This window comes from Eublepharis macularius, chromosome 4 (genome assembly GCF_028583425.1).
Source record: "Eublepharis macularius isolate TG4126 chromosome 4, MPM_Emac_v1.0, whole genome shotgun sequence".
Classification (NCBI taxonomy): Eukaryota; Metazoa; Chordata; class Lepidosauria; order Squamata; family Eublepharidae; genus Eublepharis; species Eublepharis macularius.
In genome coordinates, this window is record NC_072793.1 from 166,141,450 (window position 1) to 166,256,630 (window position 115,181).

The 115,181-nt window shown below is 45.0% G+C and overlaps 5 protein-coding genes across 6 annotated transcripts; 3 read left to right on the forward strand and 2 right to left on the reverse strand.

Moving 5' to 3' along the window:
- The first annotated feature begins 5,833 nt into the window (after positions 1–5,833).
- On the forward strand, positions 5,834–6,988 carry LOC129327762 (zinc finger protein 135-like). Its single transcript, XM_054976521.1, has one exon. The coding sequence runs from the start codon at positions 5,834–5,836 to the stop codon at positions 6,986–6,988; it is 1,155 nt and encodes a 384-aa protein (XP_054832496.1).
- Positions 6,989–10,504: 3,516 nt separating this feature from the next.
- On the forward strand, positions 10,505–18,568 carry LOC129329371 (zinc finger protein 436-like). The gene is made up of 4 exons (XM_054978913.1): positions 10,505–10,572; positions 12,116–12,821; positions 13,902–14,028; positions 15,522–18,568. Exons 2-4 carry the CDS (start codon positions 12,138–12,140, stop codon positions 16,937–16,939), a joined length of 2,229 nt encoding a protein of 742 aa, XP_054834888.1. The 5' UTR covers positions 10,505–10,572; positions 12,116–12,137; the 3' UTR covers positions 16,940–18,568.
- A 4,005-nt stretch (positions 18,569–22,573) lies between these two features.
- LOC129329368 (zinc finger protein ZFP2-like) lies at positions 22,574–35,181 on the reverse strand. 2 transcript variants are annotated; one of them, XM_054978908.1, is made up of 5 exons: positions 35,113–35,181; positions 33,902–34,021; positions 31,793–32,608; positions 31,022–31,142; positions 22,574–24,648 (listed from the first exon to the last, which is right to left on the reverse strand). In XM_054978908.1, the coding sequence occupies exons 3-5, from the start codon at positions 32,576–32,578 to the stop codon at positions 23,144–23,146; spliced, it is 2,412 nt and encodes an 803-aa protein (XP_054834883.1). In that variant the 5' UTR covers positions 32,579–32,608; positions 33,902–34,021; positions 35,113–35,181; the 3' UTR covers positions 22,574–23,143. The 2 variants fall into 2 exon arrangements, with proteins under 2 accessions (XP_054834883.1, XP_054834885.1); XM_054978910.1 differs by having other exon boundaries at positions 31,793–32,558; positions 35,113–35,175.
- Positions 35,182–39,250: 4,069 nt separating this feature from the next.
- Positions 39,251–65,748, forward strand: LOC129329372 (zinc finger protein 34-like). The gene is made up of 9 exons (XM_054978914.1): positions 39,251–39,379; positions 42,031–42,114; positions 42,211–42,340; positions 49,607–49,798; positions 52,774–53,505; positions 55,261–55,896; positions 59,596–59,820; positions 61,850–62,040; positions 64,082–65,748. The coding sequence occupies exons 2-9, from the start codon at positions 42,040–42,042 to the stop codon at positions 64,088–64,090; spliced, it is 2,190 nt and encodes a 729-aa protein (XP_054834889.1). The 5' UTR covers positions 39,251–39,379; positions 42,031–42,039; the 3' UTR covers positions 64,091–65,748.
- A 16,672-nt stretch (positions 65,749–82,420) lies between these two features.
- On the reverse strand, positions 82,421–92,228 carry LOC129329393 (zinc finger protein with KRAB and SCAN domains 8-like). The gene is made up of 3 exons (XM_054978947.1): positions 91,299–92,228; positions 88,211–88,472; positions 82,421–83,105 (listed from the first exon to the last, which is right to left on the reverse strand). Exons 1-3 carry the CDS (start codon positions 92,088–92,090, stop codon positions 82,432–82,434), a joined length of 1,728 nt encoding a protein of 575 aa, XP_054834922.1. The 5' UTR covers positions 92,091–92,228; the 3' UTR covers positions 82,421–82,431.
- Between the last annotated feature and the right edge of the window lie 22,953 nt (positions 92,229–115,181).

The window sequence follows — 115,181 nt, forward strand, 5'->3', positions numbered from 1 at the left end:
TTTAATGAGGACCACTGTATCTGACTGTGGGATCAGTTGCCACCGTTGCTGTCTTGATATAAAAGACTTCCCAGCTATTCTCCCTGTTCTTTGGCAAAGCTGAAGACTCACCATGGACTAGTAACTTAGTTTGAACAGTCAACCAAATATTTAATTTTAGTGATCTCAATCATACAGGCCCATTTTTGTTCAGAATTGTAATTTTTGAAATCTTAGGTGCCTCTGTGCTGCATGTATCTCTGTCTGTATGAACAACAGATTCCTAATTTTGGTTTTCTTGTGGCAACGAGGGTTGCCAACCTCCAGGTAAGGCCTGAAAATCTGAAATTACAACTGATCTCCAGAGTCCAGACAGCAGTCCCCCTGGAGAAAATGACTGCTTCAGAGGGTGGAGTCTGTGGCATGGAAATGTACTTGATACGGATTGTACAAATCTCATACCGTGTAATCCACCTTGAGTCTCAGTGAGAAAGGCGGATTATAAATAATACATACATACCCCAATGAGGTCCCCCCTCCCCAAACCCTGCCCACCCCAGGCTCCATCCTCCAAAATTTCAAGGAATTTCCCAACTCAAGTGTTGGCAACGCTATTACTTAACACTTACATGGCTGTATGTGATATATATTCCTACGTATGTGAAAAATACAAGTATAATTCATTTTAGAAATTTGGAATAGGGAAAAGTGGAGGGGGTTTTGCTCAGTAGAGTACATCTTGCACTGACAACATTTTTTCTTTTGTATTGCTAAAGTGCAATAACTTTTGCTTTTAAAAAAAAATACAGCATATTTATTGAAGAGAACAATATTTGAGGTAAGAAAAAGGGGGGGGGGACTTTCCAATACGTTAGATAGAAAAACCCTACCCAGCTCTTCAAACAGCTCTATTTAAACAGATGAAAACTTGATTATGAAACTTTAATAAAAATAAAAGAAGGCTGAACATGACATTTTCATTTTTACATTTTACAAGGCCTCTAACAATGTATAAAGACCAGGGTCTTGCGAGTGGGGTGTGGCGGGGATAGCTGGAACGGGCACCTCTTTTATGATGGCAGACCCCCCCCCCCCACCACCACCACCTGATTGGTGAGACTGCTGCTGATGCCACTGGACCTCCCCCCTCCATGTGTCACAAATCCTTTGTTTATAAATCCGGAGCACGTCCCACCTGCCAGTCAAAGCCAGCCTGTTAGGATGCATGTAGTGAGAATGCGCACGAGCCAAAACATGACAAGCAGTCCGGAACTCTTGAGGGGAAAAAACATTTTTCCCTGATAGTTTCAGGAGGAAGCCTGTAATTAGCAGCTCAAGTGTGATCTGAGCAGAGCGGTCAGGATTCTCCTGTCAGTAGTTCTGACTGCTGTACAACTTACCAATAACTGACTCGCTCTCTTTTCACCTTTTTGTGAGCTCTTTTGAGGCCTTCTCTCGTGATGCCTGAACCTCTAGGGCCTGGGTAGCTTCCTTCTGGAACCTTCTTCCTCAAGGACTGAAGCTGATCATTCTTGCAGCAAAGCCTCCTTTTTCTTCTAACATGCCCCACGCTGTGTCATTCCCATAATGCAGCGACATCAGGATTGCTGTCCTCCAGGTACGGCTGGGAGCGCTCCCAGAATTACAACTGATCTCCAGGCCACAGAGATTAGTTCCACTGAAGAAAATGGCTGCTTCAGAGGCCACACACTATGGCATCACAACTCCACTGAGCTCCCTCCCCTCTCCAGGCTCCAGCCCCAAATCTCCAGGAATTTCCCAAGCCCAAGTTGGCAGCCCTAAATGAGAGGAGGTTCTCTAGTGATTCAGAAGGAATACACCGATAGGGAATGAATTAAAAAAACCCCCCCACCAATACTGGCCTAGAAATCTAATTAAGTACGTCTTCCTTAGTACAACAATATAGCTCAGACTTTTTGAACTTTCCCGCAATAAACATATTTGGTCTCATGGGTCTCCCCAACCCAGCACCAAGCTGCTGCTCCAATGCCAAGATTTTTGTACCCAATTCAGGAGGCACTTTGTGTACAAAGATGGGCAGATGGCCTTATCACTGCCGGCGTTATAATAGAGGCGGGGTAGGCGATGGCCGCGAGCGCTTCTTTCCGAAGGAGGCGCCGTTGCCTGGCCCCAGCCCCGCCTCCAACAACACCTCAGCCTGACCCAGCACTAGAGCAGCAGCCAGCGACGCTTCATGCCGTTTGCTTGTGCCTCTCAGTTCTCCCCGGCTGGCAGCCAATCCCCTCCCTGGCTCTCCATGTGGTGTTTGTGTACGCACCGGAGCCCCGCTCCGCCCCGCCCCGCTCTCATTGTGAGCGTCCCGGTGCGCGCGCCGCACAGGCTGGCAGAAGCTCTGGGGCGCAGCCGCAGCAGCCCTGCCCCCCCTCCAAGCAGAAGCGCGTGCTGGCCTCTTGGGCTGATTAGCAGCACGAAGGGCAGAGGTTGGGCAGGGAAAGTCTGCAGTTTCTGCAAGAGACGGGACCTGCCTGCATTGTGGAGCCTGGCGGGGGATCAGGCACAGCACAGCGTGAGCATATTTGGAAAGTTTATTATCTGTCTGTGTTGCAGCCCAGGGTTGAACTAGCAGGATGATTCTGCTCCTGATGTAATGAACAGCTTGTAAAGCATTTCTGGACACTCCCATTCACATTCAGTGTACAGGTGGAACAATGCAAGATGTATGGGATTTCCATCCTTCATATTTTCCCTTGCATTCCTGCTGTACAAAAGGATGAATGTGCTAAAAAACAAAATTTCACCTTAGAATGACACCTTAATGTCAACCGGGATAGAAGCTCTCTTGGTGATTCACAGCAAAAGAAGAATCCAGGCAAAGTAAATTTCCAAAAATAGTTTTATGAGAACGCACACACAGGTTGCTGACCTCCTCCTCCTCCTAATCTCCTGACATCCCCATTTTCATCCTGCCAGGAAAAAAAAAGGCATGCAATTGGAAGGGGTGAGCATGTTTAATACAGGGTTTCCATGTCTGTGTTGTGTTTGGACAACCTTCTTTATTTATGGTGTTTAAGACATGGTAGGTGACAAGATGCTGCTCCCCCAGTTTGCTCAAAGGAGAGACAGGCAGACCTTTTAAAACCTGGACTTTCCTAAAGCTTTGGTTGCCAAAAGCCAGTAGGCAGTAGCAGAGTATAAATTAGTGCTGTCTCTGCCAAACCATTCTGTTCCTTGTGCCATTTATGCTTCTGCAAACTCCTGCCACTGTCCAGGAGATCAAAGTGCTTGGACAGACTACTGTCAGTTCATATTCAACCTTTCTCACTTGGCCTCACCTTCCTCACAGGGTTGTTGTTGGGAGGATAAAAATGTAAAATGAGGAAGAGAGAACCTTGCATGCCCTGTGAAAACCTTGCAAGAGAAAAGGCACGCAAAGTGAGATTTTGACGTGCCTGAAATGAAAACATGCAAGAGACATAATTTTGACATCACAGTTCACAGGTTTATTCAAAGTTATTTGTGATTTGTTATCTGTTTCCTGTTTAAGAAAGAAAAACAAAAGATTTATTGTTATTTATTCTCACACTTATTTAAAAATTTAAATTTAAATTAAGAAAAATTAAATTAAAAATGTAAAAAGTTTTAAGTTTTGCAATTTTCATTTTTCCTACATTTCTTCTGTTTTTTATAATTGGTTAGTGGGGGGGGGGGCGCTAGTAGGTATCTTGCCTCAGGCGCCAGAAACCCTGGCACCGGCCCTGGGCCTTATTTATTATGATCCATGTGTTAAAATATGTATTCCCCACCTGTCCACCCTCCAATCCCATCTTGCATACAGTAGTTGATACCAAAAGCAGCCCCTTGCTGTAGTAAGGTTGATTTTGGGGGCTTGGTCCTTTCACACAGCTTTTAAAGACTTCCTTATTCAGACGCTTTCCTAGCTAACGTATCTCTTTGATTTTATTGGGGTTTCTTGATTGATACACAGTTTTCCATTTATTGTTTTCTCTGATTATTTTTTAAAAAAATATTTCCGTTCGTTAGCTTTTTTCTATCTTGAGACACATTGTATTGAAAGGGGTGAGGGGAAATTATACATTTTCTTCATTTGGAAATGACTCCACAGGTTCCCAGTTGACTTCTGAGCCCAACCGATAGCGCTGTTTTTTGAGGGGTTAACAGAGAGCGTGCTGAGGGAATGGAAACTAACTTTCAATTTCCATCCAATTCCTATAGTCTCTTTGCACAGTTCCCTCTTGGTGAACCTGGTGTTTATGCACCCAGTATCATAGTTTTGATCTTTTAAGCCCTAAATGGTTTGGGGTACTTCAAGGAATGCCTCCCTTCATGAATATGCCACAGCAGGCAACCTGTGACATCCTGGCCCATGTGGCCACATCAACCTCAGAACTGCTGTAGGCAATTTTGGCAAGTGGCCACATCGACCTCATAATTAGCCATTCTCTTCTATAGCCATGAAAATAAGTTCTGTGGATACTATTTGGGGCAAAGGTGAAGCCTGTTTCCCCACCCTAACCTAGGGGCTCGTCGTCCTCTCTGTCAGCGATTGGTTGTACGCAACGTCCTTGCTATATACAAGGGGTGGGATCCAAAGGAATATTTCCACTGAAAGAGTGTGTGACATTTATTGAATCCTCTCTCATAAAGCAGACCTCTGACTCCCCCCTCATGCTGTTGTGGGGGTCCCTTGTTCCCCAGGAGTAACTTCAGGGGCCATTTATCACTCTAGCAGGAGGGAGAATGTGGAGAAATCCCACTCGGATGGCAGCAATTCCTTTTGTCAGCAGATATTTTGTACAGGATCTAACCCAAGAACTACGCACACACCATGATGATTGCAGATACTGTACTAGTGCTAGGGAGGGAATCACAAATCACAACACTGCAATGCATTCAAATCGCTAGAGTGCTGTAGGGCTCACTGACCTTGGGGCGGTCATTTTCTCTCAGCCCAACCTACTTCACAAGGTTGTTAGAGAGCACTTTGGAAGAAGGTTGAGATAAAAAATCTAATGAATAAGTTATTATTGACCACAGGGATAGCCATGTAAAGGAATATGTCCTCCCTGCTGAGAGGCAACAAACTGGAAAACCAGAATTTATCCACAAACGGGTTTGTTACTTCCATCTGATAAACTAACCACAGTTTTTTGCACAAAGCACAGTTTTATATGTCACCTGGATGCATCCAGCTCTTGCAGAGAGTATCAAGACAGTCAATAGTGCAGAAGGTATATGGCCACTTCAGAGACACAGTAGCTGGTTTAATTATATTTGTATTGGCCTTCCTTATTAACGGACTTCATTTTATTTGCTGTGTAAACAGTTTCTTCTCGGACTAATATAGTTCATGGGACATGTTACCCGTTCTGTGTTCCAGAAGCTGATGGGCATGTTTGGAAAAATGAGAGCGGGATCACAAGTGACGCCTGACACAGGTTGGACACTAGTCAGCTTCCCTCAAGTTTTGATGGGAAATGTAGGCATCCTAGTCTTGCAGCTTGGCTCTCTGACGGCTGTCCAATGGACTTTTCAACTGTCACTTGTCCAACATTCCGCCAAGCTGCCTACATTTCCCATCAAAACTTGAGGGAAGCTGGCAAGTGTCCAACCTGTGTCAGGCGTCACTTGTGGTCCCGCTCTGAGGAGACCTTTGATCCAGAGCCAGGGGGCATCAGTGCAGTAGCAGTGGCAGAAGCCAAAGGGAGTATTTGCAAGAGTTCTGGGTCGCAAGAGATGCCTGTGGATCAGCATGGAGTAGAACGGCAACGGAACGATCATCCAGGGAAGGTTGTAAACCCAAATTATTTTGGTACAGAACAGGACAAAGAATTAACTGGAAGTATCTTCCAAGATGGAATGCAAAAGCATAAAAAAGCAATCGGTGGAATTCAAGGCTCTGGCACACCAGAAAACAGAAGTGAAAGCGAAACCATACAAATGCATATATTGTGGGAAAATCTTCATCAACACATCTCGCCTGCTTCTTCACATTAGGACCCACACAGGAGAAAAACCATATGAGTGCTTCGAATGTGGGAAAAGCTTCAGGTACAAACACCACCTTGTTATGCACAAGAGGTCCCACACTGGGGAGAAACCGTTCAGATGTTCAGACTGTGGCCATTATTTCACCTACAGCTCGGACTTTAAAATTCACAGAAGAAAACACACAGGAGAGAGACCGTACCTACGCTCATACTGTGGAGAAAACTTCATTAAAAGGTCAGTCCTCCTTCTGCACATGAGAACGCACACAGGAGAGAAACCATATAAATGCTCAGCTTGTGACAAAAGCTTCAGTCAGAAAATTCATCTTGTTAAACACCAGAGTATCCACAAGGGGAAGAAACCTTATAAACTCTTGGACTGTAATAAAAGCTTTAGCCGCAAAGAATCCCATGATGACTACCAGAACACCCATACACGACAGAAACCAAATGAAAGCCCTGAATGTGAGGAAATCTTCCATAATTTAGGAACTTCTTTAATGCACGAGGGAACTCATGTTGGCGAGGACATATATGGCTCTTTGACCTGTGGCAAAGGTTTCTGTGAAAAGGAAACACATACAGAAGACAGGCTGGACAAACATCTGCACTGTGAGAAAAGTTTCTGTGGTAACAATGCCCTAACTGAACATGAGGAGACTCGTACAGAGGAGACGGTGAGCAGGTGCACCCAGTGTGGGAAAACATTCAGCAGTGGCCCAAACCTTATAAGACATCAAAGTCTGCACACTGGAGAAAAGCCTTACGATTGCTCACAGTGCGGGAAGAGATTCTCTCAGACTTCTTCCCTTCTGAGGCATGAGATCATCCACACAGGAGAAAAACCACATAAGTGTTTCACCTGTACCAAGAGCTTCAATCGGAAGGAATCACTTACAGAACACAAGCGGATTCATTCGGGAGAGAAGCCCTATGAATGTTCTGAGTGTGACAAAAGATTCTCTCGTTCCTACAGGCTTCGTAAACATCTGGGCCTCCACTCAGGAATGAAGCCGTAAGATGTTTGGATTATACCACTGACTGTGGTAGGAAAGCCCTGAGAGAGTGAAGACACCCTGCTGGAGGCCAAATCCTGACTGTCAAAAGCTTCTTCTCCCAGCATAACTCTGATCTCAAGGGCGCTTTCTAATATACAATTAAGAATCTTCACCATTTTTGCTGAAAAGCGAAACAAGATAACAGAGGGGGGCTATGTGTATTTATTCAAAATTCCTCCCATTCATGCGTAAAGCTGGGCAGGGGGACCTCTATTTTATATTCAAAAATGAAATGTGTAGACGAGAGAAACCCTGCCTGTTCCCTGTTCTTACCAATCTGTTGTTAGAAGTATTTTTCTTCCAGCCCATCTCACTTTAGGTATTGGTGCAGCAGGACGGAGAGAAATGGGGTTCAACCACTTTTTGTAGTGAGATAAAACAAAGGCAGGGACAAGATTTAAGCACTCTATTTTTGGTAAAAACTGACCCCCCCACCCCCCATACACACATATACACACTTCCACTTTAGATCTAAACTGGAGGAAGTGAATAGATGTAGATGGATTTTACGGTCATGTTGTGTGTCACATTTGAGAGCTTTACCAAACAATTTTAGGCTATGCCTATCGAGGTCAATAGGGTTAAGAAAGGTGTTGTTTAGGACTGCAGTGCTTGAGTGGTTATTAAGACTTGTCTCTTTCTTTTAAAGCTGGCTTCTAACTCCCAAAGAATAATAGAATTTTAGTTCCATCTCTATTATTGTCCCTGTTGACCAGATACCGCTACTAATTTATTTCTAAATTTTTCTTGGATGTCTTCATCTTTCAGTTTTTTATTGGAGATGAAAAGACAATTATAAATGATCAAATACATTAAATATATATTTGCTGATACATCATACATTTCTTATGAGCCCAGTTGATGAATCTGACGAAGAGAACTGTGATTCTCGAAAGCTTATGCTACAGTAAAGTTGGTTAGTCTTAAAGGTGCTACTGGACTCTTCTATTTTGCTACTACAGACTAACACGGCTAACTCCTCTGGATCCAGTTGATGAATATATGTGAATAAAAATTATATATGATCAGATTGGAGCACTGTAATGTTTATAATTTTTTAAACATAGCTCATTGATAGAATTAACTGCTTTACATGCGAAGTTCCCTGGTTTGATCCTTGACTTGTCTAGTTAAAGGATTTCAGGTAGAAGTTGGGAAAGACTTTCCTGAGACTTCGGAGAACCACCACTTGTTGTGGACTAATGGTCCAACTCAGTAGAAATCAGGTTCATATGGTCTCTCCCTCTGCTTTTTAACCTCCTCTCATGGGCCATAATTCTCTAAGAGTGGCATAGCAGAAGGCTTGTAGATCAGTGGTAAAACATCTGTTTTGTGTGCAGAAGGTCACAGGTTCAGTCCCCGGCATCTCCAGTTAAAAGGATCAGGTAGGAGGTGATATGAAAGTAGCAGGTGCTGAGAAAGGTCCAAAGAGCCACGGCCAGTCGGAGTGAACAATGTCTGGTTTAGATAATCAAACCCAGCTTAAAGTCAGCCTCACATATTATTCCTGGAAATAAGCTTTCTGACATTTTTGTTGTTGTTATTCCTTTCCACATTAACCACATTAATATGCATTCTTTAAATATAGAATGGGTTATTAAGCTGCTGGAAAAGAAAAGCAGAACTGAACCATGCCTGTCCTTATATCAAGACAAAATGGGACATTCATGAATGCTGTAGTGTTTTCTCAGCTATGGTTGCCAACAAAGTGGGGAGGGGAGATGTCCTGTCCCTTGAACAGAGGCTTAATGTGTGGAAATGGGCAAGTGAAGCTTTTTGCGGCATGGAAGAAAATTACCTCACCTGGTCAATAACATCCCATGAAGCTTCTATAAAGGGAAAGGACTTTTTTCTCAATGCTGTTGGAAACTATATTGTCAACTTAGCCTACCTCATAAGGTTGTTGTGAAGATAGTTGCATTGGAGGAAGGGCTGAATATGATAAATTCAGAAAGCTTTTCATTTATTTTGTTTTAAGTAAATTTTAAGTAAATTTCAAATATCTGTAAATATGGGTGCCAACTATGATGCTAGGGTGCCAACCATGAGTTGGGAAGTTCCTGGATATTAGAGGATAGAGAGCAGGGACTGGAAGGATAGGACTTTAGTGGGATATAATGCCATAGAGTCCATCCTCCAAATAAGCTATTTTCTCCCTGATGAAACGGATCTCTTTGTTTTGAAATTCAACAGAGATAAAGATAAAGTTCAGTATTTAGATAGCAAAAATCAAAGGCATAATTGTAGGATGGGACAGACTTGTCTTTGAAGGAGTACATGTGAAAAGGATCTGGGGGTCTTAGTAGAGCATGCACTGAACATGAGTCGTCAGTGTGATGCAGTAGCTAAAAAGGCAAATGTGATTTTAGGCTGCATAGTGACGAGATCACATAAAGTGCTGGTATCACTTTATTCCCATCTGGTTAGACTTCACTTGGAGTGCTGTGTTCAGTTTTGGGCACCACAGTTTAAGAAGGATGTTGCCGAGCAGGAACGTGTCCAAAGAAGGGCAACAAAAATAGTAGGGTATCAGGAGACCAAGTCTTGTGACGAAGGGTTGAAGGAGCTGGGTGTGGAGAGGAGCATGGAGAGGAGATGACTGAGAGGTGATATGATAGCCCCCTTCACGTAATTGAAGGGCTGTCACATAGAGGATAGAGTAGAGTTGTCTGTTGCCCCAGAGGGCTGGACCAGAAACAACAGGTTTGGGGCTAAACATTAGGAAAAACTTCCTGATAGTTAGAGCGGTTCCTCAGCGGAACAGGTTTCCTCAGAAGATGATGGGCTGTCCTTCCTTGGAGGTATTTAAGAAGAGGTTAGCAGGGCACCTAACAGCAATGATTATTCTATGACTTAATACAAATGTACACAAATTGAGAGAGGGAGGGCATGTTGCTAGGCTCTCATGGCCCTTATATGCCCAAGGTAATGCCAATTGCCACTTTGGGGTCAGGAAGGAATTTTCCTCAAGGCCAAATTGGCCAGGTATCCTAGAGGATTCTTGCCTTCTTGTGGGCACAGAGCAAGGGTTACTCGGGGAGGTGAGGGGAGGAGAAAGCTGTGAATATCCTGTCTTGTATACAGGGTTGGACTAGATGACCCTCAGGATACCTTCCAGTTCTATGTTTCTATGTCTGGAGATCAGTTGTAAATAATTCCTGGAGATCTCCAGGTCTGCCATGGAGATTGGCAAGCCTAAGTACCTCCAGGAAAAAAGGGATGTAATGACAACCGATCCCTTCCTCCAAACCCACCTTTTCCACACAGCCTTTATGCAACCCCTAAGCCCCTGCCCCCATTCTAGAAATATTGGCACGAAAAATACATTCTCCTCCTCCCTGTGTGCAGCAAGGTAAAAATCCACCTTGTCAGTTTTCTGTGTTAAACCAACAGAGATCTGATTCCTAGACAGACTGGGAAATGTGCATTGCTCTTTCCTGTTCCTCCCTGTGGTGGGGGCAGGTGGGGTGAGGGGGACGGCTTGTCATTAAGATTGCAGATTGCAAAGGAGATGCAACCTTGGGCAGGCAGACAATAAGGAGAAGGTGAGCAAAAGAGGGAATAACGGGGTGCGGTAAAGCAAAAGTGAAGAACGGAGCAGCAGGGAATTGGTGGCTGGCTAGGAGAACAGGATTGCAGATAGACACTGCCGGGTGAGTAGCCAGTGTAGTACTGACCCTGATAAACCACTGGTCTGATTCTGTATAAAGCAGCATCATGGCTGTGTGCATGGCTGTGTGTAAAAGGAAGAGTGGTGGGAAAGGAGTATTCCGTGCTTGGAATGCAGCAATGCTCAGAACAAAGAGCGCAGCAAGGGAGGAGGGAAGAGCCTCTGACAGCTGTTTGTGCTGCTTCAGATGCCAATTCCAGATGCGTATGCACAGGGTTCCATGGGAATATAAGCTAAAATGTCGCCTGCGCTTGACAGGTTTGCCTGTTTTCCCCGAGGTTCTGTGGCCATGTGTAACTTGTCCCTCCTTTCTGTCACTTCCAAGCGCTCCCTCACAACTGTCTTGCAATTCAATTCAATCTTCCCCCCTTCCATGTTAATAGGATTTCCTCTCCCTCTGCTATCTCCACAATGTCTTTCCCCTTCAGCCCTGTTTCATGATGCTAGCTTCTCAGGCTGTACAGAAGATTATTATTTTTCCAAGTTCATGTTTGTAAAGTAGTGATAGGCAACTGTCTCCCTGAGGAGGGCCCAATCCAGTCCACAAGAGATTCTTGTCTCTTTCCCTCTCCCCATCCCTTTCTCTAATGGACTCTCTCCCACTCTGTAGTAAGGCACATGCTTTTGGTGGGAGGGCTCTTGTTTTGCAAGCTCCCTAAAGTGTTCACTGTGTTTCTATGCGCCACATGCACAGAGACACCATTGCTCCCCCTCTGTGGCATGCCTATCAGTGACAGCCAAGTTACCCAGAGTGAGGTTGAAGAACAGGTTTTCACCTTGCCAGAACGGCTGCCCTCCAGTAAGACTCTTTGTGTGAGGAAGCATTTCAGTGGGCTTCTCCCACATGATCTGAGGCTGCAGGTGATTCTTTAGCAGCATGAGAAGGTGTGGCACGGATGTAGATCCCAAGCCATGTAGGTAGAAGAATACTAGAAGAACCTAGTATTGATCACACCAGAATGTGGCATCATGTAGGAACCTGGCACCCTTTGGCCACTGCAGCCAAATAGCCCATGAAGCTACAATTGCCCTTGTGTTAAATATTGTTATACCTTTTAAATTGCACTTTGGGGTTATCTGATAGGGAGAGATCTTTGTTCCCTGGCCCACCAACAGCATCCAGGCATATCCCCATAACCATTTTTAAAGGGTTGTTGTTGTCCCTCAGAGCTGCTATGATTTAATTTTAAACTGGTTGTTTTTTTCCTGTAGAACTAAAACAATTCTGTGCCAGATAGGAAGGGTAACAGGGAGGGTGGTTTGTAATCAAAGGCCCCCTGATTTTGCTGGCTGCAGCCACCTCACCTCTGAATATGCCACAGTAGGGCAACAAAATATACTGACGTCTTTAAAAAGCTGTTTAAAGACTTCATAATAGCGTTGTTTCTCTTTTAATTAGCATTTCTTGTCTCATCTAGGAGTTGCTGCTAGGAATGAAAAATGGAGGGGTGGAACTCACCAGGACCCAAATTAGAGGAGGTAGAAGGAAGAGAGCCTCATGTTGTCCAGGTGGGAACCATCCGAGATTTTCTGCCCGGGACTATCCCACAGCCCATCAAGCAAGACCCAGACGAGGGGCTACAACGATGGGAAGCCCAGTGGCAAGAGTTCCTGAAGGCTATGGAGCCTCCAAACTCAGGGCAAGAAAAGTGCCAACCTTTTCAGGCTTTGTTGGAGGCGGACAACCAGGAGCTCAAGGGAACAACTCGTGCCAGCCTGCGGCCTAGAGGAGTGTCTGAAGCCCAAATCTCACCAGGTGTCCTTGGTGAAGGTCAAGAAAGCTTCCTTTCTCCTGTGAAGGTGAAGAGAGAGATTCTGTGTGGTGACGAGGGCAGCTTGGAGATGCAACGCCAGCGATTCAGGCAGTTCCGCTACCAGGAGGGTGAGAGACCCCGAGAAGTCTGCGGGCAGCTCTGGGAGCTTTGCCATCAGTGGCTGAAACCTGAGCGACACACCAAAGAGTGGATTCTGGAGCTGCTGGTCCTGGAGCAGTTCCTGGTGATCCTGCCCAAGGAAACACAGAGTTGGGTCAGGGAACGCAATCCAGAGACCTGCACCCAGGCGGTGGCCCTGGCTGAGTGTTTCTTGATAAGGTGGGAAGAGGATGAAAAGCAGGAGGAAAAGGTGAGAACGTTTGGTCCTGGACATCCTGAGGGGAAAGGATGGCCACCGTGTTGCAAATATAGGAATGCGGGCATTGCTTCGGGCCTCCTCAGAAAGGAATTGAATAATAGCATTTGCCCCGGCACTTAGAAGAAGAGGCCTGCAGGACTAATATAAAGCCCTTCTACCTAACATCCTGTTTCCAGTAGTGGCCTGCCAAAAGCCTACAGGCAACGCATGAAGACAACTCCTCTTTCCCTATTCTTTGTCCCCAGTTTCTGGTAGGCAAAGGTATATTGCTGCTGAACATGGAGGTTCAACTATTGGTTCACATATGGGCTGATATATGGTTGTGCATATGTGATTTGACAAACTATGTCTGCAAAGCCCCTTTAATAGCCTTTAGGAGGCCATGTAAAATAACAATTTTATTTCCAAAGGCTAACAGGCCCAAAACAACTAAAAAGTTGAGTGCTGGGCCCCCCCCACACACACACACACACTCTTGCCAGTAGGGTAAGGGGAATTGGCAACCCTATATGGACTTTCCTTTCCACATAGGTACCACTAGAGTTGCCCTCTATCCTTCTATCCTCCCACTGGGAGGATCCTCTATCTGACCAGCAATCGGCAGACGAGGGGGCAAATCCCCGGGAGTTTGCCCGCCACTGGCAGGCACCTACAAACCTTAGGTGCCACCCAGCTTTGCTGTGATGTTTCCCAAAACGCCACAGCAAATCAGGTCTGGGAAAGATAGCAGGAAATATGGGGGAAATAATGGGAGAAGATGAGAGGTACCTAGAAGCACTACAATATTGTGGGGAAAACAGGAAAGAAAACCACTTCACAATAGCATCCGAGCTGGGCCAAACAACCTGTGTATCATCATAGTTAAATATTAGCCTCTGATCTGTTTAATAACGGCCCATCTTGCTGGCTTGTTCTGAGGTTTCCTAATATATAATATCTGTGACATGTTTTGAACATTCAAAAGTGCTCTATAAATGTTATCGTTATAGGCCTTGCCTTTGGGGAGTAGAGCAGACTGCGCCTAAAGAGAAAAAACTCCCCAGTAAAGACTAATTTTCCTTCGTGTTTCAGATACTGGGGCCTGTGGAAGAAGTAACCGTTAATTCCCCCAAATCTGAGCAGGGTCTATCAGATATTGTGAAGCCAAAGTTCTCCATGGAAACCAAGCTAGAGGGTGATGTGAAGGAGAGCATTCTGGGTAAGAGCTAATGCCTGAATTCTAAACCACCTGGGGCCAGTGTATCTGAACGGATCGCCTACTTTTATTCCAACCTGCACGAGGATCCCATGGTGTTCCTGGGCACTCCATCTGAGGAATTTTTCTTTTTCTGTTCACACCTAGTGCCTTCTGTAATCGCTTTTAGCTATCAAGTAAAAATAGTCTTTATTTGTCTGGTCTTTTAACAAGGTTTAGTAGGGGTAAATTGATTAGCTACCATTGTTATGAATTTTATTGATGCATTGTTATGATTGCTATGCTATCTCATGAATGTTTTTAATACTGTTGTAAGCAGCTGTGAGGACTCATCTCTAAAAGGTGGTATATAATTTTTGTCATTAAATTATAAAGCTTTTAAAGATCTCAGTATGGAAATAGCCTTAGCTCAGTAGGTAATAATAACATTCGATTTATATACTGCCCTTCAGGACAACTTAATGCCCACTCAGAGCAGTTTACAAAGTATGCTGTTATTATCCCCACAACAAAACACCCTGTGAGGTGGGTAGTGCTGAGAGAGCTCCAGAGAGCCGTGACTAGCCCAGGGTCACCCAGCTGGCTTCAAGTGGAGGAGTGGGAAATCAAACCCGGCTCTCCAGATTAGAGTCCTGTGCTCTTAACCACTACACCAAACTGGCTCTTGTGCGTGCATGCTTTGCATGTAGAAATTCCAAGTTCAGTCCTTGACTTCTCGAGTTAAATTATCACTGACAACAGGTAAACCTCATACATGCTTGACTTGATATAAGACAGATGCATATGTTGATAGATTTTGAAATAAGCATTACTTTATTGATCCAGTTCACTTCTTTGGCTACACATGAAGCTGCCTCATATTGAATCAGACTCTTGGTCCATCAAGGCCAGTTTACTTAGATTGGCAATGGCACTCCAGGATCTCAGGTAGAGGTCTACCAGGGCTTTTTTTCAGCAGGAACGTGGTGGAACGGAGTTCCTGCACCTCTTGAAAATGGTCACATAGCTGGTGGCCTCGCCCCCTGCTCTCCAGACAGAGGGGAGTTTAGATTGTCCTCTGCACCACCGGAGCGGTGTGGAGGGCAATCTAAACTCCCCTCTGTCTGGAGAGCAGGGGGCGGGGCCACCAGCTATGTGACCATTTTTGCCAAGGGCGTTTTAAACTTTAAAAAACTTCCCCCTTGTTCCAGCTGACCCAAAGTGATGTCATTGTGCAGTCCTGGGAGCATGTGTGCACTTTGCACACATGCATGTGGTACCAGGGGTACTACCTCCCACCAAGAGTTGCCCCCTGTGCTGGCAACCCACTAAGTTCCACCACCTCTTTTCCCAGAAAAAAAGCCCTGTCACCTACTGTCTGATCTTGGAGATGCCAAGGACTGAACCTTGGACTTTCTGTGTGCCAAGCAGATGCTCTACCACTGAGCCACAGTTTCTCCCCAAGCTACTTAAAGGTTCCATCTAGTATGATTTGTGTCATGTTTTTTCTGGGCCAGATGCTGATGAACACATGTGGAAGGGGACCTTTCAACTGGAGCAAGCTGAGCAAGTGGAGGTTGGTAGAATGTTACCGAGAAGACCCAAAGGGACTTTTTTCCAAGTGGCTGAAAAGTCTGGAATTCAACAGGGCTCAGAAAGTCACAAGGACAGTGATCTGAAGACGATGACAAAACAAACCGTTCTTTTTGAGGATGGTGAGAGAGCCTTCCAAGAGGATGTCCACACGAGTCAGCCAAAACTGGTAGCAGCCAACCTTTGTCTGGATTCTTTTTTTCTCAAGACTCAGGAGACAGAGAGGAAAGAAAGGCTGTACAAGTGCACGCATTGTGGGGAAGAATTCAATAGCACATCTCACCTTATTGTGCACCTGACAAGCCACACAGGAGAGAAACTATATGAATACTCAGATTGTGAGCAGAGTCAGAGAATTCATCTTGTCAGTCATGAGAAGGCTCACACGGGAAAGACACTATATGATTGTTCTGAGTGTGGGAAAAGCTTCAGTGACCTCTCATGCCTCAGAAAGCATCAAATGATACACACGGGCGAGAAACCGTTCAGTTGCTCACAATGTGGGAAAAGTTTCACGCAGCGCTCTGTTCTTTGCAGACATAAGCGATCCCACACAGGAGAGAAGTCACACATATGCATGGACTGTGGTAAAGGTTTCTGTGACAGAAATTCCCTCAGCACACACCAGAGAGCCCACACAGGAGAGAAACCATTTGAATGTTCCGAGTGTGGGAAGCGGTACGGCTATGCCCCGAACCTGGCGAGACACAAAAAACTGCACAAAGGGGAGAAGCCATATCAGTGCTTGGAGTGCGGCAAACACCTGTGTGATAAGAAATCCCTCATTATGCACGAGAGAACCCACACAGGGGAGAAACCGTACACATGCTCAGAATGTGGCAAAAACTTCAGCTGGAAAGGATCCCTTCTCATTCACAAAAGAACCCATACAGGAGAGAGACCACACAAGTGCTCAGATTGTGGCAAAAGTTTCTGTGATAAACAGTCACTTATTACACACAGGAGAGCTCATACAGGAGAGAAACCGTACGAGTGCTCAAAATGTGGGAAGCGATTCGGTTACGCTCCTAACCTTGTCAGACATAAGAAACTACACACAGGAGAGAAGTCGTATCAATGCTCGCAGTGTGGGAAATGGTTCTCTCAGCCCTCGGACCTTCTAAGACATGAGACGATCCACACGAGAGAGAAGCCACATAAATGCACAGACTGTGACAAAAGCTTCAGCCAGAAGGCATCCCTTATTGGGCACCAGAGAACCCATACGGGAGAGAAACCATATGAATGCTCTGGGTGTGAGAAAAGCTTTTGCAGTTTTTCTGGTTTCCGTAAACATCAGAGCATACACACAGGAATAAAACTGACGGGGCTTGGTGAATAGGAATGGCTGTGGCATTATACTCTGCTGAAATCTTAGATGTGGGGAATGTATAGAAGGGAATCCTAAATTTACTGATCTGTAGTTACAATTCACAGATCTTCCCCACCCATGCCCCTCCTTGAATTATCTCTGCGGATGCCCTTGATTCAGAAGTATCTCAGATAGAAGTAACTGGTGAAAATCATCTCGATTAAAAGCTGCCAGGGCTCAAATGAGCTCTTTGTAGGCCAGATTTGGTCCACAGGTCTCTAATTGGTTACCCCCAGAGCTAGAGAAATTGAATGAAATCTGGAACAAGGTAACCATCAACGCAATGTTTGTACCTAAGTACTGAATAAACATTTGTGCACGCAGGGCTAGATCCTAAACATTTGTTACTTTTTATAAAGGGAAAGGGTATTGATGCACAAGCAGTGGGTAAATTCTGCTTCACTGCAGACAGGTTGGGTGTGTTGCCGCGCAATCCTTTGCATGCTTGTTCAGAATTAAATCTTGCTGTGTTCAATGGGGCTTACCCACCTGATAAGAGTGCATAGGATTATAGCCTTAGAGGTTTTAGCAGTTCTCAATATTTCTGCTTCATATATGTTAACCGACGTTACTTCTACGAAGCAGCTTGGGACGGGATAATTGACAAATGCATACATCTTCCTGTTCCTTCCATCAAATTTTCTTCCTCCGACTTGAATCCTTTCGCTCATCTGATCTGCATATCGATAACCACCCTGTTGTTCTTCAGCTGCTGTGGCATAGTGGCTAAGTGATTGGACTGAAAATCAGCACTCTGCTGGTTTGAATCCCGCTACTACCATGAGCTTGGTAGATGGCCTTGAGTAAGCCATTCCTCTCAGCCCCAGTTCCCCAGTTGTATTGTGGGGATAATCAACACTAACTGCTCACCACTCTGAGTAGGGCGCCGATCTGTCTAGATCTGTCTATATAAGCACAGTTATTATTATTATTTTTATTTTCATCGGCGTTCTCACCTTGTATTCTGCTTAAATGTCTTCTGTTGGCTTTCCCATCTCTTCATTCTTTTGCTTTGGATTACGTATCTGATCTTCTTTCTTTACCCCATGCCCCCTTTTCACTCCCATTGCTCTTCCAACACCCTTGAGACTTGAGATTGTATCCTCTATACTCTGGCAGTGCTTAAAATCCCATGCTATTCCTTACCTGTGGAATGTTTCATTCCTGGCTCTTTCTACCGGTGTACTGAACACCAGCGTTTCCTTCTGTCTTTCTCTAACAGACCCCCATCCTTTTGCTTATTCACCCATTCTCCTATCCTTCCCTGGAGAGTCTTATCTAACTAATCTGTGAATTTGCTGTTTTTGACGTGTTCATGCCGTTTGTGCAAATGCTTTTCCAAATGTGATTTTTTATTTTTTTTTAAAAAACGTGTGGTGGAAAATGCCACAGATCTTTACTTCTCTCTCTCAAGGAACCCTCTCTGAGACAGAGGTGCATGGAAGGGAATGGATCCACACAGGTTTAATAATACTATTTTGATCTATTGATGTTTTTGTTGAAGTGTGGGGAGCAAAAAAAACAAACCCTACAGATTGACAAAGTGTGTTCCTTTTGTTCTCTACCTTTATTTATTTAGAACATTTATATACCACCTTTCTACCCAAAATATTAAAATAACATTTAAACATTTATTAATAAACATTAAAATAACATTTAAAGTGTGTGTGTGTGTGTTTTCTCTCACTGGAGGTACGCCACACACAAAAAAGGATTCACCCACTGCTGGAGGGCAGTAACGGAGGGAGATGGGCAAATCTTCCTTGGGAGCGAGTTCCAAAGTTTCAGTACCACAACCAAGAAGGCCCTTCCTTCTAGATTCAGGTGAGGCACCTGAAGCAAAGCCTCCAAAGATGGTGGGTAGATTTATATGGTATGCTGGCCCTAAACCATATAAGGCTTTAAAGGTTAATATCAACACTTTGAATTGGCCCCAGAAGAAAATTGAGGTCTAGTAGATGGGACCCCCTTGGGCCTCTATGACCTACACCAGTTAACCCTCTGGCTGCAGCATTTTCTACCAATTGCAGCTTTCAGACAGTCTTCAAGAGCAGCCCCACATACAGTGCATTGCAGTAATCAAATCTAGATGTATCAAGGCATGCACCATACTGGTAAAATCTTTTCTGCCCCGGAAGGGCTGCAACTGGCTCACCAGCTGGAGCTAATGAAAGGCGCCCTTGGCCAACGCTGTCACCTGTTTATCCAACTGGAGGCCCAGGTCCAGCAGCACCCCCAAGCTGCAAACCCACTCCTTTTGGAGGAGTGCAATCCTATCCAAAACAGAAGAAATCCCTATTCCTAGATCAAACCTTTTCCCCACCTGTATTACCTCCATTTTGTTGGAATTAAGTTTCAGCTTGTTATCCCTCATCCGCCCCCAAACTGCCTCCAGGCACCTGTTCACAGTTTCCACAGCCTTTCACTTCATACAAACCTCCTTAAATCAGAGAATGGAAAGAGAACCTTTGCATTGAGAAGAGAAGAGAAGAGAAGAGAAGAGAAGAGAAGAGAAGAGAAGAGAAGAGAAGAGAAGAGAAGAGAAGAGAAGAGAAGAGAAGAGAAGAGAAGAGAAGAGAAGAGAAGAGAAGAGAAGAGAAGAGAAGAGAAGAGAAGAGAAGAGAAGTCTCCAGTGCAGTCCAGGAGGAAAGAAGATTTAGAGCAACACAAGCAGCCATTAACCATACTGTAAAGTGAATCTTAAATAGCAAGCCTAGCAGGGCCTTTTATGTACAGCATCTAGTGTCCATGCATTGTAGAAATAATAATTAATAAATTCAAATGTAAAGCTCTCACTTTCCTGATCAGGTTCTATACTTCATAACGCCAAGTTCTACATACAGTTTATTTTGACGGGTTCCTTGACCAGAAGATCAGTAGTGGTGGGTGAACTTTCCTGAAAGACAACAGGATTGTCTGTCACTGTCTCATTTTCCCTGGAGACTGCAGTTGCAGATTATTGGGTGTGTTCTCAGTAACACAACTGGGTGTTAATCCTTTTGTAACACAACTGGCACAGCCTCTAGAATCCCCAGGTGAAGGGTTTGTATGCAGTAGGACATGCAGCAGAAACCTCTGCCACGTACAGGGCTTCCATGGTGTATATGTAGGGTTCTTCGGCAAGATAAGATGATGTGGAAGTGTTATTCCGAAGCTATAAAGTCTGATGACAACTTTTGAACACACTTATACAAAGTCAGCCCATTGGGTCTACCAAGGTCTGTGATGTCTACTTTAACCAGTAGTGGATCTCCAGGATTGTAGGTGGGAGGCTTTTCAAAACACCTACCACCTGACCCTTTTACCTGGATATTCCCAGAGTGGAACCTTGGGAGTATTTCTCCCAACAGCCCTTGACTGTGATATAAGAAACGGTTGCCTTCCCCTTGAACCTGTTAGCATTTTCCTCTCCTTCTTACTGAAGCATCCCTGTTTTCAGTCACTTCATGAAAGTGCTTGTTGTTCTTAACTACCTGTCTGGGTGGTTGCTTGAACTCACCAGAGTTGCTACCAAAGTTGATAGCCCTGAAACGCCTTCAGCACTGGCCTCAGATATCATTTGTAGGGGCAGGCTATTAATTTGTATTGACGCTAGACAGGAAAATTCCAGGGGTTCCTCCACAACGTACAACTTACCACTGAGGAGTAATGACAGGATTTCTCTGTTTGCTCAAAATTACCCATCTTCCCCTGTAATCTGCATCAAAGGGAATGTTGAGTATGTTTTGAGGGATTCCTTTTATTTCAGATGTGGTAATGTGGTACTGCTCTCTCACTTCACCTTCTCTGCATTCTTCATTTGGCCTTGCACGAACACTTACTGCTAATACACACGTGTCCAGTTGCTGGCAGTTTAGATCCCACAGCTACGGTTGCCGACTGACCAGTTTTCCACTGGCCTGATTGGTCCTCCCCCCTTTCTGCCTGAATGCCAAATGAGACTTTTTCATATGATAGGAGAGAGGCTGGCTTTGAATTGTTTAATGTCTTTTTAGGAGGATTGCAGCCAATTTTGACTTTCATTTTCAGGTCCAGGCTTTTCTGTGCGTCAAAAGCAGCTTCTTTAAACACTGCAGTTGGCTGAGGCGGGTGTTTTCCCTTTTCCCTTCCTTCCTGATACCTTGCCAGGGAGACAGAGAGCTGTGCACCTTAGACTAATTTCTACCGTCTCTGTCCTTTGGCCCCACAGCTCTGTCCCTGGGCATAGGAGATTCACCCTTTGACCCCATGAAGCCATCCTTAAATGAGTGGACCCTGGGTTGACCAACCATAGTGATCTTACTGCAACCCATTTTGGGCTCACAGTCCACCAGTTGAAGATCAAAACCCTACACCAAGCTTCCACAAAAGTACTCTGTGTCATACCCTCCTTTTAAGGGAATAGTCCAATGCAAGACTATATAATTCGCAAATGCTTATTCCTGTGAAGAATTCCCCATTGTCCTGTGGAGGCTCAGTGGGTTCACTTGGGCCAGTCTTTCTCTGTCTCAGCCTAAACTATCTCACAACGTATTTGTTGTGAAGATAAAATGGAAGAGGAGAGAAACAGAAGAGCCTCTGTGAGGAGAAAAGCAGGGTATAACTATCTGAATAAATTTTTAGAACAGGGCGTGTGTGTTTTTTAAGATCAAGGAAACAGCCAAACAAAGAGTGATTCCGCACATGTTGGATAATGCTCTTCCAATCCTCTTTATAGATCATTTGGAATAGATTTTTTTGTGTGCGGAACAAAAAATCCACCTCAAACGATTGATAAAGTGCATTGAAAGTGCCTTATCCAACATGTGCAGAATCAGCCAAAGTCTCTGTGATCAGTGGCAAGAGAGAATGATGTGATCAGATGCTCCCTGCAACTGCGCCTTGGTAAATTGTATATATTGATATGAGTTGGATGGTTCTTCTAATCTACACATGGCAATACAACTTTGTAATTCTATTGTTTTATGGTCTTCTCCAAGGTTGTTCTGTTCTAGGCCTCTAAGCTGTCTTTCTGGCCTGTCTAGTTATGGGGCCGGGTTAGCCCTGTTTCTGTGTAAAGTAATCTTGAATGACTTTCTTGGTCATATCCAGCAACTGTTCTTCTAGCAATACCATGACACTAGCCCCAAGGAATTTAGGGCCTTAGAGGGAAGAACCAGCACTCTGAATTGTCCTGGAAACAGATGTGTAATGAGTACAGATGTTTCAGCACAGTGGTGATGCAATCCTTGTAACCAACCCCTGACAATAGGCCGAACTCTGCATTTTGGACTAGTTAAAGTTTCTGGACTTTTTCCAAGGCAGCTCCACATAGAATGCATTACAGTAATCCAACATGGATATGATCAAAGCATGGATCGCCATGGTCTCATCATGCTGTCTGAGGAATGGCTGTAGCTGGTGTACCACAGAGGAAATCCTGTAAACAATTAACCCACATCCTATTAAAAGGTCTGAACTACTAGATTTATGAGACATTTTCTCATTATTCCAATAATTTTAGATACTTCAAAAGAATTGGTATAGATAAGGCTTGCTAAGAGAACTTACCTTTCAAAACAATAATTGTGAGTTTTCAGCAAGCCAAACAGAGACTTCTCTGTGAGTTAAGAAATTTTACTGAAACAAGAATTAACTCTTATTAAACAAGTAATCAAAACATATATAATCATGCTTATAATCCTACTGTTACAGAAATAATCCATGCAAGAAAAATCAGATCTATTAACATTTCTTGAACATAAACGAACACATGAAGTTTAAATTAATCAGATTTTAATTGTCTCATGATGCTGTGAAAGGCTTTGAAGTCCCAAAATCTTAAAAATCCTCTGCTTAAGAGTCCCTTTCAATAGAATTCTAATCAGTTCTCTGATTGACACTTTATATCGACAGAGTGACAGTGACTGACCGAGATAAATCTTTATAACTTTATCATGTGATGATTTTATGCATAGCTTGAAGGGCTCTCAGAAAATGATCGTGACCATGCACAGCTGTGCCAAGATTCCATCTGATAATGTTTTTTAGCTGCTTGAGCTAAAAGTTATGAAAAATATGTAAGAAGTTATGAAAATACAGAAGTGATGAAAAATACGTAAGAATACACATGTTTGCATATCAAAGATACGGGACAATAGAGGAACAAACCATAGGATTCATTTAGCAGAAAATTTCTTGCAGAAAACTGAACCATTATGTGGTTTGTGGCATGTGAGTTCTTTGATGCCGTTGAAGATTTGATGGCTGACTATAACTCTTTCCACACTCTGAACATTGATACAATCTCTCCCCTGCATAGAATCCCTGATGCTTTTGAAAGGAAGATGGACAACTGGATCTCTTTCCGCACTCTGAGCATTTAAAAGGTCTCTCTCCTTTATGTGCTCTTTGATGCATAGTGAGGATTCCATCTGGACAGAAGGTCTTTCCACACTCTGAACACTGATATGGTTTTTTCCTTGTGTGGATTTTCTGATGCTGTTGAAGGTGTGCTGTCTGCCTAAAGCTCTTTCCACACTCTAAGCATTTAAAAGGTCTCTCTCCTTTGTGTGTTCTTTGATGCACAGTGAGGGTTGTGCGGTGACGGAAGGTCTTTTCACACTCTGAGCACTGATATGGTTTCTCACCCGTGTGGATTCTCTGATGCTGTTGAAGGTGTGCTGCTTGCCTAAAGCCCTTTCCACACTCTGCACATTTAAAAGGTCTCTCTCCTTTATGTGTTCTTTCGTGTACAGTGAGGGTTATGCGGTGACGGAAGGCCTTTCCACACTCTGAGCACTGATAAGGTTTCTCCCCCGTGTGGATTCTCTTATGCTGTTGAAAATGAGAAGGGCAATTGAATCTCTTTCCACACTCTGAGCACTCATAAGGTTTCTCCCCTGTGTGGGTCCTATGATGCAGCTGAAGGTGTCCTGCCTGCCTAAAGCTCTTCCCACACTCTAAGCATTTATAAGGTCTCTCTCCTTTATGTGTTCTTTGATGTACAGTGAGGGTCATGCGGTGACGGAAGGCCTTTCCACACTCTGAACACTGATATGGTTTCTCCCCCGTGTGGATTACCTGATGCTGCTGAAGGTGTGCTGCTTGCCTAAAGCTCTTTCCACACTCTGAGCATTTAAATCGTCTCTCTCCTGGGTACATTTTTTGATGCACTGCAAGGCTTAGGGGGTCCCTGAACCTCTTTCCAACCTCTGAGCACCGATTTGCTTCCCCTTCTGTGCATGAGGTAAAACTGCAGGTGTTTTCACACACTGGAAGTTTATTTGACTCTTCTCTTTCATCAGTTGTTTGACGTGAACTAAGAGCGTCTCTCTCACTGAGGTTCTCTCTGCACCCTGAGAAATTATGCAGTTTCTCTACTGAGTGTGTTTGTTGATGTGAAATCAGGTTCATGCTCTGATGGAAACTCTTTTCCAACTTCACGCTTTCATTCTGGCTTTTCCCAGTGTGGATTCTCAAGTGAGCACTGAGGTCCTTGTTTCTCCTCTTTTGGGATGGCCTTCCCTGCTGCACTGGGATTTCCTGGAAGTCCCCTCCTTGGCAAGGAATTGGTTTATCCCTTCTCTCCAGTATGTAGCTTCTGTTCCACATTATTGGTCCATCTCCATTCCTGAAGCTTCCTTTCAAGTTTTCACTCTTGCTTTGTTCTAGCATTAATGCCTGGAGTCCCCCATCCTTTTCATTCTTAGACACATCATCTGCTTGAACAAAGAGAGAGATCCAGTTAACACCCTTGCAAGAAGCCCAGTCTCAAATCAGCCACCCCTAATTGATCTAAGTCTTTTTTGTTTCCTCTCTCAGAACCAGTTTTCTGCCTTGAGCATGGGGCTGGTTGTATTTTTTGCCTGGGCAGGCTGTGCAATGGAGCAAATTCTACATATTCTCCCATTCCTTCTGTAACGAAATGGTTACCAGGGGTGAAATGAGTGCCAGTTGCTGTTGATCTGTCTTTGGAGAAAGGGGAGGAGGTGTTCCCCCTGAGGGTTGATGGCTGTGGGGCCAGGGAGAGGCCTGCGGGAGTCTTGGTGTGGGACGCCCTTCTTCCTGGACTACAATTCCCAGCTGCCCCGGGCCAAGAAAGTGCGGGAAAAATAAGGGGTGGGGCCTGAATAGAGAGACTCAGCTGATCCTGAGGGGAAAAAGTCAGTCTCCTTGGTTGAAGAAGGAGAGGCTCCTGCTGCTGGGTGAAACCCGGTTGCCTGGGCCCTAACTGTGGAGGGCCTGGGAGGCAGCAGAAAGGAAATAAAAGTAGGGAACAGTGTGGTAGGGAAAGCAGACAGCGGTTCTCTTCAGTTTGATTTTCTGCCCTATGAGTTCTGAACAGGGGGGTCTACCCCTATGTGTTGTGCCTTTACCTGCTTTGTATATAGTGCTCTGTATATAGTTAATAAATTATTCTTTTTTGGAATATAAAGGACCTTGTGATGCTCTGACTATGTAAGCTCCCCCACTTGGCACGCTACAGGAAGGGAGGGAGCCCAGGAGAAACTGATCAGGCCAGACCTTGGTGGGTTGCCAATTCTCCAGGGCCCACCCAAAGATTGGGGAAGTCACTTCCCAGTAGGGACATTCAGCCAGAGGGGTCGCACTGCTCCTCAGTCAGGCAGTGTACTAATCAGTGAGTGGTGGCAGCGACGAAGAGGGTGAGCCACGCCCACCAGGGATGGTGGGAGGCGGATAGCGAGGCTAGCAGGCCATTGACGGCTCAGTTGCCCGGACTGAGAGCCAACGCCCATTCCGCCACACGTGGTGGCAGCAGTGGGGATCAAACACCAGAGCACCAAATAGTGGGGGGTAGACCTACCCCCCCCCAGAGCACCTAGCAGACACAAACACACTGAACAGACCGCAAAGGCCTTTCTGTTTCTTTTTCGGGCTACAGCGTAGGGACAGTTTAGCTAGGCAGAATGGAAAAAGAAATCCTTGCTAGACTTTTGGCGCTGAAAAAGCATGAATTGCAGAAGGAGTGTAGACTCCAAGGCATTGATCCAGGAGACATGACGGTGGATGAACTGAAATACCATCTGACATCTCGTTATAAAGCTGCTGCCCCTGAGAAGCCCAGCTCCTCCGAAGCAGTAGAATTGGAAAGAATACGCCTGCTACAGATTGAGCGACAGGTAGAAGCTCGCAGACAGGAACAGGAACAAGAGACGAAGAAAGCCGAGGTGGAGATGGAGATGAAGAAAGCCGAGATGGAGATGGAGAGGGAGATGAAGAAAGCTGAGATGGAGATGAGGAAAGCTGAGATGGAGATGAGGAAAGCCGAGATGGAGATGGAAAAGCAGTGTTTCCTGGCACAGGAGGAGCAGCGTAGACATGAACTGGAGATGGCACGCCTTCAAGTGGGTCAGAGCAACAAGATCAGAGTCACTCCCAAGGATTTCGTTCCCTACAAAGAGGGGGAAGACCCATCAGTCTATTTGTCCAACTTTGAAAAGGCGGCAACTCAGTGGGGTCTGGCAGAAACAGACTTCATGGCCTACCTCTGCAGCATCTTGACAGGAGAGTTGGCTGCAGTGTACCATAGCATGCCTAGCCAGGATGGAGGAATCGCCTTCAAAGATTTCAAGTCGGCTGTGTTTAAACGGTTCCAGTTAGGACCCAACCATTTTCGCAAACAGTTTAGGGCCTTAAGCCCACTGCAGTGTAAATCCTATATGGAGTATGGTACTAAACTGAGGGAAAGGTGGCTAACTGAAGCCAAGGTAAATGATATGAAGTGGGTGTCCCAACTGATGCTCCTTGATCAGTTGTACTCCAAGATGCCTAGGGAGTTAAAATGCCTGATCAAGGACAAGGAGCCCAGAACCCTTGCTGAGGCCACTGACCTGGCAGACAAGCTGGTAGCCAACCAAGAAGGGGTGGAGTGGAAAAATGTGGCAGGAGGGCGGGGCCAGAGGGGTGGAAAACCAAGCCCTCCTCCTTGGAGAAGGGAAGTTATTACCCCAGTGGGTCCTAAGAAAACCCCAGAGATGCCCATGAGAAACAAACCCCCTAGTCGAACGTGTTATCATTATGGGGACCCAGGGCATATAAAAATTACTTGCCCTAAATTGCAAACAGCATCTCCCAATCCCACTCCTACGGTGCCAGCTGTCTCAAAGGTGAAAGAAGGGAAGGTGGCATTAGTCCAACATGAATGCCTCTTTGCCACAATGAAGGCCCTTGATGGTTGGGCTGATTTTGTAGAACCAGTGAGGGTAAGAGACCAATTGGTTCTAGGGTATGCTGATACGGGTTCATCCATCTCACTTATAAGGTCTGACCTGGTATCTGACGCGGATGTACTACCAAACAAGGTTTTTAAGATTGTGGGGGCTTGTGGAGGATCTCAGACGGTACCAGTTGTAAGGGTGCCCCTGGAATGGAGGGAAAAGGTTTACCTCATGGAGATGGGGGTGAAGACAGACCAACCTTACCCAGTACTGCTAGGCAGGGACCTTCTGGCAGGCCAATTTCCCATAAATGTAGTAACCCGCAGCCAGACCTTAAAGAGTGAAAAACAGCTGGCCCCAGTTCCAGGGAGCAAAGAGACCCATGGGGAAAGTGAGTCAGTTAACCCTGGGGGGAAGCCTGAAGGCATAGGCCAGGTAACCTTAGAAGGGAAGGACCAACCCATCCCTGATCCAGAAAAAGGGGACAGCTGTAACCAGCTCCAGGGGGAGGAAGGTGAGGCATCAGAAACAGAAGGTCTCCTATTGGATCCCCCTGAAGCCCTAGATGATGAGATAGGAGGAGGAGAAAGGCTCATACAGGAGCCACAAGAAGATGACCTAGTAGAAGGAGTCAGCAGGGAACAATTTACAGGCAGTTTAGGAGATCCAGAAGAGTTCAAGGAGAAGACTCAGAAGGATCCTAGCCTGGAATCCCTTCGACAGGCTGCTATAGAGCAGGAAAGAGAGCCTTCTGAAAATACTATAGATCAAATCATATGGGACCAAGGGAGGCTGTATAGGATGTGGTGGCCGCAAGAGAATCCAAATCCCGGGCAGGTGGTGAAACAGCTAGTAATACCAGCTAAGTACAGAAGAGACCTACTGGGACTAGCCCATGATATCCCTTGTGCCGGGCACCTAGGTGCCAACAAGACAAGGCAGAGGTTGCGATTGAATTTCTACTGGCCTAAACTGGCACAAGCTGTGAGGGAGTATTGCAGGACCTGCCTAACATGCCAGAGAGTGGGTAAGGTGGGGTGTAAGACCAAAGCCCCCTTACAGCCCCTTCCTATTATGGGAGAAGCCTTCCAGGGGGTAGGCATTGACATTGTGGGGCCGTTCCCAAAACCCACCCAGAGGGGGAAGAGATACATACTGACATTAGTAGATCATGCCACACGATATCCAGAAGCTGTGCCTTTAGCCTCCACTGAGGTACCAGTCGTAGCTGGGGCTCTAGTTAAGATTTTCTGTCAGCTGGGGTTTCCCACAGAAATTTTAACTGATCATGGCCAAAATTTCCTATCCGACCTAATGGAGAGTCTATGGAAGTGTTGTACGCCATTTAAAAATGACTGCGTACCACCCTCAGACCAATGGGTTGACTGAAAGGTTCAGTGGTACCTTAAAGGGAATGTTGAAGACATATGTGAATTTCGCATCCTCAGGATTGGGACGAGAAACTTCCCCAACTGTTGTTTGCCTATCGTGAGGTACCCCAAGACTCAACCGGCCTTTTTCCCTTTGAACTGATGTTCGGGAGGAAGGTGCGGGGGCCACTGGATCTTGTAAGAGAGAATTGGGAGGAGAAAATCTCCACGGCTAAAACCCTATGTGTTGTGCCTTTACCTGCTTTGTATATAGTGCTCTGTATATAGTTAATAAATTATTCTTTTTTGGAATATAAAGGACCTTGTGGTGCTCTGACTACGTAAGCTCCCCCACTTGGGACACTACAGGAAGGGAGGGAGCCCAGGAGAAACTGATCAGGCCAGACCTTGGTGGGTTGCCAATTCTCCAGGGCCCACCCAAAGATTGGGGAATTCACTTCCCAGTAGGGACATTCAGCCAGAGGGGTCTCACTGCCCCTCAGTCAGGCGGCGTACTAATCAGTGAGTGGTGGCAGCAACGAAGAGGGTGAGCCACGCCCACCAGGGATGGTGGGAGGCGGATAGTGGGGCTAGCAGGCCATTGACGGCTCAGTTGCACGGACTGAGAGCCAGCACCCGTTCCGCCACACCTTCCCCTCTTCAAACTGGGAAAGCATCCCTAATTACTTTAAAGAGAAATTGGTGTGTGTGTATAAAGATTCCTTCTCTCCTGACCTGCCATGTCTGTTTTTGTTCTCTGGTATTCATGGTTAACCACCAGCCATTATTGTCAATTGCAGCCCCATCAAGGCCCATGAATTTCCCTCAGATTTTGGACGCTGATCATGCGTAGCCCTGCCCCCTGTCCTTGAACAAGATCTGCAGAAATCACATTGGAGGAAAATCCTATCCCTGTCCACTGCCTCCCACCTTACCTCTCTATTCACGCTTCTTCCCCACCCCTTTTCCTCTCTACCAGTCACTGGTTTCTCCTCCCCGCCTTTTCCTTCCAAGCTGCCTCCCCTGTCTTTCCCTCCTCTTTTCCCTCAGGGTTTTCTCACCTGTCATCTATCTGGCTTTTCTCCCCTGCGTTTTAACTGCAGGAAGAGGATGCAGGACTAGATGGGCCTTTGGTCCCATCCAGCAAGGTTCTTCTGAAGTCCTTAATTTGGGAGGTTTTTTGTTCCATTTAATAGTTCCATTCCAGCTCCTTCCAGAATATGTAACAGTTTAAGATCAGGGCTTGTCCCTGAGAAGGAGTCAGGACTGAGTCAACCCCAGAAAGAACTTCTGAGCACTGCAGATCTCAGGTCTCAGAAAGCCTCTGTGGCAACATCTCCAAAATCTTACCTGAACCAATCCTTGTGATTTGGGCCTCATGCAAACCCAAGTAATTGTCAGCCATGGAACCACACAGGGGATGAGCCAGCCTCAGTTTAAGAAGGGGGAGGAGAAACTTTTCCCCGTCAGACAGTGTGCTGTGGCTCTGGATAAGAGTGTCAGCTTAGCCAGGATTTTCATTTGGCTTTTAGATAGCCTTTTGAATAGGCTTAGGGAAGAAAGCTTATTTTTAGGTGATAAATAAGCACCTGGTAAAAGACAGAAGTACCAAATCTACCGTGGCAATATCTGAAAACCAGAGACTGTGAGATAAAAAAGGTAAATTGTTATTGTAAGCGTCCTGAGCCTATCTGCAGGAAGGGCAAGATACAAACTGAATCAAACAGACAAACAAACCTACAGCTTTGAGATAACCTATCTGGGGAAAGAAGAATCAAATCTCCCCTCAGTATTTATGCATGCTGAGGCTCAGTTTCAATGTTAACTTCCATTAGGAAAACTCCTAATGTATTGTCGAAGGCTTTCACGGCCGGAGAACGATGGTTGTTGTGGGTTTTCCGGGCTGTATTGCCGTGGTCTTGGCATTGTAGTTCCTGACGTTTCGCCAGCGGCTGTGGCTGGCATCTTCAGAGGTGTAGCACCAAAAGACAGAGATCTCTGTCTTTTGGTGCTACACCTCTGAAGATGCCAGCCACAGCCGCTGGCGAAACGTCAGGAACTACAATGCCAAGACCACGGCAATACAGCCCGGAAAACCCACAACAACCAAAACTCCTAATGTCTGAGGAGTGAAGTTAAGCACCCGTTGTACATTCTTTACTGACGTATTCCAACACAACACCTTTACCTGGCTACACACCCCTAATTTTCTGTAAATAAATCTTTGTTTTTCATCACCATCTTTGTCTCGTTTGTCCAGTCAAAATAGCTGTGAAACAGGATGTATGCTTACCTCACAACTAAGTACATTATTCTAGCAGGGTAACAAATGGAACACAAAGCTTACATGCTACCAGTCAGTTAATCCAAACTTGTATCCCCGCTTTTTGTGGGCAGCAGGGGTTTAAACAAATAAAAGGAGGGACCAGAGAGTGTGGGCATGAACAGCCATCAGTCCAGAGGGCAGGTACCTCAGAAGCCTCTCTTTCTCCTCTCATTCTCCCCTCCCCATTGTTAGCTGCCACAGCCTTTCTCCCCCTTACCCAGCAGGCTGGACTCTGCCTTCTCCTCTTCCTCGATGTCCACCAAGAGCTGCCTCCGCTCACCCTCAGATGGAACATGGCCTGCCTCAGAGTCACCCCCTGCCACCACTTCCAAGGGCACCTGAAGTAGCAGAGAGGGACTTTTTCAGGGCAGAAATACACAACTAGGGTGGGGAAGATAGAGGGGAGGATTCTGTCTCTTGCCCTAAACTTACAGTGCAATCCTAAGCAGAGTATCTCCAGTCTAAGATCACGGATTTCAATGGGCTTAGATGGGAGTAACTCTGCATAAGATTGCACTGTTAGTAGATCCATTGCTACGTACGAGGGACAAACCAGGTCATAGCACCCTTAAGGAACATACAGGCTCCTGAGAAGCCACCTTTTGGGGGGCTAGAATTTTAAAACAAAGGACTCAGCCTGATCCACAAGCAGGTGAGCTGTGAGAAGCGAGGGAGGGACAGCAGGCCAGGTCACAGATGGTGAGATCGGTTTGACTGAATTCTAACTTGTAAAAATAATTGCAGCTTAAAACAACCTGAGGACCTGGTCTTTTGGGGGGAGAGCAGCCCTATCCAAAACAGTCCAACCACATCCTCCCAGATGTAAAGACAGTCCTCTTCGGGATTGAGCTTCCAGAATAACAAAGTGACAGATTACACCATCACCCCTTGGAGTACCCCTCTGCCCTCCTGAATGAACAGAGATCCCAGACCCAGCTCCACCACAGGCCCTCTGGGCCTCAGGAGCCACACAGCAGATTGGTCTCACCTGGTTCTCTTGCTTCTTGGCCTCTTGCTGCCGTAAGAGAAACTCCTCGGCCAGGGCCACTGCCTGGGAACAGCTCTCTGGGCTGCTTTCCCTCACGCGGCTCTGGATCTCCGGAGGCAGGACGGTCAGCAGCTGCTCCAGGATCAAGAGCTCCAGGATCTGCTCCTTGCTGTGATTCTCCACTCTCAGCCACCCACGGCAGGTTTCCTGGAGTCGCCTGTAAGCCCCCCTTGGCCCCTCAGCCTCCTGGTAGCAGAAATGCCAGAACTCTTCACGCTGCTTCTCCCGGCTCATGGCGTCCCCCCGCAAAATGGCTGCCTTCACCTTCCCATAATCCTCTCTGTCTTTGACATCCAGACTATTAAAGGCCTGCTCGGCTTCTCCACTGAGGGCTGGCAGGAGTCGGGTCACCCATTCTTCTTTGAGCCACTGACAGGCTTCGGCCACTTGCTCGAAGGAGGCCAGGAAGGCCTTGGCATCACGCCAGGGTGAAGGTTTCTCTGGCGAGTGTGGGATTCTCCCTTGAGAGTGAGGAGGCTCCAGTGTGCTGAGGAATTCCTGCCACTGGGCCTCCCACTGGTCAAGGGAGAGGGAACCATTCCCAGCTTGCTGGAAGAGTGGATCTCCAGCCCTTCTCTGAAGGAATTCCCCAATACTGCCAGCCTGGAGGATCTGAGGGGCTTTTGCGGTCCCCTCTGGTGCCTCCTGTCTTCCGGTGCCTTGCCCTTCCATTTTCATATCGCGTGATCGCTCAGTGATGTCGTTCCTATAAAAAATTGTGGACATGAACTACAATGTTCTAGACGGAGCTTCTCACTGCAGAAAAGAGAGAAACGGGAATGTGTATGTGTGTAAAGTGTGGATTTGTTTTAAGAACTTTCCCACCTAGCCTGTCCTGAATGAATGTATAATTATTCTGAAGGGCAGCAAAATCACAACATAATCAAGGACATTCATTCCCCATAGAGGACTCCCCTGAAGCATGTACAGTCTATTTGTAGACTCTGTACTTACACAACACACATGCCCTCTCTACCTTTATGCATGCTGATCTCATGTGCCACAGGTTCGTGTATAGAGGGCTAAGAATAGCTGGAATCAGTGAGGCTATCCTCTTTACTCAGGGAACAGTAAAAAGCTCAGCCAATTTGGCCAGACCCACAGCCCTAGTGGGGAGAGAAAGGGCTAAGAGTGTGCAGGGAAAATGGCTGCTCCCTCTAGGGCAAGAATCCCTCCAAAGTATAGATCCAGAGGAGTTAGCTATGTTAGTCTGTAGGAGCAAAATAGTAAAGAGTCCAGTAGCACTAACCGACTTTATTGTAGCATAAGCTTTTGAGAACCACAGCTCTCTTCATCAGATGCATCTGACGAAGAGAGCTGTGGTTCTCAAAAGCTTATGCTACAATAAATGGGTTACTCTTCAAGGAGCTACTGGACTCTTTACTATTTTCCAAAGTATAGAGAAGACCCATGGCAAAAAGACCATAAGGCTTGGTCTATATGATGCAGCCTGCCATGTTCCTGGCTGGTGATAAGATGTCCGTAAAAAACACCACAAGTGTCAATCATTGTAAATGTTAATCTGCATGCTGGATGTAAAGCATTTTTTAAAAGGTTCCCACAGAGGTGTGTTCCCTACTACCCAGTTCCAAGGGTTTCTTCTCTCACAAGTCATTGCTAGCTTTCTACAGGAAGTTATACATGCCAGTATTTTGCGGGAGTGCCAAGCCACAGAGATGGCTAGATGGTCAGAAAGAGTGAAGACTGTTTGGAATGAGAACTCTGTGACCAACAGATACTAAAAACCTCTTTCCTACAAGCCCAATGCAAACTTTACAAATTGTGTCAGACCAAAAACTTCAGGCATAATTATCAGAGAATTCCTGCCGTGGATTCCCAGCAGCTCAACACGCCCAATACATATATCATGTATACACACATACAGTTAAAAAGTTTATCAATTCACCAGATATCTGGGACCCAAGGCAGGTAAAAACAATAATAAAGAGCAAAAGAAAAGCATTTAACAAGTTTCAACAGAGATTACTCTCTCTCAAGGCAATTACAAGGCATAGCTCTTCTAATTTCCTCCAGAATGCTATTTCATACCATAGGAGCAGCCACAGAAAAAGCTCGTGAGCAGTCAAAACCACCCAAAGGCATTGCTGTGCTGAGTGAAGGTGCCATGTGGGATGATCCCCAGAGAGGTTGTCCTTCAGGTATGTATGTCTGAAAGGTAAACACCAGTACTGTGAATTGGACTTGGAAACCGTGAGGCAACCAATGGAAAAACTGCCAAATAAGGTGTGGTATCATCCCTTTGGACCGCTCACGTTTTAATCCCCATGTTGGTGTAGGCAAAGGGGAGAGCGTGGCTAGCAGATACCCTGGTTAGGGACCACCCACAGAACTCCTGGCTTCGGGGACACTGGAAGCCAGGGCTTCCGGCTCACATGCAGCCACTGAACTGTAACAATGCAAGATAAGCACAGCAGACACCCCCCCCCCCCCGCCAATCCCTGGAGTGTATGGAAAGTTAAGCTCCCTCCCCCTACTTTCCACCCCACGTCTAACTCGCACCAGACTTTGCCCACAGGAGTGGCTTTAGCTCTTATGAGGCACTCTTTTAATTTGGGGACTTGGCATTTTCTGCTCTCAAAATGTGGCCCATTCAAGAAAAGCAAAACCACTGCAGAAAGGAGGGATGGCAGGGATGCAGAAGAGGGACTGTGGGGCGGGGGTGGGGGGGAGAAGTCCTGAGGGCCCCACAGGAATCTTACACTAGGTAACAAGCACACACCCCGGTAGGATTGTACGATCTCCCACCTCTGGGTTGGCTTTGCACACCTCCTCCTTCTGCTCTAAAAGAATCCCATTTGCCATAATAGGGAAAAATATTCCTTTCACGAACGAATTGCGAGGAGACTCAAAGGAGACTGAAGACCTCCTCACACACACCCCGGGGGTGTCTCTCCCTGCCACCTCGACTCTGCAGTGATGCCCACACACCAGGTTGCCAAATGACTCGGAGCAAATCCACCCTCTCCTGCCCCTATGCTTTTTGACGAGGCTTTGATCTACAGCAGGGGATTCTCTCCCTGACCTGGAAGGAAAGTTGCTCCCCTTCCGTCCTGTTCCTTGCTGTGGATCCAGCCCCAGGGACCGGATCCAGAGTTGGCAACCCTCATTGGGAAGGGACAAGGGGCCTGACCTTCTCATTTCTGGTCCTGCTGCAAGTTAGACCGAGAAGGAGCCCAATGCAGGGAAGCCCATCGGGGCGGGGGTTCTCCCTCCCCGCCTTGCAGCAATTACTGCGTTACCCTTCCAGCCGGGCATCCCCCAGTCCGGCCTCTCTAGCACTGCTGCAAGCAAAGATGGATCTCAACAGGCGGGAGGATGAGGAATGGAGAAGAAGGGAGGACTTTAGTATTTCTCCCCTACCTTTCCTTCCTCTCTAGGAACAGCCGCTCTGTCACCTTCTTAACCCGTTACTAACTATTAGAGGCAAAGAGAAAAACGTTCTTATTTTAGGCAGAGGAACCCAGCGGCCCTTAGGGGCTAAGAATAAATCAAGAGCTCACTTCATCAGACGTGCCGATGCGTAAACCCAGCGGCCTTAGAAATGTACACTTCATGCATTTGATGAAGTGGCTTGTGAAAGTTCATGCTGGAATACATGTTCTTAGTCTTTAAAGTGTCCACTGCATTCTAGTCTAATTTTGCAGCAAGCAATGCAATTCTACAACCATGGGTTTAGAGAAGTCTAATTTTGTTTAGGATTGCCCTGAAAGAGGGCAGGGCAAATCTGTTTTATTAGGATCAGATCTAATTAATCCTTTTGTGGCTACGGACTGGTGAAAGTCCTGAAAAAATCGTAACATCCTGCACTGGGTGGGATGTGGGGGCTAGGGTTGGAGGAGGCACATTGTTCCATGCCCCAAGCCTCTTATCTGGAGAAACACCAAGGCATTCATTTGAGACAGTGTCTCTCGACACAAGACATCTTACAGGGAGATGCTCAAGTGACTTGCTTTCTGTGTGATCTTATATATATGTGTACTCTGTTTCCCTAGCAGGGCATGTGTATCCACAAAGGGAGAACAAGGGTAAGATCTTTCACTTGAGCAACCCTGTGTGAGATGTCTTGTGCAGAGAGAGTCTCAAGTGGTTAGCCATATTAGTCTATAGTAGTGGACAGGGCTTTTTTTCCAGGAAAAGAGGTGGTGGAACTCAAGACTGCACAATGACATCACTTTGGGTCAGCTGGAACAAGGGGGGAGTTTTTTAAAATTTAAATGGCCCTCGGTGAAAATGGTCACATGGCTGGTGGCCCCGCCCCCTGATCTCCAGACAGAGGGGAGTTTAGATTGCCCTCCGCGCCACTTGGCGCGGAGGGCAATCTCAACTCCCCTCTGTCTGGAGATCAGGGGGCGGGGCCACCGGCCATGTGACTATTTTTAAGAGGTGCCGGAACTCCGTTCCACCGCGTTCCCACTGAAAAAAGCCCTGGTAGTGGAACAATTTGAGACCAGTAGCACCTTGAAGACCAATACACTTTTCCAAGTACACTCTTTCATGAGACAAAATTCATTTTGTCAGATGCAAGTGAGAATGAAGAGTCCTCAGCTTTTAGATGCAGAGGTACAATGCATTTTTGTGCTTCCCCCCCTCTGCATGTCTCCTAGATATTTTTCATCAAGTTGGTTACATTTTGCAAAAACGAATCTTTATAAGACTCTTTTTGAAACTTTGTTCCCAGTGAAATGTTTTTTAAAAAATCAATTATACCTGACTATGGTACAATTTCAGATGTACTGAACGTGTAATTTCAAAATTAACATAGCAGCTTTTCATAACCCCTCTATGGAATAGCATCATGGTATGCACATGGGAAGTGGGGAAGGGGGAAAATTTCAGTGGGCTCCAACAACACTGAGCACATTTCTTTGTGGACAGAATGTTGGAGAGCATTCTGTGGCGACAGTACTGTTGTTTGATGGTCTAAATCTCTAACATTTGAACTGCTGGATTTTAATAAATAAAACTCCAAACCTGTGGTTATCCTTTGAATTTTGGTGTTTCTCCTAATGAGTCCCTGGTTTCCTCCCCATAACCGCCTCCTCCAAGTGGTTATGTCTTGTTCAAGGACTGGGGGCAGAGTTCCACATGATCAGGGTCCAAAATTTGAGGAAAATTCATGAGGATAGGGCTGCAATTTACAACAATAGTTGGTGGTTAAGTCTGAATACCACAGAACAAAGCAGGCATGGCAGGTCAGGAGAAAGGGTGGAAGGAGAAACCCCCATCCCTCATTTCTTTTAAATATAAATATGGATACTGTGATATTTTTGTTTAATCTACCTTGAATCTTTATTACATCTCCTCCTCCTGTTACCTTAAACTTTTACCTCAGGAAGGCCCTGGTCACAACCCACTCTCTTTTTTTCTCCACACACAGAAAGCTTCAGGTAGTTTCTACTTTACACAGGTTCTTACCTGGAGAACACCTTCCCTTGGGGGGGGGGGTTTAAATCCCACTGCTAAAGTAGCCCCCATAAGCTAGTTGGTCTAGTTGAACAGGGTGAGTAGAGTGGAGTGTCTGGAGTGAGCACCGGAGGAAGAGGCTGTTTGCTGGGGAACTTGATAAAATTGTACGGGCTCTTACCATCTTGTATAACTGGAAACACATTGTATGTGAGAATTAATTAGTAAAGGGGGAAGGCTTAAATTTAATTTGTAATTATTACTTGAATAATATTGTAATTTCTTGTTGAAGCCTGGGTTCCAGTTTGTTCTTTTAATCAAGAGGACTGTATTGAAAGACCGGGGCACCTGGTGGGCCAGAAAAGTTGGATTTTACTCACCTCAAAGTGGTACCAAGAAACAACCAGTTACTTAACTGAATCCTAAGACATTATTTGAATGTAAAAAGGGGATTCTTTGAAGTAAAAAAGGGAGTCTATATACCAGATCAAAATCAAAAAGAGTCCAGTAGCACCTTTAAGACTAACCAATTTTATTGTAGCATAAGCTTTCGAGAATCAAGTTCTCTTCATCAGATGCATGATCCGAACTGATGAAGAGAACTTGATTCTCGAAAGCTTATGCTACAATAAAATTGGTTAGTCTTAAAGGTGCTACTGGACTCTTTTTGATTTTGCTACTACAGACTAACACGGCTAACTCCTCTGGATCTATATACCAGATGAAACAGGTGTTTTGCTTAACTCAAATATATACACTAGCCAGGATGATATCCTGGTTAGAATGCAAGACTAGGATGTGGAAACCCAGGTTCCAATCCCCACTCTGCCATAGAAGCTTGCTGGGAGACCTCAGGCTAGTCACTCTCAACCTAACCTACCTCACAGGGTTGTTGTGAGGATAAAATGGAAGAGGAAGCGATGCAAGTTGCTTTGGATCTCCATTGGAGAGAAGTGAGATATACCATAACATGATAAATAGAAAGAAAGGTGTGCGGAGTGAACAGTGGGATTGAAAAGGCCAGAGGACCAGTTAGTGTCATTCATTTCTGAGCATCCCTCCTAGGGTGACTAGCTGTCCCTTTAATATTATTTGGATCTATAGGAAATATCAGCCTCCCTGACTATGAAAACCTTCACCTGCCCATTTCCACACATTAACCACATTTTCCCTCTGCCCAGCCAGCAACTCTAGACTCCTCTGTAAACAATAGCTCTGTTCACAAGTTGCAGTGAACACACATACAATCCATGTACTGTGTACACTTTTTTAAAAAATACATGCATTAAACTCAACTTGTTAAACTCAACTCATGGACAGCTGGATGTGTGACAGAAACCCAACATTTATCCAGGTACTCCCCCCTGCTTTCAATTTCAAAGTGAATGTGTATTGGCTCATTTTTTTGTTTTCTTTTCATCATTTATAGTCCGCCTTTCTCACTAGGACTCAAAGCGGATTACTCAGCGTTAAATCAAGTACAATTCAACAGGCAGGGTCATGAAATAAACAATGCAAGGGAGTTTGGATTGCAGAAATCTGACCCAAAGCACAAACATTTAAACATGACACGTAAAACGATGCAGACATCACACAGAAACAGATGCACGTGCATTCACTGTAACGTGCGAACGATGTTCAGAAATCTTCAGGGGCTAAATCGTCCGCGCTATTTAAACCGGGTTAATACATCTGCGCAGCGTGATAAGCGGCAATTCTGCAATTTTTCGCCAGATGGCCCCGGTTTGTTGCTCCGCAAAGGGCCGTCCTTCCCCCAAATTGCTGCCTTTTCTCGTCTCTGTTCTGCGACCCGGAGGGGCTGAGCTTCCTAGAGCAGATGCCGCAAGATCCGGTCAGCGGCGTCTATGGAGATGGAAAGCCTCGGCTCTCGGGTGCTCTTGTCGCCCCGGCTGTAGGGGGGGCTCTGGCTGCGGGAGGGGCGTGGAGGGTGGGCGGGATCCGCTTGCAGTCGCCCCCTCCCGCCGCACCTTGCAGTACCTCCGAAAGAGCTTTGGCGGCTCTGCCAGCAACCTTTGGGGAAGTTGCCCCCCAAGCCCCTAGTTTCATGCGCCTGCCGGGGGGGAAGAGCAGCGCTCCGAAAAGGTAACCCCGTCGTGGGATCATTGCGGGAGAAGCATTTTAGCAGTGGGGCGGGCAGGGAAAGGAGAAAAAGAAAAACCAGTTAGCAAGGAGAGCGGTTGCCTTCTTAAAGTGGAGTCCCTGGCGGGGCTGGTAGAAAGGGGACAGGATCCGGGCCAGTCGATGAGGTTGCGGGGCGGCGCTAGAGTAGACGTGGAGAAAAAGGTGCGAGAGAGATCCGGGGCGGAGAGGAAAGACATGAGAACAAAATACGATTTTTAGAACACACAGTAGAAAAGAAGGCACTTCCTTGGGGGAATGAAAGGTGCTGTTTAATTGGGAGGCTCGTTGGAAGAATTGTCCTTGTTGTACAGGATGCCTTGCGGAGATGCATGGGCAGAAATAAACAGGTCCCTGTCCACAAGGAGCCTGCAGTCTAAAATGTCTTGAATAGTTAAGCTGGTGGCTGGCAGCCTAAATTTTATGCAGTGGGTGCTCTAGCGTGGCTGGGATTTGTGGCCTGGAGATGCTTCCTTATTTACTTGCTCCATTTATACCCCACCGTTCTCCCCAATGAGCACCCAAAACAGCATTCTCCCCTCCTCTGTTTTATCCTCACAGTAACCCTGTGAGGTAGATAAGGCTGAGAGGGTCTTGACTGCCCCAGGGTCTCACAACGAGTCTCCATGGCAGATTGGGGATTTGAACCTGGGTCTCCCATATCCTAGTCCAATGCGTCAACCCCTGCAGCACACCTGGCTCCTCCGCAATCAGATGTGTGTGGAAGCTGGTTGCGTTTACTTGTTCAGGAAGGAAAGGGCAGCTGAATGATGGTGGATGGTGCAATGGTCAGGGCGTTTGAGAGACCCAGGTTTAAACCCCTGCTCTGCAATGAAGTTTGCTGTGTGCCTGTGGGCCAGTCACTCTCCGCGTAACCTACCTCACAAGACTGTGTGAGGATAAAATATGGAAAGGAGCCTAGATGTGCTCCTCCACTGATAGAAAACTGCATGTGATATGAACTTCTGGGCCTGTTGACATCTGCAGTGCTTGCTCAGTTTCCGCAAATCAATATACCCTCATATAAAAGAGCCGAAAGAGAGCTGTAATGGGGTAAAACGAAAGCGCCCCAAATCACATGTGAATTTCTATGCACAGCAGAAGGCAACGTGTAACCCCAGTTTTCATCACTTGAACTCTCAGATCCCTGCCTGGTGATTCCAGCTGCAAAGCTGTACACACACACTGCCTTCCACTGTGTATGTGTGATCTTTGGCTGAGTTCAGACATCATGATCAATCTTGCTTTGATTCAGCCCGTGTCTTGTGGCACTAAACCTGGATTTCAAAGTAGGCATTGTTGTCGTTTGTTAACCTCTGTTTGTGCTCATTGTATTTGGCTGTGATATCTGAATTGACAAATGGTTGTTTGTTGTACAACATCCCCTTGCACCGCTGTATACAGACAGCATAGGATTTCCTACCCCAAGGTAGGTCCTGGAGATCTCCCAGACTGCAGTTCTCCTGGAGAAAATGGTAGCCCTGAAGGATGGATTCTGATATTAGATCACGCCAAGGTCCCTCCTTTCCCCAAACTCTGCCCTCTCCAGGCTTCACCCCTAAGTATCCAGGAATTTCCCAACCCAGTGTTGACAACTCTAGACTTATAATATACATTACCTTGGACTGATTGTCCTGTGATTCTGTAACCCTAGTCCGATTGCACTGTTAATTGGTTGGTGAATGCTTTCTGATTGCAACTGATTGCTATTACAGATAAGCAGGGCTTTTTTTCAGGGGGAACGCGGTGGAAGGGAGTTCCGGAACTTCTTGAAAATGGTCACATGGCTGGTGGCCCCGCCCCCTGATCTCCAGACAGAGGGGAGTTGAGATTGCCCTCCGCGCCGCTCAGCGGCGTGGAGGGCAATCTAAACTCCCCTCTGTCTGGAGATCAGGGGGCGGGGCCACCAGCCATGTGACCATTTTCGCCAAGGGCAACCCACTGAGTTCCACCACCTCTTTTCCCAGAAAAAAAGCCCTGCCTAGTTGTATATTCTGTAACCCACCTCGAGTCTTGGCAAGAAAGGCAGATAATAGCTCAAATAACTAAAGAAATAGAATTTGCCCTGCTGGGAGCTGGAAAGGGAACCAGAGGCAAGGGAACCAGAGGCATTGTTTCCTAGAACTGGAAAAGTTTGTTGCCCAAACAACAGTTTACTGTGATGTTTGCACACTGCCTGTGCTGGATCATAGGCCCCTTGTGCTAGCCTGTGTTAACTGCATCCACATCCATGCTCTCAAACACTGGTTGCAACTCCCAAAGTAGGAGTTATGTTAGGAAAGTGATATGGGAGGCGGGGGGATTGTAAATAGTTACAGGCTGCACAGAACTGCTCAGTTGCCTAGAAATGTAAGAACTTGACCTGGTAGGATCAAGAGGGTTTTATGCAATTTGCATTGTGTTCTGTTACTTTTAAGAAAAGAAAATGTTGGTTTTCTTCTTGTGGGTCAGGGTGTGTGTGTGTATGTGTACTTACAAATGGGAATGAAGGAACTGTGTGTGTGGCGGGGGCGGGGGTGGAGAGAAAACTGAAGGCCAAGGAACAGTTTGTGAAAGAGATTTTTAAACACCGAATGCAAGAACCCCTTCTGATGTCCCCCTTTTCTCCCTGACAGATTGGCAAAATGATGTGTGTGTTTGTCATTGGAACATTCCCTCCCCCTGGGGGAAGAGAGATGATGGCAGCGGAGCCAACTCAGGTAGAGGACGGACTGGGGGAAACAACCACGCATGGCTTAAAAGAAAGGGGGTAGGAATAGGGATTGAACCTGCTCTTTGTTTTCTCTTTCTCCTAGGCACCGCCATTCTCCTTTGAAGAGGTGGCTGTATACTTCACGGAAGAGGAATGGGCACTTCTTGATACGGAGCAAAGAGACTTGTACTGGGATGTTATGCAGGAGAATTATGAAAACGTGGCTTCCCTGGGTAAGAAGCTTGCTTGTCTTTTGGTTAGTTTTGCCCGTGACACTTCTGAAGCCAGGTAGTATATGGTTCGCTCTGGCTGTAGTCATGGCTAGTTGGAGACATCATCTCAAGGTCCACTGTGGGAGAAAAATGGGATTTTTAATGCCAAAAATACAAAGGTATTCCCTTAAAAAATGGGAATGTAATGTTTTTAGATATGGTACGGTGTTTGATTAGAGTGCTGGACAAGGACCCGAGTTCAAATCCCTTCTTGCTAAGTAACTCCCTTGGATGTCCATGGGTAGGCACTTTCTTTCCTCCTAAACTTTAGTTCCTAATACCTCTAATTAGATACTGCTGGGAAACAGACCTTTCTCCCTGAGCTGTTGCTGGTCAGAGGAGGCCCTCTTAAATGGCCAGTGGAATTAATTGATATAAAGGCGGTTCACAGGGGGAGTATTTTTGTTTTGGAGGAGCTGTGGCTCAATGGGTAAATTTGCAGTCTAGGCCCAGTCCTTGGCATCTCCAAGTAAATAATTTTAGGGGGAAGGGATTGAGGAAGAGCTTTTCCTACCCAAAACCCCAGAGATGTACTGCTGGTCATAACTAGACAATACCAGAGTTGACAGACCAGTGGCCTGGCCCTTTCTAAAACAGGAGTGTACCGTAAGCTGCAAATTGAAAACCTCACCTGAACCCACAATATGTGACAAGCATACAATTATATTGTCTGTCGTTATTTTGCATCATGCACAGCACGGGCAAGAGACCTTTTTTGGGGGCTCCTTGTTTGGAATTAGAGGCTGTCTTTAAAATTACAAACGGTCTGAATGAAAAGGACAATGTAGGAACATTCTGAAGACGTTTTGCTTAAAATGGAGGTTGGCTGGCAGTCCGTCTCTGTGTCATGTGTTAATTCCCTTTTGATGTATTATACGTTCATTCTGTCCATTTTTCTACTTTATTCTGTTATGTTTATACATTTATTATTGGTACATCGAACATTGTTTATAACTGTATGCTTGTCACATTTTTTCCAAAATGTGAGTTCAGGCGGTGTTTTCAGTTTGTAGTTTACAATACAGTTCTATTTTTTTAAATATACAATCTTGTATTTTTGTGCCTTGTTCCTGTGTTCCTTGATGGTGTTCTGCTTAGTTTTCCTTGTCTTTTTTGAAGGCAACTTTCTGTTTGTTTATTATTTATTTCATTTTTAAAAAATTGTACTCTGCCTTTCTACTCTCATAATGGCCACAAGATAGTTAACAGATTTAAAAGCTCACAAAATAAAACCACATTTTAAAAATCAGTAAAATCAACAAAACCACATCATTAAAGCAATTAAAAACAGAGCTAAAATGCATACAAAAACCATAAAAACAACAATTAAAACATTGGACAAAAAGGAGGGCTCGCTAAGTGTCCACCAGATGAAACAAAGAAGTCTTTACCCCTTGGCAGAAGATGGCAATAGAATGCAGTAGACAAGTTTCCCTGGGGTGCTACTGCTGAGAAAGTCCTCCCCTGGGTTGCCACCTACCTATCCTCAGAAGGCAGCGGCACCTGAAGTGGGCCCCCAAAGATAACTGTAGTAGTCATGTTGGTTTATAAGGTTCATGGGTCCCAAACCATATGTATGTTGATGGCTTGTCTCTGGCTTCTCGGATTTCAGAAAGCATTGCTTAGCAACTGGTTAGGATTATACCTTTTTGGTCTCCACAAAGCAGCTTACATTGTTCTCCTCTCCTCAATTTTATCCTCACAATGGCCCTGTGAGGTAGACTAGTCTGAGAATGACTGGCTGGCCCACAGGCACCCAGCAAGCTTCCATGGCAGAATGGGGTTCATATCTGGGTCTCCCAAGTCCTACTCTAACTACTACACTGGTTTGGCTTCCCAGTGTATCACCCTGGGTTCCTTGAAGGGAAGACAAGATAAAAATTAGATAGAAACCTACCTATTTTTTTCTCCTTTACAGACAGTTGATATTCTTAGCTAGCTACATTCTAACATTGATACTACATGCCATAAGTCCAGATTTTGATACAAAGTATTTCTCAGTTCTAAGATTTTTCTCTAATCTTAAGAGAAGGGGGGGGGGAAGTTAACTATCTGTAAACTCCAAAAATGCATGCTGTCCTCCCTTCTTTTAACTGTTCTGCTACTGTGTAGATCTGTTGCTATAAGTATGCTCCTACTAAGTAGTTTCCACATTGTTTAACATGTCATGTCGAATTGCTTATGTTTCAGCATTGTATCAGCTCTGTATTGGATTTCTGCTATTGTATTTTTTATTGAACGCCCTAGCCGTTTTTCTTACTGATGTACACTGTGTAATCTGCCTTGAGTCTCAGAGAGAAAGGCAGACTATAAATAACAATAACAACAATTTAAATAATGTTGGGTTCCTGACTAGATTCTTGTATGCAAACTCATCCAAGTATAATCTTATGTGGATTTGGGTGTCTAGTCTATACTGGTAGGGCTGGGTGTGTTTTCACTGTTTGTGTGCAGAATTTAATATTATGTAAATAATATCATCCTAACGTATCATCCCCAAACCCCTTTTCCATTTTTTTTTTTGAGAGAGAGAGAGAGAGAGTTAAAAAAATTAAGTTTCTAGCCCTGAATATTGTAAAGACAAGTGATAGCTCATAAGACCTGGTAGAATTGGAACCAATAAGCAGGTATATATGCAAATTAAGTATGTTTGCCTATATACCTGCTGTTCTGATTATATTTGTATGGTTTATACAAGTTGCTGAGTTAACAGCTTGGGACTGAATCCTGGTTAATTTTTAGTGAAGACCATACTCAACCAAGCCTAGAGATGGTATTTGTACATGGCAGACCTTTAGTAAAAGCATAGTTACCCATGGAATGGAACGTGGTGTTTTTGGCAACTCTGTTCCTTTTATCCAAGGCAATGTCTTAGACGGCCTGTGTCCACTTATTATGGGCCTCAACAGGGCAAGAGCAAGTGGTTAGCACTACAGCTCTACACAGAGAATGAACCGGAAAGAAGCGATGCTCCTATCTGAAACTATGCTGCCTTCTTTTTCTCATGCCTAGCATTAAGGTCACGACCAGTAACACCGCTACCATCCCACCAATTCAAATGGATGACGCACCGGGGAGAAGGGCAAACTCAGCGTGAGATGTCACTGCAAACCTTGTGTTGTGCAAAATCCCCTTTACGCACTGCAGCTTGTTTTCTATATGCAGAGAACTGCACGTGGGGCTTTTTTAAACACAAGAGTGGTCAAAGATGTGAGCCCCTACACTGCACTGGGCAATCATTAGTCACGCAACCTAGACACAGGCTTGCTGCTTCCTCAGCGGTTTGTGAGAAGCATGTACTCCCGCCTCAAATGCTTCTGTTCACTGGAGCTCTCGGGCAAGTGTTTTCTTTCAGCCCTTGGCAATAAGCCTCACATTTGCCTCAGGGAGATGAATGGCTCTTTTTCTCAAATGCTGAGGCAGAGTTAGCTGGAGTGTGTCTGGGCAGGGAAGCTGTGCAAACAAGCCATCTCTGCAATGTCATTGTCTGTTTGCTGAATTGCAAAGCCAGGTGGAAACAGCTCCTCTTTCTAGTTTCTAGGTTGGGAGTTAAAACACACACAAACAAACCATTGAATTATAATTTAACATCTCCAAACATCCTTCACTTGTACTTTTTACATCTCTGTCCCTCCGATAAGCAGTTATAGCAGGGAACACCAATCATCAGGTTGAGGGGCAGTGTGTGAATCTTGTAAATACGTCTGCAGATAAATGGATTGCTTTTCCAAGAACACCTACAGGCATAGGTCAGATGTAGTAGCAAGCTATGAATTGGGGTAACTTGAACAAGATTTGCAGGTGCTTTGAGCTCGCTCGTATGCAGCCCTGCTTCTCTCTTCCTATCGTGTGCGGTAAGATAATTAGTTCCCTCTTTCACAACAAACCATAGTTAGCGTGCCATCTGAACTGGCAAAGAATACTTAGTGCTTTGACAGGAAACCAGGGTTCCAAACTTGAATCAAACAACTGGAACCCTCATTTGCAGGAGAAATGCCATGGTATGCAGCCATGGTTTGCTGGTTCAAATGCAGTAATGACCTCGAGTTTGTTGTGGAAGTGGAACAAATGAAGGAGGAAGGTGGGAACAGGAGTCTCATGAGCGACATCCAGGCTGCAATCAGCTCTCGGGGTAAGCTGCAGTGTGCTGCAATGAGCACCAGTGTGGCTTCTTCCTTGTGCTAATATTTTACCCTATGTGACATAGAGAGCTTTGACCTATGAAAGTGGATGCCCTGGAAATCTAGTTGGACTTTAAAGTGCTACTGGACCCAAATCTTGTTCTTCTACTACAGACCAACCTGAAACTTTCTCCTCCCTTGTTCCTCTCCTTCCTTTTTTGAGCTGAGCCTGACTAAGGATTCCTGGTCTGAGACAAGCTCTGGTTCCCTTTAGCAGGAGCTTGGATGTGTTGGAGTTAGAACCCCAGACATTACAGCAAGGAAACCCACTCTGACTCAGATGGGTGCCTATATTTGTATGTCATGGGGAACCAGGGTTAGTTTCTAACTAGGAATCTATAGTAGCGCCCTGTACAAGGAAGGAGGAGCCAGGGGAGCATGCAAACATGAGAATAAAGTTGTGCTTGTGCTTGTTGCAGCAAACTGTGGCTTAGCAGGACAACTGAATGCCACCACAACCTCATTCTCCTAGTAGCAAACAATGGTTTGGTGTTATGTCTGAACATGGATTGAAGCCTTCAGGAGGGGCATTACGCATCCTTCCACCATTTGTACCAGGCAAGTATGGAATTTAGCATGTGTTAGGGTAGGATCTTAGCTAGCTTCCTGGGACTCTCAGCTCTCATTTTCTGAAGAGAGGAGTGTGAAGCCTCCAGGGTCAGGGGCTTTTTCTCCTGGGATACTCCATCTTCTTCCAGTCTCACCAACAGTGCTCAGACATGAGGAGCAGCTGAGGTTCTCCTTTAATCGTATAAATCAGTTTTGACAGGAAAACTCAGGTCTTATCACTCACATTAAGAACAAGTGGGCCATGTGCCAGTCACTGCCTCCACTTGCCTCAGCGAAGACTCCCAGGTTTCCCTCATGCGTGGCTCCTTGAGTGTCTGCTTGCGGCTGCTCCACCCTTACTGCAAATTTAGGCCCTGAGACAGCTACGCCACAGTCTTTGGTGCCATGGCTGAGTGTTTTCAGCACCAGGAATGCCTTTTCCCCTTTGCTGTAGGGAGGGCCTGGTCACCTCAGACTGTGGAAACCCCATGCTTTCTGTCAGTGCTCACAGGCTGAAAAATTCTCCCTTGTTTGTTTGTCTTAGTAGCCAAAGTATTTTCTCTCAGGGTCGTCTGCTTATGCAACTTCCTTATGCCATCAGGCCATAGGGCTGTCGCCCAGTTGTTTAATTTTGCATGCAAAAGGCCCTAGATTCAATCCGTGGCATCTCCATTTAAAAAAGACCAAGTCGGAGGAGATGTGAAAGACCCCTCCTTGAGACCCTGGAGGGTTGGTCAGAATAGACAGTGCTGACCTTGATAGACTAACAACAACCTGACTGAGGAGAAGGCACCTTCCTATATTTAACTAGCTCAGTATTGTCTATTCTGACTGGTCATTCTCGACGGTCTAAATTAGCAGACCATGATTTGAGCTAATTAGAATCTGAACTGACAACCTAGAGTGACAGACATCACCCTGTACCCAGAGGACACTGAGCTCGTGGACAGGTGTGAGTTGTGAGCAACTCTAAATGAGGTTTTGCCTGTTGTACGTTTGGAAATCCAAGCCATGGGTTCAGTTTTAATCTTTATTTGCTTAAAAGATTTGCTTAAAAGAGAGAGATTATCAAGAATAAAGTTTTAAACACTAAGGTTAAAAAAAGTTAGTCTTTACCACAAGAATTTTATTTATATGAATGAGGTGAGTTCCTCATTTATAACCGATGGCTGTGCTGAGTGAACTTGTATCATTCTGGAGGAAAGACCACAAGAATGTCAGGTACCAGCTGGATATTAGGAAGAACTTTTTCACGGTCAGAGTAGTTCAAAAGTGGAATCAGCTGCCTAGGGAGGTGGTGAGCTCCTCTTCACGGACAGTTTTCAAGAAGAGGCTGGATTTGTCAGAGATGCTTTAGGCTGATCCTGCAGAGGGCAGGGGGTTGGACTAGAAGGTCTGTACAGTCCCTTCCAACTCTGTGATTCTATGACCTGCTGTGCCTTTGTCATGTATCAGATTGCAATGAGTAGCTTTCCTGTGTGGATCATAACATTTGCAAAAGGGAACTCACCCAGGGCTATGGTGTGTGTGCGCGCATGAGCATGCACACACATGCATGCACAAACCTGGAGTAATTCTGTTACAAGGGGGAAATAAACATTCAACAGTTTGGGTTACCTATCAGCCCATGATAACTGTGGGAAATTTATTTTTTTTAAAAAAAAGATCATCTGGAAGTGGGAAAAAGCAGTTGGGTGGGAGAGTCAGGGAGGATGGAAGAAAGGAAGCAGTGGGAAGGAGGGGACAAATGGGATCTGGGAAGTTGGGCATGAGGGAAAAACAGAAGCAGGAACTTGTATGTACCAATAATCTATACATAATTTTCTCTAATGGGGCAAATGGCTGGGACCATTTTAGGTCAAAAGTGGCATGGGGAAGACTTAAGGCCCCATGTGCCATGCCCCCAGTTTATTTATTTGGAGTTTTTTGTTTGTTCTTATATCCTGCTTTTCTTCCTGATCGTGGACACAAAGTGTCTTTTCACATCATTCTCCCTTACTCCACTTAATCCTCACAACAACCACCTCTTGAAAGCTTATACCCTGGAAATCTTGTTGGTCTTTAACATGCTAGTGCCTAGAATGTAGTTCAACAACAATCTTGTGAAGGTAGGTTAGGCTGAGAGATTGTGACATGCCCGGGGTCGCCTGTCAGACTTTCAAGGTTGAGCAGGAGATTCGAACCTGTTATCCCAGGTCTTAGTTCAACACTCTAATCACTACACCTCACCTGCCTTTGAATGGACCTTCTTACACAGCAGGGAATTAAATTCCACATGGAACTCCTAGTGTACGTCTGGTACGACAGGACATGGAGCAGACCCATAAATTTTGTAACGCATAGTTAGGCCACAAGTCATTTTACCTGTGTATTGCTAATCATATCTTTGTAGTAAAGCCTGAGGAGAACTTACAGAATATATGAAATTGGTTGCTGACCCCACTTACTGCAATCAGATCGTCTTAATAGATTTTTCTTTTTTCATTGCGTGGTGTAGCTGTTCCTATACCAAAACCTGAGTTGATCTCCCGGTTGGAGCGAGGGGAAGGGCCATGGATCCCAAATCCCCCAGCTGTGGATGAGAAGAAGCCATGGATCTCAAATCCCTATATGTCCGAGGAAAAGAAGCCATGGATCCTAAATCCCCATCCTTCAGAGGAAAAAAAGATCCCCGTAAATATATGTGAAGGTAAGAGAGGAGTTATTGTGGGTTTTTACAAACCAAATTCCTTTGGTGTTGTTTTTGGTGAAACCAATACTCTATAATAATAATAATAGCATTAGCATGTTATGCTACGATATTAATGCTCACATTTATACAACAATTACCATTTCACAAAATTTGTATCAAGAAACCAATATAATTATTGTCCCATGAAAGACTTAAGGTGGGGGGAGGTGCAGTTTTCCTAAGGTCACCACCTTTCAGTTTGTGACTGAGGTAAACTCGAAATGGGGGCCTCATGGCATTACATACAGCCACTGTTCTCTATAGTTTAATTTGTTCTGTCTCTTCGAACAGAACCGAGTGTACTAGCCTTCTAGGAATAATTGAGAGGGTGGGGTAGGGAGTTGGCAGGGGAGAATCAACAGGTGAGAGGCATTGTATCCTTTTTCTCCCCTGTTGATTTCCCCATGCAAATTCCTTTCTTAGGGTTGCTAATTCCTGGTTGGGAAATTCCTGGAGATTTGAGGGCTGGAGTGTGGGGAGGGCAGGGTTTCGGGAGGCACCTCAGCTGAGTATAATACCATAGAGTCCATCCTCCAAAGCAGCCCTTTTCTCCAGGGGAACTGATCTCTGTTGTCTAGAGATCAGCGGTAATTCAGGGACATCTCCAAGCCCCCACCTAGAGATTGGCAACCCTATTTGTCTCATAGTCCTTCTTTCTTCAGGCCTTCAATAGATTTTATCAGCTGGGGTCTTTGGATATCAGGCCTGTAGTCAAAATATTTGGGTCTGGGGAACCTGAACGTGGTCTTTGTAGTTCAATGAATAACAACAACAACAACAACATTTGATTTATATACCGCCCTTCAGGACAACTTAATTCCCACTCAGAGCAGTTTACAAAGTATGTCATTATTATCCCCACAACAAAACACCCAGTGAGGTGGGTGGGGCTGAGAGAGCTCCAGAGAACTGTGAGTAGGCCAAGGTCACCCAGCTGGCTTCAAGTGGAGGAGTGGGGAATCAAACCCAGCTCTCCAGATTAGAGTCCCGTGCTCTTAACCACTACACCAAACTGGCTCAAACAGATGAGAAGCTTGTTGAAGTGGCCAAAGGAATAATTGCAAGGCAGGACCCCCACAGGCCACCTTATAGGAATGGGTCTGCTGGAAATAGACTTTGTTGATAAAATATCTACCTGGGAAAATGGGCGCTTGTAGGGCAGAACTGTGCCCAGAGAAGTCTTAAGCACTCCTTTCTCTAGTGTGCCAATAATTCCCCCCTTTGAATGCCTGATGCAGGGAAAGGGAAGTAATGCATTTTTGAGGTAAACTTAAAGCTCTGCCCTCTCTGAGCTTCTGAAAGAAATAATTATTGTTGTCAATAATAATTACGCCACTCTGACAGCCAAACTAGACAGTGCTTGAAAAGGCATGTGGGGGGAGGGAACGAGATTGCCTGGTCCCACTGGATCCCAAATTCTTTTTTAAAATGGTGTCAGCAGCCTCAGATTGGACCATAACATCTAAGTTGGCTCTCAGTGTACTCAGAGGTTCTGACCTGAGTAAGAAATGCAGATCTCTGCTCCACAGAGCTTGCAATCTAAAGTTAGACTGGGGATGGGAAAGAAAGAGGCAAGAAACAAAGGGGGATCAGAACTTGTGTGGTGCAGAACTGGAATAGGACTGGCCAAAGCATCCCCAGCTCTGTTGTACTGTTGGTCCTTCTCTGTCTCTCAGCATAAACTACCTCACAGGGTTGTTGTGAGGATACCAATGGAGGAAGGGAAGCGCCGTAGAGGAAGGGTGGGATACAGATGTGACAAACGTTGACAGTAAGGGTGGAATGTGAGCTGAACTGATGCATATACTGAGCTTTGTTTCACGTGGAGACGAGTAGTGATGGGTTCAGTCTAAGGAGCTTGGATTGTGCAGCTTGTTAGGGGAGCATAAGAAGTTCCTATGTGCAGAAAACAAACTGCAGGCTTGGGGAGGGGAAAGGGGAAGTTGTGGAGAGGTTCATTGGCTTCCCAGCAATCCCATTTGAGCATGCAGAGAATCCTTAACTGGGGAAGGGCTCCCTGTGGGAATCTAATGGCCATGACCAGAGAAATGAAGGATGGAAATGAGGGATTCTGGGTGCCAAAGAGGCCCCTCTTGAAACGCGTGAGCTGCTTCTGTGGAATCCCCGGATGGAGAGTACGCAAATTGTATTAATTTTGAACGCATCCCACTCTTCTTTGTCCGTAAAGGGGAATGGGTTTGAAGGGGATGTGCAGAATGTAGAATTTTGCACTTAGGTGCAGGGCTGGTGTAGTGGTTGGGCGAATGAGCTGTGTTCCAGGAGGTCTTTTGTTCAAGTTGCCTGTAACAGATTTGCTAGGTGGCCTGAGACACAAGCTATCCTTTTCCAGCCTCAACCCCACACCTGCAGTATGGGGGCACAGGCTAGTATAAGAATCTGCGTTCAGTGGAGGTCACCCTTTTGTTTCTGCATGGGTCACTTTCATGACTGGGCTTGCTGACTGGGAAAAAGAACCACCAGAGTAATGAGTCATGCAGAGATGCGACAGGCCAGCCTCCTTTAAAGGGTGAGGTAATTCTGCTACATCTCAGCATTAGGTGTGGCTAGATAATTCAGTCTGATGCATCACAAAGATCTAGGTATTTAATTATGTTTTTATCCCACACTCTCTGTGTAACTCATGTCTCTCCTCCTCCAGTTTATCCTCAGAATATCACTGCAAAGTAGGTTGGGCTCAGATAAAGTGACTGTCCCAAAGTCATCCAGTGAGCTTCATGGCCAACAGGGACTTGACCTTGCTTCTCCTAGTCCTAGTCCAATGCCCTAACCAGTACACCAGGACGTTCCCTTCATATTATTTTGAATGCTTCTGTTAAATCAGAATCTTTAGGACTGGGCAGGTTAGAAATCTAAAATAAATGTGCTTGTGGAATTATTTTTTAAAAATACCCTTTCATTTTTCTCCCTTCCAGGCTCTCTCTTACCCTTTTCCCACCTCTGTTCCACAGAGATCACAGGGAATAATATTTCTCTGGATTCTTCATCTATCCCAGCAAGTGAGGTCATAGTAAGGGAGATCAAGGAGGAGACACCTGAAGAGGAAACCCCCAAACAAGCAGAGCCCCAGTGGACTTTACTGGGATCGCCCACAGGGAATGCTGGCCTGAACCCTGAGACCCGGTGTGGCTTGCAGAGGCAGTGGGAGATGCAGGCAGGGAACATGTGGCGAGAACCTTCCCGCCACCTGAGGGCTGCGAACTCCAAGAGGAGCATGTTCCATGTGGGGCGGAAGAAGCTTATGTGTCCGGAGTGTGACCGGTGGTTCCACTGCAAATCGGAGTTTTTGCTGCACTGGAGGACACACACAGGGGAAAAACCCTACGAATGCCTTGCTTGTGGGAAGAGGTTCATCCAGAGTTCCCACCTGAGTGCCCACCGACGTATTCACACAGGAGAGAAGCCGTATGAGTGCCCCAAGTGTGGGCGGAGCTTCAACCGCCGCTCCACCCTGACTGAGCACCTGAGAATCCACACAGGTGAGAAGCCGTACAAATGCCTTGAGTGTGGGGAGAGCTTCCGTTGGAGGCCATACCTTACCAAGCACCAGAGGATCCACATGGGGAATGCTGCCTATAAAGGTCTGGACAATGGAGAAGCCATGTTTGAGAACTCATCCCTGGCTGACCGTCAGGGAATCCACACAGGTGAGCAGGTTTTCGTTCTTCAGTTGTAATTCCAGTTGCAACAGACCAAAGGCCTATCTGGTCCAATATCCTATTTCCAACAGTGGATTGTCAGGAATCTCCCAAAATGGGCAAGAACAAGTTTGATTTAGTGGTTAGTCTAGGATTTGGGAAATCTGAGTTCAAATCCCCACTGACACGGAAGCTTTCTCTCTCTCCTTTATTTATTTACTTATTTAATTTATATCCCACTTTTCTCCACAATGGAGGCCTAAAGTGGCTTACAGCATTCTTCATATCTGAAGAAGTGAGCGGTGACTTACGAAAGCTCATACTTTGCCACAAATTTTGTTAGTCTTATAGGTGCTACTGGACTCTTGCTCTTTTCAACATTCTTCGTGCCTCTGTTTTATCCTCACAGCAACTCTGTGAGGTAGGATAGCCAGAGAGTGCAAGTGGCCCAAGTTCACCCAGCAAGTTTCTGTGGCAGAGCGTAAGGATGCCAGGCAACTCTCAAGAGACTTCACTTCAGGAGTAAAAGTTCTTTATTGATAAGATGTCCGTTTCATACACTTACACCATCCTTGCTAGCACTGGCGACTACAGACAAGTATCACGCAGGTTCCCCAAGGCTGCTCCTAATTCCCCCCTTGTCTCCTAACAGTCCTCTAACTCTGCATTCAGGAAAACAGGCTGTGTGATTCATGGACTGCTCAAGGTCAAGCAGGCTTCCAGGCTCGGGAGAGATTACAACAGGAACAAACACTTTCCATTCCCAGTTTCCGACCCCGGGTTCAAATATCAGAAACACCCAGATGAACACCATCAGCTTCAGCTGCAGGGGGGTATTAAATATGACAGATGATCCTGAGCACCTGACACAGAGTGGCAGTTTAAATCAGGGTCTGACCCTCTTATCCAGTTTTTCATTCAGACCATATGAAGACCTTGCAGTGTTGGCCAGACTGGGAAATTCCTGGAGATTTGGGAGTGAAGCCTGGGGGTGGTGGGGCTTAAGAAGGGGAGGGACCTCAGCAGGGGCTAATACCATAGAGAGTTCACCCTCCAAAGTAACCATTTCTTCCAGGGAAACATCTCTGTAGTCTGGAGATCCATTGTAATTATGGGAGATCTCTAGGCCCCCACTGGAGGATGGCAACCCTAGGCAGCGGTGCATATTATCATTAAATTTCGTAAGCAGAGCGAACATATACAACTCTATTATGTAATAAATCCAACTTGATTTCTCTGTTAGAATCCATAATTATATCACATTAACATAATGTTTGTTTTATGTACATTTATTTGGCTTGGAGCGATATGTAAACTGGCTTTCCAGGTTGCAATATTTTTGTTTTGTGTCCTACAGTACTGAGATGCACACAACTAGGAATGGGATGGGAATAGCAGACAAAAATAACCAGCTTTCTTCCAGTCATAGCTCTAGAATTTGGGTTAATGAGTGCAATCACCAAAAAGGTCACAAGAGACACAAGGATGTACTTCCACAACAAACAGACTCGCGGAACTCTCTGCCACAAGATCTGGCTGTGACTGTTAGTTTTATGTAGCTTTTTAAAAGGGCTGGACAAATTCATAGAATTCTTACCAATCACGTAACTGGTCAGGGGACATGATCTGGAATTAGATGGATCAGTGGTCTGACTCGGTATACAACTGCTCCATTTGTTCATTGTTTTAAGTAACAAATGGCTTGCGACTTTTCCGGACGTATTTGCCAGGCATTCGCTGTCTATTTTTCTCTCTGTCCCCCAGCAGCAGGCGTTGCCATGGGGAGGGGAAAGGCAGAGGCTAGTCTCCAGCATGCTGGGTCAGGCGATCTTCAGGGGTCTGTGAATAACCCAGAGCCTTCCGACCCCAAGCAAGTTGTGAATGGTCAGCCATTGGAGAGGCCTATCAAGACCGAGGCAGAGCTGGCCCCGGACGGAAATGATGTGACCGATGTCAGCCAGATCAAGATCATCCAGGTGGAAAAGAAGCACGTGTGCCATGAGTGTGGGAAAGCCTTCCAGTACAAGTTTGAACTGGTGAAGCATCACCGGACCCACACAGGAGAGAAGCCGTTCGAATGCCTGGCCTGCGGGAAACGTTTCTTCCAGAGCACGCACCTCAACGCACACCTGCGCATCCACACGGGGGAGAAGCCTTACGAGTGCCCCAAGTGTGGGCGGAGCTTCAACCGCCGCTCCACCCTGACCGAGCACCTGAGGATTCACACGGGGGAGAAGCCGTACAAGTGCCTCCAGTGCGGGGAGAGCTTCCGCTGGAGGCCGTACCTGACCAAGCACCAGAGGGTCCACATGGGGGACAACACCTACAAGTACTTTGAGAACGGAGAGAGTCTCTATGACAGTGCTGCTTTCCCTGAGCCTCCAGAAGGAATCCACCCAGGTGAGGGAAACAAAATCTTTAATGCATCCTGAAAAATTAGGATTGGTGCTTTGTAGTGCTTGGCGCTGAATAATAATGCTTTGCCCAGCAAGAACTTTGCATCTTCATAGAATCATAGGGTCAGAGGGACCTCTAGGGTCATCTAGTCCAACCCCCTGCAAAATGCAGGAAATTCAGTTATCTCACCCCACTCACACACCCAGTGACCCTTACTGCATGTCCAGAAGATGACAAAACACTGTCAGGATCCCTAGTTAAACTGGCCTGTGGAAATTGCTATCTGACCCCAAGGTGGCAATCAGCCTTACCCTGAACATGTAAGAAGGGTCCATGAGAACTAAGCACAGATGTAACCCATTCTGCCCTCCCCCTCATGATCTGCCCAAGTTCACAGAATCAGCGTTACTGTCAGATGGCCTTCTAGCCTCTGCTTAAAAACGTCCAAAGAAGGAGAGCCCGCAACCTCCCAAGGAAGCCTGTTCCACTGAGGGACTGCTCTGTCAGGAAGTTCTTCCTAATGTTTAGCCAAAAACACTTTTGATTTAATTTCAGCCTGTTGGTTCTGGTCCGACCTTCTGGGGCAGCAGAAAACAACTCTACCCCATCCTCTATATGACAGCCCTTCAAGTACTTGAAGATGGTTATCATATCACCTCTCAGTTGTCTTCTCTCCAAGCTAAATATACTGAGCTCCTTCAACCTTTTCTCATAGGACTTGATCTCCAGAACCCTCACCATCTTCGTTGCCCTCCTCTGGACTCATTCCAGCTTATCTATATCCTTCTTAAATTGTGATGCCCAAAACTGAACACAATACTCTCGATAAGGTCTAACCAGAGCAGAGTAGAGCAATGCCATCACTTTGGGTGATCTGGACATTATACTGTTGATACAGGCCAAAATCACATTTGCCTTTTTAGCTACCACATCACACTGCTGACTCATGTTCAGTGTATGGTCTACTAAGACCCTTAGATCTTTTTTGCACGTACTACTGTCAAGACAAGTTTCCTCCATCCCATAATTATGCATTTGATTTTTCCTACCTAAATGCAGAACTTTGCATTTATCTTTGTTGACATTCATTTTATTTGTTTTAGCCCAGTTTTCCAGCCTGTCAAGATCATCCTGTATCTTAACTCCGTCTTCTTTTTTTAAAAAAAAAAATTTATTGGATGGGTTCACAAACATACACAGAAATCATTAACATTATCTACCCCATACCAATTTCCCCATCCTTCCCCCCCCCCTTTTCTAGTGACTCCCAGCAGTTTTCCATACCCAACTTAATCTAAAAGGTATATCATATAGATTCTTAAAGTCTATACTGTATATCTATATTATGCCTACTAATCAAATCTCTTTACTCATCTTAACTATCTACACTTACTATATTGCTTATCTTAATAAAAATATAAAAATTATATAAGTATATAATAAGTACTACTAAATATACTAACTAAAAAAAGATACATATATATGTGTAACATACTATTCCTTAAATAACTATTACTATAACACTATAACTCCATACTAATCCAATAAAATACAATAAAATATACCCCTTTTTGACCTTAAGTAAGTTTCTATCTCCCCTTTAATTCTCCAAAGACCACAGTTTCTTCATGTCCCACTTTTTCTCCACATATTTCTTGAATTTTTCCCAGCTTAATGTATATTCCAGTTCTTCTTGTTCTTTCAATTTCCTTGTTAATTTGTCCATTTAACTCCGTCTTCTACCATATTTGCAACCCCTCCCAATTTAGTATCATCTGCAGATTTAATAAGCATTCTCTTTATTCCTTCATCCAAAACATTTATAAAAATGTTGAACAGAGCAGGTCTTGGGACCAATCCCTGAGGAATTCCACTTATCACTCTTCTCCAAGAGGATGAGGAACCATTAAATAGCACTCTTTGGGTGTGATCTGTCAGCCAGCTATAGATCCACCTAATAGTAAAAGGATCCAAATCACATTTTACCAACTTGTTGACAAGGATATTATGTGGAACCTTATCAAAAGCCTTACTGAAATTGAGATACACTATGTCTACAGCATTCCCCTGATCTAGCAAGGTAGTAACTTTCTCAAAAAAAGAGATAAGGTTAGTCTGACAAGACTTGTTCTTGAGAAACCCGTGCTGGCTCTTAGTAATCACATCTATCCTTTATAAATGCTCAAGGACTGACTGATGATTTGTTCTAAAACTTTTCCAGGTATAGACATCAAGCTGATGGGTCAGTAGTTACCCAGCTTGCTGCACCGAAATCTGCTCTCTGAGACTGCACGCTTTTGAGCAGATTTCATCACTTTATTCACTGATTCAAACACATGCAATTAACTAAAATGTTATCCATATTTTGATCCTAATGATCACTGTATCAAAGAGCCAACAGCAGGCCTCTGTGTGGTTAGGAAAATCTGTACAATGGGGCCAGATGCAGCTACCCTTTGGAGGTTCTATAAACCTGGGGGAATCTTAGTTTTCTTCCCTCCCCTAATTTTAGGGGGAGGGGGGTAACCAAAGAAGATGGTTTTATTCAGGACAGCGTTTGATCAGTGAGGTAGTTAGTTTTATTGCTAGCCTTAAATTGTGATTTTAAATTGGGGGTTTAAAATGTTTTTATGTATGTGTGGTTTACATTGTAATCCACCTTGAGTGCCATCAGGTAGAAAAAGGCAGCTAATCAATGTGCTTGTATAGATGTCACCACTCCCTGGACAGAATTCAAGCAGGGTTTTTGGTTGCCCTAACGGCCCAGTGGTTGGCCAGCGGATGGTGGGAAGGGCATGAGGTGAGCTGGTGAAGAAGGGAGGGATGGGGCCGGAGTCAGTGTTGTGTGAAGAAAGGATCTGGAGGCTAGAGAGAAGGGGGAGAGGGAAAATGGGATTTTAGCCCATTTAGCCCTGGCTTCAACTAGGAACACTCTCCCAACGGAGATCCAGGCCCCGTGGGACCTTTTACGGTTCCGCAGGGCCTGCAAGGCGGAGATGTTCCACCAGGCCTTTGACTAGGGGCCAGCTTTTTTTTTCGCCCTCCTGAACGCCTCACCCTCCTTTTACAGCTGCTCTTGAGTTACGTCATGGTGGTGCCAGGGCTTATGACGATTTTGCAGTTGCCGATCTGTCTGATGGTGCCTTAATTTTAATATGTTAATAAGGTTTTATTGTATTTTAACAGTGTATTTGTTGGACGCCGCCCTGAGCCCGCTTGCGAGAAGGGCAGGGTATAAGTTGAATAAAAGAAATAAAAGAAATAAATAATAGCCTCCCTCCCTTCTGAGCCCTCACCAGGTTCCCGCTGTATTTACTGCCCGTAAAACATTTGGGGAAGAGAAATGCTGCAAAATACCCAGGAAGAAAGACCACACCACTGGATCTGTAATCTGAATGATTACACCAGAGGATGGATAACCAGTATGGTATAGTGGTTAGAGTGTCAGACTAGGATCTGGGAGACCCAGATTTGAATCCCCATTGTACCGGGCGACTTTTGGCCAGTCACCTCCTCAACCGAACCTACCCCACAGGATTGTTGTGAAGATAAAACAGAGGACAGGAGAACAATATATGCTGCTTTGGGACCCCACCGGGGGGAAAAGGCAGAGCATAAATGAAACCCATAAATAAAATCCAACTACTGTCCTATTTTCATTTAATCTCTCTTTTTTCCTTTTTCCCCTTTGTACCCTGCTAGAATATCTGGTTTCTACGCCTGACATGCTCTCTCATACAGAACTGCGGGAACAGCCATGGCTGCCAGACAAACGACGATCCAAGGCAAGGCAGGGCCTCGGAAGCAGCTCTGAAGCTGAAGGACTGTTAGAGCCGTCCCAGGGTCCACCTGAGGGGGAGCCAGAGCATGCGGACTCACCTCAAGGCCTCTCCCCAGCTCATGATGGAATCGGAGCCAGTGAGTCTTGTAAGTCATCCTCTTGGAACCTCTTTGGGGTCTGTCATTCCAGACCACTGGTGGGTGCTCATGTGATTGAACGGATGCTGCTCCTTACCAAAGAAAGAAAAGAGAAATCTCCTCACAGAAAACTCGTGTGCCAGGGGAAAGGGTTCTGAAGTGTGATGGCTGCGTGTCACCACTCACACAGGGGTCTCTGGGACCTTTTACAATTTAAGCGCCAAACAGCTCTGAAAATTCAGACGAAGGGATCGAGTGCAAGAAAGCCCGTGTAAGAAAGCCCATTTGTATAACTGAAAATATACAACTTATCATTGATTATGTCCCGTTTAGTAATCATTTTTTTCCTTCTCATAGAAGTGAATGGCAATTGTTTTTTTCTGTGGGAGAAAAGGAGGAGGGAGACCCATTTGGGAAGAGGCTAGGCTTGCTCCTAGAGAGAAGCCCTTGTCTCCCAGGGTGCTTCATCTTGTGGTACAACCCCCCTCCCTCCCAGTATGCCCGAGCATGGCTTCCGCATTCTCTCATAAGAACCTGAGATGAGCCCTGCTGGCTCGGACTGGTGGTCCATCTGGTCCAGCATGCTGCCTCACACAGCGGCTGGCCAGTTGCCCTAAAGGGCCAATTAACAGGGCTTAGAGGTTGAGGCCCTGATGTCGCCCCCTAATGATCTCTCCTAGTACTGGCAACATCCAGAAACCAGTGGGAGAACACTTCAGTCTACCAGGACATTCCATCAAGGACTTAAAAGTCACCGTAGTTCAACAGAAACATTTCAAAAACAAAATCCGAGGGGAAGCTGCTGAATTGGAATTCATATGTAAATTTGACTCAGTCAGACTTGGATTGAATAGAGACTATGAATGGTTATCTCATTACTGAAAGTAAACTGCCTACAGGCGTTCTATTCAGATTCTGCCATGGAGGGTAGGGGTCACACCCAGCCTGGATTGTGCATTCCACCTCTTTCATGAACTTATTTACATGACCCTTACTCCCTGCACCCTCTTCCCCCTCCCCTCACCACCTATATATCTCTGGCCAGTTTCTTCATACCCTCCATGCATCTGACAAAGAGAGCTGTGGCTCTCGAAAGCTTATGCTACAGTAAAGTTGGTTAGTCTTAAAGGTGCTACTGGACTCTTTGCTATTTTCCTAGTGCTGGCACTCAGAGTTTTGCTGCCTCTGTATATGGAGGGTCCCTTTAGTCACCATGGCCTGTAGCCATTGATGGGCCTCTCCTCCTTGACCCCCTTGTAAATCCCCCTTGTAAATCTATCTATACCATCACTACATCTGCAGCAAATTCAACATTTTAACGTCTCATTGAGTAAAGACATACTTACTTGTGTCTGACCTGAACCTGTTACCTAACAGCTTCACTGGATGCCCCAAGTTCTAGTATTATGGAAAAGGGATACAAAGCTCTCTTTAGCCACTTTCTCTGCGGCATACTCAATACCTTCAGCTGGAGGGATGTTGCCTTCTTCCCCCTCTTTGATAGTACTCAAAAACACAGAGGGATCCCGCTCTGTCAAGGTCCGTCTCTTAAGCACGAGCAAGCATTGATTAAAAATCTACCAACAGTCTGGTGCAGGTATTTAGAGTGTGCCCTGGGGCCCTGCTCGCTCCCCTCCATTCTTCACTTCCTGCCCTCCTGTGTGCCCGTTTGCCACCACGCACCTGTCTGTCCTTCCCTTACCCACTCGCTCATGAGCTTCACCACTACCCACACTTCTGGCCACATGTACACTCTTCCTCTAGCACTAGGTAGTGCATGAAGCCAAGAGTGTAGGTAGTGGGACGGCTTGCAAGTGAGCAAGGGAGGGCAGAGGAAAAGTGCCTGGAGGCCTCTCTGGAAGGGGCAGCTGCCCCATAATGGGCGATGCTGATGCCAGCCCTGTCAGCAAAGGAATGGGTGGGCAGAAGCCATAACATGCACATATGTGTGTATGTGATTATTGTTGTTAGTCTTCACATCCTGCTTCTGAGATGATAGGTTTGGTCCCCTAGTCTGACTTCTCTCTCTTTTTACTAGGTGATAGCATGGTAACCGAACACCCGGAAGAAGATCCTCAGCCAAGAAGCCCTGAGCTAGAAGAACTCAACAATGTGTTACCAGGCAGATCACCAGGAGATCTTCCTCCAAAGCCCAGGGGCGTCCCTGAAAGTGGACTTGGATCAGTGGAAGCCCCAGCAAAGGAATTAGAGGAATTTGCTCAGTGTGGGGTAGGGCTGGTCCCGAGAATCAGCTTTCTGTTTGAAAGAAAGCACGTTCCTTGTCCTTATGGCTATAATCTAGTGTTTGGGGCCAATTTTTCCCTAATCAGTCCTGTGCATGACCTGTTGCGTCAACATTGCCCTGGGAATGATGTCATTCCTGGCATGATGGAGAAATGTACCAGAGCACGCCGGAGCAGGCTGCGGGGTTCTTAGGCCTATTCTCACGCCTTTTCCCTCAGCCGTCCAGGTGAGAGGGGGCAGAGCCTGGGAGCGGGGTACCCCCGCCTCCACTGGGAGGATGGTAACCCCATTTTTGATAAGAATACGAATTGCCTGCCCTTAACTCAACAGGATATGTAGGCCGTGAAAATGCCTTTCCAGGCATTCATCCAGAGGGCCAGGACTGCTGCCAGCCATCTTCTCTGAAGGGAGAAGTGACATTTCCAAATAGGGCCAGATCACCCCCTACCTCCAAGCCAATTCATATGCAGGGACAGGGAGCAGCAGTGTCACAGCTGGAGAAGAATGAGTCTCTCTAGTCTGGAGACATTTTCTGCTTTTGCTTTTAAGTTAAGCATTGTCTTTGGCTCAGAGTCAGGGGGGGAATTTAAAAATGCTTTTTAAAAAAGCTCATTTTACAAAAAATAGGCGATCCAAAGGAAATGATGAGGCTAGTCAGGCCATCTATGTTTATCCTCCTGTTTTTACAGGGAGCTCAGGGGGGCCTCTGTGGTTCCCATTTTGAAACATTTTATCTTCCCAACAACCTTTTGGGGTAGAGTAGGCTGAGAGAGAATGTGATGCGCCCATGGTCACTTGGTGAACTTTACAGGAAACCTCCCAGATCCTATTCTGACATTTACACCCAGTGATTCCCAGTGTAGCACCCACCGATCTAAAAGATCTGGTCCTGGCTTTCGTCTAGTTCACTGGAACAGAAAGCGCTTCAGAAGAGGCCAGGAGGCATCACCTTTCCATCTGAACTTGGAGCATCCATTTGGAGAGCTTTCAAACGAAAATGCTTGGCTTGAAACTTCTCAACATAATTGCCTCCCCCCTCATGGCAGCCATTTTGTGATTCGACCTGCCTCCTGTGGCAGCCATTTTGCAGCTCTCTTAAAATTCCAAAAACACCCGCAGGTTCATTGAGGTTGGGGTCCCCTGCTTTAACCCCTGTACTGATCTCAGTCCCAGCAGTTATGGTTTCTAATAGATACAGCATGTGAGGAAGAGCTAGGGCAGACCAAGGCTCAGCCAGAGGAAAGAATATTATTTCCACTCAGTTCCTAGTTCTCTCTCTAACCATAGAGATTCATGAAACTTCTGTCTCTTCATCATCCTCCCTTTCCTCACAGGACAGGCATGTGGGTAGCTCATTGGGCCAAATTCCACTGTATCCCATGAGATTCTGGTCCAGTTGTTAGGATTTCTGATCCTTGGCCCAGTCAAGACTTGTCAGGTGTGTGTGTGTGTTAGGGTTGCCAGCTCCAAGTTGGGAAATTCCTGGAGATCTGGGGAGTGAAACCTGGAGAAAGTGGGGTTTGAAGAGCGAAAGGACCTGGCATGGCATAATTCCATAGAATCCACCCCCCAAAATAGCCATTTTCTCCAGGTGAACTGATCTCTGTGGCCTGGAGACCAGTTGTAATTCCAGGAGATCTCCAGCCACTACCTGGAGGCTGGCAACCCTAGTGTGTGTGGGGGGGACTTGTACCTCCCTGGCACCTTTGTAGGAAAACTCCTCAGGTGTAGTCTGAAGGAACCTTTCTGAAGCTTGTGGGGATCTGGGTCTGGTCAGAGTCTAGCTGGGAAGCCTTCTTGGAAACCCCCATGTACCTCACCTTGAATTCCATAGAGGAGTGCTGTAAATAAATAGCTTCCGAGAACCCTTCCCATGAGGGCAGCTCTATCAATGTAGAATGCAGGCTTAAACGTTCCACAGGACTCCCGTTCAAAAAAGCTTCTCTTTCTGACAAGTTCAGGGCACAGTATCTATTTTTCTCGTTGACAAACGTCCACCACCTAAACTTTGCTTGTTTTCTCCTAGATGGCTTAAAAATCCCAGCTCTGCCCTTGACGCTGTTGGAGCCGCTGAAGGAGCAAGTGTTTGGAGGATGGTATGCCCCACCCGACCAATTAGTCCAGAAAGAAATAAAGGAAGCCTTCAGAGTTCACCTTGCAAGCAATCTCTTTTGAAAAAAAAACTTGGAAAAAAACCCACAAAACAATGTTCGCACTCTTTCGCCAGTATTAATGGCTGTTTGCCCATCTAACCTGTATGACACAGGGAAAAAGGGGGTTCCTTAGCTAAATATTAACACTTCAAGGGCCGCATTTATTTTTTTAAAACGATTTGTATCCATTAATGTGCATGTCACCTAGGAATATGCTAATATTATCACCAGAGGTCTGAGAAAGTTGTCATTACGGTTAAGAATTTATCCTGAGAGAGAGCAGTGGTTTAGATTTCGAGAGCGTAGATGTTTCAGGCTTTGTGTATTTTGCTGTTCTGCAGTTGGATTGCACAAGCACACAAGCTGAGAGAATTCAGCTTCCTTGAAGAACTTGGGCTTATCAAGGTTCTAGCCCTTAAAGAGATGCGTGAAATCTGAAAAGCCAGTGGGTTGGGTAGGATTACCAGTGGTCCATGCGATGGGAATCGAGGCCTGCTATCTGCCTAAACTCCTGAGTAGGAAAAGCAGAGTGAATTATGCAAATGAATGAATAGATGCAAATGTGTTAAAGTTGCATACTGTATTTAGGCTGCAGAATTCAGCTTTAGGGTGAGAGGCAGGGCTGCTGAGAAGCAGGGGACTAGGGCCACAAAATTGTGGGGAGGGCAAGGTCACCGGGGGCAAGGGCTGGGCAAAGTGCTGCTTGGAAATCACGATGGCCTATTTGGCCAAATTTTGTGTATGTGTTTCTGAATGCTAAGGAGAGCCTAGCAAGAAATTCGGGGGTGGGGGTGGGTTGTGACCACTCTCAGTAGCCCTGTGGGAAGGCAGACTTTGGCTACTTTGCTGTATTATTTTGGTATATTTAAAGAATGAGGGGGTGTCAAATAGATTTGAAAGGGGTTCATATTAACCTCTTGAAAGTCTTTTTCCCAGGTTGGGATAGATTTATCCACCAAGACCATCAACACTGCCTTGAATTGCTTGTTTCTTGAGGGCTTTTTCGTTACTTTCAGTTTTTCTGACGAAGACTTGATTCTCGTGATCATGTTTCCCATGGTAAATTTTTCTTATTATGTAGCCTTGCATTTCCATGGGATCGTTTAGTGTTTCGTACATCCCTGTATGCAGGGGGTTTTTTTCTGGGAAAAGAGGTGGCGGAACTCTCAAGAGGGAAATGGGGAAGAAACACAAGGGAGTCTTTGAAATCATATTATTTTCATGCCGAGTATTTTCAAGAGGTGCTGGAACTCTGTTTCCCCACGTTCCCCCTGAAAAAAAGCCCTGCCTGTATGGCAAGAACTGAGTCTTGCCTCATCCTGTCAACTTGAGTATTTTTTTAACAGCTGTCCAAGATTGATCTCAACCCTTGCCACTTGGGGGTGCCTTCGGAAGAAGCTCTTACCATGCAGAAATGATGGCAAACGTCACACTGTGGTGAAATTTACCATCAGAAGCAAACACGAGAATCAGGCCTAAGGTATTTTGCAATAGTCGAAGAAGTGAAATCGATTTTAAAACTAACACGACAAAATATAGCTCAGTGACCATTGTGATGAGCAGCTAATGTTGTTCTTTTTATTGATTTCTTCCTTTTGTTATACTGTGTGTATGCGTTCGCACACAGATATGCTGTTGTTAGAACTCGTTTATCCATAAGTTACGTAGCAGCCCACACTTGGTGGGAAAAAAGGTAGGTTACATGGATTGGATCCTTTGAACATATGGATTATCAGTTGTTTAACAATTTTAATCCCCCCCCTTTTTTTTGCAAGGAAGGGGGTTAAATATTCATTTTGAAATTGTTTTAACTCATTTAATATCAAGTCTGTCGGTTTGACGTTCAGAATCATGACGGGAAAGAAACCAGTGGTTTGAGAAAAGCGTGTTAGGAGACAGACGAAAGGATTCCAAACATGCGCTTTCAATTTCTGCACTGAAGTGAGTCACAGAATCTTTCGAGTGGTCAGTGGACAAAAAACAGACTCGTTTGTATGTAGTAAAGTGTTCTACCCTACACCATCCATTATGAACACAAAACCAGCAAGATCTGCTAGCCCCCACAGGCGACCTAAGTGTATCTTTGTGGTCAGGATTACCCAGGAATGCAAAAAAATAGGAACTTACTATTTAAACAAAAGACCCCCTTCCCCCCCCCCCATTGGCTTGATGAGGATTGAGCAAGCAGCACCAGGAGGCCTGAAAGGCTGAGAAGAGTGGAGGGTCACTTAAGGGGAGAGGAGCCAGATGACAGATGTGAACAGGACGGCTTCTGCAAAGTGCTGTAGATGGAAGTCTTAGAGAGCAACCCTAAGGAGCATCCAATGAAGGATTAAGTGGGGCTTGCTCTCAGAAACATGCTTTAGGGTTGTGCTTTTAAGTTCTGAACTTGCACAACTCGTGGCCCATTAAGCCATCTCTTCTGCCCCGCAGCTGCAATTAGCTGTGATGGCTAAGTGGAACCTCCACCTTCAGAGGCAATATATCTTCCGGTACCAGATGCCCGGAACCAGGGGAAAAGCTGCTTCCTTTGTGCTGTTCTGCTGATTTTCCAACAAGCTGGTCAAGATGTTGGCCTCCATGGACCTGTGATCGAATCCATTAGGGCAGTTCTTGGGATCTTTCCTACCAAGCCTAGCCTTTGTTTTGGCGGATGGCAACAGGGAATGGACCTGAAGCTTTCGGTCTTTGGAAAATGATGATAAAGGAGAGGGGAATATGATATTTACAAAATTATACATAGCAGAGAGAGCAAATACAAGAATTTTTCCTTCCTTCTCACATGATAGAGCTTGGCTGGTTATTTTTCCCATAATTGACTCATTGCCACAGAATGTAATGATAGCCGCTCACCGAGGGCCGTTCAAGTGTCATTCGTCACTTGTAGCCTGGCCCTTAGATGGCTTTAAAAAGAGAATAGAAAATGCCTGGTCCATGAGAACATAAGAAGAGCCCTGCTGATCCATCATCCTGCCTCACACAGCAGCTCACCACTTGCCGTGGAAGGCCAAGCAAACAGAGCGTAGAGGCTGAGGCCTCCCAGCACTGGTACGAAGAAGTTTACTGCTGGTGATCGTGGTCGTTCCCTTCAATCACGATGGCTAGTAGCCGTTGATAAGCACCAATGTCTATCGGTCATGATGGCTAAATGGAACTTCCATGTTTGAAGGTTTGTGCCTCTGATATTTTAGGCTGCTTATTGAGCCCCTGGTAGACTTCCATACTTAATTGATGCTCATGGTAGATCCCAGTCAAGATTAAAAACAGAAATGGCCAATTGGCTCTTAGAGGCTCCTAAAGCAATTTTAGCTGGCAGCTGGTGGTGCCTATGTCAAAGTCTGGATCAAAGATTAACTGTTTTCAGAAGCAAGAAAAAATTGTTTTCAGCATAATGCTGCATATCTTTTGGACTTCTTATGTCACGTCCAAGTTCATTTGCGGTCACACAGAAGGGCTTGCAGCTAAGTGCACCTCCTTCACTCCTTAGGCCTTTTGTGCCAATACAATTATTTTAAGACTGTGACATCAAAGCAGTTCAGCCAATGGCTGAGGAGAGCTGGCATGCTAGAAAGCATTTTGTCAAGTTTCTTAAAGTTCCTCTGGTCTGGTTGTTGTGGGTTTTCCGGGCTGTATTGCCGTGGTCTTGGCATTGTAGTTCCTGACGTTTCGCCAGCAGCTGTGGCTGACATCTTCAGAGGTGTAGCACCAAAAGACAGAGATCTCTCTCTGTCTTTTGGTGCTACACCTCTGAAGATGCCAGCCACAGCTGCTGGCGAAACGTCAGGAACTACAATGCCAAGACCACGGCAATACAGCCCAGAAAACCCACAACAACCATCGTTCTCCGGCCGTGAAAGCCTTCGACATTCCTCTGGTCTTTTTATTGTGTTCTCACCATGGGTTTGAGGGGTAATAGTTCCTAAGCAAAATATATTTCTGGTTCCAGTTTCCTCTCTGGGGAATAGGTGGCTCTTGAAAATACAGGCTGACCCCTGTCTTAAACAATTTGGTCATAGATCCAGAGGAGTTAGCCGTGTTAGTCTGTAATAGTAAAGAGTCCAGTAGCGCCTTGAAGACCAGCCAACTTTACTGTAGCATAAGCTTTCGAGAGCCACAGCCCTCATGAATCTGACAAAGAGCTGTGACTCTTGAAAGCTTATGCTACAATAAAGTTGGTTGGTCTTAAAAGGTGCTACCAGACTCTACTATTAAACAATTTGGCAATACGTTGGGTCTATCATCCCGTTAAAATCCTACATGACTTGTGCAAAGGGTACTGGCATGTTTACTTAGAACATAAGGATATGGGAATAGCCCTGCTGGATCAGACCAGTGGTCCATCTAGTCCAACATCCTGTCTCATACAGTGGCCAGCAACGGCATAGGGGAGAAGGCCTTCCCCTGTCGTTGCCTGCTGGCACTGGTATTCAGAGATTGACTGCCTCTGAAGTCCTGTTGAGTTGAATAAGGCTTACTCCCAGGAACGTATGGAAGGGATTGCAGCCATAGTCAAATAATTAATGAATCAATTAAAGGTAAAGGTAGTCCCCTGTGCAAGCACCAAGTCATTTCTGACCCATGGGGGGACATCGCATCACGACGTTTTCTTGGCAGGCTTTTTACGGGGTGGTTTGCCATTGCCTTCCCCAGTCATCTACACTTTAACCCCAGGAAACTGGGTACTCATTTTACCAACCTTGGAAGGATGGAAGGCTGAGTCAACTTTGAGCCAGTTACCTGAACCCAGCTTCTGCCAGGATCGAACTCAGGTTGTGAGCAGAGCTTGGGCTGCAGTACTGCCGCTTACCACTCTGCACCACAGGGCAGTATCAATTAAATCTGCATAAAACATATTTATTCTGTGTACATACATGATGTAGAAGACACCATCTTGCAAGACGCATTCCATCGTGATGGAGAGTGAAGGTGGAAGGCTTCTAAGGTGACATCTGTCACCTGCAAGGCTGTTTTTTTTTTTAAAGAAGTACCTGTATTAAAAATAATTCCATGTTTTTAAAAAATGTGTTGTCCAGTAAATCAGGCTCACTCTTTTAGGTGGCCAAAAGTTTTTTTAATTAATTGGGCAGAGTAGTCAACTGAATGCATGCTGTAGCCCCAAAGAGAGAGTGAGACTGAGTGTGTGCGCATGCACATGCTTGCACACACATGCTTGCACCCTGTTGGGGGCTGTAGGTTTCTGAGGCCAGGAGCCAAGGACATGTGTGTCTGCAACTGTGCTGCAAGTTCAGTTTAAGGTAGTTATATCAAATTTGCAAAAATTCACAGAATGGTTTATCTGAATCCGTTTACTCCAAACTCAGCTGCCCCCTCCCATCTAGCACATCTGCTCTTATAGATGCGCTCTGCCAAACAGAATAGTTCAGCTTGCCCCTAAGGATGCCAGCTGCAAGAGCTCACCTGCTCCTAAGGAAGATGAGATAATTCCGTCACTCTGACATTTTTTAAACCCAACTTCACACACATCCCCCTTTTCTCTGATAGGCCCTCTGTGCTGTTGTCAGGCTATGGATGACAGGCTATGGCAGATAGATCCCTGTACCATTGTGGCAAGAAACCCAGGCTCTTGGTTAAATGGCTTTATTCAGAAATCGGACCATTTCCACAGATATGTCCATAGAATTACTCAGAAGCAAGGTAAGCATCTAAGCAGTAAAACAGGAATAGTGACCTGTGGGAAAATCCTTCCCCCTCCCAACAGTAAAACAGGACTTTTGGCGCGAACTTGTCTTGAGAATGTCTCACATATTTGTACTATCAAGTCTAGACACTGAGAAAGCAAGAGATCAAAGTTGAGGCATAGCAGAGCATGGGAGTGAGCAGTGTACAAGGTCAGAAGCACTGAAAGGCACCAGGAGCTTCAATAAGCCTGTGAAATAGGCATTGGCAATATGACATCAAGTTATAGCATGAAACATTGGTTCAGAAACAATATGTCGGCATTAAGTATGGCATGGATAGGGTACAGACATGACAGCTGGTAGAATCTTTTAAGATTTATTCTATGACATCACAGCAAGTCAGCCAGTGGCTAAAGGGAGTACACAGGTTCAGAAACATTTTGTTAATTTTTTTTTAAGTTTCTGTGTCCTTGGACTTACAGCAGTAGCAAAACACTGACTTGTTTGTAATCCATGTTTTAATTTAGGATTTCATTCCCATCAGGCTCCATCAATTCCCTCAACAGCCTGTGGAGGAGGACATAGTCCACCCTTTTGCACCAGTTCCCCTCAGATGACCAATCTGCACTCCCTGAAATAATTGGGGGGTACTGTGCAAAAGGGGGCACACCATGCCCAACCCATTTCATTTTGGTAAGTGAAACACTGGAAGCATTACACTTTGGAATATTTTGTCCTGAGTTCTTGTCTGGTAACTGTGTGTGTGTACTATTATTTCCCTGACCCATCTGTCATGGAGGCTACTGGATCCTCACTTTAGAGTTTCGCTGTGAAATACCTCAGTCTTAGAAGTATATTATCTACTTTCAATGGGTACCAAATGATCAATTTGGAAAGAAAGCAGTTTCTGGGCTCAAAAACCAAGAGCGTGTTCAAGAGGAAGTCAGATTGCATACCAGAAGCAACCAAGAGGGAGTGTTGTTATTTTAGGGGGAGGAGGGGATCCACAAAACTAAATAGGAACAAAAGTAGGAAGAGGTAAGTTCCTCCATCAACCAGAAGGACTGCATGCTGAATATAGATTTGTTTCATATCATTATCGACGGACGTCAGTTCTAATGCAATACGGTTCAACAATCACTTGCTCAATCAGTCGAGTCATCACAGGATAAGGGATTGAGGGACGTACCTAAGGCCTACCCAACTTCTGATCTGCCGTGCTGTATGCTGCTAAATAGTAACGTGGTAGCTCAGCCAGAGTTGAGTTGGGGACTGAATCAGACCGTTAAGTTCATCTAAGTCATCACTATAAACTCCAATTGGTGGAAGGTCTTTGGACAGTCTTTTCCAACCCCTGGGTTTGAAGCAGCAACCTTCTGTATATAAAGCAGGCATTCTGCCACAGAGCCTTGGGCCCTCCCAAAGCAATGAGGAGTCCTCATAAGAATATATGAAGCGGCCTTATTGCCAAGTCAGATGATCTAACTCAGTCTTGTCTAGCCCAGGGGTCCCCAACCTTTTTGACACTGTGGGCACCTTTGCAGTTCTGACACAGTGATGGGTGCAGCCGCAATGAAGAGCCTTATGCTGTGATGGCAGCTGCTGCCAAAGCAACATTTTAAAAAATTGCACAGCCAAACGAATCTCCAAAGACTGATCAGAAGCAAAAGCCCTACCAGGCTCCAGGCACTTTCTAAAAATACTTGCAGGCACTGGGACGCCCATGGGTACCAGGTAGGGGACTCCTGGTCTAGACTGGTAAGCATCTTTCCAGGTAGATCTCCCCACTCTGGAGATCTTTTTAATGAGATCCTCGGGGTCAAACTCGGGACCTTCTGTCATGCAAAGCAGATGCTCGACCACTGACTTGATGGGCAGCACCCAACTTAGTGGATCATGAACTATGAAGGCTTGATGTATGTGCACGAGTGAATCAGTATGGTCTCTGATGGGATTCTAATGCACTGATCTTTCTCTGGATTGTATACAATGCTGCTTTGTTTGAGTAATGTTACGGATTTCTAGCTGCATTTAAAAGATTTTTTTAAAAATGGGTTGATATGTCCACAGGCCTAACCATTCCAAAAGAATGCATTTTTTGGGAGGAGGAATCCCCTCCAAACTTTAAAATGTAGCAATATTCCGCCTCTGGGACTAATGGCTGCCTATCATTTCATCTAGATTTAAAATCCAGCTTTCTGACATGCTCTGCCTAATGGTATATTTTCAAGAAGGAAAAAAATTAATTTGGTAGCACTTTAAGATTCTAACTATTGGCTTTGCTGATTTCTAAGTTGGCCCCCGGTCAAAGCACTAAGCTAGCAAAAGTTAGAGTTCAATATTTATCCTGAGTAGAATCACTTTTCCTGGAATGTACTACTTCAGGATGCCCGTGGAACGCCGCGTGATCAGAATCGTCCACCACCCTCCATATAAACAAATCTTTCTGTACATAGAAAACTAGCTGGAGAAGGTGTTCTATCTTAACCACTAGATTCTATTTTTCTCTATGCTGGGCATTTTGTTCCTGATAAACAGTGATTTCCCATCCCTGTCTGAAGCTGAAATAGTACATTCTAGGAAATACTGTACCACTCAATTCTGCTGCACGTCTCACGTGCCCCAATGAAAATCCGAGGGACCCATTAAACTGTGCCTAAATTGTGCCCTCGGCTCCAGTGGATCTCAGCAATTCAGGCCTGGGCCACGTTGTTCATCTCTTATTTTTTATGCTGAATCAGATGCCATTTTCATTTGGATGATGTGATACCAGCTTTCCCCTTTCCATAATTTGATTTGCTTTTCTTCTCTCTTTTTTAACACCTCCACTTCCCTTTCCCCGTTATTTACTTTAAATAAATAAAATATACAAACAGAGCAACCGTGTGGCATCTGCAGATATTTCTTCCTAGGCGCCTCGAACTCTGCAGCATTGCTAACAGGTGAGAAAGTGTGGACCTACACAAACCCTGAATTAGGAAGGTGCTCACCTGGAAGCAATTTTGTTTCACCCTAGGTGAAACATGCCGTGGTACATGGCAGGAATTTGCTCTCCCACCTCTGGTGTCTGAGGAGATCTGTCCGCTGAACAAAGCAGTTACCACAATCGGAGCATTTATATGGTTTCTCACAAGTGTGGACTCTCCGATGCCTAAGAAGTTGGAGCTCTGATAGAAACTTTTCCCACAGTACGAGCATTTATATGGTTTATCTCCGACAGGTATTTCCCGACACATTACAATGCCTGTGCTCTGATTGAAACTTTCCCCACAATTTGAACATGTAGAAGACTCCTCTGTTGTGTGGTTTTTCTGATGTTTAAGATTGTCAGAGCTTTGGCTAAATCCTTCACACTCAGTGGATGAACTTTTTCTCGTACCATCCTGGACTGTGGTGATATGGCCATCTTGGTCGCTTGCCTCACAAGTAATGGGACCCTCCGTTCTTTTCCCTTGGTGATCTTCCTCTTGCCTCTCTGGTTCTGTTTACTGTTGACTACTGGGTACCCAACTGGCTTTTCCACTGGATATTCCAGCTTGCTCAGAATTTCCCTGCTGAAGAAACTTCCTTCGCTTCCCTCTGCTGCCCATCACTTGCTGGGACAAACACAAATCAAAATTCATATTGGAAAGGACTGAGTTTGGGGGTGTAATAGTAAAGAGTCCAGTAGCACCTTTAAGAGTAACCAACTATATTATAGCATAAGCTTTTGAGAACCACAGTTCTCTTCGTCAGATGCATGGAGGGTATGAAGAAACAGGCCAGATATATAGGTGGTGAGGGGAGGGAGTAGATGTAAATCAGTTGCAAAAGTCATGAAAGAGGCGGATTGCACAATCCAGGCTGAGTGTGACCCCTCCCCTCCATAGCTGAATCTGAACAGAATGCCTGAAAGGCCGTTACTTCTGATAATGAGATAATAATTCATAGTTTCTATTCAATCCAAGTCCGACTGAGTCAAATTTACATATGAATTCCAATTCAGCAGCTTCCTGTTGGAGTTTGTTTTTTGAAATGTTTCTGTTCAGCTACAGTGACCTTTAAGTCCTTGATGGAATGTCCTGGTAGATTGAAGTGTTCTCCCACTGGTTTCTGGATGTTACCATTTTTAATGTCAGATTTGTGTCCATTTATTCTTTTGCGCAGAGGTTGGCTGGTTTGTCCAATGTACAGAGCAGATGGACAATGTTGGCACATGAGGGAATATATCATGTTGGAGGATGAGCAGCTGTAAGAGCCAGAGATAGTGTAGTTGCCATTGGATCCTATGCTCATATTCTTCGTCAGATCCATGGAGGGTATGAAGAATACCCTCCATGCATCTGAGAAAGAAAACTGTGGTTCTCAAAAGCTTATGCTACAGTAAAGTTGGTTAGTCTTAAAGGTGCTACTGGACTCTTTACTATTTTACTACTACAGACTAACACAGCTAACTCCTCTGGGGGTGTAATGTAATTAGGACTTCTGCATCTTCAAGACTCTAGGGTATACCATACAGCCTGCAATCCGAAGCAGCTATTTCCTACCAGGAAACTGATCTCTATACTGAATAGAGAGATAAGATTCTTATCTTATTAAGATGCTAATTTCTGCTCTAATCAAGCTGCATTGTAACATTGTACCTTTACATCCTGACTCCCTTATTTGCTTCACCCCTCCCACCTCCTGACTGGGATATAAAGGCTCAAGGATCTCCATTCTGCTTGTATCTGAAGAAGGTAGCGTTGACTCTTGAAACCTTATACCCTGAAAAACCTTGTCGGTTTTTAAGATGCCACTGGGCTCAGATCTTGCAAGTGATAAGTTGTAATTCTGGAGCTTAGTAAACCTAAATCCCAGGGAGCTCCCTTTAAGGACCTCCAAAAGACCTTTCTTTGCCTGAGGCTCTACAGAACCTTTGTCAGTCCAAGGATGATCCTGGCATAGGTGGACTCACAGCTAGACAGTGCCAGGAAGCCTCAGCATGAGCTGGGAAGCTGACACTACTTTTCATATGACCTATGCCACATGCTGATTAAGCGGCCTTGGGCAAGTCACTCCTTCCTCCAGTCCCCACCAGATGAGACAGAGAACAGGATAATGGCTCCAGACCTCACCCGATCAGAAGGAGCATCTGAAGACAGAGGGTTGGAAGTAGGACCCGCTGCCAATAGCAGCCAATCCACTTGAGACACCTATGGAGACACAGCATCATTGGCATCCAGTGGGAACCCTTCACTTGTCCTTTATCAGCTCTTCAGGGCCATGCAAACCTCTGGGAAGATGTTCCTTTGAGCTTTTTCATCACGGCCCTTTCCCATCAACTGTTTCCCATTTGTTATGAGACAAGAAGATACATTTTTTAAAATACTTCAAGTTGCATCTTGAAATCTTCATGGCCACCCCTGCTTCCTCTTTTTCTCTTCCTCTATTGGGAGGATACTGTTTGTTTGTTTTTTAAATAAATTAAAACTCTCTAATGTGAATAACCATAATGCCCTTCTTGAAAAGCAGGTAGTAGCAAAAAAATAATAATGCATGAAGGTAATTCATCTCCTTGTCTCTGATGGTGGCAGAAACTGGGTGATCTAATCTTCACTGGGGAGGCAAAATTCAGCTCAGTTCATTTCTGAGTGTGGCTTATTGCTTTAAAAGGCTTAAATTTACATTGGCTGCCTTACACAACTTTGGGCCCGAGTACCTGAACCTGCCCACCAGTTACCATCTTCACTGAAGGCCACGTTCTCTGCACCTCCAATATGGGATGAAGGGTGGATGAACACCAAGGCAGGTCCTTCTTGGTTTTAGTGCCAAAAATATGAAATCCTGCCCTGCCCCTTTAAGTCTAGGGTGGCCTGGTGTACTCTGCTCCAGACAGAGCTGAGACTATTGTGAGTTGTATTTTAGTGACATCTAAATTTGCATCAATGAATGTAAATTAACATGTGCAAAGTTCGTGTGAATTTTGGCTTCCTTCTTTTGTGAGTGTTTGAACTCTCTTTTTTTTGGTCAGCCATGTATGGTCACTCACTCACAGGCTCACTTGACACCAAAGTTGTACAATAGATGCCATGTAAAGATGTTTTTATCTTACCCCTGCTTTGGATAACTGCTTCTTCTTCAGCGGTGCTAACAATTTATATATTTGTCCTCTTGTGCTGATTTTTAAAGAGGATGTGATGCTGACATATTTTACTCATTCATAGCCTAATTTTTTTTTAAAAAAAATGGTTTTAACTGCTTGTTTTAATGGTTTTCTTCACCTATGTTTTACTTTGAGTAACCACAAGGGGGCTCACCAACAAATTCCAAAACCAAACACCATGTAATGAACTTCATCAGGACCCCTTTTTAAAAAAGATGCATTTTTATATAGTTTTTGGATGTTTTAGTTGTTCTCAACAGAATGTACTGTGCAAATTTTGAACTATGATTTAACTAGGTTTTTAAGTTCTCCATGAGGCATAGGGTTTTTAAAAATAATATAATAACAACATTCGATTTATATACTGCCCTTCAGGACAACTTAATGCCCACTCAGTGCGGTTTACAAAGTATGTCATTATTATCCCCACAACAATAATCACCCTGTGAGGTGGGTGGGGCTGAAAGAACTCCAGAGAGCTGTGACTAGCCCAGGGTCACCCAGCTGGCTATAAGCGGAGGAGAGGGAAATCAAACCCAGCTCTCTAGATTAGAGTCCCACGCTCTTAACCACTACACCAAACTGGCTAAAATAATTTTAGTGATATCCTTGTGAGCCACACAGATAATGAGATACGTTAAATAAAGAAATTAGGAAGCAAGCAAGAATGAAAAGGGCCAGATCAGGACCAGCATACCCGTATCTTCTCCCATATGAACCTATCTGTAAAGTACGGCCATTTTTTTGCACCCATGTCACTGCCAGGGCACCCTACTCCTGGGGAAAAGGGGCCACAGCCCAAAGGAAAGCAGCCGCTCAACTGCAGAGCAGAGCTAGTTAGGCCTGCAAAGGCAAGGGAGGAGCAGATAGGAGCTCCCTATGTACCAAAGGCCTCCTCTGGGACTGGGATCAAGGCCTCTTTGAAAGAAAGGGCCTGCTGAGAAGTAGAGAACCAGGATACAAGGCCTGAGCTGAAGGAGATACGAACGGCTGGCAGAAATCTAGAAAGGAGCAGTGGGCAATTATGGTTCGAGCCTCAGCAAGCTACAGATTACCAAGTCTTCTGGAGATTCGGAGGGCAACGTTCCTGGCCCAGAAGGAAGCCAGACATAACTTTTCCTTCCTGACTTCCTCCAGGATTAACCCTGCAGAAACTTATGAAGGAACTTATGAAGCTTGGAGAAGGATTCAAGCTGGGAAAACAGCCTCAGCATCTAGATGTGAGTAGGTGGAACTAATAACAGCGGCAGCAACAGTGCGCTTGTAAACCACCCTTCTGGACAAATAAGTGCCACATTCAGAGCGGTGAACAAAGTTAGTGTTGTTATTATCCCAATACTGCTGGGGAGCTGAGGCTGAGTGGAGTGGTTTACCCACGGCCACCTGCAGAGCTCATGGCAGAAGTGAGAATTGAACTAGCAGAGTACTGATTTATAGCCTAACCACTTAACCACTATGCTACAGCAGCTCATCAGAAGTGAGATGAAATGGCCAGGCTACAAGGGAGCAGTTAGCCCCTGGAGCTGGTGAGCTGGCACTGTAAAGGAGGCATCCTGGGAAGGTGGCACCTCCCAAAGGTCCCCGGTTGGGGTTGGGGGAGGCTTTACAGGCTATTTTCTACATACTGTTTTAAATGAGCCAGGTAAATATTGCAGAATGAACACTATTTTTAGTGCAATCCTAGTTTGTGGACGTCCTTCTAGTGCGTCTCTTATCGTTTGGGGTTTTCGTTCCCATCCCCTTTGTTGAACGGGTGATTTGCCACTCTCTGTGACTGACATTAAAGTTACTACCCCCTCTCCCAATGCTCTCCATAGCCAGGATTCAAACGAGAGTCACCTTTGTCTTTTTTTTCCTTCATGATTTCCCAGACAGACCTATTGGAAGCAACATCATTTTGAAAACAAGTTGTAGAAAAGACGGATAAACATATAGGGGGGAAAAATCAACACCCAAAAAATTACAAACTTTATTGAATATCTCCAAAACTTGAGGAGGGAAGAATTCATTGGCAATAATCCCAATTTAAAAATCCATTATTTGGGGGGAATTATCACACTGCAATAATTAATTTTCCTCAAAAAGGCAGAGGGGGACATCCCTGATTACCAGTTTGGAGGAGACTTGATACAAATACGTCACTTCAAAAACTACTTTTCCCTAAATGAATGGGCAAATATAGGGAGTTTCAAACTTCCCAACCTCACTGCTTCCATTTTGACAAGTCTGCTGGAACCCGTGTGTGTTGCAAAGGATTCTGGGGCACGCTCCAGTGTGTGCATTCAATTAATGAAGAACAAGAACTATGCTTGTTAAGTCTCACTTGTTGCTCGGTCTGTACAAAATCCCCGTTCTTGCTGAGGTGGTAAACTGCTCAGTGGACAAGAATCAATTCCGACTGCAGGCGTGGGCTCACGTGCTGGGACGTTTGCTCGTGAGGAGTGAAAACAGATTCCTGTATCCAGAAAACTACTCCGCCAGAGTGAGGCCCTTTCTCCTGCTTTCTCAATGGAGGAAATTATTTGTACAGCAAAACATTCAATCTCATGATCTCTGCAGCTGGGATCATACAACTTCCCCACAGCAGTTTACTCTCTCAGTGAGAAGAACTAGGCTTGAGGTAATGTTTACATTATTCATTAAAACAGGGCTTTTTTCTGGGAAAAGAGGTGGTGGAACTCAGTGGGTTGCCCTCCGCGGCAATCTCAACTCCCCTCTGTCTGGAGATCAGGGGGCGGGGCCACCGACCATGTGACCATTTTCAAGAGGTTCTGGAACTCCGTTCCCCCGCGTTCCTGCTGAAAAAAAGCCCTGCATTAAAATACCCAGCCTTTTGCTATGATTGAGGCAGCCGGAAAGCACACCACCTTTCCTTTGCATGTTGCATGTGGAATGGGTAGAGAACTGAGGGCGGAAGACAGACGGTCTCACCGCGAATCTCGTCCACCATGTGAAACTTCTCAGAAGATTCCGAAGAAGCACCAGGGGCCATAGTTTGAAATTACTGGCACTCGATACTAGCTTGTTTCTCTTTGGCTAAGCAAGGAAAGTTCCTCGCTTAGCAGAAGAGAGTTAATGGATCCAACACATGTATTTGTTTATGAAACTGTCATGATCCAAAGTTTAGGACCACTTGAAGGTGACCTCAGGTGGTACTGGGGGGTCACATAACAGATTCCTACCAGGACCTTCCGCCACAGTGAAGACTCACCTCTCTGGCCCATTTTTCCTCTCCTACTTCTCCATTTCACTTTTTGACTTGAAGAGGGGAAAAACGCTTGCTGCAAATGAAAAATGGGAAAGCAACTGAATTTCCTGTATCTTCAGTAAGCAGGACTCTTTCCCCCGTCTCCCCTAGGTTGTCCAAACCCCACATTAACCACTTTATTCTTTTCCTGATACTTAAAAAGCTCAAAACACATTTACAAAATAAATACATTTTGCAGGTATGTATGGAGTCCATTTAAAAATCAACACTTCTTAAAACTGCAAAATTGAACTGTGTTCCCGTAATCTTCAGGAAACCAAGTCCCAAATGCCAGCCTGAAAAGTCTTTAGAAATTGATTGTCTCAAGTTTGATGAAGGAAGGGTTGGTTTTATATCTTCAATGAGTTTCAAAGGGGCAGCCTGTGTCAGCCAGTGAATAGAGCTGCATTCGAACCCAGAGGCGCCAACTGATCAAAAAACACAGGGCTACACTGTTCCTGCACATGCACCTGTTCCTGCACCTTTAACAATAGCTTTCTCTGCAGAATTTAGCAGATTAAGTTGGGGTAAACATGACTGCCTACCAAAACCTATAGTTCAAGGTAGTGTTCAAAGCACAGAAGCAAGGGGTCATTAAAATATGTTGGCAACCCTAAGGGACTCTGGGAGGCCCAAAAGCAAATTCCACCATTACCATGGACTTATACAAGCAGGAGTTGCAGCTGGTATAGTCCTTCCTGGATCCTACCCTTTCAGACTGCAGATGGAAGAAATTGCATGTTTGAATATTTCCCTATGTAAATAAATTCTGTGTATGGAAAGACATTATGGAGAATGGCCCAGCCAAAATCCTTGAAGTGCTAGTTTTCTATGTGCAGGGAGGTTTTTAAAGGGATGAGCAAACATGCAATTCCATCACAGAGGTACAGTCCAGCTAGGCCATGCATATTCTGCATGCATGAATCAGCTGTTAACCCGATCCATGTTCCCTCTGATACATACATGGAGCTACTAGCCGCCAGTCATTCTAAGGGCAGAAACAGATCCCATGTTCCCACAGCATCAGGTCTATAGATCAGCTCTGGTCTACTGAAATGAATGAAGAAGTCAGAAATCCAAGAGCGCACAGCATCTCCTCTGCCCGCTGGGATCAGGGTGATGGCGTGGTGCGCGCACACACGCACCCCCCCCACCTTTCCCAGAAGCAATGCCTGATGGAAATGACAACGGCTTAGTTCTCACTGAGGTAAGAAAATCTATTTCTCGGCTGTACCAAAGTGCAGGTGGGGCCTCATGCGACTTTTTATTTTAAATTTTCATCGCAACAGTCGACAAAGAGAATTACATCCCTTAGTCACAATACAGGAGGTGACAGCAGAGCATGAGATTAAAGCTCTCAAATGTAGGAAGAACTGGCTCACTTAAGTGAACTCTTCTGTGTGCAAAATAAACAAGCATGAAATATCCTTGTACGCAGAAATCTACCATGTCAGGGAGAAAGGTCTCAGCCTAAACATCTTCCTTCCTGCCCCCCCCGCCCCCGCCCCTCCACATGCACCCCTTGATATGCTAGATTTCTTTCTAGAAGGATTTTCTCTTTTTACACAAAAGAATGTTCAAACATGTGTCCACCACCTGCTGACTAGAAGTGATCGAGTTCAGACACAAGATTTACCACCTCATCAAGAACTAGGCCCAAGCAAAGGGCGGGGGGGGGGGGGGAGAAAATGACTCTGTGCTGTTTGACAAAATGTCCTTCTCTTGGAGCTCATATACTATGAAATGTCTGTGATAGGCAGAGACAGGGCAGCTGCTGCGTCTCTCCCCTCCCTCCATCAGCTTCATTGTTTCGTCCTTCACCTGCAAAGCAAGATTCCAGGTTTGCCAAGGTAGCACAAGGAAGGGGGACCTCAGGATGAGCCATGGATGCGCTTTTTCCTCACATTTCAAGAGGGGATGCAAAGGGATATGTCAAATGTCTGGATTAAAAGATGGCCACCTGACATCCCACTCACAGGCCTGCGTGATGCCGGAGCTGATGGCCTAGTTCTCACATGCAGAAGGCGGAGGAAGGAAGGGAGTGGTAGAACAAAGCTGTATCACTTCTGACAGCAGGAAGTGGATTTTAGCTTTGAATGTTCTTTTGCGGTTAAAAAAATCTTCTGTGCCAATAGAAAACAAGCACAGAGGGAGAAAGACTCTAGCCCCTTGCTCTTAGTTTTCGATTTGTGTCTCAAATACTCAAATAACGTGGTTCCCCCTGCCTGCAAGTCAAGTGGTACAATATATTCTACCACTTGAGGACTTTGCCACTTCATTCTCGTACATGTGTGAACCAGGCCAGAAACTGGGCTTGGAGCTCCTCTCATTGGAAAGGAAATAGTTCCTCTACCACTGAAGGGGAATAAAGCAGTTCAGAACTGTGTGACTGCAAGACCATTATTGTAAAAACTCAGAATATAAAGAGACAGCTATCCTAGAGGGGTAGCAGCGTTAGTCAGTTGCAGCAAGAACAAACAAGATCTTACAGCACCTTAAAGACTAACAAATCTTTATTCTAGCATAAGGTTTTGCAGAGCTTATGCCAGAGTAAAACTTGTTTTTCTTATACTGTAAGATGCCTGTTGATTAAAGAAGCAGCTGAACCTCAGCCTCAGTTCCCCATGTGTGAAATAAGTGTAAGAGTGATCTTCACGCACCCCCACACAGGACATCTCCAAGAGCAAACCCTAGAGAAGACTGTACATTTTCTAAATAAAAACAAGAAGTAGCAGCATCCGTGGGGTTTTCACTGGTGTTCTGGAGCTGACACAGCTCAATTTAGGCAGTGTTCCCTTCAATTTCTTGAAAGGTGTAAGAAGTTGAACAGGCGTATGTAAAATAATTTACATTTGCAAAGTGCTATACAATCTTTGCTCTCACAACAACCCAGTGAGGTAGGCCAGGTATTCCCATTTTATAACTGGGAAGTTGGGACTTGCCCAAGGCTTACCAATGAATCCCTGAGCCAGAACCAGAACATTCCAGCTCAAAGCTCACATGTTCTCCCACTGTAAACCCAGAGACTCTAAAACCTACAGCTGACACTGGCTGTCGACAGGGAGCCTGGATTACACCTTTTTGCATAGATATTATGAATTGTCCGGTTAAAAATTGCAAGGGGAGGGGAAGATTCTGGCAACCCTGCTTGTTGAGAAATGGGTGTTAAAAATCGAGAAGAAACTATTGGGGTGGAGGGAAAGGCAACCCTCGTCATTCCCACATCTTTCTTTTTGCTCCTCTGTTTGGCCTTGTGCCAAGCGTACGGGAAGTGGTGTCAGAGGTTGAAGGCGTGGGTGAGTCTGGAGTAGAGTCCTCCCTTGGTCCATCTGTAGGAGGCGGTTCAGGGACCGGGTCACATATGCCGCCGGGGACGGTCCCTGGTGGCACGGGGCATGGAGCTACCGGGCCAGTAGCAGGTTCCGAAGACATATTAGGCACATGACCAGCTGGTAACGTGGTTCCAGACCCTGACTCCGAGGGGCCCCAAGGCGGGTAAGAACTGTAGCCAGGAAATGATCCTTGTGGTGGAGACCTCTGGCCTGTAAATACTGCTGCGATGGCTGCCATAGTGACCGTTTGCCGCCCCAAGAACTCCCCCAGGTCATTGTGGGAGCGCTCAATGGCGTTGACCATCAGCTGGGCTGTGGCCCTGTCCTGCCGCCTCTCCTGTTTCCGGTGCTGCCGTTCCTCTTGCCTGGCCCTGTCAAAGGCCTTCAGGTCCTGTCTGTGCAGCCCCCGCATGGCATCCAACAGCATTGAGGGGGCCCGTGAAGCCGATTCGACGAGTTGCATGCTGGTCTCCAGGCGCTGCTTCCTGTTTCGCATCCTCCGGTTCCGCATCCTCTCCGCGTTTGTGAGGGGTCTCCGAAACTCTTGGACAGGGCCTGCAAGGAGGAAGGAAAAAAATTATACAGATCTGATTTTCTTTTTTCTGATAACTTTTAGCATGCCGGGATGTCAGACACTGTTCCTCCACAATGCACAACAACCCAAGCTCTTCCGATTCAAAATCAGAGGCGTGACAGGCCTGAGATGTAGGCCCCAGAGATCTAGGCAGTGGTACAATCTACCTACCTTTCTTTGATCCGTCAGGAATTTTAAACGTTGGCTCTTAACCCCCCTTCCACTTGGCCAAGACTCATATATAAGCTTCCTGGGTCATGTCTAAGCCCGTTGCAGACATTTTGCCTGCTGAAATGAGAGTTTCCTCAGCCACATTGACTTTGGCCCCCATCATTCTGTGCCTCCATTTTGTCATCCAATATGGGCCACTTTCTCAGTTTACCCCCCACGTGCACACACACAAAATAATTATTCCACACACTGCAATGGACACAGAAGAAGAATCCCACCAACCTCTCCTAGCGGCTAACCTGCAAATCCTTGCTTTGAGGAATAACAGGTAAAGGTTACAAGCAACCACCACCACCTCACAGGGTTATGCATATACTAGGATTCCACAACTGTTTTATGTAAGGCATCGATACCCAGTGCAGAATTCACAAACCTGGCAATCAGAGCTGTTGTCTATTTTTAAAGCAAGCGTGTAGCCCTTACAACAGGCTTGAAAATGTTGGGGGAGGATGCAGAATAAAATCGCAGAAGGTGAGTGTTTGAGGGGATGGCTGGACAGCTGCCCAGACTGTTCCATGGCCTGGTAAAGTTCTCTGCCCTTAGGAGATTACATGATACATACCTATATACATTTGCTCAACTGGGGCAGGGGAAATAATTCAGCTTTCCTTTGCAATGCAGTTGAGCAGCCTTGAGCTAACACACAGAGTTGGCTATTTTACTATTACTATTTTATTGTGGATTGACTGAAAATATTTTTATCATACTTTTTATCCACCTCGGGTCCCAGTAAGAAATAATAGTATTAATCGTAATTAAACAGCATGCCAACACAATGACATTCTGCCGGCTCACATTACCAACAGAGAACAAAATCCCCACGCCCAAAGCTCCCCCACACCCTTTATCAACACCACAGTAAAAGATATTCCTCAGGCAGTAGATCAGGAAAATAAATGACCGCACTCCCCTCTTCCCTCTATAACAATAATAATTACTTAGCATTTATTAAATGCTTTTTGGATATTTGTAACATTTGACCACAGTAATTCTTACAACAGTCCTGTAAGGCAGGCTGGTATCATTGCTAGATTGCAGACACGGGGGGTGGACTGAGACTGAGAAATGGTGGTTTGTCTAAGACCAGCTAATGAGTTGGAGACTGGGGTGAAATTCAAAGGAAGGATTTCCCAGCCCACCCTCTTCAGCCTAGTTATCAGTAAGAGGATAAAATGCCTGAGCTGTCCCATTTCGGACTGCAAGCAGGGACTTGCGTAAAAGAATGCCCCTCTTCACACACAAGAAAACCTCTACACACAGAAAATGAGCATATCAGGCTAAGCTGTAACCCTCATCCCCCCCTGACACGCTAGCTTTCAAAGTGCAAGGAATTTCTGTACATGGGGAGGGGGTCCGATGATATGGGCTCCCATTCCCCCAGCTGTATGAAGTGGTGAAGCCCTGACACAGGATTACTACCACATAGAGCACTCTGTATCAGCCACTGCACAAGCAGTCCTCAAACTGTGAGTCAGGAGGCCCTTGTGGGCTGCAGCTCTTTTGCAGATCAGAAGGGAGGCAAAGATACAGAGCGAGCCAGGAGGAGGCAGCACTAGGAAAACTGATGGCAATTTTTACCTCTGCCTAATGTGAAAAAGGGCCACGAAATGCACCCTACAGCATGGTGTGATGGATAAGGTGCTGAACTAGGATCTGGGAGACCCAAGTATGAATCCCTGCACTACTATGGAAGCTTGCTGGGTGCCGCTGGGTCAGTCACACCCTTTCCACAAAACCTACCTCACAGGGTTGTTGTGAGGATAAAATGGAGGAGAACAATGTATGCAGCTTTGGGTTCCCACTGGGAGAAAAGTGGGGTATAAATGAAGTCACAGACAGACAGACAGGCTTTGTGATTCTGGACCCTGGGCAAAAGTCCAGGTTGGGCCCCAGAATCACTGTGGCCACCCCTGGGCCACCTGCCACCCCTCAGGCCCAAACAAGAAGTGGCCCTCCTCCCATGCAACACAGGCGGGAGCCATCAGTGGAAGCAGTTGCCCAAGGCCCAGACTGGGTCGGCACAAGTGGTTACAGCGGGAGTCTTTTCTTTCACCCGTCCTCAGGAGGCAGGGCTGAGTGCGGCCTGGAGCAGCTGCCACAATTGCCCAATGGTTAAGGCCATCCTTGATATTTATCAATACTATGTAAAATAGATTTTTTTTCAGTGTTAAATTATGCAAGGGTCTTGTGTTTTATGTCCCATAAACAACAGGGTTTAGAACTAGGTCCCGCTTCAAAAACTCTTGAAAACCACTGCCCTAGGATTAGCACTAGTTTTGAGTGAAAAGGGCTTCAGCAGGGACCCCGAGCCTCCCTCATTTCCACTCTTGCTGGCTCTAGTATCCCTGCTGCTCCTTGTCAGTCCCCAGCCGCCACCCTTCTCCACCTTATGTTTACTGCAGATTGACAGTTTCCTGAGCAGCAACTGTGCTCCCTTCTGCGCTTTTTTCAGCGCACTAGGCATTGTGCAAATGTTCGTCACCAGCAGCCGACATTACTTTGGCAGACCAGAACCTGCTGTGTTGCGGCTCCTCTGCACACCGCTGACATTAACACTGGCATGTGGTCATGTTGGAAGAGCTGCTGATATTCCTGTTCCGCCCTCAGTAAGGGTAATAATAATAATAATACTGTTGTGGGAAGCTGGCATACCGGCTGTCTCTGGCTTTCCCCTGCCATCTCAGAGCAGAACCACAAGTGACAAAAGGCACAGATTGGACACTAGTCAGCTTCCCTCAAGTTTTGATGGGAAATGTAGGCATCCTGGTCTCGCAGCTTCGCTCTCTGACTGCTGTCCAATGGACTTTTCAACTGTCACTTGTCCAACATTCCGCCAAGCTGCCTACATTTCCCATCAAAACTTGAGGGAACCTGACAAGTGTCCAATCTGTGCCTTTTGTCACTTGTGGTTCTGCTCTCAGTGGTGTAAGAAACTTCCCCACGGGAGACTCTCAGCCATACAAGTGACATCAGAAGGGACACACACACTAGTCAGGAAGCAAGATCACAGCACCTACTTGCCTGGCATGTCGGCATTTCTGGAGGGGTGGCTTTGTCTTGGGATTTCAAGTCTGAGCTTTATCACATTGTTGCAGTCAGCATCTTGGTTTCCAAAATATACCAGGGGCCCAGTACCAGTGTTTCTCAGAATTCTGACTCCTCCTTCAGAACCTTCAGGGAATCCACAGTCTCATACTTGTGGTGTAGTGGTTAAGAGTGGTTAAGAGTGGCAGGACTCTAATCTGGACACCCAGGTTTGATTCCCCGCTCCTCCGCTTGAAGCCAGCTGGGTGACCGTGAGTCAGTCACAGCTCTTTCAGACCTCTCTCAGCCCCACCCACCTCACAGGGTGATTGTAGTTGTGGGGATAAAAATAACATTTTGTAAACCGCTCTGAGTGGGTGTTAAGTTGTCCTGAAGGGCAGTATATAAATTGAATGCTGTTGTTCAGGCAAATGTGGAGGAATTGCATGCACGTGCAGCCCAGAATTTGTGGACTGGTGACATAAAAAAAAGTTTCTGGACGGAACCCAGACGTTTTCTTCAGGCCACCAGCCAATCAGAATGCAGGACTTTGAAACAATCAAAACCGCAAAAGTCCTTAAAGGGGCAAGAGAAACAGGATATTTCAAATGGTTTTGACACCTTCTATGTTGACTCCCATTCCGTTAACATTTTATTTCTACAAAGCTAGAACCAGAAGCTTTACCCAAAGAAAAAGGCAAGTCCCCCTCCCAACAAATGCTGCCTTGGAATGCACTCTGATGGAAGGTATAGATAAATTTAGGGGAGATACTAGCAGGTACCACGAGATACAATGGCTATGAAATCATGTGTGTAATGTGCTGTCAAGTCACAGCCAACTTACAAGTTTTCAAAACAAGAGATGAACAGGGGTGGTTTGCCATTGCCTACCTCTGCATAAGACTTCCTTGGTGGTCTCCCATCGAAGTACTAACAGGGGCAACCCTGCTTAGCTTCCGAGATCTGATGAAATAAGTCTGGACTATCCAGGTCAGGGAAACCATTAGATTAGGACTTTTAAAAAAATGATTAGACAGATTGAATGGAGGATAGCTCTTCCCTCAGACAGCTACATGGAACCTCCACGTTCAGAGGCAGTGTACCTTTGAAAGTGAGGGGGGAGGACAAACCAGCCATGAGGAATCTGGAAGCAGAAAGCTAGATCAGATGATGCTCAGTAGAACTCAAGGATGATCCAGGCAGAATGCAAGATGTAGCCTGGATTAAAGTCAAGATTGCCCCTCTGTAGCTACAAGCTTAGCCCAATAGCTCTAATTAAATATTGTTACACTTTTGTTAATGTTTGTTACACGTTAGAACATCTTACTTAAATGGGTACCTGCTGCCAGACCTGTACCATTTCAGCCCACATGATCCCAGACAGACTGATTTATGGATCCCACCCCTCTTTGGGAGCTCATGTTACAGCCTGTCGTGTTCCCAACAATCGTACGAGACAAATGACTTGCCCAAGGCCACCTACTGAGCTTGGGAGTTCAGCCCAGTTTTTCCCCACACCAAGGCTAATGCTCTACCAATTATAGCACTGGGTTTCACTCCTGCCCAGTTTGTGAGATTTCACCAGGCGGCACACTTTCATGCCTTAGGGACAAGAACGGTGGGTTAAAATTTTCAAATGAGAGAATATTGATTTCCAACGTAGTGCACCGGATAACAAATTCCAGCTGCGCAGCAGCAATTGCAGCCAAATGAAATCTAGAAAGCGAACACATTGTTGAGGCACAGCAAAGACACCACTGGCTGTAGCTTCTACTGCACCACAACCCTGGAATGTTTGAATTACCCAATAGGAGCTGCAGGGAATCCTTACCGTAAGGTCGTAGACTCCGCCCACCTTCTGGGATTGGCTCCCTGCAGATCAGTGTCCTCCCAGCATCCAATGACAGTCGGTTAGACAAGATGGGATTTGGGGCCTGCTGTGCTATGGAAGGATACTGCGTCTGCTGGGCCATGGTGGGATACTGGACTGGGAGTGTCATGGTGGGATAACGGACCTGCTGGGCCACAGTGGGGTACTGTGCCTGCTGGCCCAATGGGGGGTTCACGACCACCTCCTCAAACGTCCACATCACCTGAAAAGGGCAAGAGGGAAATGGGATCATGAGACTCGGCATAACCTAAAGATGCCTTCCAACTTGACCTTGCAACCTCAGTGAGAAGAACCCTGGTAGACCCATAGCAAAGCTCCAGCATTCTGCTTCTGACAGGGACCAGGCATATTGATTGATTGATTTGACTTCCCTTAAAGCCCACCTCTCTTACTTAACAAGACTCAACGCAGATTACAAAAATCTAGAAAAAGGTTCATCACCACCGGTTGTGATAACTAAATGCAATAACCAATAAAGAAATGCAATAGAACTAAGATTACAGAACTGGAAAACAAAAGAACTGATATTACTGAGAAACCCACAAGCAGGTAACCAAGGCAAGTGTTCTGCGCTCTGCAGGTAGGCTTGGTCAAGTCTGCCCAGGAGTTGGGCTGCAGGACTAGCTAATGAGGCTTGGAGTATAGAATGGAGCCAGAGGCAAGGAACTTGGAGCTGGCGTACGGGGCTTGCACCTAGTGGACCGGTCGATCCAGGAAGGCAGTCTTCCCAGAGCTCAGCTTAAGTAGCCTGGGAGTTAATGTGGCTTAGCTGCACTTGCTGGTAGGTGTCAAAGCTCCTGAGGCTGGACGGTCTGTTGGCCAGGTGCCATGAAGGTCCACTCTCAGCACTCTCCTCTGGATCTACAGGAAGGCTGCACACAGCCAGTCTGGCACTTTGCCTCCTTTGCGCCACCTCAACTTTAGGATTTCTCCACTTCCATTCCTGCAGAGCGGGAGAGGGTCCTGGTGGGCTACAGGCCTGGGTTCGAGTCTTGCCTGGCAGAAGCCTAGCAGCTAATTTAGGGACCAGCAGCACAGTTTCTGTTGCAGGTTCTGGCAGGGCAGCCTCTGGTGCTGCTGGTTCCTCTTTAGCAGGCGTCTCCGCAGCGTTGGGCTCTCCTTGGTCCCCCTGGTCCTTCCCAGCCAATGGTCTTGGCTCTTTGGGCTCCTCCCTTAAGGACTCTGAGTCCCTGAACTGGTTGGAGAGGCTCAGAACAGCAACAGCCCTCCACTGTTGTTTATCTCCCAGCATCTGCTATTCTGAGTTATACGCATTTATCCCAACAACCCTGCAAAGGAGGACAGGTTGAGTGAACCTGGGTCTTGCAAATCCTAGTCCTACATTCACCATCTTGGGTCTTCAGTCAAAGAACCTCAAGCAGCAAGAAAAGACCCTGAGAACCCAGAGAACTGCTGCCAGGCCCAGGAGGTGAACTTGAGCTACGTGGACCCACAGAATAATGAAGACTACAATATATTTATTTATCTTATGTCATTTATAGTCCACCTTTCTCACTGAGACTCAAGGCGGATTACATAGTGTGAGATTAGTACAATCAGCAGCAAGGACATTTCCATAAACAATGTCATAGAGTAAATAAATACAAAGAGTACATAAATACAAAGACGTAGCATTAGCAAGAATCCAATATGGAGCTGAAGAATTGCTGAAATGGAACATAGTCAATTCTAGGACTTACATTAAACAACACGAAGCACAAGTAGTATATAGGGGCACATATTTAAAGCAACAGGTAATATGTGAGGCAACATAATGGTGAAATCTATGGTTCCTAACTCATTAGCAAAACATCTGGGACCCCTTTCCTACAATCCCGCCCTCTTAGCTGAGAAAAAAAGGCCTTTTGGAATCATTGTTTTGCATTGTTTGCGGAAAGCCAGCAGAGTGGGGGCTCTCCTGACCTCCTCAGGCAGGCCGTTCCACGGGGTAGGGGCCACCACAGAGAAAGCCCGTGTGCAGGCTGCTGTTGACTTCACCCATGTGCAGGCTGGCACCTGCAAGAGACCCTGTTTGGATGAGCAAAGCTGCCATGGAGGGACATAGGGAGGGAGGCGGTCCCCTTGGCATGCCGGGCCAAGGCTGTGAAGAGCTTTGTATGTAATAACCAATACCTTGAATTGAGTACAGTAACTGATAGGCAGCCAATGGAGTGACTGTAGGCTACCTATCAGTTACTGTGCTCAATTCAATACATGCTTCATCAAATGCATGCTCTAACTCAAGAACATTTCTGCTTAAATTAATGTTAGTCTACCAGACTCCCTTTTGTTTTGTTGTATTACTCATATTTACCTGAAAGATGGCCCTGAATGTAAGATGATCCCCCTAAAAAAAATTTAAACACAAAAGGTATAGTGGTTAGGGTGTTGGCCTCAGATCTGGGAGACCCAGGTTCCAATTCCCATTCCACCATGGAAACCTGCTGGGAGACCAAGGGCCAGTCGCACACTCAGCTGAACCTACCTCACAGGGGGGCTGTGAGGATAAAATGAAGGAGAATGAGGTCCACCGCTTTGAGTCCTCACTGGGGAAAAGGGCATGGTATAAATAAAGCAAATAAATAAATAAAATACATAACTGTAACTTGTATGCAAATTTAAGATGCCTCCCCTCTTTTCCTTGAACACACATGTGGAAAAAAACCCTCACCTTCCTTTCAGGTAAATAGGGTATTTTGTCATTTCTCCTAAAATTTGCATCAAATACATAATCAGAACCAGGGCTTTTTTTCAGGGGGAACGCGGGGGAACGGAGTTCCGGAACCTCTTGAAAATGGTCACATGGCTGGTGGCCCCGCCCCCTGATCTCCAGACAGAGGGGAGTTTAGATTGCGGTGCGGAGGGCAATCTAAACTCCCCTCTATCTGGAGATCAGGGGGGCGGGGCCACCAGCCATGTGATAATTTTCTCCTAGGGCAACCCACTGAGTTCCACCACCTCTTTTCCCAGAAAAAAAGCCCTGATCAGAACAATGAAAAAAACACACAACCCAAAACAGGTGTTCTACCTGCTGCTCTTTTCTCTGGGCCTCCCGTTGCCTCACGAGGAAATCTTCTGACAAGGCCACAGCTTGGGCGCAGGTGTTGGGGCCATGTTCTCGGACCCAGTTTTGGATTTCCTGAGGCAGGATAGTCAGGAACTGCTCCAAGATAAGCAGCTCCAGAATCTGCTCCTTCGTACGTCTCTCCGGCTTCAGCCACTGGTGGCAAAGTTCTTGGAGTTGCCGACAAACCTCACGAGGCCCCTCGGCCTCCTGGTAGCGGTGATGCCTGAAGCGCTGCCGTCGCATCTCCAAGCTGACAGTGTCCTCATTGGGAACTTCTTCCTTCACACCCCCATAGTTCCTTCTCTCTCGCTGGACCTGGCCACTGTAGACTGGCTGGGCTTCTCTGCCAGGCATCGCTTGCGGCACCCACCTCCCAGCCGGCCACTGGCTAGTGTTGGATGTGCCTTCATAGGAGGCCTGAAAGGAGTTAGAGTCCCACTGCAGGGACTTATGCAGTGGAGGGTTTCTCCACCCCGACTGAGGATACTGCACTGATTTCGGGAACTCTGGCCTCTGGGTCTCCCAGTGTTGCTGGAGTCCTTCATCTGGTTCCTGTTTTACCTGCTGAGGGGCTTCACCAGCTAAAAACTCCCGCATAGACCCAGACTGAAGGAAACGGGGGACTCCGCCTCCTGCAAGGTCATGGGTCGCCGAGTCCTGCTCCTCTGTTTTCATTGTTGGCTGCATCCCTGGCTCTGGGGCACCTTGAAACTGAAGATGAAGGGCAGCCGTTTCCCCTCTCCCGGTAGCCATTTGTTATCTGCAAAAGAAGTCGGGTTAGGGATCAGCAACTGAAGGCCCTCAGGCCAAATCTGGCCCTTTGAGGGGTGACGCCTGTCTCTTCCAGTGACCAACTGAGAAGTCAATGAAGGGATACACAGAGAAAAAGAGGGTTGTAGGTGTAAAGAGAAAAACAGCCAGCAGGCCGTTTGGGGGGAGCAGGTTACAGCCTTGGTCCCCCCACCTCCACTTTCTTCTCAAAATGGCTTTCCAACAAAATGAGACCCTTGTCTTCCAGTCTCCTACTGCCGACATAGGAGAAACATCTGGATTTGCGGTGCAGTTCTGCTGATACTGTGGCAACGTGGACGGCACTCTCTTAAGCAGTCTTGGGGTCTGTAGACAAAATCCAAGAAGCAGCAATGTCTTTGAGCTCCTCTATTCCTAGGGAAAACAAAACATTTGAGAGGAAAATAACATATCTTAAATTGTGTAGCACATCCATAAACACTGAGTCATTAAGAAGATCTATTGGATTAAGTAACCTTAGCAAACAAAACTGGTCCTGAGCTATATGGGTTCCTTTCCTGAAATGTTCTGGGAACAAGACAGAAATATAAAGCTATTTCTTATCCATTTAGTCTCCTTGGGGTCCTTTGTGGGGGGCAGGGTATAAACATTTTAAATACGTGTAAGCAGATTCATTTTTAAAAATCTTTTGATTAAATGTGACAGACAAGTATATCGTGGGCAATGACCAAAATAAGCAGATATGACAAGTCGTCGGTGGGATGAGATGTCCCCTCAACTCAAATCTCTCTCTCGATATTATAAGATTTTCTCCCCAATTTTCTATTCAACCCCACTCCGCCCTGTAATTCAACTGCCCTCAACAGTCCATGCTTCCTGGAACTCCCCATGAGGCAGGGTGTTTTTTTTCTTTTGGGGGGGACAAAATGACAAAATAATTTTAGGGGGCATATCCCTCGTATGAAGAAATCTGAACCTTGTCAGGAAAACTCCAACGTTGCCTACAGTGGAGAAATGGTGAATAAAAGTTTTGGATGGTTGTTGAGAGATCTCTGAGAGATCTCTGTCTTTTGGTGCTACACCTCTGAAGATTCCAGCCACAGCTGCTGGCGAAACGTCAGGGACTACAATGCCAAGACCACGGCAATACAGCCCGGAAAACCCACAAAAACCATCGTTCTCTGGCCGTGAAAGCCTTCGACAATACATCAAAAGTTTTGGAGTTTGCGTCAACGGCAAAACTTAATTCACTGATTAGGGGAAAGACATTCGTTACATTTTTGACTGAATGGAAACCGTTTATAGACTTTTTACATGAAATGGATAATAAGGACTTGATGACATCTGGATTTATGGATTAAGAATCATGAACAACAGAAAAAAAGAGGGCTCTTATGGTTAACTTAGAATAACTGAGACTCTGAATATGTTCCATATTTGTGGTGGAGAAAATTGGAACTTAATCTGTAGTTTAGTTTTAGGGTTTATTTTTTCCTTTTCTTTTTTTATGTTAGTGTGTCTTCTTTTTAGAATATTTTTTATCTTCTGTTTGTTGTCTATAGCTCTTATGTTATCGTTTATAGTCTAAATAAAGAAAATTCCTTCCAAAAAAAGAAATCTAAACCTTGTCTATGCGTGAACCCGTTTTACTTCCCTAGGAATAAGCACTCAGCTAAGCATGTGAGAGTAAAGATGGTGGTACTGTTAGACAACCAGTCAAGATTAGACAGGAAATCTATGGAGCGGCTCAAGCCAGTGGGGAAGAAGAATTACTCAAGGAGCCCACAAGAATCCCATTTGGTCTGATACAGCAGCTTTGCTCCTCAGCTTAAGGCCTTCATTGCTCAGGAGTATGCACTGGTGTAGTGTAGGGCCGGGACTGGGCCTGGGAAGAGCAAAGTTTAAATCTCTGCTCACCATGGAAACCTCACTTGAGTGTCTTAGCCCAGTCATTCTTCCTCCATGTAACTCCAGGCTCCTTGGAGAATGGTGAGATAAAAATCCATTCAGGGAGTTGTTTCCCAGATTTCAGATACTGGAGCACACCTCAGAAGTACGATTTTCAGTGTGTGTCCTGACCCCAGAGGAGCTCTGATTGGGAAAAGATGTGCCTTGAACAACAGCTCATGAAGAGACACGACGAGCAGTCTCTAATGAAAAATGGTCATTCTGCTGTGTCTATGCATCAGGAGGGACTGAATCAGCAAGAAACACCCAATGGAGGGACAACAGAATTATCCACCCCATTTGCTCAGTGGAGTCTTATTAGAAAGACCAGAGCAGTAAATCACACAGAGATCCAACAAGCAGCCTCCTTGCTGGGTGGATCTTTCAGATTTACAGGAGCCCTTAATTAATTTCTCTCTCATAGTATACTGTAGGCATTCCTGAGAGAGTTCATTTCTCCATACATGCACATTGCTCAATCAACGGCAGCTGAGCCTCTGAAACTTCATCTCAGATGATGCGAGGCAATACGAATGCTTAGCCTGATGACAGATACCCAAATCACACTACATGGTTGTCATCGCTTCCTGCCGCAGTCGCTGAGCAACGACCGTGCATGGATGAAGTCACCCTTCCATTGTAACAAATCTCAGAAGGGTAGGCATGCCAGTCCCTCGTGGCACACTCCATCAAAGTACCTTATGGCATTTTGAACGCTGACAAACCTTCACAGCCTGGGCCGTGTAGATCTCAGGGGCTAGCCCTCCCTAAAGCGGCCCCCCATGGCTGACCATATGCCTTCGAACAAGACCCTGTTTCATGTTCCAATTTTGCCGAAACAGCTTAAATACCCCAGACAAGCCTGAGCTCATCAGAACTTGGAAGCTAAGCAGGGTGAACCCGGTTAGTACTTGGATGGCAGACCATCAAGGGGTTCCAGGAATGTAATGGCAAAACCACCTTAGAAACAGGGCCTTTGTAGCAGCTGCCCCTGGGCTACAGGAGAAGTAGCCCCAGCAACTCACAGCCCTTCTTGCTCACTGGATGTTGAGTTTCAACTGTTTTCTGAATAGGTTGGCTAAGTTGATTTGGTGTGCCACACAGTAAAAAAGGCAAACTCTGTGCTAGCAATTATTAAGGATAGGATGGAAAACAGAACAGCCACTATTGTAATGCCCTTTATAGATTTACACTGCAGCCTCATTTCGATGACCACATACAGTTCTATTTAAAATATTTATATGCCTATCTTTTTTCTGACCAAACTCAGGTTCATGATGATATTATATAGGAATCTAATAAAACTGTATACAATCAACCCACTAAGAACATTAAACTATAAATATAAAATATATTACAACTACATTAAAAAATCACCAATCAAAAAGTGATCTGGTCACCGTATCTTAAGAAAAAAATTGTAAGGCTGAAAAAAGTACAGAAGGGGTCAGCCAAGATAGTTAAGTGGTTACAGCACCATTCTCTAGAAGAAAGGCTAAAGAGTTTTTCCACACAGAAGGCCAGCCATAGTCATTACTGAGGAAGGCCAACCTGGCCCCTTGCATGTTCCTTTGTAATATCCAAACTAGACTACTGTAACATACTCTGCATGGGGCTGCTCTTGAAGATGGTTCAGAAAATTTCAGCTGGTGCGTGACACTGCCCTCAGAGTCCTAACTGGAGCTCAGGCGCAATTAATGTATCAAGCCAGTGCTTGATCAACTGCATTGGAATCCAGTCTATTTCTAGAACCAATTCAAGGTTTTCATCTTGACCAAAAGGGCTCCAGTCCAAAGGGCCAACTCCACCCATATCAATCTGCCCAAGACCAGAGACTGACAGATGGGGCCTTCCTGCCATAACCTGCCTTATCTGAAGTTAAAATGCCAGGGAGCGGCAGAAGGGCCTTTCCAACAGCTGCCCCCAGGCTATGAAACTCTTCCTCCCCTGCCCCAAGTTGAGACGCCATTCTTTCAGTCCCTTCAGTGAGGGCTAAAAAGGTTTTTATTCTGGAATACATTCAAATTATGCTTCCGTTGTGATATTTTATGCTTGTTGATTCTGTTTTAAGTGGATAGCTGATCGGATTTTTAAAATCTGTTTTATTTTATTTTTTTCCAGTTGGGTGCCCCTGGAGGGAAGAGAGTTGGTTATATAAATGAATTAATCTTGGTGAGATGGATTTTTGCTCTGATCCAGAAGGGGTTTTCATGAGTAACAGTAAGGTGTAGTGGTTAATATGGGACTACGAAATCCGGGTTCAAATCCCCACTCTGCCACAAAGCTTGGGCTACTGCTCACTGTCAGCTTAACCTCCCTCACAGGGCTGTTGTGAGAATAAACTAGGGGAAGGAGAACCAGATATGCTATACTGAGCTCCGTAAAAAGGATAAAAATATGACACAGAGATCTTAAGTCCTCAGCATCCAATACTCAAGGATATATCGCCTTAGAACAAAGAATCCCAGACAAATCTGTGCCATGAAAGAAAAGTGGGCAAACATTTTACAGAAATAAATTAGGAATACATGTGTTAAGTGAACAACAGGTCTCTAGCAAATCTGATGGTATAAACAGAAATTTTAATCTGAAGTGTGTGTGTGTGTGAGGGGGGTTTCTATTGCACAATGCAGGAAATGCACTTTTTCTACACTCAGCGCTCTTGCTTTAGAACGGAAATGGATGTGACATGGAGACGGCAGAGTGGCTGGAAAAAGGTTTACACCAAACTGCCAAAAGAAAAAAAGTGAGTTATGGTAGGAAACAGATACCATGCATGACCATGAGGTGATAAACTTCGAGCCCACTTCAGTTGGCAGGAGGAATGTCATAGAAAAGGTTGTCAAGAGGGGTGAGAGAATGACAAAGGGGTGGGCGGGGAGCCAAACCAGGAGGCAGCCTATCTGCAGAAAGAAGGCTACCTGTCACCCAGGTTTCTGTTAATCCTGACCTTTTCACCAAAATCTTTTTAAAGTCATAATTTGGGAGAAGGGGCTTTTCGAAGGACGGCCAGGTTCTTTCTTCCCTCGAGTAACACAGCCTTGTACATGTCAGTCCATGGCCAGTGGCTGCATCTTTCCTTTGTTTCTTTGCATCAGGCATCCCCCTCTCTTTTCTCCTCCGCTAGAGCAAATCTTTGCTCCAACTGTGAAGAGAATGCAAAGAGGGGAGCTTGACAGATTAGGGGTTCCCTTTCGATGGGGCTGGGGGAGGGATTGCTTCTTTGCTCAGACCTCCCCCCCCCCAAAAAAACTTCAGGACCTCCCCCTTGCGATTTTACCCCCTTCTCTCTAATTTTCCCCCTTTTCTTTTGATCTCTCCCACCCAGCCCCCGTCTCCTCTTACCTCACCTTTTCCCAACTGCAGCCGGTGGAAATCTGCAGCCTCTCAAATGCCCAAGTTTAGGCAATCCACCCCACCAGAAAAAAAAAGAAAAATCTACAGCCACTCTTGAAGCTTCCTCCCACCCAAGCCCAGAGGCAACGGCAGGAAAAGGAAACTCAGCACACACACACACATTTCCGGGCACTTCTAGGAGGCCCCAGCTCTGTCACTGTAACCCTTTCCAATGTCAAGCAAAGAAAAAAGGGGGCGCAACCCGGGGCGGGGGGTGTCCTACTGGGCAATGAGAAAGACTAGACGATTCCTTTCCAAACGAGGTCTGCAAGAGTGTCATGTCTCTGCTTGAAACTTTGCCTGGGCGCTGAAGTGCCTGCAGCCCTGAAGTTTAAAGGGGTCGGTGGTGGCGAGACACTCTGCACGTGCTCAGAGGCTTTCTTGCTTTCTTTCCCGGGACAGGGTAAAAGCCGGAACGAGACGGAACAGGCCGGAACGGGCACTAAAGAAATGCCAGTGCCACAAAAAACAGTGGGATGTGTTAGAGACACTCCAGAACAATATTTTAGAAATGAAAACTCTGGACTGCCCCGCTTTTATTAACCCGTTCCATGCCAAAAAGCTCCCGGAACAGCACAAAACAGCCCGGAGCGGGCACTAAAGAAATGCCAGTGCCACAAAAAACAGTGGGACGTGTTAGAGACACTCCAGAACAATATTTTAGAAATGAAAACTCTGGAATGGCACCCTTTAATTAACCCATTCCATGTCAAAAAGCTCCTGGAACAGCAAAAAACAGCCCGGAACGGGCACTAAAGAAAGGCCAGTGCCACAAAAAACAGTGTGATGTGTTAGAGACACTCCAGAACAATATTTTAGAAATGAAAACTCTGGACAGGCACCCTTCAATTAACCCTTTCTATGCCAATATGCTCACGGAACAGCACAAAACAGACTGCAGTTTTCTGCAGACTCGGGACTGAAAGCACACCCAGACCATGTTTTTCGCTTCCCTCCACCCCAACAATTATCTGTTGGTAGCCTGGGACTTAGCCTCAGGCGAAGAGGAGTTACCTGGCTGGATGCTCCAAGTAACAATCAAAAAATATGTCCTATTTCTTCAGTTATTTGTTTATTTATTTGAAAAAAAAATTAAGAGATGTCCGATTAATATATATAATAAACCAAAAAAAGGAATCCACTTTAAGGATTGCAGGCGGGGCGGGGGGCGTCGGAGGGAGCGGCGCAGCCGCGACCCCCGGGGTCCCGACTGTCTTTGCCTTTGCCTTTGCCTTTGCCTTTGCCTTTGCCTTTGCCTTTGCCTTTGCCTTTGCCTTTGCCTTCGGGGTGGGGGTGGGGGTGGGGGTGGGGGTGGGTTTTTTATTTTTGGCAACCTCTTCTACATGCAAAACTTTTTTGGTACAAAGTTGTAATGTTATAAAATGGTAAAAATTTCATAAAATTGTAATTTTACTACCAATCCAACTCAAATAAGTTTATAGATAATTCAAACAGTATTGCTTCTATAATCATATTAGGCATAAATATTAAACATAACTTTTAAACATTAAGAAAAAAGTATTAAATACTCGGTAGAGATGGGTTGAATGTTTTATCTTAAATCCTGAAACCTCCTTGAAACCTTCAAGTGAGAACTGAAAACACGTTTCTCTGTTTTAGAGAAACTGCTTTTCAGTACAAAATAAACGGGATGTATGTTTTTGTTGCACTCTCCCAACCAGGAGACAGACTCCTCCTAAGAGTTTAATGGCTTCTTTCATTAACAAACGCTAGTCGTTTTCATTACGTGAGGTGTCAAAATATAAATGTTTATTTAAATAAAACATAGAAAAATAGAACAGATGAACACAACAAGAATTAAGTTTCCTAACATTTCTTAATGAAATCTAACTCAGTCAGATTAACGATGAAATGCATTCAAGTTACCGTAGCACATATTACAAGGGTAAGTTTCCTGCCTAGATCTTCATGAGATTTCTTTTGGCCAAAACCCTGATCTGCTATTTGGATTACCATTTTTATATATTATCTTATGCAGAAATCTAAGATCTTTTCATATGATAACAAAGATAAATATCAAACCAATCATAATTTAATTCTTTTTTACTATTTCCAATCATGTGACATTCTACCTAGCCAAAAGTACCACTATGCCCAGCTGCAAGATAAGAGATATGGATAGTAACAATGACAAGAAAAGTTACATGACCAGATCATCCTTGGTCTCTGCTAACAATTACAGAACATGTATCTGATACTGTTCACTATTTTTAATTGGCTGTCAAAGATAAAGCACCAGTTATACACCATACTAGAAAAAGAACTACAGTGATGTTCATACAGCGTTATTTAGAATGCATATGTTTCACGAAGTATGTGTTCTAAACCATAATCAGCAGTCTACTGGTTTGAATCCCACTACTGACATGAGCTCAGTAGGTGGCCTTGGGTCAGCCACTCCTCTCAGCCCCAGCTCCATTGTGGGGATAAGAATAACACTAACTTGTTCACTGCTCTGGGTGAGGCACTAATATGTGTAGAAGAGCGGTATATAAGCACAGTTATTATTATTATTTATATTTCCATGACACCATCCCTTGACCTGTGAAATGAAGTATTTTGATAAATATGAAAGTGATACAAAATATAAATGCATTGCATAATGTGTGAGTGTACATATACAAACTTTAAAAATTGTATTGGATAATACCGCAAAGCATGATTACTGAGAAAGCTGCTTTCACTGCTTTCAGTGTGGAGAGCTGCTTGTAGATCAAAACAACCTGACGAGCTGTCTTCATGCAGAGTACACTTGATTCTCTTGGCTTTCAATTCTGCTTTCGTTCAGCATGGGTAAATCAATGTGTCAGCAGTAAACATTTGTATCACTCTTCTCTGAATGACCTTTTAAATTTTACTGCCTATCGTGTCAAAGCAATTAAAATTAACAATACAGTTACTAAGCTGCTAAGATCAATTAATGGCTCTTAGGCTTTATCTATTGATCTAGTGACATCTTCAAAACCCACTGGTAACAGACTATACATACTTCTCTTCTATCCACAATATATACACAAGGATTGATTACATATTCTTATCTTCTAAATTACATATTTAAATGACATATTCTTATCTCCTAAATTAATTAGTCAAACTCTTACATCAAGGATTGGTGACAAGTTGTGGACAGACTATGCTTGGACAGAATGTACACTGAGAATAAATGACATCAAACAAATTGGAAACTAAATAAATCACTTTTATTTAACAAATAAATTTCTTCTGAAGTCTCTTTAGAAATTAAACAATAGAAACAAACTATGTGGCATTCCTCAAATCCACGTGTAGGATGCTATGGAAGTGGTACTTAGAGGGAAATTAATCTCCGTTGCCTCCTGTCATGAAGAGCAAAAAGAAAACATTAGAAGTGAAATGATATCTGGAATAAGAAAACTAGAAGATGAACACAAAAAAGGCCACCCAATCTATAAACTTGCTTGCATGAAAATTAGAGGAAAAAACCTCCTCACATTCTATACAAGCTATTAAAGGCACCCAGGAAAAACTCAAACTAATTCTGTAAAATTAGCCGATGTATTTGCTGAATACTACCAAAACATTTGTACATCAGACAATCCTGACACTAATCATATTTTAAATTATTTATCATCACAGGAAATTTGGAAAAAAAACTCACAAGAACATAAACAATATCTGGACCAACCAGTCACAACAGAAGATGTTACAGTCACTATCAAATCCTTGAAAAAAATAGCAAAGCTTCAGACAGGGATGGATTCCCTGCCAAATTTTTACAAATAAATACATTCACCTACTTTCAACTCCACTAACTGCCACATGCAACTCTGTTATGTTAGGAGGTAGCATCCCTCTATCTTGGTCAGAGGCTGAAATAGTAGTTACTCCAAAAAAGGACAACCATATTACAAATACTAAATCTTCTCAACCAATACCCTTACTGAATCAAGACCAAAAGATCTTTACAAGCATATTTGCCAAAACATTGTCTAAATTTAAATAACCAACTACATTCACCTTGACCAGACAATACACGTAACACTTTAACTATAATTAATTTCTGTGAAGCATACAAAACCCCTGCATTACTTCTGGCCTTTGATATAGAGAAGGCATTTGATTAAGTGGAAATACCATATCTAAAACTTTTACTTCAAAAAATGGGTTTTGGCGACCAGTTCTAAATGCCATTAATGCTCTTTATCTTTCTCCAAAAGCTACAGTTAGGACTAACAATGTACATTCAATAGATATCCATATAGCAAGGGGAACTAGACAAGGCTGTCCCCTTTCCCCATTTCTGTTTGCCATAACTATAGACAGGGCCAATGCTACCATTAGACCAACTAGGCAGCCGCCTTGGGCACAGACCTCAAGAGGGGCATAGTTTTAAACGTCGGGCTTCTTCAAAATATGCAATGAAGCGGCAGCTGCCTCGATCAAACCAAGGTTTAGATGACAAATTGGTCTTGACCAGTTTTCCCTCTCGAGCACCTACCAAAAGTGGCCTTAAGGATTGGACGAGGTCATCATAACTCTTTAAAGGATGGTTGTTGGGGGTTTTCCGGGCTGTATTGCCGTGGTCTTGGCATTGTAGTTCCTGACGTTTCGCCAGCAGCTGTGGCTGGCATCTTCAGAGGTGTAGCACCAAAAGACAGAGATCTCTCAGTGTCACAGTGTGGAAAAGATGTAGGTCATTTGTATCTACTCAGGAGGGGTGGGGTTGAGCTGAGTCATTCTGTAAGAGTTTCCCAGGGTGTGGAATGCTAATGGCGGGAGGCTTCACTGTATCCTGAGGAGGTTCTTTTGCATATGGATTGGTGCTTGATGTGCTAATCTTCTCTGCAGGGCTATTGTCGGGTGTGGAGTGTTTTGTTGGCCTGGTGTTTTTCAGAACTGGAGCCCATGCTCTGTTCATTCTTAAGGTTTCTTCTTTCCTGTTGAAGTTTTGCTTATGCTTGTGAATTTCAATGGCTTCCCTGTGCAGTCTGACAAAGTAGTTGGAAGTGTTGTCCAGTATTTTGGTGTCCTGGAATAAGATACTGTGCCCTGTTTGAGTTAGGCTATGTTCAGCCACTGCTGATTTTTCAGGCTGTCCAAGTCTGCAGTGTCTTTCATGTTCTTTTATTCTTGTCTGGATGCTAGGCTTTGTGGTCCCGATGTAAACTTGTCCACAGCTGCAGGGTATACGGTATACCCCTGCAGAGGTGAGGGGGTCTCTGCTGTCTTTTGCTGATCGTAGCATCTGTTGTATTTTTCGGGTGGGTCTGAATACTGCTTGAAGGTTATGCTTTTTCATAAGCTTTCCCATCTGATCAGTAATTCCTTTGATATATGGCAAAAACACTTTTCCTGTAGGTGACTGTTTTTCCTTGGTTGTTTGATTCATCCTGGGTTTGATTGCTCTTCGGATTTCATTTCTGGAGTAGCCATTTGCCTGAAGTGCGTGGTTTAGATGATTAATTTCCTCATTGAGAAAGCGCGGCTCACATATCCGTCTTGCACGATCCACTAATGTTTTCATTATGCCTCTTTTCTGTCGGGGGTGGTGATTGGAGTTTTTGTGTAAGTACCGATCAGTGTGAGTTGGTTTCCTGTAGACCTTGTGACCTAACTGAGAGTTTGCTTTGCGGATGACCAAGGTATCCAGAAATGAGAGTTTTCCCTCACTTTCTTTCTCCATTGTGAATTGTATGTTCAGGTGGATGTTGTTGAGATGATTCAAAAACTCCATCAATTCTTCCTCCCCATGGCTCCAAATGATGAATGTATCATCCACAAACCGGAACCATACACTGGGTTTGTGGGGTGCTGATTCTAGAGCTGTTTTTTCAAAATGTTCCATGTAGAAGTTTGCTATAACTGGGCTGAGTGGGCTCCCCATGGCCACCCCATCCATCTGTTCATAGAATTCGTTGTCCCATTGGAAGTAACTGGTTGTCAGACAATGATGGAATAAAGGATGTTCAGATTTTGAGGAAACCTTAAAAGCGTGGCTATATAGTTGTAGGTTCTAGTGCAGAGGTATTTTTCCCTGCACTTGTTCCTCTGCAGCAAGTATGCTATGCGCATTGCTACAGCAGAATTTCCCTACTTTCCTCCCTTCTATTGCAGCCATGAAGCTGACTTTCTGCCCATTTCTTTCCAGACAGCAGAATAACTGTGAAGATTTTAGTGTTTTCCACTCTGCCGCTTCTCTTGGTGTTGCTGGGATACAGTTTGCTCTAAGAAGTGGGGGTTTTTCTTAGCTCTGGAGGCAGTTTCCCACCTTTTCCCTTTTGTTTTCCTTCTCACTTCTTGCTTGGCTTCCTCAAGTTGCTGAAAAGTTTCTTTTTCTAGCCTTGGAAGCTATTTCCCCACCTTTTTCCTGGCTGGCACAACAGAGTGTCTTCTACTCCCACCCCCTTCTCATGTTTGCTGTGAGACAATGAGAGAGAGAATTGTGTTGTACTTGAAAAGGAGATACTTTTGTCTGCAGTTACTTAATTTGTTTGCTTTCTTCTTTTTAGCTGTCTCTCTGGAGAGCTAAAAAGGAGTAGTTTCACTAAGGATTGTTCCTCTCAAGTTGACTGAGACTTCTGAGATAACTTTGAGTAATTGAGAGGGCGGTAGCAGAACAGCTGCAGGTATACCTGGGTGATGCCTCTATCCTGGATCCATTCCAGTCCAGCTTCAGGCCTGGCCATGGTACAGAGACGGCTCTGGTTGCCCTCACAGATGATCTGCGGCGACACCTGGACCGGAGTGGGTCGGCACTGCTGATACTTTTAGATCTTACAGCAGCATTTGACATGGTCAATCATAATCTTCTGACCCATTGCCTTGCTGATGTGGGGATTCGTGGAACAGCCCTGCAATGGCTGAACTCCTTCCTTCACAATCTAGGACAGAGGGTGGCACTCAGGGAACAGATGTCTGCTTACCATTCTTTGGTATGTGGCATCCCTCAGGGGGCGATTCTTTCCCCGATGCTATTTAACATCTATATGTGCCCCCTTGCCCCGTTAGCCAGCAGCTTTGGGCTAGGTTGTCACTGGCATGCGGATGACACTCAGCTCTATCTGCTGATGGATGGTGTTGTGACCTTTACTTTCTTTAGGGTAGATTTTTCTTTTAATCTATCCCTTAACCCTCTGGGTAGTCTGCTGCCACCTGGAATATTTTATTCCAAGATATTTTATTTAAATTTTCCCTTTGGTAACGTTCCTAAGTGTCAGGCTCCTTCATGGTTCTATGTGGCCCTGAAGATAGGAATGGGATATAGCAATGACAGTTACACTGGGATATAGCAAAACAAAAATAAGCTTTTATTTATTCGAGAAGCGTATCGGTTTCATAAACGTAGTTCTCGGTTCTTAAAGTTACTTCATTTACTCTCATTCACACAGCTGGCCTCTCTTTCCCTGACTGAGTGTCCTTTCACAAACATGCTCAGTTCAGGTTCCACACAGGTTATATTTCTCTCATAAACACTTCAACATATTCAGGCAGCACACAGCTAGCCTGCTTTCTTCTGACTAAAAATTTTCTCTCTACTCTCAGTCTCAAACTGCATCCACTCCACCCACCCTCTCAGCCCTCAACCAATCATATTGTCAGAAACGGTTTTAACCTAAGTAACGCCATATTTAATCGTGTAGTGTTTAGACTTCTTTCCCTCCAGGCAACACCTGCAAGGAGCCGATTCCATGGGAAAGGATCCTGTCTTATCTGCTGTTTCGACCTTGGCCAGCTCAGCGCACCTCTGAGAAGTTTTGCTGTATGAACTCGGGGGGGGGGGGAGGCTGGGCTCCGGGAGTGTGAAATGTAACAACCTTTGCTCTATGATTCATTCCTAGCAACGCTTTGCTCGGCCAGGACCTCTAATTCTGGAATATGCACATCTGGGCTTGAATGCTGTCTTTCACAATAAACCTTTTGAAATCAAAAGACCTCGTCTTCTTCCAGAAGGGAGTGAAACAGACTATCAAGTCTGGAATGCCATAGCCTGACACATATCACTCACTCATCCATCTCCTTCACCCCCCACTCTTCACCTATCTCATCAAGCATTTAAAGATACATGCACACATTTACTTGGAATCATTACAGATGGCCAGTCCGATCTTGCTTTGGATTCCTTGGTCAAGGGTCTTGAGGCTGTGACGGTATGGTTACATCAGAGTCGCCTGAAATTGAATCCCCTGAAGACAGAGGTTCTGTGTCTGGATCATGGGGCAATCGAGCTGGGAACCGGCTCCCAGCTGTTGATGGGGTACAATTGAAACCTTCCCTGATGGTGAGGAGTCTGGGTGTGACCTTGGATGCTACACTTTCAATGGAGGCCCAGGTCATGACTGTTGCCAGGTCTGCCTTTTTTCATCTTCGACAGGGCAGGCAACTGGCGCCCTATCTTTCACCACAGGACCTGGCCACAGTAATCCATGCAACGGTCACCTCCAGGCTAGACTACTGCAACTCACTCTATCCTGGACTGCCCTTGGGTCTGACCCGGAAGTTACAGCTGATCCAGAATGCAGCAGCACGCATCCTTACCGGAACGCCCATCCAAGCGCACATTCATCATGTGCTGTGCCAGCTGCACTGGCTTCCAGTGGAGTTCCAGATCTGGTTCAAGGTGTTAACCTTGGTTTTTAAAGCCCTTCATGGACTGGGACCTCCATACCTGCAGGACCGCCTCATCCATTACGTCCCCTGCAGGGTGTTGCGCTCTGCAGACAAGCAACTCCTGGTGGTCCCTGGCCCAAAGGACATCCATCTGGCCTCAACCAGGGCGAGGGCTTTTTCTGCCCTGGCCCTGGCCTGGTGAAATGCTCTCCCGCTGGAGATCTGGGCCCTGTGGGACCTGTTCCAGTTTTGCAGGGCTTGTAAAACGGAGATGTTCTGCTGGGCCTTTGGCTGAGTGCCAGCGAGTGTCCTTCTTCCATCTAAGACCTCCATTTCTTCCGGAGCTGCCCTCAGCCATCTGCCATGCCTGTATACGGACTCCCAATATTTGTTTAAATAGCCTGCTCCTGGACTATTTTAATTATTTTTTAAAAAATATGATTGATTTTATGTTTCTGTGATTTTAATGTATTTTTTAATGTTGTTAGCCACCCTTAGCCCATCTGTGAGGAGGGCAGGGTATACATCAAATAAATAAATAAATAAATAAATAAATAAATAAATAAATAAATAAAAAAGTTACGGTGAGCTTTTGAGCTGCTTGATGTCTGTGGACAGGACCATTTAGGGGGTGCTCAATAGGTTTTCTCAGTTGCATTTTTTTCAAGAAAGTAATCTGTTTAAAACTATGCCCCTCTTGAGGTCTGTGCCCAAGGCGGCTGCCTAGTTGGTCTAATGGTAGCATTGGCCCTGTCTATAGTTATGGCAAACAGAAATGGGGAAAGGGGACAGCCTTGTCTAGTTCCCCTTGCTATATGGATATCTATTGAATGTACATTGTTAGTCCTAACTGTAGCTTTTGGAGAAAGATAAAGAGCATTAATGGCATTTTAGAACTGGTCGCCAAAACCCATTTTTTGAAGTAAAAGTTTTAGATATGGTATTTCCACTTAATCAAATGCCTTCTCTATATCAAAGGCCAGAAGTAATGCAGGGGTTTTGTATGCTTCACAGAAATTAATTATAGTTAAAGTGTTACGTGTATTGTCTGGTCAAGGTGAATGTAGTTGGTTATTTAAATTTAGACAATGTTTTGGCAAATATGCTTGTAAAGATCTTTTGGTCTTGATTCAGTAAGGGTATTGGTTGAGAAGATTTAGTATTTGTAATATGGTTGTCCTTTTTTGGAGTAACTACTATTTCAGCCTCTGACCAAGATAGAGGGATGCTACCTCCTAACATAACAGAGTTGCATGTGGCAGTTAGTGGAGTTGAAAGTAGGTGAATGTATTTATTTGTAAAAATTTGGCAGGGAATCCATCCCTGTCTGAAGCTTTGCTATTTTTTTCAAGGATTTGATAGTGACTGTAACATCTTCTGTTGTGACTGGTTGGTCCAGATATTGTTTATGTTCTTGTGAGTTTTTTTTCCAAATTTCCTGTGATGATAAATAATTTAAAATATGATTAGTGTCAGGATTGTCTGATGTACAAATGTTTTGGTAGTATTCAGCAAATACATCGGCTAATTTTACAGAATTAGTTTGAGTTTTTCCTGGGTGCCTTTAATAGCTTGTATAGAATGTGAGGAGGTTTTTTCCTCTAATTTTCATGCAAGCAAGTTTATAGATTGGGTGGCCTTTTTTGTGTTCATCTTCTAGTTTTCTTATTCCAGATATCATTTCACTTCTAATGTTTTCTTTTTGCTCTTCATGACAGGAGGCAACGGAGATTAATTTCCCTCTAAGTACCACTTCCATAGCATCCTACACGTGGATTTGAGGAATGCCACATAGTTTGTTTCTATTGTTTAATTTCTAAAGAGACTTCAGAAGAAATTTATTTGTTAAATAAAAGTGATTTATTTAGTTTCCAATTTGTTTGATGTCATTTATTCTCAGTGTACATTCTGTCCAAGCATAGTCTGTCCACAACTTGTCACCAATCCTTGATGTAAGAGTTTGACTAATTAATTTAGGAGATAAGAATATGTCATTTAAATATGTAATTTAGAAGATAAGAATATGTCATCAATCCTTGTGTATATATTGTGGATAGAAGAGAAGTATGTATAGTCTGTTACCAGTGGGTTTTGAAGATGTCACTAGATCAATAGATAAAGCCTAAGAGCCATTAATTGATCTTAGCAGCTTAGTAACTGTATTGTTAATTTTAATTGCTTTGACACGATAGGCAGTAAAATTTAAAAGGTCATTCAGAGAAGAGTGATACAAATGTTTACTGCTGACACATTGATTTACCCATGCTGAACGAAAGCAGAATTGAAAGCCAAGAGAATCAAGTGTACTCTGCATGAAGACAGCTCGTCAGGTTGTTTTGATCTACAAGCAGCTCTCCACACTGAAAGCAGTGAAAGCAGCTTTCTCAGTAATCATGCTTTGCGGTATTATCCAATACAATTTTTAAAGTTTGTATATGTACACTCACACATTATGCAATGCATTTATATTTTGTATCACTTTCATATTTATCAAAATACTTCATTTCACAGGTCAAGGGATGGTGTCATGGAAATATAAATAATAATAATAACTGTGCTTATATACCGCTCTTCTACACATATTAGTGCCTCACCCAGAGCAGTGAACAAGTTAGTGTTATTCTTATCCCCACAATGGAGCTGGGGCTGAGAGGAGTGGCTGACCCAAGGCCACCTACTGAGCTCATGTCAGTAGTGGGATTCAAACCAGTAGACTGCTGATTATGGTTTAGAACACATACTTCGTGAAACATATGCATTCTAAATAACGCTGTATGAACATCACTGTAGTTCTTTTTCTAGTATGGTGTATAACTGGTGCTTTATCTTTGACAGCCAATTAAAAATAGTGAACAGTATCAGATACATGTTCTGTAATTGTTAGCAGAGACCAAGGATGATCTGGTCATGTAACTTTTCTTGTCATTGTTACTATCCATATCTCTTATCTTGCAGCTGGGCATAGTGGTACTTTTGGCTAGGTAGAATGTCACATGATTGGAAATAGTAAAAAAGAATTAAATTATGATTGGTTTGATATTTATCTTTGTTATCATATGAAAAGATCTTAGATTTCTGCATAAGATAATATATAAAAATGGTAATCCAAATAGCAGATCAGGGTTTTGGCCAAAAGAAATCTCATGAAGATCTAGGCAGGAAACTTACCCTTGTAATATGTGCTACGGTAACTTGAATGCATTTCATCGTTAATCTGACTGAGTTAGATTTCATTAAGAAATGTTAGGAAACTTAATTCTTGTTGTGTTCATCTGTTCTATTTTTCTATGTTTTATTTAAATAAACATTTATATTTTGACACCTCACGTAATGAAAACGACTAGCGTTTGTTAATGAAAGAAGCCATTAAACTCTTAGGAGGAGTCTGTCTCCTGGTTGGGAGAGTGCAACAAAAACATACATCCCGTTTATTTTGTACTGAAAAGCAGTTTCTCTAAAACAGAGAAACGTGTTTTCAGTTCTCACTTGAAGGTTTCAAGGAGGTTTCAGGATTTAAGATAAAACATTCAACCCATCTCTACCGAGTATTTAATACTTTTTTCTTAATGTTTAAAAGTTATGTTTAATATTTATGCCTAATATGATTATAGAAGCAATACTGTTTGAATTATCTATAAACTTATTTGAGTTGGATTGGTAGTAAAATTACAATTTTATGAAATTTTTACCATTTTATAACATTACAACTTTGTACCAAAAAAGTTTTGCATGTAGAAGAGGTTGCCAAAAATAAAAAACCCACCCCCACCCCCACCCCCACCCGAAGACGAAAGACGAAAGACAAAGACAGCCAGGCCCCCGGGGGTCGCGGCTGCGCCGCTCCCCCCGACGCCCCTGCCCCGCCTCTCGTGGGCCGGGGGCCCCCGGGGGTCACGGGTGGGTGTGCTTTCAGTCCCGAGTCTGCAGAAAACTGCAGTCTGTTTTGTGCTGTTCCGTGAGCATATTGGCATAGAAAGGGTTAATTGAAGGGTGCCAGTCCCATGTTTTCATTTCTAAAATATTGTTCTGGAGTGTCTCTAACACATCCCACTGTTTTTTGTAGCACTGGCGTTTCTTTAGTGCCTGTTCCGGGCTGTTTTGTGCTGTTCTGGGAGCTTTTTGGCATGGATAGGGTTAATTTGTTTGCCTCGTTTTTCAAGGCTTCAGGGAGCGGCACAAAACAGGCAGCAAAGAAAACAAAAAAGAAAGAGGAGGAAGGAAGGAAGGAGCAGTGAGGTGTGTGCAGCAGGTCCTTAACACACTGTGGGTCATGCACTCCTTTGTATTGTTTGCCTCTGGCAAGCCATCCTTCCTCTCTTTCTCTCAGGCTTGAGTAAATGGCTTTAGGTAAGCCTCTCCTCTCAGCCCCAGCTCCCCAGCTGTATTGGGGGAGCTAATAATACACTGACTTTGTATCCTGCTCTGAGTGGGGCACAGTATATAAGCCCTGTTGATACCATTGTTACCATCATACACCGGCAGTATTATTATTCTATTTTAATACATTTGTATCTCGCCTGGTTCTCAAATGTCCAACAATGGAACACAATGGCTTTAAAAACAATTCTAAAAATTACAAATGGCAAATACATGAATATAATTGTAAGATGCAAGTAGAGGATGTAACAAAATGACCAATCCCAACCATTTAGCCAAAGGTAAAGTGAAACAAAGAAACCAAAAGCCTTTGCCTGGTGAATGACAGCAAAGACACCAGGCCAATCTTTGACGAGGAGTGGAGCGGGGTCCAAAGAGATCCAAAAAGAATCCACGTGGAAAGCAGGCTCTGAGGGCCAAACTAGACGTGACAACTGCCTCACATCTATCATGGGGGCATTGCTGCCATTTTAGAGCCTAAAATGGATGGTTTAAAAATGCTATTATGGCCCGATCAGGATTAAGCCCTTGCTGCGTTTTTAAATTGCCTGTTTTTTATTTTAAAATGGCAATGGCATCCCTGTGTCAGATGTGAGGAAACTGTCGTGTTTAGTTTGGCCCTCGCTGTTGAAAACTTCGAAGGTCTCTCAAAACTCATTAGAGAAAGCTGGAAGAGATTATTGGCAAAGATACAGGGAAGGAGGAGCCTTTGGCCAACTTGTTTGCTTATCTTTTCTCCCCCTTAGTGCTCTTGTTTTTACCCTCTCTGAACCCCTAAGGCAATTAGCCACCAAAGGCGTGATATGATAGGTAGAAATAAACAATGTGAGGGAGAAAGGAGGCAAGAACCTCTAAGATCCTCTCAGCTTACATAGGGCAACTATAGGTCCTGCTTGATGGAAGAGAGAGATATTTATTTTATTTAGGTATTTTTATCTCACTTTGCTTCCGAGTGGGATCCAAAGTAGCTTACAAAGCTACAATTAAAATAAATCCCAAAAGCAGGAAGTAAAACAAGGTACATTCTGAGGTGGTTCTAAATCCATGTGTTGCCTCATTCTGGGTGACAGGCAAAGAACAGGAGTCAAGAGCCCTTTGGCTTTTGCTAAAAACCTGTATCTCTGGCCAGGCTTAAATACTTGTCACGGGAAGAAAAAATAGATGCTCATCTTGGATCTTATGCAGCTGGCAGACATTTTCACAAAAGAAAGACAGGTTAGAAGAAGCATTTCGGTTTAAGTAAAAATATAAATGGAGCTGCTAAGACAGTGTGACATAGCTGATCAAAACCTTCCTTATGAGATCATTGTGGGTGGAACAAAGAAGGGCCTGTATAGGCAGTCCTGAGCACCTTGAAGGGAGTAAAAACAGGATACATTTTTAGTCTTTCCTAGTGTTGGATGAGGGTACACACAGGAGATAAATTACACAAAGGCTCAAAACATGAAGAAGTTTTTGGAATGAGCACTCACCTCCTAAATCATAAAAGGGTCAATGCTGGAGAGAAACCATACAAATGTTCAGCATGCAGGAAATGCTGATACAAACTCTACCCTTCTAACACACAAAAGGTTACACAACACAGAAGGGACACATTACCCCTGTATGAAGGGTGAGAAGAGTTTTGGTCAACATTAACACACTGTAGTGCATGAAAGGCTCCACAAGAGAGAGGCCTCATAAATGCTCACAACACGACAAGCGTTTCTGTCATAAAAGAAACCTGAAGAAAGAACACCTTGGATAAACGGTTTGAATGCTCAGAATGTGGGGGGAGCTTCAGTTCTAGCTAAAGCTCCTCCCACATTCTGACATTAACGGGTCCACAAAGAACAGCAGCATATATGTTTTGAATGTGGTTAAAGCTTTATCATTAGCTCAGACTTGATAAAACAACTGCAACTACATACTGGGGGAAAGCCATACAAATGCATAGAGTCTGAGCAAAGCTTCAGGCAACAACCATGCTTTGTTTTGCATCAGTGGACCCACATGGGTCCAGAGGCTTTCCATGTGGCCTCCAACACCATGTTTGATTATGTAGATCTGTTCATTCTTTCTACACAAACTGAGATGTGGACAAAGGGCTCTTCGACTCCCTCTTCATCAGTGGAAATAGCAATGGAGGCTTTTGACAAGAGTGTCTCTTTTTATTATGCAGGTCCTATCATCTGTTGCTCCCTTCCATGCAAACTGAATTCTGGGTAAAGGGCTCTTCCCTCACTGGTGGAAATAGCGAGTCTTTAGCAGAGTGCCTCACATGATGCACCTCAGCTGTTCTAGTCCAGATCTTTAAGGTGCCGCAAGACTTCTGTTCATTTTTGCTAAGATGGCACTTGCAAGAGCTGCCTTATACTGAATCATAACCATCAACATCCAAGGATATCATCACCCAAGGCCTTTCCAACGGGAAATGCCAGGAATTGAACCTAGGACCTTCCGCATGCAAGGCAGGTGCTCTTCTTCTGAGCCATGGCTCCTCCCCACAATGTTCCTACATCAGCTAAAAACAAAGGAAGAACTCTTTTTCACCAGACAGGTAGCCTTTGTGTACAAATCCATGCAGATTAATCAATCAAAACTCATACTAGGGTTTCTTTAATCATGTGACTTACCCCCATGTGAAATGTGATCTAGAAACATCCCGTACTCTCGGGCCATTTTCTAGGCTGCTGGCGCAGAGAAGCGGAAGAAAAATGGCTGCTCTCTGTTTTCAAATACTGAGTTGGATCCGACCAGCTCCTCTGTTATCAAAATAGGGAAGAGTCCGCCCCCCCCCTTTGACCAAAAAAGCTATCCCTGGGCTCATGAGATTCATTTGAATAAAAGCCACTCAGAACAAGGACTGCACAGAGGAGGGGAAACGGGAAGAAGCTGGCAGGATCATAAGTTATAAACACACACATCTCTTATAAGGTGGAGAGGAGAAAAAATGTATCAAGTGGGCTTGAGATTAGACATGGGCATGAACAGCATTACGAACACAAAAAAGCCCACGAACAGCCTGTTTAGCTGTTTGCGAACAGGCTGTTCATGAGGCCCCATTCCAAACGAACAGGTGGTCGTTGGAAGCCTCATTTGTTGCTGTTCGTGGCTGCATGCCCCAACGAACAACGAACATGTTCGAGACAGCATCATGTTCATAGTTAGTGGACGGCAATGAACCACGAACAGCGTGTTCGGGTTTTTTTTCGCATTTGTGCCCATGCCTACTTGAGATGAATTTCAGATGATGTCATAGGTAAAGAATCAATAGAAGACAAACTGGGTAACATTTCCTAATGATTGGGGACAAATCCCACCCCTCAAGCAATCCCATTTTCTCCAGTCGTAGAATTCCTTTTTGAGATGGGCAAAAACTGTAGGCAGCCAAGCGGGTATACAGGGAAAATGTCCAAAAGCAAAATAATACAGTACTTCACCTTTAGTTGTTTTGAATCTTATCGCAGCAGTCACAAAGTGTATTTACTTTTTTAAGAAAAAGGTAATTCCATTCTTTACATTAGAATAGTTTAAACCGATACAGATTACACTGAAGTCCAAATAAACTCATAACAAAATTAATGGGAGACCTATTTATCTTGACTTTCCAGATATCTACTCCCAGCAGCTCACAGGGGAGAAAAATGCAACTATACTAAATTTAAAACGAAGGGTTGGAACCAGTAGTGGTGATGTGGGCGGGGGGTAGAGTTAGACAAGAATTATGGATCTTCACAGAGCTGTCCCCACAGCAATTCTTTCCAATATTAAACTTTTCCAGGGCTGTGCGTTGAGCCCTCTGCTCGCTCTGCTGATGTAAAAGGCAGAAGGGATGATTTCATCCTTATCTCCTCCCAATAGCCACTCCCCCCAGGCAGGTTACACAATCCCTCCCCCAAAACAGACACTTTTTGTGATAAGAATATACGAGCCGTGCAAACCAGACCAGTGGTCCATCTAGTCCACCATCCTGTCTCATACTGTGAGCAGAACCACAAGTGACAAAAGGCACAGATTGGACACTTGTCAGCTTCCCTCAAGTTTTGATGGGAAATGTAGGCAGCTTGGCGGAATGTTGGACAAGTGACAGTTGAAAAGTCCATTGGGCAGCAGTCAGAGAGTGAAGCTGCGAGACCAGGATGCCTACATTTCCCATCAAAACTTGAGGGAAGCTGACAAGTGTCCAATCTGTGCCTTTTGTCACTTGTGGTTCTGCTCTGTGACCAACCAGTTGCCATGGAGTGCCAAACAAACAGGGCACAGGGGATGAGGCCTTCCCCTGGCATTGCCTCCTAGAACTGGTAGTCAGAGATTTGCTGCCTTGAGTCACAAACAATGATTAAGGGATCCTTGGACAAAATGATGAGGTTCCTAAGCAGGTTTGGAAGACACACCAAGACCTGCAATACAGTAAAAACAGAGAAGGGCTCATGGACTGCCAGAGAATAGCTGGTTTCAGTACCGAGTCAGGGAACAACAACAAGGTTTTATTCCAGTTTGGCATCCAAACTGAAGTGGGGGTGTTTGGGAGCATTCACACAATGTCTTCCCCAACTATCCAGATTTTCCCCTGCTTTAATGAGATCTTTCCCAAACCTGCTTTGCTATGATCTTTTTGGAAAGATTTCAGTAAAAGCTCTTTTGTACACTGTGTGAACATGAAGGTGTGCATTTGTGAAGGTCTCACTCACACTGGTGCCATTTTCCTTGCCACAGACCCCTAGTGGTCTGGTTCACATATGAAGAAAAATTAGGCTGCACATTCCCCCTTATAACCTGGCAATG

Coding starts and splice junctions, on each gene's coding strand:
- LOC129327762 (XM_054976521.1), top strand. CDS start 5,834: ATGGAATGCAAAAGCATAAAAAAGCAATCGGTGGAATTCAAGGCTCTG.
- LOC129329368 (XM_054978908.1), bottom strand. CDS start 32,578: ATGTCCACAATTTTTTATAGGAACGACATCACTGAGCGATCACGCGAT. Junction 31,143..31,792: donor CCAAGAAGCAAGAGAACCAG/GTGAGACCAATC, acceptor CTGCTACTTCAG/GTGCCCTTGGAAGTGGTGGC. Junction 24,649..31,021: donor GGCAGAGTCCAGCCTGCTGG/GTAAGGGGGAGA, acceptor TTGTTCAAGCAG/ATGATGTGTCTAAGAATGAA.
- LOC129329372 (XM_054978914.1), top strand. CDS start 42,040: ATGATGTGTGTGTTTGTCATTGGAACATTCCCTCCCCCTGGGGGAAGA. Junction 42,115..42,210: donor TGGCAGCGGAGCCAACTCAG/GTAGAGGACGGA, acceptor TCTTTCTCCTAG/GCACCGCCATTCTCCTTTGA. Junction 55,897..59,595: donor TCCAGAAGGAATCCACCCAG/GTGAGGGAAACA, acceptor GTACCCTGCTAG/AATATCTGGTTTCTACGCCT.
- LOC129329371 (XM_054978913.1), top strand. CDS start 12,138: ATGGAGGGGTGGAACTCACCAGGACCCAAATTAGAGGAGGTAGAAGGA. Junction 12,822..13,901: donor ATGAAAAGCAGGAGGAAAAG/GTGAGAACGTTT, acceptor TTCGTGTTTCAG/ATACTGGGGCCTGTGGAAGA. Junction 14,029..15,521: donor TGTGAAGGAGAGCATTCTGG/GTAAGAGCTAAT, acceptor TTTCTGGGCCAG/ATGCTGATGAACACATGTGG.
- LOC129329393 (XM_054978947.1), bottom strand. CDS start 92,090: ATGGCTACCGGGAGAGGGGAAACGGCTGCCCTTCATCTTCAGTTTCAA. Junction 88,473..91,298: donor CCCAGAGAAAAGAGCAGCAG/GTAGAACACCTG, acceptor TGCCCTTTTCAG/GTGATGTGGACGTTTGAGGA. Junction 83,106..88,210: donor GCGGAGTCTACGACCTTACG/GTAAGGATTCCC, acceptor TCCTCCTTGCAG/GCCCTGTCCAAGAGTTTCGG.